This window comes from Ranitomeya imitator, chromosome 2 (genome assembly GCF_032444005.1).
Source record: "Ranitomeya imitator isolate aRanImi1 chromosome 2, aRanImi1.pri, whole genome shotgun sequence".
Taxonomy (NCBI): Eukaryota; Metazoa; Chordata; class Amphibia; order Anura; family Dendrobatidae; genus Ranitomeya; species Ranitomeya imitator.
In genome coordinates, this window is record NC_091283.1 from 354,003,109 (window position 1) to 354,134,470 (window position 131,362).

Sequence of the window (131,362 nt, forward strand, 5' to 3'; positions counted from 1 at the left end):
CAGCTCCACACACACAGCTCCGCACACACACACAGCTCCGTACACACACACAGCCCCGCACACACACACAGCTCTGCACACACACACAGCTCCACACACAGCTCCGCACACACACAGCTCCACGCACACACAGCTCCGCGCACATGCACAGCTCTGCACACACACACAGCTCCGCACACACACAGCTCTACACACAGCTCCGCACACACACACAGAGCTCCGCACACACACACACAGCTCCACACACACACAGCTCCGCATACATACACAGCTCCGCACACACACAGCTCCGAACACACACACACAGCCCCGCACATGTTTGCTCCCAGGACCCACCCCACTTACTCTATCTGCGTCCGACTCCTGGGAGCAAACAAACATCAAATATTCCAGTGCATGGCTCCAGCCTCAGGCACTGTCTGCAGGCAGAAATGATGCTGAGGAATTTGAGGGAAGGGGTGAGGGGAGTCACTCACAACAGAGCCAGGCAGCGCATGGGTGGGAGATCATTACAGTACTTACTGTGTACTGCTCTACTGCAAGTCCTGGCCAGCAATGTGTGTGTCCCAGGGTCGGGAGACAGGGCGCTGCCACTCCACCTCAGCCCCAGTACGTGGACTTCTGGGCACACAGGAGTGAGGCTGTGAGCAGGGGGTCACTGTGTCTCACTCAGCAAGGAGTAGGGAGAGTCGGCATCAGCACCACATGTTCTGACTGCTGCTCTTCTGCCCCCTGTATTCAGGAACCAAGGGACGCACTGGACTAATTGGAAAAAAAAACCTTGCTTAGGTGCCGCAACCCCCCCCCCCTCCGCATCTTCCCATCCTAGGCACGTGTCCTCAAGTGCCTAGTGGCAAATACGGCCCTGCTTACAATGTCATTGTATTTTGTAGCATAACCTCTTGCTTTAATTACTGCCCCTCACCGACAGGGCATTGAAGCTACTCAGGTATTCAAGGCATCCTGAGGGATCTTGCTCCATTCCATTTGCAAATCTGCAAACAATTCATCTTTATTGATAAACTCGTCACCCTCACTCATCCCAAAGGTGCTCTATAGAGTGTAAATCAGGTGAATGGCTTGGCCATTGGCACAGGCCAATTTTTTTTTTTTGCTAACCCATTTTTGACTAAATTAGATGTGTGCTTAGGATTTTTGTCTTGCTGGAATTTCCAGCCCCTACCTACTTTGGTTTTGCCATGTGATGGCATTACATTCTCCAGCATATCCTTGTACATGTTAGCATTCATATTTCCATCAGTTTTATGCAAAGGCCCAATAGCAGAAAAGCAGCCCCAAATCATGACATTGCCACCACCATGTTTCACTGTAGGTGTTTGGTACCTTACTACATTACGTTTTCCAATTGGGCAGTATATATAGTTCTTGTCCTATCGCCCAGAGACTCCAGTTCAAAACCCTCACACTGACATACAAAGCCATCCACAACCTGTCTCCTCCATACATCTGTGACATGGTCTCCCGGTACCTACCTACACGCGACCTCCGATCCTCCCAAGACCTCCTTCTCTACTCCCCTCTCATCTCTTCTTCCCATAACCGCATCCAAGACTTCTCCCGTGCTTCCCCCATACTCTGGAACTCTCTACCCCAACACATCAGACTTGCGCCTACCATAGAAACCTTCAAAAAGAACCTGAAGACTCATCTCTTCCGACAAGCCTACAGCCTGCAGTGATCCTCAACCTACTGAACAGCCGTACAGCCAGCTCTTCCCTCTCCTAGTGTATCCTCACCCACCCCCTGCAGACTGTGAGCCCTCGCGGGCAGGGTCCTCCCTCCTTATGTACTCGTGTGCCTTGTTATCTGCTCATGTTTAATGTATTTGTCTATATTTGCCCCGTATTCACATGTAAAGCGCCATGGAATAAATGGCGCTATAAAAATGTATAATAATAATAATAATAATAATTGTCATCACTACCAAACAGATTGAATTTGGATTCATCCGACCACAAGACCTTAGACCAATCTGTATCTTTCCATTGGTTGTATTCTTTGGCAAACTCAAGTCGGACCTTCCGGTTCGTTGCAGAGATGAAAGACTTCTTGATGGAACTTATGCATTCAACCCTACTGCGCTTAGCCGTCGCACCACAGTTTAGAGACTCACTTTGGCCCCATATTCTTCGTACATTTGGTATAAAATCTATATGGCACTTTTATGGACATCAGATACTGACTGTTGTGAGTTCTGTTTTTGGGCTCCCTCTGGTGGTTACTGATGGTACTGGGTGACTTGTCTTTCCTGGGTCTCTGGGTTCCACCTGTTCCATCAGGATATGGGAGATTCCTATTTAACCTGGCTTTGCTGGCATTTCCTCGCCGGTTAACAATGTATCCAGTGTGTCTTGTTACCTCTGCTCCCTGCTCCTAGAACCTTCTGGTCAAGCTAAGTTTGGATTTTCCTGTTTTGGTGTTTTGCTTTATTTGGTTTTTTAGTCCAGCCTGCAGATATGTGATTCTTTGCTGCTGGTTGCTCTAGTGGGCTGAAATTGCTCCTCATGTACCATGAGTTGGCACATGAGTTCAAGTAATTTCAGGATGGTTTTTTGAAGGGTTTTTCGCTGACCGCGCAGTTCACTTTTGTATCCTCTGCTATCTAGCTTTAGCGGGCCTCATTTTGCTGAAACTGTTTTCATACTGCGTATGTGCTCTCCTCTCATTTCACCGTCATTATATGTGGGGGGCTGCTATTTCTGTGGGGGATTTCTCTGGAGGCAAGAGAGGTCTGTGTTTCTTCTAATAGGGGAAGTTAGATCTTCGGCTGGAGCGAGACGTCTAGGATCATCGTAGGCACGTTCCCCGGCTACTTTTATTTGTGTGTTAGGTTCAGGGTCGCGGTCAGCTCAGGTTCCATCGCCCTAGAGCTTGTTTGTATCTGTGCTTGTCCTTTAGTGATCCCCTGCCATTGGGATCATGACAGTATAACCGGCCCACAAAGTGTTAATTGTATTGGCTGAAGTAGGAGGATAAGTAGTCTGAGGAAGTTTTTTTTTTTTTTTTTCTCTTTCCCTCAGAGTTTGCTGCCTAGCCTTATTGCAGCCTGGCTACTTCCTCCTCCTCTTAATCTTTGAATGGCTCTGATCCCAGCTGTTTATCATGGACGTCCAGAGTTTGGCTTCCAGCCTGAATAATCTTGCCGCTAAGGTTCAAAATATACAGGATTTTGTTGTACATGCTCCTATGTCTGAACCTAGAATTCCTGTCCCAGAGTTTTTTTCTGGAGATAGATCTCGTTTTCTGAATTTTAGGAACAATTGCAAGTTGTTTCTTTCTTTGAAATCTTGCTCCTCTGGAGACCCTGCTCAGCAAGTCAAGATTATTATATCTTTCCTGCGGGGTGACCCTCAGGATTGGGCATTTGCATTGGCACCAGGAGACCCTGCGTTGCTTAATGCGGATGCATTTTTTCTGGCATTGGGTTTGCTCTATGAGGAACCTAACCAAGAGATTCAGGCTGAAAAAGCTTTGTTGGCCCTCTCTCAGGGGCAAGATGAAGCAGAAATTTATTGTCAAAAATTTCGGAAGTGGTCGGTGCTTACTCAGTGGAATGAGTGCGCCCTGGCTGCAAAGTTCAGAGATGGCCTTTCTGAGGCCATTAAAGATGTTATGGTGGGGTTCCCTGCGCCTACTGGTCTGAATGAGTCTATGACTATGGCTATTCAGATTGATCGGCGTTTACGGGAGCGCAAACCTGTGCATCATTTGGCGGTGTCGTCTGAACCGTCACCTGAGATAATGCAATGTGATAGAATTCAGTCCAGAAGTGAACGGCAAAATTATAGGCGGAAAAAAAGGTTGTGCTTTTATTGTGGTGATTCAGCTCATGTTATATCAGCATGCTCTAAACGCACAAAAAAGGTTGATAAGTCTGTTGCCATTAGTACTTTACAGTCTAAGTTCATTCTGTCTGTGACTCTGATTTGTTCATTATCATACATTTCCGTCGATGCCTATGTGGATTCAGGCGCTGCCCTGAGTCTTATGGATTGGTCATTTGCCAATCGCTGTGGGTTTAGTCTGGAGCCTCTGGAAGTCCCTATTCCTTTGAAGGGAATTGACTCTACACCTTTGGCTATGAATAAACCTCAGTACTGGACACAAGTGACCATGCGTATGACTCCTGTTCATCAGGAGGTGATTCGCTTCCTGGTACTGTATAATTTGCATGATGTCCTAGTGCTTGGTCTGCCATGGTTACAAACTCATAATCCAGTCCTTGACTGGAAATCGATGTCTGTGTTAAGCTGGGGTTGTCAGGGGGGTCATGATGATGCACCTCCGATTTCTATCGCTTCATCTACTCCTTCTGAGATTCCTGTGTTTTTGTCTGACTATCGGGATGTTTTTGAGGAGCCTAAGCTCAGTTCGCTTCCTCCTCACAGGGATTGCGATTGTGCTATAAATTTAATTCCAGGCAGTAAATTTCCTAAAGGTCGTTTGTTCAATCTGTCAGTGCCAGAGCATACTGCTATGCGGGATTATGTTAAGGAGTCCTTGGAAAAGGGACATATCCGTCCATCTTTGTCCCCTTTGGAAGCAGGTTTTTTTTTCGTGGCCAAAAAAGATGGTTCCTTGAGGCCTTGTATAGATTATCGTCTTTTGAATAAGATTACCGTAAAATATCAGTATCCTTTGCCATTGTTGACTGATTTGTTTGCTCGCATTTAGGGGGCTAAATGGTTCACTAAGATTGATCTTCGGGGTGCGTATAATCTTATACGAATAAAGCAAGGTGATGAGTGGAAAACCGCATTTAATACGCCTGAGGGCCATTTTGAGTATTTGGTAATGCCTTTCGGACTTTCTAATGCTCCTTCAGTCTTCCAGTCCTTTATGCACGATATTTTCCGTGAATATCTGGATAAATTTATGATTGTGTATTTGGATGATATTTTGTTTTTTTCTGATGACTGGGAGTCTCATGTTCAGCAGGTCAGGAAGGTGTTTCAGGTCCTGCGGGCCAATTCCTTGTTTGTAAAAGGCTCAAAGTGTCTCTTTGGAGTCCAGAAGATTTCTTTCTTGGGGTATATTTTTTCCCCTTCTACTATTGAGATGGATCCCGTCAAGGTTCAGGCTATTTGTGACTGGACGCAGCCTACATCTCTTAAGAGTCTGCAGAAGTTCTTGGGCTTTGCTAATTTCTATCGTCGTTTTATAACTAATTTTTCTAGTGTTGTTAAGCCTTTGACGGATTTGACTAAGAAGGGTGCTGATGTTGCTAATTGGTCTCCTGCGGCTGTGGAGGCCTTTCAGGAACTTAAGCGCCGGTTTTCTTCTGCTCCTGTGTTGCGTCAGCCAGATGTTTCGCTCCCTTTTCAGGTTGAGGTTGATGCTTCCGAGATTGGAGCGGGGGCGGTTTTGTCACAGAGAAGCTCCGATGGCTCAGTGATGAAGCCATGCGCGTTTTTTTCTAGAAAGTTTTCGCCGGCTGAGCGGAATTATGATGTTGGTAATCGGGAACTTTTGGCCATGAAGTGGGCATTTGAGGAGTGGCGTCATTGGCTAGAGGGTGCTAGACATCGTGTGGTGGTCTTGACTGATCACAAAAATTTGATTTACCTTGAGTCTGCCAGGCGTCTGAATCGTAGACAGGCTCGTTGGTCACTGTTTTTCTCTCGTTTCAATTTTGTGGTTTCATACCTGCCAGGTTCAAAGAATGTGAAGGCGGATGCTCTTTCTAGGAGTTTTGTGCCTGACTCCCTTGGAAATTCTGAGCCCTCTGGTATCCTTAGGGATGGGGTGATTTTGTCTGCTGTCTCCCCAGACTTGCGACGTGCTTTGCAGGAGTTTCAGGCGGGTAAACCGGATCGTTGTCCGCCTGAGAGACTGTTTGTTCCAGATAATTGGACCAGTAGAGTCATCTCCGAGGTCCATTCTTCTGCGTTGGCAGGTCATCCTGGAATATTTGGTACTAGAGACTTGGTGGCCAGGTCTTTTTGGTGGCCTTCCTTGTCGAGGGATGTGCGTTCTTTTGTGCAGTCTTGTGAGGTTTGTGCTCGGGCTAAGCCTTGCTGTTCTCGGGCCAGTGGATTGTTGTCACCTTTGCCTATCCCGAAGAGGCCTTGGACGCACATTTCCATGGACTTTATTTCGGATCTCCCTGTCTCTCAAAAAATGTCCGTCATCTGGGTTGTGTGTGATCGCTTTTCTAAAATGGTTCATCTGGTACCCTTGCCTAAGTTGCCTTCCTCCTCTGAGTTGGTCCCTCTGTTTTTTCAGAATGTGGTTCGTTTGCATGGGATTCCTGAGAACATCGTTTCTGACAGGGGATCCCAGTTTGTGTCTAGATTTTGGCGGACGTTCTGTGCTAAGATGGGCATTGATTTGTCCTTTTCGTCTGCATTCCATCCTCAGACGAATGGCCAGACTGAACGAACTAATCAGACCTTGGAAACTTATTTAAGGTGTTTTGTTTCTGCTGATCAGGATGACTGGGTTACATTTTTGCCGCTGGCCGAGTTTGCCCTTAATAATCGGGCTAGTTCTGCTACCTTGGTTTCTCCTTTCTTTTGTAATTCGGGGTTTCATCCTCGTTTTTCCTCTGGTCAGGTGGAGCCTTCTGATTGTCCTGGAGTGGACATGGTGGTGGATAGGTTGCATCGGATTTGGAGTCATGTGGTGGACAATTTGAAGTTGTCCCAGGAGAAGGCTCAGCAGTTTGCTAATCGCCGTCGCCGCGTGGGTCCTCGACTTCTTGTTGGGGACTTGGTGCGGTTGTCTTCTCGTTTTGTTCCTATGAAGGTCTCTTCTCCTAAGTTCAAGCCTCGGTTCATCGGTCCCTATAGGATCTTGGAAATTCTTAACCCTGTGTCGTTTCGTTTGGATCTCCCGGCATCGTTTGCTATTCATAATGTGTTCCATCGGTCGTTGTTGCGGAAGTATGAGGTACCTGTTGTTCCTTCGCTTGAGCCTCCTGCTCCAGTGCTGGTGGAGGGAGAATTGGAGTATGTTGTGGAGAAGATCTTGGATTCTCGTGTTTCCAGACGGAAACTCCAGTATTTGGTCAAGTGGAAGGGTTATGGTCAGGAGGATAATTCTTGGGTGGTTGCCTCGGATGTTCATGCTGATGATTTGGTTCGCGCTTTTCATAGGGCTCATCCTGGTCGCCCTGGTGGTTCTCGTGAGGGTTCGGTGACCCCTCCTCAAGGGGGGGTACTGTTGTGAGTTCTGTTTTTGGGCTTCCTCTGGTTGTTACTGATGGTACTGGGTGACTTGTCTTTCCTGGGTCTCTGGGTTCCACCTGTTCCATCAGGATATGGGAGTTTCCTATTTAACCTGGCTTTGCTGGCATTTCCTCGCCGGTTAACAATGTATCCAGTGTGTCTTGTTACCTCTGCTCCCTGCTCCTAGAACCTTCTGGTCAAGCTAAGTTTGGATTTTCCTGTTTTGGTGTTTTGCTTTATTTGGTTTTTTAGTCCAGCCTGCAGATATGTGATTCTTTGCTGCTGGTTGCTCTAGTGGGCTGAAATTGCTCCTCATGTACCATGAGTTGGCACATGAGTTCAAGTAATTTCAGGATGGTTTTTTGAAGGGTTTTTCGCTGACTGCGCAGTTCACTTTTGTATCCTCTGCTATCTAGCTTTAGCGGGCCTCATTTTGCTGAAACTGTTTTCATACTGCGTATGTGCTCTCCTCTCATTTCACCGTCATTATATGTGGGGGGCTGCTATTTCTGTGGGGGATTTCTCTGGAGGCAAGAGAGGTCTGTGTTTCTTCTAATAGGGGAAGTTAGATCTTCGGCTGGAGCGAGACGTCTAGGATCATCGTAGGCACGTTCCCCGGCTACTTTTATTTGTGTGTTAGGTTCAGGGTCGCGGTCAGCTCAGGTTCCATCGCCCTAGAGCTTGTTTGTATCTGTGCTTGTCCTTTAGTGATCCCCTGCCATTGGGATCATGACAACTGACTTTGTCTTAATAAAATTCTTAATTTGACTACCCATGACTAAAATATGTAAAACATTTGGCCCAGCAAATGTTGAAAACTAACACATAAAGGGATAAAACAGTATCTAACACAATTTTCATCCTTATAACTGACAACCATTTGCTTCTGGTTTACTAAAATCACCAGGAAAATGGCAACACAACAACTAGACAAAAGTAATCATATTTTTTTAAAAAAAATGTGTAGTTTGTTAAAAAGGCATGTAGGGGAAACAACTAGAACGTGGAAGAATGTGATCTGGTCAGATGAAAACAAAAATAACTTTTCTGTTTACAGATGTCTCCATCAAATCTCACTGAGCGAGGGCGAGGGCGAGGGCAAAGAAGAATGGGCAATACGTTCAGCCTCTAGAAATACACATCACAATTTTCAAATTTATATTTTTAAAATGTTTAGTAAACCTTGTATCATTTCCTTTACACTTCACAAATACTTGCTAATTTGTGTCAGTATATATAAAACAAGAGGGGATTATAGGGAAAGAAATGGGAAGCGCAGACTTCTTAGTGTAGCAGTTAGTTTCCAAAGGTGTATACTCTGTGTGAATCCACTCACCTTTTTGGTGTCTTAAGATACTGCATATAGATCCAATCCATGGATCACTCCCAGGGCCGGACTGGCCATCGGGCACTTCTGGTAAATGCCAGAAGGGTCGGTGCCAGTAGTGGGCCGCTGCACGCCAACTCACCCCCCAATCAGCGCCGCCACCGCATTCAACTATACCGGCGTCTATGATGCCGTTACAGTTGAATGCAATGATGGAGGAGAGAGCGTCTGCTGACGCTTCCTCTCCCATCACTCTCCGCTCTGCCTCTGACACTGCAGGTGCGCGCGCACTCACTGCCAGGCAGTCCAGCGGCAGCCGCCGAGACTGGAGCAGGGAGCAACGCAGGCATGAGGAGAGGTGAGGAGTGTTTGTTTTTTTTTTACTGGACTGTGGGGCCATTCTCGGGGGGAGGAGAGATGCGGGCTGTGCTGTATACTACTGTGTGGGCTGTGTTGTATACTACTGTGTGGGCTGTGCTGTATATTACTGTGTGGGCTGTGCTGTAAACTACTGTGTGGACAGTGCTGTATATTACTGTGGGGGCTGTGCTGTATACTACTATGTGGGCTGTGCTGTATACTACTATGTGGGCTGTGCTGTATACTGCTATGTGGGCTGTGCTGTATACTGCTACGTGGGCTATGCTGTATACTGCTACGTGGGCTGTGCTGTATACTGCTATGTGGGCCTGCTGTATACTGCTATGTGGGCTGTGCTGTATACTGCTAAGTGGGCTGTGCTGTATACTGTTAAGTGGGCTGTGCTGTATACTGCTACGTGGGCTGTGCTGTATACTGCTACGTGGGCGTTGTATATACTGCTACATGGGCTGTACTGTATACTGCTATGTGGGCTGTGCTGTATACTGTTATGTGGGCTGTGCTGTATACTGCCACGTGGGCTGTGCTGTATACTACTACATGGGCTGTGCTGTATACTGCTGTGTGTGCAGTGCTGTATGCTACTGTGTGGGCTGTGCTGTATACTACTATGTGCTGTGCTGTATACTGCTACGTGGGCTGTGCTGTATACTGCTACGTGGGCTGTGCTGTATACTGCTATGTGGGCTGTGCTGTATACTGCTACATTGGCTGTGCTGTATACTACTACGTGGGCTGTGTTATCTGCTATACGGGTTGTGCTATATACTATGCGGGTTGTGCTATATACTATGCGGGCTTTGCGATATACTATGGGGGTATATTATATTCTATGGGGAGGCCGTGTCATATACTATGGGGGCTATATTATGTTCTATGGGGGAGGCTGTGTTATATACTATGGGGGGTATATTATATTCTATGGGGGAGGCTGTGTTATATGTTATGGGGGCTGCATTATATTCTATGGGGGCTACATTATATATTATGGGGAGGTGGGCTGTATTATATTATATGGGGGGCTGTATTAGATTTTATGAGGGATGATTGCATCATACTCTTTGAGGGGCTGCATTATATTCTGTGGGGAGGTGGGCTGTATTATATTCTATTCGGGGCTACATTATATTTTATGGGGGGCTGTATTATATTTATATTCTTTAAGGGGTAATTGCATCATACTCTATGCAGGGGCTGCATTAAACTATGAGGGGGTTGCTTTATATTCTATGGGGTTGCTGCATTATACTCTGGAGTGGTTGCATTATACTCTGGGGTGGCTGCATTATATTCTGTAGGGTGGTGGCTGCCTTACACTATATATGGGCTGCATTATACTGTATCGGGGAATACGTTATACTATATGAAGAACTATGGGGTGCATTATACTATGGGAAGAAGAAGAGATGCAGGCTGTGCTGTATACTACTTTGTGAGCTGTGCTGTATACTACTGTGTGGGCTGTGCTGTATACTACTGTGTGGGCTGTGCTGTATACTACTGTGTGGGCTGTGCTGTATACTACTGTGGGGGCTGTGCTGTATACTACTATGTGGGCTGTGCTGTATACTACTATGTGGGCTGTGCTGTATACTGCTATGTGGGCTATGCTGTATACTGCTACGTGGGCTGTGCTGTATACTGCTATGTGGGCCTGCTGTATACTGCTATGTGGGCTGTGCTGTATACTGCTAAGTGGGCTGTGCTGTATACTGTTAAGTGGGCTGAGCTGTATACTGCTACGTGGGCTGTGCAGTATACTGCTATGTGGGCGTGCTGTATACTACTACATGGGCTGTACTGTATACTGCTATGTGGGCTGTGCTGTATACTGTTATGTGGGCTGTGCTGTATACTGCTACGTGGGCTGTGCTGTATACTACTACGTGGGCTGTGCTGTATACTGCTACGTGGGCTGTGCTGTATACTGCTATGTGGGCTGTGCTGTATACTGCTACATGGGCTGTGCTGTATACTACTACGTGGGCTGTGTTATCTGCTATGCGGGTTGTGCTATATACTATGCGGGTTGTGCTATATACTATGTGGGTTTTGCGACATACTATGGGGGTATATTATATTCTATGGGGGAGGCTGTGTTATATACTATGGGGGTATATTATATTCTATGGGGGAGGCTGTGTTATATACTATGTGGGCTGCATTATATTCTATGGGGGCTACATTATATATTATGGGTAGGTGGGCTGTATTATATTATATGGGGGGCTGTATTAGATTTTATGAGGGATGATTGCATCATACTCTTTGAGGGGCTGCATTATATTCTGTGGGGAGGTGGGCTGTATTATATTCTATTCGGGGCTACATTGTATTCTATGGGGGGCTGTATTATATTTATATTCTTTAATGGGTGATTGCATCATACTCTATGTGGGGGCTGCATTAAACTATGAGGGGGTTGCTTTATATTATATGGGGTTGCTGCATTATACTCTGGAGTGGTTGCATTATACTCTGGGGTGGCTGCATTATATTCTGTAGGGTGGTGGCTGCCTTACACTATATGTGGGTGGCATTATACTGTATCAGGGAATACGTTATACTATATGAAGAACTATGGGGTGCATTATACTATGGGAAGGAGGAGAGATGCGGGCTGTGCTGTATACTACTTTGTGAGCTGTGCTGTATACTACTGTGTGGGCTGTGCTGTATACTACTGTGTGGGCTGTGCTGTATACTACTGTGTGGGCTGTGCTGTATACTACTGTGTGGGCAGTGCTGTATACTACTGTGTGGGCAGTGCTGTATACTACTGTGTGGGCAGTGCTGTATACTACTATGTAGGCTGTGCTATATACTGCTAAGTGAGCTGTGCTGTATACTGCTCTGTGGGCTGTGCTGTATACTGCTAAGTGGGCTGCGCTGTATACTGCTAAGTGGGCTGTGCTGTATACTGCTAAGTGGGCTGTGCTGTATACTGATACGTGGGCTGTGCTGTATACTGCTACGTGGGCAGGCTGTATACTGCTATGTGGGCTTTGCTGTATACTGATACGTGGGCTGTGCTGTATAATGCTACATAGGCTGTGCTGTATACTACTAAGTGGGCTGTGCTGTATACTACTGTGTGGGCTGTGCTGTATACTACTACGTGGGCTGTTATCTGCTATGCGGGTTGTGCTATATACTATGCGTGTTGTGCTATATACTATGCGGGCTTTGCTATATACTATGGGGGTATATTATATTCTATGGGGAGGCCGTGTTATATACTATGGAGGGTATATTATGTTCTATGGGGGAGGCTGTGTTATATACTATGGGGGGTATATTATATTCTATGGGGGAGGCTGTGTTATATATTATGGGGGGCTGCATTATACTCTATGGGGCTACATTATATATTATGGGGAGGTGGGCTATATTATATCATATGGGGGCTGTATTAGATTTTATGAGGGATGATTGCATCATACTCTTTGATGGGGCTGCATTATATTCTGTGGGGAGGTGGGCTGTATTCTATTCTATTCGGGGCTACATTATATTCTATGGGGGGCTGTATTATATTTATATTCTTTAAGGGGTGATTGCATCATACTCTATGCGGGGGCTGCATTAAACTATGATGGGGTTGCTTTATATTCTATGGGGTTGCTGCATTATACTCTGGGGTGGCTGCATTATACTCTGGGGTGGCTGCATTATATTCTGTAGGGTTGTGAGGAAAATGTATATTATAAGTTAGTTTTCTTGCTAGCCTGCGTGGGCTAAGCCCCCCTTCTTGGAGTGATGCTGCAACAGTTTGTAGCTTCAAATTCCTGACTTTCAACTCCCAAATCCCCCATCACCCCTCGCCAAAGGTATTTACGACCGGCATTTCCTGCCGTGTAAGCTCTTGTCCAGCTATAAGTGAACTAGAAACTTCTAGGATTCATGAAAGTTCTTTGTTTGGGTTTTGTAAGATATTATGCACAATGTTTACGTTAAGAACACGAAAATATATATTCTTATTCTCCTTAGCTGGACCTACCCATCGCTTGAAACACGGGCTTCTAACTCCATCTGGTTAAGAAGTGGGGATTTCTCGGTAAATATGTATCACAGACAGGACATATTTGATCTCATTAGAATGCCCACGTTAATCCGAGATGAATGATGGGTTTGTTATGACTATGACATGTTTTGTAGCGAAGTTATAGAAAGTAGATAGATCTAAGGTTGCAGTACTCAAATGTAGAGAGAGGAGGGTCTGGATAAGCCAGCCTTTCTGTGATGTCACTAGCTGCAGGTCTTAAGTTTGTGGCAGGCTCTCAGCTCAGTCTTCTTCTTCTTCTTCTTGCTTGCTTGCTTGCTTCTCCTGCTGGAAAGCCCTGCGCATGTCCAATGAGCTGGGACATATGGTTGCCTGCCATGCTTTGAACATGTGAGTGTTACCTTTTCTCATTTAATCCCTGTTTATTTCATAATTACCCTTGTACATATTTGCAATTCTCTCATTTGTAACCTCTTTGTAGAATATTTTGATAAAGCACTGCCTAAATTTTGTGGGGTATATTATTTCATGCCAGTTATTTCTCCATGCTCTAAAAACGTATCCTAAGTCTTCTGAAGGGAAATACGCTACTGTTGTTTTTGGGTTAGCTTCGGACCCGTTTAATCGAAGCTGGTGGCAGCGACCGTGTGCAGACTGTTGGGGCTATGTTGTAGCGACTGCGGCGTTAATAATTATTGTTCCTGCCTGAGTGGGAGTAGTTTATCGCGTCGCTGCAGCATGCCCAATAGCCAGTACATAGCAGGCAGCCTACAACAGGATGAAAAAAAAGGAGGAAAAAACCTCCACTATTCTAGAGAAAACACCACAGAAAAACAGGCAAAGGTGCTTACCTGTCTAGGCCTCAAATCAAATGCACTCTCATGGTGCAGTGGGCCCAAGTAAAGATGGCGACTACACAGGTGTGATAATACCAAATAAGACAGCCAGCCTACAATCAGGGAATGGCTGCTCGGCTGTAACAACTCTGCTGGCATCACAGCATGGCCTCACATCTCTCACACAATCTTATCCACTGCTCCAGGCCATGATGTGCTTTCTCTTTAATGCCAGCTCCATGTTCTGTGTCTCTGCTCTCTGCATGCCTCATGGCTATGTGTATAGGGGGCCGGCGCCTGAACTCTCTGGTTCTTATAGGAATCAGGTGCACCTGTCCAATCAGTTCCTCACCAATTACCAAGAGGCCTCCTGTATATAGTGCAGCTCCACCCTGTGGTCTGGGCCTGTGCAATGTGTTAGCTCAGTTAGTGTTTAGCTGCTGAGTTTGCCTGGCCTTGCTCTGAGTTACTCCCTCTCTGGAGGCTTTTCTCTGTGCTTTTGCCTTGATCTTGTAGTCCGCCCTCCAGGAGGCAGAATATCCTGGTCCCTGTGTCTTTGTCCCTGTGTCTTGTTCTATTGCCTTGTCTGTACTTTGTCTTTTCTCGGTCTCCTTGTCTGTAGCTTCCTTCCCTGCTTTCTTTCCTTGTGTTTTCTGTCTGCTTACACTCCGCACTCTTGTGGCTCTGCACTCAGACCTTGTTTCGCACTCTCTGGCTTTGCTCTGTGGCTCCACTCTTTGCGGTACTATCTGGCTCCGCCTCCTGTGTTTCTGCACTTGGCTCCGTCTCTGCTCTTAGCTCCGCCTCCAGCGTCTCCGCTCTTGGCGTTACCTCCAGCGTCTCCGCTCTTGGCTCCGCCTCCAGCGTCTCCGCTCTTGGCTCCGCCTCCAGCGTCTCCGCTCTTGGCTCCGCCTCCAGCATCTCCGCTCTTGGCTCCGCCTCCAGCGTCTCCGCTCTTGGCTCCGCCTCCAGCATCTCCGCTCTTGGCTCCGCCTCTTGCGGCTCCGTCCTTGGCTCTGCCTTCTCCTTCTCTTCTTAGTTCCACCTTCTACTTGTTACTTGGTCCTCCTGTGTGAACAGGTCCCTACCTGTTCCTTCATTCTCCTTTCCTTCTGGCTTGTTTCCGTACCTGCATCTTCTGTGTGTACAGGTCCCTACCTGTTCCTTCATCACACTCACAATAGGACTGCACTCGGGTGTCATCAGAGTGCAGCCTGATTCATACATCACATAAACCAGTCCTGTGTATCCTGTGTTCCTGCCAGTCCTGCCGTTCCTGCCCTGCCTTCCAGTCCTGTGTTCTCTGCAGTGCCTCCCAATCCTGTGTTCCTGCCAGTCCTGCCGTTCCTGCCCTGCCTTCCAGTCCTGTGTTCCTGCTGTCCTAGCCAGTCCTGTTTCCTGCCGTGTCTCTGCCAGCCCTGAGTTCTCTGCCGTGTCACTGCCAGCGCTGTCTCAGCCGTGCCAGCCTACTCGTCTGTGTTCCAGCCGTGCTCTTCTGCCAGTCCTGCCTAATGCCCGCACCAATCCTGGTGTTCCTGTCTCCCAAGTGGGATCAGCAGCCACAGCCAGACACCACCCTGGAGTAGCACCTGGCAGCTGCCTGCTGCACAAGCCTGTCCTCACCATCAGAGGCTCCAGTGAAAACCCAGGCAGCTGTCATAGTCACGCCCCTTCCAGGGTAGTCTGGTTTGTGGCACAGTGGGGCCACAAACCCCCCGAGCTCACGCCCACCAGTCAGGGCGTGAGCGTGACAGTTTGCACAGGCCATGGCCTCCGCTGTATCCCATGTCCTACCGCTCTCAGAGCATGATGAACTTTCTCTCTACCGGTATGAGCAAGCTGAAGAATTTGTTCCGCCCTGTGTCGTTCCAATTGAGGAGACCTCGGGCCCAATCATAATTTCAAACGCTCTCTATGATCAACTCCGGGCCTATGAGGAGGAGCACGACCCAGCTGACCCACCTAGGTTCTATGGGAATCCAGAGGAATGCCAAAGCTTCCTGGAACAGTGCTTGCGCTACATCCTGCAGAATGCAGCTTGTTTTCCCTCTGACCGGATTAAGGTGGCCTACATCATGTCCTACCTAGCAGGAGATGCTTTATTATGGATTTGTCCCCTCTGGGAAGCAGGGGATCCTATCGTCATGAGTCTTGGGGCCTTCCTGGTGGCCTTCCGTAAAGTCTTTGACAAGCCTCGTCCTGCTGCTCCTGTGAAGTCTTCCCCATCTAGATCCGAGAGGCGCTCCAGACGGGCGAAACCTGTGAGGAAACCTCCACGTCAAGCCATGACCGTCTGTGATCCTCCAGTTCCTCTACCCGTTAAAGCAGCTACTCTAATAGGACCCAAAAACACTGTCAAGAGTGGACTGGCAAAGCATCAGTCTAAGACCAGTCGTAAGAAGGGCTTACTATGTCGCTGCTGTTGTGAGGAACACCTGGAAGACCTCTGTCCAGGAGATCTAAAGCTCCAAAACCTCGGGCCAGTAGGAGAGACTGCCCTTGGTGAGAATAACTCCCTTCCGCTAAAGTCTGAGTCTGTTCCAGTGCCTTGTGGGAGCTTCGGTCCTGCAGATGTGTTAAAGCTGCTAACCAGACGGAGTCTAAGTGTGATTCCTGTTCCACTGCTCCAGAATCCTGTGAAGGTGTTTGGTGATTGCCGAGTTCTACTTATGAACAGTCCAGTGTTGAAGGGACAACTACAGCTCCAAATCGGAGCATTGTATGCGGAGAGATTTGTTTTCCACTTGTTGACCAGTCCGCCCGTCGGTCGTTCTGAACCGGATACTCTGCTGCCCGTTCCGGTCCAAAGACCCAGCGTGGTTCTGCGTTTGGAACTATCAAGTCTCCAGAAGTTTCTTGTTCCTAAACTGCTAGGTCAACCTACAGTGTTGATATCTTCTCCACCCAATCAGCTGGCTATTGAGTCACGGTGTGCTGACCTCACTCAAGTAAAGGAGACAGTGGTGTACTCTCCGCACACCTCCAGTGTCAATACCTGTGACCAGTTCCCAGGAACATCCCTGTCACTTAAAAAATTTTCTATGAACTTTGGGAAGAAGATGCTTCCTGTAATGATGCCTTCGGATTCCATGTGGCAGGTGGATGAAGAAATTGAAGCTGAAGCTCTTGCATCTCTGTTCTTCACCAATCCGGAGGAGGAAATGGTCCAGTCTTGTCAGAGCAACTGGCTGATGGGTCTTGCTAAATGTATGTCTTCTGCTTCCAAGTGGCTACTTGCTGATAATACTAAGACAGAGACTTACTCATCCTCTAATCTTGAAGAGGAGGTCCAGTTTTTTCAGGGTACCAGGTTGAAGATGTTTCCTATATGTATGCCACCAGTTTCCATCTGGCTATCGGGCGAAGATCCCAAGACTGAAGTGTTCTCATCTCTGCTTCCCACCGGTCTAAAGGAGGAGGTCCAATTTTCTTGCGATGATGGACTTAAGGCTACGTTCACATTAGCGTCATGCGACGCAGCGTCGCCGACGCAACGCACGACGCATCGGAAACGCACGCAAAAACGCACCTTTTTTGACGCAAGCGTCGGACGGATGCGTCATAAAACGCAGCGTTTTTGGTGCGTTTTTGTTGCGTTTTTACAAAAAACGCAGCGTTTTACGACGCATGCGTTGTCAAACACTGATTAGATCTTTACACACAATTTAGTGTCTAGACACTAGATAACACCACCAATGAATAGAAGAGGGTGGGTCTAGTGTCTAGACAATCGATAATGCCACCAATGGGTAGATGGGGGTGGGTATTAATGTAATAGTGGTATATATACCCCGGCATAGATTATTTCCAACCATAGAGCATCAAGATGGATCGTCCCATGGAGAGTATCTACCTCAATTTTCAGCTGGAATTAGCCCTTGCTATTGCTTATGCTATTGCCTGTCATGAACAGAGGAAAAGAGACAAACTACGGAGAAGGAGTCGTCGGCGTTTTTGGCTACACCCTATAGTGGAAGTCCGAGAGAGTCGTGGAGCCTACCATTGTCTGTTTGGCGAATTAAATGAGAACCAGGACAAATACTTACAGATTACCTAACAATAATGGATCTGAGTCGAGGATACTGGCAGATTCCCCTGAGCCCCGAGGCGCAGGAGAAGTCCGCCTTTATCACACCCTTTGGACTGTACGTGTCCACGGTCATGCCCTTTGGCATGAAGAATGCCCCTGACACTTTCCAGCGGATGGTCAACCTCCTGCTTCAGGGACTGGAGAAGTACGCCGTGGCGTACTTGGATGACATTGCCATCTTCAGTTCCTCCTGGGAGGAACACCTGCAGCATCTCGAGGAGGTGCTCAGGCGAATTCACCAAGCAGGACTGACTATCAAGCCGGTAAAGTGCCAGATGGGCATGAGTGAGGTTCATTACCTGGGAAACCGGGTAGGCGGAGGCACCATGGAGCCAGAGCATGGCAATGGTGATGGGTTGGCCCACCAGGGTGAACCTGCTGAGGTGCGCATGGAGAAGAACCATCAGGTCCTGCCTCCCTAGTGCACACCTGAAGGGTGAGGTGTGAGGAAAATGTATATCATAAGTTAGTTTTCTTGCTAGCCTGCGTGGGCTAAGCCCCCCTTCTTGGAGTGATGCTGCAACAGTTTGTAGCTTACTATTCCTGACTTTCAACTCCCAAATCCCCCATCACCCCTCGCCAAAGGTATTTACGACCGGCATTTCCTGCCGTGTAAGCTCTTGTCCAGCTATAAGTGAACTAGAAACTTCTAGGATTCATGAAAGTTCTTTGTTTGGGTTTTGTAAGATATTATGCACAATGTTTACGTTAAGAACACGAAAATATATATTCTTATTCTCCTTAGCTGGACCTACCCATCGCTCGAAACACGGGCTTCTAACTCCATCTGGTAAAGAAGTGGGGATTTCTCAGTAAATATGTATCACAGACAGGACATATTTGATCTCATTAGAATGCCCACGTTAATCTGAGATGAATGATGGGTTTGTTATGACTATGACATGTTTTGTAGCGAAGTTATAGAAAGTAGATAGATCTAAGGTTGCAGTACTCAGAATGTAGAGGGAGGAGGGTCTGGATAAGCCAGCCTTTCTGTGATGTCACTAGCTGCAGGTCTTAAGTTTTGTGGCAGGCTCTCAGCTCAGTCTTCTTCTTCTTCTTGCTTTCTTGCTTCTCCTGCTGGAAAACCCTGCGCACGTCCAATGAGCTGGGACGTATGGTTGCCTGCCATGCTTTGAACATGTGAGTGTTACCTTTTCTCATTTAATCCCTGTTTATTTCATAATTACCCTTGTACATATTTGCAATTGTCTCATTTGTAACCTCTTTGTAGAATATTTTGATAAAGCACTGCCTAAATTTTGTGGGGTATATTATTTCATGCCAGTTATTTCTCCATGCTCTAAAAAACGTATCCTAAGTCTTCTGAAGGGAAATACGCTATTGTTGTTTTTGGGTTAGCTTCGGACCCGTTTAATCGAAGCTGCTGGCAGCGACCGTGTGCAGACTGTTGGGCTATGTTGTAGCGACTGCGGCGTTGATAATTATTGTTCCTGCCTGAGTGGGAGTAGTTTATCGCTTCGCTGCAGCGTGCCCAAAAGCCAGTACATAGCAGGCAGCCTGTCTGGCGACTAATTACTCAGGGTGCAGTACCTAATCTGACCTGAGAGTCTTTTGTGACGGACCTCGGACGCTGCTTGCAGCATCCGAGGCACGTCCGAGGTCCGTCCCTCGCTGCCGCAGATCGGGGATCTACGTTAGTGGGGACAGCGAATGCGGCCACAAAATAAACATTGCGTTAGCGCAATCCGCTAGCGCTATGCGATGGAAACCTAGCCTTACACTATATGTGGGCTGCATTATACTATATCGAGGAATACGTTATACTATATGAAGAACTATGGGGTGCATTATACTATGGGAAGGAGGAGAGATGCGGGCTGTGCTGTATACTACTGTGTGAGCTGTGCTGTATACTACTGTGTGGGCTGTGCTGTATACTACTGTGTTGGCTGTGCTGTATACTACTGTGTGGGCTGTGCTGTATACTACTGTGTGGGCAGTGCTGTATGCTACTATGTGGGCTGTGCTGTATACTGCTAAGTGAGCTGTGCTGTATACTACTCTGTGGGCTGCGCTGCATACTGCTAAGTGGGCTGTGCTGTATACTGCTAAGTGGGCTGTGCTGTATTCTGATACGTGGGCTGTGCTGTATACTGCTACGTGGGCTGTGCTCTATACTGCTATGTGGGCTGTGCTGTATACTGCTACGTGGGCTGTGCAGTATACTACTAAGTGGGCTGTGCTGTATACTACTGTGTGGGCTGTGCTGTATACTACTGTGTGGGCTGTGCTGTATACTACTATGTGGGCTGTGCTGTATACTGCTACGTGGGCTGTGCTGTATACTGTTATATGGGCGTGCTGTATACTGCTACGTGGGCTGTGCTGTATACTGCTACATGGGCTGTTCTGTATACTACTAAGTGGGCTGTGCTGTATACTACTGTGTGGGCTGTGCTGTATACTACTGCGTGGGCTGTTGTGAGTTCTGTTTTTGGGCTCCCTCTGGTGGTTACTGATGGTACTGGGTGATTTGTGTTCTGCTGTCTCTGGTGTCCACCTGTTCTATTAGGATTTGGGAGTTTCCTATTTAACTGGGCTTTCTTCTCATTTCCCCGCCGGCTATCAAGGTTATCAGAGTGTTTTGTTACCTCAGCTTCTGGCTTCAGTAATCTTCAGGACAAGCTAAGTTTTTGACTTTCTTGTTCCACGTTTTGATTTATTTTTGTCTTGTCCAGCTTGCATATAATTGTCTCTTTGCTGCTGGTTGCTCTAGCGGGCTGTAATTGCTCCTCATGTTCCATGAGTTGAAACATGAGTTCAAGTAATTACAGGATGGTTTTTTGAAGGGTTTTTTGCTGACCGCGCAGTTTACTTTTGTATCCTCTGCTATCTAGTTTTAGCGGGCCTCATTTTGCTGAATCTGATTTCATACTGTGTATGTGCCTTCCTCTCATTTCACCGTCATTATATGTGGGGGGCTGCTATTTCTGTGGGGTATTTCTCTGGAGGCAAGAGAGGTCTGTGTTTCTTCTAATAGGGGAAGTTAGATCTTCGGCTGGTGCGAGACGTCTAGGATCAACGTAGGCACGTTCCCCGGCTATTGTTATTTGTGTGTTCAGGTTTAGGGTCGCGGTCAGCTCAGGTTCCATCACCCTAGAGCTCGTTGGTGCTTGTCCTTTTGTGATTCCCTGCCATTGGAATCATGACAGTATAGCTGGCCACAAAATGTTTGGGCTGAAGTAGGAGGAAAAGTAGTCTGAGGAAGTTTTTTTTTTTTTTTTTTCTCCTCTGAGGTTGCTGCCTAGCCCTAATTGCAGCCTGGCTGATTTTTTTTTTTTTTTTTGTTCCTCCTCTTAATCCTTGAATGGCTCTGACCTTAGCTGTTTATCATGGACGTCCAGAGTTTAGCTTCCAGCTTGAATAATCTTGCTGCTAAGGTTCAAAATATACAAGATTTTGTTGTACATGCTCCTATGTCTGAACCTAGAATTCCTATTCCAGAGTTCTTTGCTGGAGATAGATCTAGTTTTCTGAATTTTAGGAACAATTGCAAGCTGTTCCTTTCTTTGAAATCTCGCTCTTCTGGAGACCCTGCTCAGCAGGTTAAGATTATTATATCTTTCCTGCGGGGTGACCCTCAAAATTGGGCATTTGCATTGGCACCAGGGGATCCTGCGTTGCTTAATGTGGATGCGTTTTTTCTGGCATTGGGTTTGCTCTATGAGGAACCTAACCAAGAGATTCAGGCTGAAAAAGCTTTATTAGCTCTCTCAGGGGCAAGATGAAGCAGAAATATATTGTCAAAAATTTCGGAAATGGTCAGTGCTTACTCAGTGGAATGAGTGCGCCCTGGCTGCAAAGTTCAGAGATGGCCTTTCTGAGGCCATTAAAGATGTTATGGTGGGGTTCCCTGCGCCTACGGGTCTGAATGAGTCTATGACTATGGCTATTCAGATTGATCGGCGTTTACGGGAGCGCAAACCTGTGCACCATTTGGCGGTGTCTTCTGAACAGGCACTTGAGACAATGCAATGTGATAGAGTTCAGTCTAGAAGTGAACGGCAAAACTATAGGCGGAAAAATGGGTTGTGCTTTTATTGTGGTGATTCAGCTCATGTTATATCAGCATGCTCTAAACGCACAAAAAAGGTTGATAAGTCTGTTGCCATTAGTACGTTACAGTCTAAGTTCATTCTGTCTGTGACTCTGATTTGCTCATTATCATCCATTTCCGTCGATGCCTATGTAGATTCAGGCGCTGCCCTGAGTCTTATGGATTGGTCATTTGCCAAACGATGTGGGTTTAGTCTTGAGCCTCTGGAAGTCCCTATTCCTTTGAAGGGAATTGACTCTACACCTTTGGCTATGAATAAACCTCAGTACTGGACACAAGTGACCATGCGTATGACTCCCGTTCATCAGGAGGTGATTCGCTTCCTGGTGTTGTATAATTTACATGATGTTCTAGTACTTGGTCTGCCATGGTTACAAACTCATAATCCAGTCCTTGACTGGAAAACAATGTCTGTGTTAAGCTGGGGATGTCAGGGGGTTCATGATGATGCACCTCCAATTTCTATCGCTTCATCTACTCCTTTTTGAGGTTCCTGTATTTTTGTCGGATTATCGGGATGTTTTTGAGGAGCCTAAGCTCAGTTCGCTTCCTCCTCACAGGGATTGCCATTGTGCTATAGATTTAATTCCTGGTAGTAAATTTCCTAAAGGTCGTTTGTTCAATCTGTCAGTGCCAGAGCATACTGCTATGCGGGATTATGTTAAGGAGTCCTTGGAAAAGGGACATATCCGTCCATCTTCGTCCCCTTTGGGAGCAGGTTTTTTTTTCGTGGCCAAGAAAGATGGGTCCTTGAGACCTTGTATAGATTATCGTCTTTTGAATAAGATTACCTTAAAATATCAGTATCCTTTGCCTTTGTTGACTGATTTGTTTGCTCGTATTAAGGGGGCTAAATGGTTCACTAAGATTGATCTCCGGGGTGCGTATAATCTTATACGAATAAAGCAAGGTGATGAGTGGAAAACCGCATTTAATACGCCTGAGGGCCATTTTGAGTATTTGGTAATGCCTTTCGGACTTTCTAATGCTCCTTCAGTCTTCCAGTCCTTTATTCACGATATTTTCCGTGAATATCTGGATAAATTTATGATTGTGTATTTGGATGATATTTTGGTTTTTTCTGATGACTGGGAGTCTCATGTTCAGCAGGTCAGGAAGGTGTTTCAGGTCCTGCGGGCTAATTCCTTGTTTGTAAAGGGCTCAAAGTGTCTCTTTGGAGTCCAGAAGATTTCTTTCTTGGGGTATATTTTTTCCCCTTCTACTATTGAGATGGATCCCGTCAAGGTTCGGGCTATTTGTGACTGGACGCAGCCTGCATCTCTTAAGAGTCTGCAGAAGTTCTTGGGCTTTGCTAATTTCTACCGTCGTTTTATAACTAATTTTTCTAGTGTTGTTAAGCCTTTGACGGATTTGACTAAGAAGGGTGCTGATGTTGCTGATTGGTCTCCTGCGGCTGTGGAGGCCTTTCAGGAACTTAAACGCCGGTTTTCTTCTGCTCCTGTGTTGCGTCAGCCTGATGTTTCGCTTCCTTTCCAAGTTGAGGTTGATGCTTCCGAGATTGGAGCGGGGGCGGTTTTGTCACAGAGAAGCTCCGATTGCTCGGTGATGAAGCCATGTGCGTTCTTTTCTAGAAAATTTTCGCCCGCTGAGCGGAATTATGATGTGGGTAATCGGGAACTTTTGGCCATGAAGTGGGCATTTGAGGAGTGGCGTCATTGGCTGGAGGGTGCTAGACATCGTGTGGTGGTCTTGACTGATCACAAAAATCTGATTTACCTTGAGTCTGCCAGGCGTCTGAATCCTAGACAGGCTCGTTGGTCACTGTTTTTCTCTCGTTTCAATTTTGTGGTTTCATACCTGCCAGGTTCAAAGAATGTGAAGGCGGATGCTCTTTCTAGGAGTTTTGTGCCTGACTCCCCTGGAAATTCTGAGCCCACTGGTATCCTTAGGGATGGGGTGATTTTGTCGGCCGTATTCCCAGACTTGCGATGTGCTTTGCAGGAGTTTCAGGCGGGTAAACCTGATCGTTGTCCGCCTGAGAGACTGTTTGTTCCGGATAGCTGGACCAGTAGAGTCATCTCCGAGGTCCATTCTTCTGCGTTGGCAGGTCATCCTGGAATATTTGGTACTAGAGACTTGGTGGCCAGGTCTTTTTGGTGGCCTTCCTTGTCTAGGGATGTGCGTTCTTTTGTGCAGTCTTGTGAGGTTTGTGCTCGGGCTAAGCCTTGCTGTTCTCGAGCCAGTGGATTGTTGTCACCTTTGCCTATCCCGAAGAGGCCTTGGACGCACATTTCCATGGACTTTATTTCGGATCTCCCTGTCTCTCAAAAAATGTCCGTCATCTGGGTTGTGTGTGACCGCTTTTCTAAAATGGTTCATCTTGTACCCTTGCCTAAGTTGACTTCCTCCTCTGAGTTGGTCCCTCTGTTTTTCCAGAACGTGGTTCGTTTGCATGGGATTCCGGAGAACATCGTTTCTGACAGGGGATCCCAGTTTGTGTCTAGATTTTGGCGGACGTTCTGTGCTAAGATGGGCATTGATTTGTCCTTTTCGTCTGCATTCCACCCTCAGACGAATGGCCAGACGGAGCGAACTAATCAGACCTTGGAAACTTATTTGAGGTGTTTTGTTTCTGCTGATCAGGATGACTGGGTTACCTTTTTGCCGCTGGCCGAGTTTGCCCTTAATAATCGGGCTAGTTCTGCTACCTTGGTTTCTCCTTTCTTTTGTGATTCGGGGTTTCATCCTCGTTTTTCCTCTGGTCAGGTGGAGCCTTCTGATTGTCCTGGAGTGGACATGGTGGTGGATAGGTTGCATCAGATTTGGAGTCATGTGGTGGACAATTTGAAGCTGTCCCAGGAGAAGGCTCAGCAGTTTGCTAATCGCCGTCGCCGCATGGGTCCTCGACTTCATGTTGGGGACTTGGTGTGGTTGTCTTCTCGTTTTGTTCCTATGAAGGTCTCTTCTCCTAAGTTCAAGCCTCGGTTCATCGGTCCTTATAGGATCTTGGAAATTCTTAACCCTGTGTCGTTTCGTTTGGATCTCCCGGCATCGTTTGCTATGAGGTACCTGTTGTTCCTTCGCCTGAGCCTCCTGCTCCGGTGCTGGTGGAGGGAGAATTGGAGTATGTTGTGGAGAAGATCTTGGATTCTCGTGTTTCCAGACGGAAACTCCAATATTTGGTCAAGTGGAAGGGTTATGGTCAGGAGGATAATTCTTGGGTGGTTGCCTCTGATGTTCATGCTGATGATTTGGTCCGCGCTTTTCATAGGGTTCATCCTGGTCTCCCTGGTGGTTCTCGTGAGGGTTCGGTGACCCCTCCTCAAGGGGGGGGTACTGTTGAGTTCTGTTTTTGGGCTCCCTCTGGTGGTTACTGATGGTACTGGGTGATTTGTGTTCTGCTGTCTCTGGTGTCCACCTGTTCTATTAGGATTTGGGAGTTTCCTATTTAACTGGGCTTTCTTGTCATTTCCCCGCCGGCTATCAAGGTTATCAGAGTGTTTTGTTACCTCAGCTTCTGGCTTCAGTAATCTTCAGGACAAGCTAAGTTTTTGATTTTCTTGTTCCACGTTTTGATTTATTTTTGTCTTGTCCAGCTTGCATATAATTGTTTCTTTGCTGCTGGTTGCTCTAGCGGGCTGTAATTGCTTCTCATGTTCCATGAGTTGGAACATGAGTTCAAGTAATTACAGGATGGTTTTTTGAAGGGTTTTTTGCTGACCGCGCAGTTTACTTTTGTATCCTCTGCTATCTAGTTTTAGCGGGCCTCATTTTGCTGAATCTGATTTCATACTGTGTATGTGCCTTCCTCTCATTTCACCGTCATTATATGTGGGGGGCTGCTATTTCTGTGGGGTATTTCTCTGGAGGCAAGAGAGGTCTGTGTTTCTTCTAATAGGGGAAGTTAGATCTTCGGCTGGTGCGAGACGTCTAGGATCAACGTAGGCACGTTCCCCGGCTATTGTTATTTGTGTGTTCAGGTTTAGGGTCGCGGTCAGCTCAGGTTCCATCACCCTAGAGCTCGTTGGTGCTTGTCCTTTTGTGATTCCCTGCCATTGGAATCATGACAGTGGGCTGTGTTATCTGCTATGCGGGTTTTGCTATATATTATGTGGGTTGTGCTATATACTATGCGGGCTTTGCTATATACTATGGGGGTATGTTATTTTCTATGGGGAGGCCGTGTTATATACTATGGGGGGTATATTATGTTCTATGGGGGAGGCTGTGTTATATACTATGGGGGGTATATTATATTCTATGGGGGAGGCTGTGTTATATACTATGGGGGGCTGCATTATATTCTATGGGGGCTACATTATATATTATGGGGAGGTGGGCTGTATTCTATCATATAGGGAGCTGTATTAGATTTTATGAGGGATGATTGCATCATACTCTTTGATGGGGCTGCATTATTTTCTGTGGGGAGGTGGGCTGTATTATATTCTATTTGGAGCTATATTATATTCTATGGGGGGCTGTATTATATTTATATTCTTTAAGGGGTGATTGCATCATACTCTATGCGGGGGCTGCATTAAAGTATGAGGGGGTTGCTTTATATTCTATGGCGTTGCTGCATTATACTCTGGAGTGGCTGCATTATACTCTGGGGTGGCTGCATTATATTCTGTAGGGTGGTGGCTGCCTTACACTATATGTGGGCTGCATTATACTGTATCGGGGAATATGTTATACTATATGAAGAACTATGGTGTGCATTATACTATGGGAAGGAGGAGAGATGCGGGCTGTGCTGTATACTACTGTGTGAGCTGTGCTGTATACTACTGTGTGGGCTGTGCTGTATACTACTGTGTGGGCTGTGCTGTATACTACTGTGTGGGCTGTGCTGTATACTACTGTGTGGGCAGTGCTGTATACTACTATGTGGGCTGTGCTGTATACTGCTAAGTGAGCTGTGCTGTATACTACTCTGTGGGCTGTGCTGTATACTGCTATGTGGGCTGTGCTATATACTGCTATGTGGGCTGCGCTGTATACTGCTAAGTGGGCTGTGCAGTATACTGCTAAGTGGGCTGTGCTGTATACTGCTATGTGTGCGGGCTGTATACTGCTACGTGGGGTTTGCTGTATACTGCTACGTGGGCTGTGCTCTATACTGCTATGTGGGCTGTGCTATATACTGCTACGTGGGCTGTGCTGTATACTACTAAGTGGGCTGTGCTGTATACTACTGTGTGGGCTGTGCTGTATACTACTGTGTGGGCTGTGCTGTATACTGCTACGTGGGCTGTGCTGTCTACTGCTATGTGGGCGTGCTGTATACTGCTACGTGGGCTGTGCTGTATACTACTACGTGGGCTGTGCTGTATAATGCTACATGGGCTGTGCTGTATACTGCTACGTGGGCTGTGCTGTATACTACTGTGTGAGCAGTGCTTTATACTACTGTGTGGGCAGTGCTGTATACTACTGTGTGGGCTGTGCTGTATACTACTATGTGGGCTGTGCTGTATACTACTGTGTGAGCTGTGCTGTATACTACTGTGTGGGCTGTGCTATATACTACTACGTGGGCTGTGTTATCTGCTATGCGGGTTGTGCTATATACTATGCGGGTTGTGCTATATACTTTGCGGGCTTTGCTATATACTATGGGGGTGTATTATATTCTATGGGGGAGGCCGTGTTATATACTATGGGGGTATATTCTATTCTATGGGGAGGCTGTGTTATATACATGTATATTATATTTTATATGTATTTTAAATGTATATTATATTTTATGGGGGAGGCTGTGTTATATACTATGGAGGGCTGCATTATATTCTATGGGGGCTATATTATATATTATGGGGAGGTGGGCTGTATTATATTATATGGGGGCTGTATTAGAATTTATGAGGGATGATTGCATCATACTCTTTGATGGGGCTGCATTATATTCTGTGGGGAGGTGGGCTGTATTATATTCTATTTGGGGCTACATTATACTCTATGGGGGGCTGTATTATATTTATATTCTTTGAGGGGTGATTGCATCATACTATATGAGGGGACTGCATTAAACTATGAGGGGGGCTGCATTATACTCTGGGGTGGCTGCATTATATTCTGTAGGGTGGTGGTTGCATTATACTTTATGTGGGCTGCATTATACTGTATCGAGGATTATGGGAAATCCGTTATACTATATGAAGAACTATGGGGTGCATTATACTATGGGAAGTGAATTGTACTACATGGATGACTATGGCGGTGCATTATACTATATGGAGCACCATGAGGAGTGTATTATGCTATATGGAGAACTGAGCAGTGCATTTTAATATATGGAGGACTATAGGGAGTGTATTATACTATATGGAGGACTGTGGTGCACGTTATAATATATGGAAGACTATGGGGTGTATTTTACTAAACAAGTAAAATGCTGCATATTCAGATTGATTTTGCTGGAACAAAAATCATTGTTCTCAGCAGCACATTGCCGCTGTAAACTGTAGATGTGCTGCTGATAACATGATACTGTATGGTGATCTGTTAGTGATCGTTCTGTCCCATCATTATTCCTCAGCTGGGGGAAAGAGGCCGGGAAACAAGCTTTGAACAACTTCAGTATTGTCGATCAAACTCAGCGCTTGTAAATACAACCGAAATGCTTTTCTGTGATGTGCAATATGTTAGCATTTGAGGCCCCATTTTAAACTTTGCCAAGGGCCCCACTTTGCCTAAAAACGGCCCTGCCTACAATCATACAAAGATATTATACAGTCACCATGTGACAAGTGGGCCTGTGTAACTTGCCAGGGCTGAATTTTAGTCCCAGTCCGGCCCTGATCACTCCATTCGTCTTTCCATTCGGTTTGCTGCAGAGATCTGGGAACTGATGAGCGCACTAAACATTCCTTTCATAGGCGATAACACTTTATAAATATTATTCCCAGCAATATGCGCTCCTGTAAGATGATGATGGAACTCGATATTCTGATTCAAGGATGATTTTTATTTCAAACTAAAATACAACCGATTTCGACTTTTTGGAGTCTTCCTCAGGTATAATGTCATGTATATAAACAGATCTATCTGAAACGGAGCTTATCCCGGCATTTATGTTTGAAGCATAATAAAACATTCAATATTTCCTTAACCCCGTTGGAGCAAATACCTGAGAATTGTACTAATAGGGTACAAAAGTTAAACCAGAAAGAATCATATTGGATCCTCCGTCTGGGTACATTATATGATATTATAGAGGGTATATGATGTACAAAACAAATAAATTGACAGGTATAAAATTGCATATTAGTTTTTTGTTTTGTTTTGCTTTAGTTTTGGCATGAATGAAATATAGAAAAATTCTGTTTACCATTTGGAAATAGTCACAATATGAAATATGAAAAAAGGAAGTTTTGTTTTTTTTATAATGTACATGTTCATAGGATTTTACATTTTAGTATGAAATCACACTTCAGTATGTTTAATAACACTTTAAAAAAAATTTTATATATAGTATAATTAGTGTTTTTAGAAAAGAAAAAAATTATTTTACTGAAAACGTATTTGTGTGTAAAAAAAAATTTTGTGAAATTTTTTTTTTACATTGTTTTCCTTGTGTGAAAAAACTTGTGTATAAAATTTATTTGATATATGAATTTTGAATGAATCCTGCATATCTGAATATCTGGGTGTGTCTGATAAACAGATCTTTCAGCCCCCACCCAAATTGACATACAGGGATATCTGCTATAAAATGTGTTCAGATAGATCTGTTTATATGCATGACATTATACCTGAGGAAGACTCCAAGAAGTCAAAACCGGTTGCATGTTAGTTTGAAATAAAAATCATCCTTGATTCAGAATATCGAGTTCCATCATCATGCTTCATGAGCGCATATTGCTGGGAATAATATTTACTTTGTGTTGGTATATCACATAAAATCCCAATAAAATTAATTTCAGTTTGTGAGTGTAAGGGCTCCTTTCCACTTGCGAGAAATACGTCCGTGTCTCACATGCTAAAACCAAGCTCTGGCGCCGGCACTTGGGAGTGGAGCGTGCAGCTCCATGTGTTGCTATGCGGCCGCACGCTCCACTTTGGAGTGCCGGCGCCAGAGCTTGGTTTTAACATGCGAGACACGGACGTATTTCGCGCAAGTGGAATGGAGCCCTAATGTGAATAAACGGGGAAAAGTTCAGTGTATGTGTCACAGGGATACCACAACAGAGAGTCGTCTCCTCAACCTCAGGGGTCAGAAGATCGAAGCGTTTTACTATACGCATGCCTCAAATGGTGCAATCTACTGTGCAGAGTTCCCTTGTTCATTGGTTGGAAGGGTTAAAAATTTCTGCTTGTCTCTTGAAGCATTCCCTCCTGAGTTATCTCAGCTGTTCTGATTTTCTCTACTCCCTTCTGGTATAAGTACTCATCTCTTTTGTGTAGTTGCCAGTAAAAGCTTGCTATATCTTGCAATTGGTTTGGAGCTGTGAGCCATGGAAAAATAATTTGTTTAGGAGTCGTCTCCAAAGATTGTGGTTTGGATGGTTGTCTGGTGTCTTCCTTTCCCTTACCTCCCTTTTGGTTTGCCTCTCCCTTCCTTTCCCTTTATATTTCATTCCATAATCTGAGTGCGTTTACAGTGATTGCTGTTTTGTTTTACCCTTGTCTGTTTCCCTTTGTGTCTGTATTATAGAGGACTAGCGTTCCTGCTGCAGCAGGAACTAGCCAGGGCAAAGCAGTAATAAGAATGCGATCATTGCATGGGATGAGAAAACCCATCTAGGGACCTCAAGGAGTTCAAGGCTGCACAGGGCAAGTTTCATAGGTTGTCCCTCTAGTCTTTCCCTAGTGGCAGTGCTCCCCTTCCCATCCGTCTCGCCGATCGCTGTCTGGCTTCTTGGTGGAGAGTGGCTGTATGAATACTTTTTCAAGGCACAGTATGTAAGCCTAAGGCCGGGATCACACATGCGATCCCGGCCTAATACAGTGAATGTGTTCTGTCTCCGCCATCTAATATTGTTACCCTGATTATTTGCTTGCATAATTGCAGTTTCCTCAGTATACAGTATTGATATATTCATGCCTTTATTCATCTGTGATGCTTTGGCTCCCTCTAGCGGTCAGAGTTATGTTGGCAGTTCAATCTTGTTTTTGTATTATCCATGTCTGATTCTCCTCCTCCTTTGCAATGCATTATGGTAGCTCAGCCTCCATTTCCCTCCATTTTTCCTTTCACTTTCTTCAGTTTGCCTTCAAGGAAAGACGCTTCACTTCATCCCCCTTGCGATTGCATTGCCGGTATGTCTTTATGCTTCATATAGATATTCCTGCTCTATATTAGCTTAGTTTAACCAGTTGTACTCCCAGTTTAGTCACTAGCTTTCTAAATGTTATGCATAATGTATATCATGTGTATTATGTATCTGTTCTATGCCATGCACTGATTCTATGTATATCATTGTTCACAGTTTCACCGCATCAATATACCACTACGTTTAATAAAGCACAGACTCAACCACAGTCTCCTTATTGGACCCCGGTATAGCGGTTTAGCTGACTTTATAGCTACATATGAGCCTGCCTCAGCTAGTGAGGACAGAACAGTGAAACGGCAGCCATCCAACTAGTGGGATTCAAGTCACCGGCTACACAGAGACTGAATACAGCTACAGCAATCTCTGCACAGCCAAGCACTTTCCCAAGACACCATGTCTCACAAATCGCATAGGACAAGATCTGTTACTTCCGTCTCCTCAAAGACAACATCCATCAGCAGCGCAGTCGCCATTGCCCGTGCAAATGCTGAAGCCGCCAAAATACGAGCGAGCTTTGCTGACCAAGAGATGCAACTTAAATTAGAAAAAGCACGCCTAGATGACGAAGAGAGAAGGTCGCGCTTAGAGAGAGACGAGCAAGAGAGAAGAATGCAGTTAGAGAGAGCCGACCAAGAGAGAAGAATGCAGTTAGAGAGAGCCGACCAAGAGAGAAGAACGCAGTTAGAGAAGGCACGCGTGGATGCCGCCTTAGAAAGTCTAGCAGCAAAAAGGGAAGCTGCCGCAGCCCTCGCCGAAGCAGAATCGCTAGAAGCCGCGCAAAATCCCAAGCTGCATAGCCAAAGCAGTACGTCGAGTCTGGAGTTTCCACTGCAAGACTCACCACAACGCACATCTCAGTATGTTAATGACCTTCCTGATCCAAACTATAACCCTGAACCAGTACCAAAACCAGAATACGACACCTCCAGCGAAGTGAGCGAGAGTCGTCACGAGGCTCAGGACAGAAACAAACTCGAAAATGTAAGGCAAAACAACTCTGCTAATGACTACCTTGCCCCTCACCAGGTAACCAACATGAATCACCCTGCTGACACACCTTACGTCAGACCGAAGCAATACGACACCGGCTGGCGCCACCCTGAGGACACTAACAGGTACGAACGCACCTCACATCACTATCAGGGCGACCCATCACCAGTATACTCTGCTGACAACCGGTTCACGACAGAATTTGCCAAGTTCTTCACACGACGTGAACTGGTTGCCAAGGGACTCATGAAATTCACTGACCGAGCTGAAGGTTACAGAGCTTGGAAAGCTTCCTTCCAAAATGTCATTAGAGACTTGGGGCTACAACACAGGGAAGAGATAGACCTGTTAGTCAAATACCTGGGAGAAGAGTCAGTCTAACACGCAGTAAGGATCAGAGACATTAATATAAACCGCCCTGAGACTGGCCTCAAAGAGATCTGGAAAAGGCTGGATGAGTGTTACGGCTCAGCAGAAATAATAGAAAGAGCCTTGTTCAAAAGAATCGATGACTTTCCTAAAATATCTAACAAAGGTCTCCAGAAACTTAGAGAGCTAAGCGACTTGCTAAAGGAAGTCCAAGTTGCCAAATACGAGGACGACCTACAGGGACTTGCATTTCTCGACACAGCCAGAGGTGTTAACCCTATAGTCCAGAAGTTGCCCTACAATCTACAGGAGAGGTGGCTCACACATGGTTCCACGTACAAATACAAACACAGCGTTCCATTCCCTCCCTTCTCCGTTTTTGTTGACTTCATACACCAACAAGCAAGAATTAGAAACGATCCCAGCTTTGACTTTGCAATACCATATGCCACACCGTCACCACCTGCAAATCCACGAAGAACATCTGTGGAAGTACACAAGACTTATGTTTCTTCTCCAGGTTCTAATTACAGGTCTGCTGGCTGCTCCCAATCAGAGACAAAGGTGCAGGACCCTGACAAGCAGTGCCCACTTCATCAGAAGCCTCATCCTCTCCTGAAATGCAGAGCCTTCAGAGGAAAATCTATGCCAGATCGCAGAAGCTTCCTGAAAGAAAACGGTATCTGCTACAAGTGCTGCTCGTCCACAGCTCATCTCGCCAAGGACTGCAAGGTCAGTGTAAAATGCACAGAATGTGGCACCACAGACCATAACACCGCTCTACACCCTGGCCCAGCTCCATGGAGTACACAAAACACGCCAGCTGACAGTGAGCATGGCGGGGAGGAAAGGAACACTGATACAGCTACGCCAGAGATCACTTCACAATGCACCGAGGTCTGCAAAGGGACAATAGACAGTAGGTCCTGTTCAAAAATATGCCTCGTCAAAGTATACCCGAAGGGCCATAGAGACCAAGCTGTAAGACTGTATGCTATCTTGGATGATCAAAGTAATCGATCCTTGGCTAGATCAACGTTCTTTGACCTATTCAACATCAAAGGGCCAAGCACTCCCTACTCCTTAAAGACGTGTGCAGGTACTGTGACAACAGCAGGCAGGAAAGCTACTGACTACCAGATCGAGTCTTTAGATGGACAATTCTGCCTACCGCTACCTACGATCATCGAATGTAACCAGATCCCAGACAACAGATCTGAAATCCCTACGCCAGATGTAGCAATCCATCACGCTCACTTAAAACGAATAGCACACCTTATACCGGAACTCGACCATCAGGCCCAGATAATTCTGCTGTTGGGGAGAGATATCCTACAGGTTCATAAAGTGAGACGTCATATCAATGGACTTCACAATGCTCCCTATGCCCAAAGGCTAGACCTAGGATGGGTCATAATTGGCAACGTATGCTTGGGACGCATGCACGCCCCATCTTCTGTGACAAGTATGCTGACAAATACATTGGAGAAAGGACGTCCATCTCTGTTTCAACCTTGTAACAATGAGTTCCATGTCAGGGAACTGCCACACAGCATCCAACTGCCCAACCATCTAATAGATTTTACTCACGACAGCAGTATAGTGTCGGGAAGCTATGAGGATCAGTTAGGGTGCACAGTCTTCCAGAGAACTAAACAGGACAACCAAGTGGCAATGTCGGTAGAGGACAAGTTGTTCTTAGAGGTAATGGACAAGGGACTCGTTAAAGATGAGACCAACAGCTGGGTCGCACCTCTTCCCTTCAAAACCCACAGACCACGTCTACCGAACAACAGAAATCAGGCATTACAACGTTTCTCCTCTCTCATTCGTAATCTGCAAAAGAAACCAGAGATGAAAGACCACTTTTTCTCCTACATGTCAAAGATTTTTGAAAACTGTCACGCAGAACTAGCTCCCACTCTCAAAGACTCTGAAGAATGCTGGTTCCTACCCATGTTCGGAGTTTACCACCCTAAAAAACCAGGCCAGATCAGAGTCGTGTTTGATTCCAGTGCTAAATTTAATGATGTCTCCCTGAATGACATTCTGCTGACAGGACCAGACCTCAATAACAAACTACTGGGTGTACTTATGCGCTTCAGAGTGCACGAATCAGGAGATCAGTTCACCCACAGCAGTGGCATTACATACCCACAGACCAGAATCCCGCAGATCATGCAGCTAGAGCAGTTGACGCAAGTCGACTAGGAAGCACAACGTGGCTCTCGGGACCAAAACTATTGTACATTGAGGAATGTTTTCCAGACACCTTCGAACTAGTAGGAGAGGACTCAGATGCTGAAATCCGCCCTCAGGTGCCTACACTACATACAATGACCTCTGTTATCCAGCTTGGATCTTGCAGGTTCGACAGATTCTCAAGTTGGAAGTCACTTACTCGAGCCATTACCTGCCTGACTCATATAGCTCGCTCATTCAGGACCACCAGAACTCGTGGCACAGAAAAATGAAAAGGAGCAGCGAGGCTCACCCACGAAAGTCTCATCACCTTCATGGCTGAAGCTGCAGCTATAATTAACGCAAGACCCTTGGTTCCAGTTCCTAACGACCCTGAGGAGCCTTTGTTATTGACTCCAGCTACTTTACTTACCCAGAAAACAGGACTGTCCAGTACCCCTCCAGGAGGATTCGACGCGAAGGACCTCTACAAGCGCCAATGGAGACAGGTACAAAGTCTTGCAAATACTTTCTGGGACAGGTGGCGCAAACAATATTTGTCTACACTACAGCCACGGACGAAGTGGCAATCTACTAAACCTAATCTGAACATAGGTGACCTTGTTCTTGTGAAAGACTCAAATTCATCGGTCGGAACCAGTGGCCACTTGGCCTAGTTACCGCAACGTTCCCGAGCAAGGACGGCAACGTCTGCAAAGTTGAGCTAAGGATGACCAAAGGGAATGAACCTAAGACATTTTCCAGACCGGTATCTGAAAAGGTCCTATTGTTGCCTTCGGAAGAAAGGAGTAATGACATCCGTTGATGCCAGACGGGGAGTGTTCTGTCTCCGCCATCTAATATTGTTACCCTGATTATTTGCTTGCATAATTGCAGTTTCCTCAGTATACAGTATTGATATATTCATGCCTTTATTCATCTGTGATGCTTTGGCTCCCTCTAGTGGTCAGAGTTATGTTGGCAGTTCAATCTTGTTTTTGTATTATCCATGTCTGATTCTCCTCCTTTGCAATGCATTATGGTAGCTCAGCCTCCATTTCCCTCCATTTTTCCTTTCACTTTCTTCAGTTTGCCTTCAAGGAAAGACGCTTCACTTCATCCCCCTTGCGATTGCATTGCCGGTATGTCTTTATGCTTCATATAGATATTCCTGCTCTATATTAGCTTAGTTTAACCAGTTGTACTCCCAGTTTAGTCACTAGCTTTCTAAATGTTATGCATAATGTATATCATGTGTATTATGTATCTGTTCTATGCCATGCACTGATTCTATGTATATCATTGTTCACAGTTTCACCGCATCAATATACCACTACGTTTAATAAAGCACAGACTCAACCACAGTCTCCTTATTGGACCCCGGTATAGCGGTTTAGCTGACTGTATAGCTACGTATGAGCCTGCCTCAGCTAGTGAGGACAGAACAGAATGACAATGTGCACACGTGGAATGGTCCACTGCGGATTTTTCCGCAGCGGATTTGATAAATCCGTAGGGCAAAAGCACTGTTTTTTTCCTGCAGATTTATTGCAGATTTACCGCGGATTTACCACGGTTTTTGTGCGGATTCTGCTACGGTTTTATACGTGCGGTTTTCTATAATGGGGCAGGTGTAAAACCGCTGCGGAATCCGCACAAAGAAGTGACATGCTGCGGAATGTAAACCGCTGCATTTCCGCACGTTTTTTTTCACAGCATGGGCACAGCGTTTTCAGTTTCCCATAAGTTTACATAGTTCTGTAAACTCATGGGAAACTGCTGCGAACCCGCAGCTGCGGATCCGCAGAAAAATCCGCATAGTGTGCACATTTTATATTTCAGCTATTTGTATTCAATTTGAGTTTTGTATACACTAGACATTACTTTTGTAATTGATTTATGGTTTGTCAATAAAAGAAGTAAAAAAAATGCTATTTTGTAAGTTATTTTTAATCTTACTTTTTTTTATGGCGAAACACATTCCTTAATTTTAGAACATGGCTTCTCCTCTTTATGTGTAACAAGGCGTAGTTTCTGAAAAACACATTTTAATTTTCAAATAAAACATTTCCCACATTCTGGGTATGAAAATGGCTTTTCAACTATGTTCTTCAACAAAAGTTGTTATGAAAGAAAAGTATTTCCCACACTGTCAACATAGATATGGCTTTTTCAGTATGTGACTTTTTTGATGTAGAACCAAAACTGATTGACAAACAGTACATATCCTACAGTCTGAACATAAATATGGCTTCTTTCCTGTGTGAGTTCTCAGATGCATATGAAGGTATGTTATTTGATTAAAATCTTGGCCACACTCTGAACATAAAGCATGGCATCTCTCCTGTATAACTTCTCTGATGTGTAGCCAGAGTTGGTTTACCTGAAAAACATTTCCCACATTCTGAACATGAACAAGACTTCTCCCAAGAGTTGATTTACTTGTAAAACATTTCTCACATTCTGAACATGAAAATGTCTTCTCCCCTGTGTGACTTCTCTGATGTGTAGCAAAATTTGGTTTCTCAATAAAACATTTAGCATATTCTGGACATGAATATGATTTTTTTCTGTGTGTGACTTCTCATATATCTATTGAAAGTTGCTTTATCTCTACAATATTGCATTGCTAATACCAGGCTAATGAGCTGTTATCACCCCTGGAAGAAGCTAATGCTACAAGGACTGAGCATTGAAAGCAGTGGTGTAGCAGTAACTACTTCCAGTGGTGAGAACAGCTTGGCAGCCTGGTATCAGTAGTACAATGTCAAGCTCACTGCCTCTGTCACCGCAGTGTTCAAAGCACAGGAAATAAATCATCAAGCTCCCCTGTTTTGCTCATATGTCTGTGATGTAGGCATGTCTGAATGAGGCTTTACTGCTGCATTTGTAAAGCACATCAGAAGTCTGATGTGCTTTGCAAATTGCAGACACCAATAGATTGGCACTACAGTGTGATCCTAAACTTCATCCTCCCTTATCCTCTTGCAAACACTAAAGGTATGTGTACACGGTCAGGAATCTGCAGCGCTTTGAACGCAGCACATGTCTGCTGCGTCCAAAGCGCTGCCGGCTTTTGAACGCAGGTGATTCCGCATGTGTTCATTGAACCATGCAGAATCACCGTGTCCAATACATTGTGTGGGTAACATTTATCTTGCAGAGACTCGCATCTCCACAAGATACATTGACATACTGCGGTCTGGAAAGATGTGCCACATGTCCGTCTTCGCGGGTGATCTGCAGGAGTGTGTGCAAGCATAGTGGAGATGGGATTTCTTGAAATCCCATCCACAATGCTGTAACATATGGACACTGCGTTTACTGACTGTAGGAACGTACCCTGAGATGGTGAGGGGAGGAGTAAAATCAGTCAGATGCGAGCAGATCCCAGCCAACTTTAAATTTTTCATTTTTTCTTTCAATTGTTGAAAAAAAAATTTAACCCTTTTAAAGACCTGAGGTATTTTTGGTATTGCATTTTAATTTTTTGCTCCCCCTCTTCCAAGAGGCATAATTTTTTTGTTGTTGTCAAAATGGCCATGTGAGGGCTTCTTTTTTGCAGGATGAGTTGTAGAGTTGAGGAACACTATTGGCTTTATCATATCATGTATTGGAAAACAGGAAAAAAATTGCAAGTGTGGTGAAATTCCAAAAACAACAAATGCAATCCCACAGTTGTTGTTTTTTTGTTTGTTTGTTTGTTTTCTTTTAGCATATTCACTAAATGCTAAAACCATCCTGCCACTATGTGTCTCCAGGTCATTGAGCTCATAGACACCAGACATGTATAGTTTTTTTTTATTATTATTTAAGTGGTGAAAAAAAATTCTAATTTTGTTAAAAAATTTTTTAAAAAAGCGCCATTTTCTGATACCTGTAGCTTCTCTAATTTTAATGATCTTGGGTTGGGTGAGAGCTTATTTTTTTGCATGACGAGGTGACATTTTAATGATACCATTTTGGGGCAGATCTTTTGATTGCCTGTTACTGGCGTTACTGTCATTTTGACTTTTTTTCTTGTTAAACCGTATATTGATCGGGCGATTCTGAACGCGGCAATACCAAATATGTGTCTATTTGATTTTTTTTTTTATTGTGTTATTTTTAATAGGGAGAAAGGGGGGTGACTTGAACTTTTATTTTTTTCTATATTTTCAAAAACATTTTATTTTTTATGTTTGGCATGCTTCAATAGTCGCCATGGGAGATCGGCTCTGCTACATACAGACGATAATCAGATCACCTGTATGAAGCAGAATTGCTCACTTGTTATGAGCGCCGACCACCGTTCCATGCTCATAGCAATCCGGCTACAACAACCATAGAGGTCTATATAAAAAAGTTTTGGCGCAACGCCAAAAGCGCTCAATGAGTCCCTCAGCTTCTCCTCTTTTTTATGAGTTGTTTATGAGTCTATAATTTATATACTCTGTCTTGAGACCTTGTGAAATATTTGTCCTATATTGGGACAAAATATTTAATAATTTTGGTACCTGCCGCATCTCCCCTATGCTCGTTCCTGGTATGTGAGTCCCTTGCTTGGATTCTTTCTTATTGTTTTTAATCTGTTTTGTACAGATTATTAATTTTTCCCTATTGTTGTTTTAGTTTTTTTATTCCCTTCTCCACCTTACTCTGACGTTCTGGACATCATATAGGAGCGGACCATACTTTCAAACTCTCATATACATTGCATCTTCTTCAAGCAACTTTTGAATCAGCATGTTATATATGGACTTTTTTATATTCTACCATATAATGTATGGATATGCATAATGTATCTGTGAAATTACATGTCGCAGCCTGAGTGGCCATTGGGTCTTTGTATTTTCCAGGAAATAATGTATAGCTGCCATTCGCAGGTTGCAGACCCTGTATATCCCAAGTTGATTTATGTGTCTATGTCTCACATTCTTATCCATTCTTTTGGACCTTTCCATATGCTTACGTGCCTTGCAATTTTGGAATGACACCCGGTGCAGCTGTGTTGCGCATGCGCTGCGTGTGGTTCTCTTCTGCTCCCCGTCGGAGCGGCATCATATTGGCCTCGCGCATGCGCTGTGGGTTGTTTAACCATAGGGGCTGTGCGACGCTTGGCGCTATCTCTGACGCGGAGCTGGGTGCCCCATGCGCGCATGCGCCGGTTACACGGCTGTTACTGGCTGAGACTCACCATGTGATACGTCACATGGTATACAGTCCACCCTATTTGAAGGTCCTTGTTCGGCTCAGAGTCACTTCCCCTTGATAAAGCTGATACTCGTGGTAGGCGAAACGCGCGTTGGGGATTCTTTTTGGCTGGATCCGGTCCGGTGCACACTGCCCTGTTACAAGTTTATTGGTAAGCGCTGCACTGATTAGGATTTTGTGCTGTGAGATATATTTTTTGCTCACAAGCTGACCTTTATTGCGTACGTATGGCCGCTTTCCTTTCTCTGATGCAATGTATGAGACGTGTCTAGTGGCAGTTTGCACCGGTGGATACTCATTTTCCCTTTTAACCATCCTGCTTTTACTATGTATTGATTTACTATGCACTTTATGCCTGTTAAATTAATAAAACGTGTTAAATTTTGCACTACCTTTATTCTCCATTGGTACTCCTTTCTTTCTATTTGCATGGAGTTGGTTTGCTGCACTGGTTGTGGGTTTTTATGGCACTACTTGGTGCTTTCATTTCCCTGTGGCTTTATGATGTTGCCTGGTGTTATCAACCATAGAGGTCTGCTGGAGAACTCTGGTTGTCATGCCAACCTATAGGTGACTCACGATCACGTGACGGGGTCAAAAAAGGGTGGGATTTCCAGCATGCTTGCCGGAAGAGTGAGTTAAATGCCGCTGTCAGAGATTGACAGCAGCATTTAACTAGTTAACAGCCGCAGGTGGATCGCTGTTAAAGGCACATGTCAGCTGTTCAAAAAAGGAGCTGCGACTGTCACCGATACTCGCCGAGTCTCGGCTCACTCGTCCAAGTGATGTGAAAAATACGCTGAAGACGGCAATGGAGGAGATGGAGAAATTCATTTCTCAGCCTCCTCTGCAGCATTACACTCACCTCCCACAGACACTCACCTGCAGCACAGACGCATGACACTCACCTCCCTCTCACAGCAGAGCAGGAGCTGAGGGTCATAAGCATATTGTATCTGATGCTCTCACATCGGATGCCATATACTCGTCTGACGCCAGCCTAAAGCAGCAATCTTTCAATCACCTGTGCTATATATAGCAGAGCTTCAGCAGAAATCACATTCTCCTATGAACACCGGCTCGTGACATTAACGTAATTAGGGGGTCTTCTGCTGTCATAACAACCCACTGGCACTCTGAGATCAAGTGACATTGGCACTGATGGGTTGCCGGAATGTCTCGCTTCAGGTTGGCGCATGTTAAATCCCGCTGTCAGAGATTGACAGTGAGATTTGTCTGGTTTACAAACAGCCACGGTTGGAGCTCCAATCAGGCACATGGCAGTTAAATCAGTTATCATGCGAGGGGCAAGATGCAGACTCAGCTTCGGAGCCCACATCAAAATCAGGGACACAACATATGATGTAAATATACATCATGAAGCGGTTAAAAAATTGCAGCCCTCAATGTATTGTCAATGTATACACTGCAGTGTATGAGAGCTGTCAGTTTTCCACTGATACTTGCCCTGTTAGGACCTGCTGACGGACACTTTAGCTGGCTGAACCTGAGGCCGTTACCTTTTCCTCTGAGGTTGCATGCTATGTATTACTGTGATTGTTGGATAATGAGGGGACTAACCATCTAAATGTCACTTGCGCTATTGACAGTGGCATCACCAGTTTGCAGCTCATTTCCTACTCAGGCTTCTTCTGACTCCTGTGAATCCAGAGCTGTCAATCATGGAAGGAGGTGAACAAAGATGCAAAACAAGCCGAGGGGGAAACTGCACTGAATGGTTTGATCACACTATAGGTTCCCCAAGTTTGGTTTAAACAGCTAATTCATGCTGTCAGACTCCCTTTTGATGTACAGCTGCAATCAAAATAATTCAATTTAGAGATAAACAAACAAATTTGAGTGGAATTTTACAAGTATCTGCATTCACCAACATGCAGATGTTTTTGTAATTCGCTTTTTTGCAAATTTAGCAAAATGGTGACCACTGGCTGCCATTTTTATGAACCATGAAAGGTCACCAAAATTTTTGAAAAAAAAATTATACTCACTGTTCAAGTCTCCCTTCTCTTCCTCACCGTTACCTATCCAGTCCTCATCGCTTGTTTGGATCGCCGTGGGTCACTCACACTATAGGACGGGGCTTCTGCTTAATAGATAAACCTAGAAGATGTCTGTGCATGCACCAGCAAAGGTCAGTTTGCACGGGGAACATTATAACGTGCACTGTGACCTTTACAGGCACATGAGGAAAACTTTTCCAATCTATCTAACTCAAAAACGTCAGAGTGAGACAGGGATTTTTGAGTGACCGATGGCAATCCAAAAATACAGTGCCCGACTAATCCACTTTCTGCCATTCCCCGGCCTCTCCCCTCTGTCAATCACTTCGCTGGCTCCCCATTACCCAAGGACCTCAGTTCAAAACCCTAACTATGGCATGCAAAGCCATCCACGGCCTGTGGACCTCGTCTCCCGGTACTTACCTGCACGCAACCTCCGATCCTCATAAGATCTCTTTCTCTACTCCCCTCTTATCTTCTCTTCCCACAATCGAATACAAGACTAAAGGCCCCGTCACACATAGCGAGATCGCTGCTGAGTCACAAGTTTTGTGACGCAACAGCGATCTCAGTAGCGATCTCGCTATGTGTGACACGTACCAGCGATCAGGCCCCTGCTGTGAGATCGCTGGTCGTGTCGGAATGGCCTGGGCCATTTTTTGATCGTTGAGGTCCCGCTGACATCGCTGAATCGGCGTGTGTGACGCCGATTCAGCGATGTCTTCGCTGGTAACCAGGGTAAACATCGGGTTACTAAGCGCAGGGCCGCGCTTAGTAACCCGATGTTTACCCTGGTTACCATCGTTAAAGTAAAAAAAACAAACGCTACATACTTACCTACCGCTGTCTGTCCCCGGCGCTCTGCTTCTCTGGTCTGGCTGTGAGCACAGCGGCCGGAAAGCAGAGCGTTGACGTCACTGCTCTGCTTTCCGGCTGCCTGCCGCTCACAGCCAGACCAGAGAAGCAGAGCGCCGGGGACAGACAGCGGTAGGTAAGTATGTAGCGGTTGATTTTTTTACTTTAACGCTGGTAACCAGGGTAAACATCGGGTTACTAAGCGCGGCCCTGCGCTTAGTAACCCGATGTTTACCCTGGTTACCGGGGACCTCGGGATCGTTGGTCGCTGGAGAGCTGTCTGTGTGACAGCTCTCCAGCGACCAAACAGCGACGCTGCAGCAATCCGGATCGTTGTCGGTATCGCTGCAGCGTCGCTAAAGTGTGACGGTACCTTTATTCTGTGCATCTTCCCTACTCTGGAACTCTCTACCCCAAACATATCAGACTCTTGCCTACCAAGGAAACTTTCAAAAGGAACCTGAAGATCTACCTCTTCTAACAAGCCTACCTGCAGTATCCACCAATCCCCCAAACTGCTACATGACCAGCTCTACCCTCACCTACTATATTTTCACCCATCCCTTGTAGATTGTGAGCCTTCGTGGGCACGGTCCTATCTTCTCCTGTACCAGTCGTGACTTGTATTGTTTAAGATTATTGTACTCGTTTTTGTTATGTATATGCAGCGCCCCAGAGATCTGGTCGTTGCAGTAACATCGCTCTGCTACTAAGGGGAGTGATGGTACGTCTGATGGCACTTAAAGGATTCTACTGAGCAGGTATCACCAGCACAAATTACACTTCACACTCTGGCCACTAGGGGGAGCAAAAGGCTTATTTATTGGGCCACTTCTCACATTGGTAAAACTAGGGGTCGGACAGGAAGTTTGGCAGAACGAGACCTGGGAGAGTTCCAGGGAGGACCTGTCAGAACTTGGAACTCTGGCAGGGACTTAACGAAAGGACAGATTGTTACAGAACCGCACCTGCACTACCTTGCGGCGGTATCCTAAGAAAGAGACAAGAAAGGAAGAATATTGTGGAACAGTGAGAAAAGGAGATCAGCATAAAGGAGATCCAGTAGGAGTCGTGCCCCGAGAACGGCAACATCTTACTGAGGCACATAGTCGGTGGCCGGAGCACCAAAGAAGTAACAGTCTCCACGCATTACTTCAATCAGCGGCAGGACAGTTAATTACAGGTTGGCTGTCTACCATACATCACCTAAGAAGGACATAGGAGGCAACATGGGAGAGGGGCGACACTAGGGTTCCAGAATACCTCCAGGCCTACCCGTCTTAAAAGTGCGTCCTAGCCGTAATATACCTGGGGGACGGAGAAGGGAAAGATCTAAAACGGATGAGACAGCAGTTGTGAGGACTATCCTGAATGCTCAGCAGGGAAGCACTACAACACACAGGCGCTAGTGGGTAGACACTGATATCCACCTGAAAGGAGAACTCTGGATGTGCCTTCGGACCGGCCGGTCTCAGACAGCCCTGGTGAAAGTGCCCTGGCTTGAGGATCCTGAAACCTTCAGTAAAAGGTAAAGAAACTGAACCCTGTGTCCTCGTTATTCCTCGCACTACGTACCAACACCCTTTTTTGGACGCCCCTTAGCAGGGTCACTGACCGGGTCCAGCCACTGTGACAACCGCAGAATCGAGCAGAAAGGACCGGTACCAAGTGACTTGTGACCCTGTGTCTGGGGGCGCTCCATATACCCCATTTCACATATAAAGCGCCATGGTATAAATGGCACTATAATAATAAATCATAATAATAATGAGGATTGGACAAGTGACAATGAGGAACTGAGGGGCATTAGAGGTGAGCGGTAATAGCAAATGTTTATTGTTAATTGCATACATAAAGTGCTCTAAACTGTTTCCTTTCCTCCTATAATCAATAAAATGATTTCACATAATAAGAAAATAGCTACTTCCCTGTGTGAGTTATTTGATGTTTAAGAAGATGTGATTTGTAGATAAAACATTTCTCACACTGTGGACATGAAAATGCCTTCCTTCTTTTGTGACTTCTCTGATGTCTTCCAAGATGCGATTGCACTGAAAAACATTTCCCGCATTCTGTACATGAAAATGGCTTCTCCCCTGTGTGAGTTCTCTGATGTCTATCAAGAGCTGATTTCTCTAGAAAAGATTTCTCACATTCTGAACATGAAAACGGTTTCTCCCCTGTATGAATCCGCAGATGTCTTTCAAGTTGTGATTTCTCCATAAAGCATTTCCCACATTCTGAACATAAAAATGGCATCTTGCCTTTGTGAATTTTCTGATGTTTAACAAGTTGAGAGTTTTCTGTAAACCCTTTTCCACATTCTGGGCATGAAAATGGCTTCTCCCCTGAATGACTTCTCTCATGTATAACAAGAGTTGATTTCTCAGCAAAACATTTCCCACATTCGGAACATGAATAAGGCTTCTCCCCTGTGTGAGTTTTCTCGTGTCTAACAAGATGTGATCTCTTTGTAAAACATTTTTCACATTCTAAACATGAATATGGCTTCACCCCTGTGTGAGTTCTCTGATGTGTAACAAGTTCTGATCTGTTACAAAAACATTTTCCACATTCAGAACATGAATGTGGCTTGTCTCCTGTGTGACTTCTCTGATGTCCAACAAGATATGCTTTCTGGTGAAAACATTTCCCACATTCTAAACATGAATATGGCTTCACCCCTGTGTGAATTCTCTGGTGACTAACAAGTTGTGATTTCTCATAAAAACATTTCTCACATTCTGAACAAAAAAATATTTTCTCCTTTATATGTCTTTTCTCATGTCTAACAAGAGCTGATTTAGCTGTAAAACATTTCCCACATTCTGAACATGAATATGGCTTCTTCCTTTTGTGATTACTTTGATATTCAACAGCCATTCTTTTTTTTTTATTTTGCTTAACAGTCTGTGATGAATCAGTAGATCGAGCCTGTTGAAAAGGATCAGTTGATAGCTTTTTGTTGTGAAGAACTTTAGGTGAATCTGGGAGAATTGCATGTTCTTCATGTGTATTTGATGTGATGCCACAATCGTCTGATTCACAATCCAAATGTATTAGACGTGCATCTGAGTTGCTGGTATAGTTATCTGCAAAGATAAAACTGAACTTATAAAGAATCAGTAACAGTGACTTAAAAAGTGACTTACACAGGTCTGCAAAAAAATTTTTTTCAAGAACTGTTTTGGTTATTCCACTTAATCTTTATGTTTTTAAGTGCGCTGAATCCGAAAATGACCTCCGTTTTGTCATAGGACATCACGTTTTCTGACAATTTAAGTAACTATGTTATATAAGCCAATACCTCAAAATAAATGAAAATAGTAACATAGTAACATAGTTAGTAAGGCCGAAAAAAGTCATTTGTCCATCCAGTTCAGCCTGTATTCCATCATAATAAATCCCCAGATCTACGTCCTTCTACAGAACCTAATAACTGTATGATACAATATTGTTCTGCTCCAGGAAGACATCCAGGCCTCTCTTGAACCCCTCGACTGAGTTCGCTATCACCACCTCCTCAGGCAAGCAATTCCAGATTCTCACTGCCCTAACAGTAAAGAATCCTCTTCTATGTTGGTGGAAAAACCTTCTCTCTTCCAGACGCAAAGAATGCCCCCTTGTGCCCGTCACCTTCCTTGGTATAAACAGATCCTCAGCGAGATATTTGTATTGTCCCCTTATATACTTATACATGGTTATTAGATCGCCCCTCAGTCGTCTTTTTTCTAGACTAAATAATCCTAATTTCGCTAATCTATCTGGGTATTGTAGTTCTCCCATCCCCTTTATTAATTTTGTTGCCCTCCTTTGTACTCTCTCTAGTTCCATTATATCCTTCCTGAGCACCGGTGCCCAAAACTGGACACAGTACTCCATGTGCGGTCTAACTAGGGATTTGTACAGAGGCAGTATAATGCTCTCATCATGTGTATCGAGACCTCTTTTAATGCACCCCATGATCCTGTTTGCCTTGGCAGCTGCTGCCTGGCACTGGCTGCTCCAGGTAAGTTTATCATTAACTAGGATCCCCAAGTCCTTCTCCCTGTCAGATTTACCCAGTGGTTTCCCGTTCAGTGTGTAATGGTGATATTGATTCCTTCTTCCCATGTGTAAAACCTTACATTTATCATTGTTAAACCTCATCTGCCACCTTTCAGCCCAAGTTTCCAACTTAGCCAGATCCATCTGTAGCAGAATACTATCTTCTCTTGTATTAACTGCTTTACATAGTTTTGTATCATCTGCAAATATCGATATTTTATTACAAATGTTTCATGAAATTCATTTTTTAAAACTGCAATGAGCTCACTAACACACACTAAAATTGATTCTTCTTCCCTGTGAGGCTTCTCTTGGTACATTTTACGCTTGTGAGTAGCATCTGGAATGTCTCTCTGAAGCATCCAACAGTAGTCTGCCATCATTGTAATGCTCCATCTTCCCTGGTATATTCTTTCCATCTCTTTAATGTCCTGGTGGAATCATTCACCTTGCTCTTCACTCACAGCTCCCAAATTTTCAGGAAAGTTGTCAAGGTGGGAAAGGAGGAAATGCACTTTCAAACTCATCAGACAACCTAAAGCTTGAAATGTTTTCAGCATTCGTCCGACGATTTTTTTGTAGTCAGGGTCTTTGTTATTGCCTAAAAATTTCTCTACGACCTCTTTAAATGCAATAAATATAAAATGTTGGCCTGCACTCTATGATAGAGCGGGTTGCTGGTATGACAGACCGTGTGGTCTAATAACAGTATACAGTAATCTACCGCACTCCCTAAGTGGAATATCTTATGCAGAAATGTAGTGTTCAAAATGCTAATTTATTTAAATACAATAGAAAAACATCGGATCAAACATGAAGTGAGTAATACAATATGTATATGCGACACAACAGTGATGACGTTTCGACCCTCCCGGGTCCTAGTCTAAGGTCGCTGTGAATATAAAAACAACAACATACAAAAAATAAATACAAGAGTAAAGGATACAACATAGTACAGATGCCGTAATGGAAGTAGTTCACATTTGTATATGTTCTAATATTATTCATAGCTCAGGGCAAAATATTGTTTCCTTATGCAGTGAGGCTAAAAGGGTTATTTCACTGAACGTAATGCATCACATGAACCGGTATCTAAGGAGAGCCTAGTTAGTGGTGATCGGATATTACCTTAATCCAGGTACTGTGAGTGATTCTTTTGGAGCAAGGTATCCCTGTAATATCCAGGGGCTAAAAGGAATAATAGTGGTATTAATATTTTGTGATTAAATGATAGGTTAATTGGTAGGTTATCAGCCGAATAGGGTTATATTTTATTTTACCGTATAAAGCTCATAGAATGTGCGACCTGGTTGCTGATCCGTATAAGATGAGAAACCTGGAAGGTCATAAGTGTGGTGGTGAGGGGAAATGAAATGTATAGCAAGTTTTAATATGGTGCCCTTGTACTATGGAATAGGTATTTACCTTAAGAGTCTGTGTTTTAAGCGGCGCATCTGCGTCTTGCTTTGGAGAAAGTGAAAGCCTGCAAGGGTCACCAGAGCATAAAGTAAGATGTGGGTAAAGCGCACTGAGGTATGGAGTGTAAGCTCCATCTGTGGTGCGGCAAGGGGCTGGCGTGGGGCTGGCGTTTACCTTGTGTAGTGGAAGGGCAGCGCTCCTGCGTCCTGCTGTGCGATGTGCCTTGATCACTATAGCGCGACCTTACATAGCCATGCCGCTCTGTGAACCGGAAATTGTAAACCGGAAGTGACGTCGCGTCACTCCTGTCCTACCTAATGCGCATGTCAGAGCATTGTCAGGGACTCTCCCTGCCTGGTAACTGCAAGCGCTGATGTGCGCTGTGTGGGGACATAAATACTTATTGAGATGGTGTGCTTTAACTAACAGGGCGCAGTCAGTACTACCCAGATAGTAGTTAGTTGAAGCGTAACCCCTATATTAGTTAACGTGGACCTTCATTAAGTATTTATGTCCCCACACAGCGCACATCAGCGTTTGCAGTTACCAGGCAGGGAGAGTCCCTGACAACGCTCTGACATGCGCATTAGGTAGGACAGGAGTGACGCGTCGTCACTTCCGGTTTACAATTTCCGGTTCACAGAGAGGCAGGGCTATGTAAGGTCGCGCTTTAGCGATCAAGGCACATCGCACAGCAGGACGCAGGAGCGCTGCCCCACCCCGATCTATCATAGAGTGCAGGCCAACATTTTATATTTATGGTTATCTTGACTTGGCTTTTGCACCTATTTCCCCATGTCTACTTAGACGTTCGCATACGACGAGGCTACCTGTTCTAATATCTTGTCACAAGTGACTGGATCTAACGAGTTCCTTCATACTCCAGTACAGGAGTTAAAGACTCGAGATTATGAAAAAGAGAGGCGAAAATTTATTTCTTACGACCTCCACAGCACTACTCTAGCTGAGTACCATAAACAAAATAAGATACCCAGAGGACTTAGGAGTAATCTGCGTCCTACTCTATTTTACGATAATCAGGAATATTGCGATAAATACAAAAAAATCCTCAATAAATGCTCCCTAGATATTATTATTTTAACGGTGGAATATCTTCAGAAATCTATTTGTGAAACTAAGTTAAATATACAGGCTATTGAGACACAGCTGTCAACTACTCTTTCTTCTACCGAATGGACTAATATCAAAAACAAAGCCGACAAGATCCTAGCTGAATATCAAAAGACTCTACGGGAACGAAAGCGGCAGAAGTTCCAAAGGGACAACGAGGACTATTCAAAAGACCAAGTCTATAGATGGAACAACTCCTACACTACCTGGCGTCAACCTCCGAATCAGAGAAAACAAGGCTCCTTCAGTTCAAGCAGCGATTCTTTAGTTGAAACAAACTGATATCGTTTTTTATCGAAAGGCCGCAGGGGGGAGGACAACACGCAGACCAACCAGACGAGCGAGGAAACAGATAACCACACGGTCCCAGGTAAGTCATCAAACCTGGTGATTAATATATCCAGATATCTTCTCTCCCCTGCAGAGCTATCACTTCTTCAAAAAGGACTTTTGTTTTGTCCAACCCCAAACTGGAATGATTTTCAACTTGAGAAAGAGTTACAACGATTTTATCGGACTGCTGGACTAAAGACTCATTTCGGCACTATTGGTAACATCAATAATAGAAGAGGCGGGGTGGCTCAAAGAATTGATCAATTGTTTGCTAAATTGTTATGAAAGGCAATTCAGTATCACAATGGACATGGAGGTCAGAGCACATACAGTGATCTGACAATAAACCAAAATAACAGAACGAGCTCTGAGACGTGGGAACTCTGCAGACCGCAATCCCCAATCCTCTCCAAACAACACCAGAGGCAGCCGTGGACTGCGCCCAACTCTGCCTATGCAACTCGGCATAGCCTGAGAAACTAACTAGCCTGAAGATAGAAAACAAGCCTACCTTGCCTCAGAGAAATACCCCAAAGGAAAAGGCAGCCCCCCACATATAATGACTGTGAGTTAAGATGAAAAGACAAACGTAGGGATGAAATAGATTCAGCAAAGTGAGGCCCGACTTTCTTAACAGAGCGAGGACAGGAAAGATAACTTTGCGGTCTACACAAAACCCTAAAGAAAACCACGCAAAGGGGGCAAAAAGACCCTCCGTACTGAACTAACGGCACGGAGGTACACCCTTTGCGTCCCAGAGCTTCCAGCAAAACAATTAGACAAGCTGGACAGAAAAAATAGCAAACAAATAGCAAAGAAGAACTTAGCTATGCAGAGCAGCAGGCCACAGGAATGATCCAGGGAAAAACAAGTCCAACACTGGAACATTGACAGGAAGCCAGGATCAAAGCATTAGGTGGAGTTAAGTAGAGAAGCACCTAATGACCTCACCAGATCACCTGAGGGAGGAAACTCAGAAGCCGCAGTACCACTTTCCTCCACAAACGGAAGCTCCCAGAGAGAATCAGCCGAAGTATCACTTGTGACCACAGGAGGGAGCTCTGCCACAGAATTCACAACAGTACCCCCCCTTGAGGAGGGGTCACCGAAGGCTCACCAGAGCCCCCAGGCCGACCAGGATGAGCCACATGAAAGGCACGAACAAGATCGGGAGCATGGACATCAGAGGCAAAAACCCAGGAATTATCTTCCTGAGCATAACCCTTCCATTTAACCAGATACTGGAGTTTCCGTCTTGAAACACGAGAATCCAAAATCTTCTCCACTATATACTCCAATTCCCCCTCCACCAAAACCGGGGCAGGAGGGTCAACAGATGGAACCATAGGTGCCACGTATCTCCGCAACAATGACCTATGGAATACGTTATGTATGGAAAAAGAATCTGGGAGGGTCAGACGAAAAGACACAGGATTAAGAACCTCAGAAATCCTATACGGACCAATGAAACGAGGTTTAAACTTAGGAGAGGAAACCTTCATAGGAATATGACGAGAAGATAACCAAACCAGATCCCCAACACGAAGTCGGGGACCCAACCGGCGTCTGCGATTAGCGAAACGTTGAGCCTTCTCCTGGGACAAGGTCAAATTGTCCACTACATGAGTCCAAATCTGCTGCAACCTGTCCACCACAGTATCCACACCAGGACAGTCTGAAGACTCAACCTGTCCTGAAGAGAAACGAGGATGGAACCCAGAATTGCAGAAAAACGGCGAAACCAAGGTAGCCGAGCTGGCCCGATTATTAAGGGCGAACTCAGCCAAAGGCAAAAAGGACACCCAGTCATCCTGATTGGCAGAAACAAAGCATCTCAGATATGTTTCCAAGGTCTGATTGGTTCGTTCGGTCTGGCCATTAGTCTGAGGATGGAAAGCCGAGGAAAAAGACAAGTCAATGCCCATCCTACCACAAAAGGCTCGCCAAAACCTCGAAACAAACTGGGAACCTCTGTCAGAAACGATATTCTCCGGAATGCCATGTAAACGAACCACATGCTGGAAGAACAATGGCACCAAATCAGAGGAGGAAGGCAATTTAGACAAGGGTACCAGATGGACCATCTTAGAAAAGCGATCACAGACCACCCAAATGACTGACATCTTTTGAGAAACGGGAAGATCTGAAATAAAATCCATAGAGATATGTGTCCAAGGCCTCTTCGGGACCGGCAAGGGCAAAAGCAACCCACTGGCACGAGAACAGCAGGGCTTAGCCCGAGCACAAATCCCACAGGACTGCACAAAAGCACGCACATCCCGCGACAGAGACGGCCACCAAAAGGATCTAGCCACTAACTCTCTGGTACCAAAGATTCCAGGATGACCAGCCAACACCGAACAATGAACCTCAGAGATAACTTTATTGGTCCACTTATCAGGGACAAACAGTCTCTCTGCTGGACAACGATCAGGTTTATTAGCCTGAAATTTTTGCAGCACCCGCCGCAAATCAGGGGAGATGGCAGACACAATTACTCCTTCCTTGAGGATACCCGCCGGCTCAGACAAACCCGGAGAGTCGGGCACAAAACTCCTAGACAGAGCATCCGCCTTCACATTTTTAGAGCCCGGAAGGTACGAAATCACAAAGTCAAAACGGGCAAAAAACAGCGACCAACGAGCCTGTCTAGGATTCAACCGCTTAGCAGACTCGAGATAAGTCAAGTTCTTATGATCAGTCAATACCACCACGCGATGCTTAGCTCCTTCAAGCCAATGACGCCACTCCTCGAATGCCCACTTCATGGCCAGCAACTCTCGGTTGCCCACATCATAATTTCGCTCAGCAGGCAAAAACTTCCTGGAAAAAAAAGCGCATGGTTTCATCACTGAGCAATCAGAACCTCTCTGCGACAAAACAGCCCCTGCTCCAATCTCAGAAGCATCAACCTCGACCTGGAACGGAAGAGAAACATCTGGTTGACACAACACAGGGGCAGAAGAAAAACGACGCTTCAACTCTTGAAAAGCTTCCACAGCAGCAGAAGACCAATTGACCACATCAGCACCCTTCTTGGTCAAATCGGTCAATGGTTTGGCAATACTAGAAAAATTGCAGATGAAGCGACGATAAAAATTAGCAAAGCCCAGGAACTTTTGCAGACTTTTCAGAGATGTCGGCTGAGTCCAATCATGGATGGCTTGGACCTTAACAGGATCCATCTCGATAGTAGAAGGGGAAAAGATGAACCCCAAAAATGAAACCTTCTGCATACCAAAGAGACACTTTGATCCCTTTACAAACAAAGAATTAGCACGCAGGACCTGAAAAACCGTTCTGACCTGCTTCACATGAGACTCCCAATCATCCAAGAAGACCAAAATGTCATCCAAGTACACAATCAGGAATTTATCCAGGTACTCTCGGAAGATGTCATGCATAAAGGACTGAAACACTGATGGAGCATTGGCAAGTCCGAATGGCATCACTAGCTACTCAAAATGACCCTCGGGCGTATTAAATGCAGTTTTCCATTCATCGCCTCGCCTGATTCGCACCAGATTATACGCACCACGAAGATCTATCTTGGTGAACCAACTAGCCCCCTTAATCCGAGCAAACAAATCAGATAACAATGGCAAGGGGTACTGAAATTTAACCGTGATCTTATTTAGAAGGCGGTAATCTATACAAGGTCTCAGCGAACCATCCTTCTTGGCTACAAAAAAGAACCCTGCTCCTAATGGTGACGATGACGGGCGAATATGCCCCTTCTCCAGGGATTCCTTCACATAACTGCGCATAGCGGCGTGCTCAGGCACGGATAAATTAAACAGTCAACCTTTTGGGAATTTACTACCAGGAATCAAATTGATAGCACAATCACAATCCCTATGCGGAGGTAGGGTATCGGACTTGGGCTCATCAAATACATCCCGGTAATCAGACTAGAACTCTGGAACCTCAGAAGGGGTGGATGACAAAATTGACAGAAATGGAACATCACCATGTACCCCCTGACAACCCCAGCTGGACACCGACATGGATTTCCAATCTAATACTGGATTATGGGCTTGTAGCCATGGCAACCCCAACACGACCACATCATGCAGATTATGCAACACCAGAAAGCGAATAACCTCCTGATGTGCAGGAGCCATGCACATGGTCAGCTGGGTCCAGTATTGAGGCTTATTCTTGGCCAAAGGCGTGGCATCAATTCCTCTCAATGGAATAGGACACTGCAAGGGCTCCAAGAGAAACCCACAACGCTTAGCATACTCCAAGTCCATCAAATTCAGGGCAGCGCCTGAATCCACAAATGCCATGACAGAATACGATGACAAAGAGCAGATCAAGGTAACGGACAGAAGAAATTTTGACTGTACCGTACCAATGGTGGCAGACCTAGCGAACCGCTTAGTGCGCTTAGGACAATCAGAGATAGCATGAGTGGAATCACCACCGTAGAAACACAGCCCATTCAGACGTCTGTGTTCTTGCCGTTTAACTCTGGTCAAAGTCCTATCGCACTGCATAGGCTCAGGTTTAAGCTCAGGTAATACCGCCAAATGGTGCACAGATTTACGCTCACGCAAGCGTCGACCGATCTGAATGGCCAAAGACATAGACTCATTCAAACCAGCAGGCATAGGAAATCCCACCATGACATCCTTAAGGGCTTCAGAGAGACCCTTTCTGAACATAGCTGCCAGCGCAGATTCATTCCATTGAGTGAGCACTGACCACTTTCTAAATTTCTGACAATATACCTCTATCTCATCCTGACCCTGACAAAGAGCCAGCAAATTCTTTTCTGCCTGATCCACTGAATTAGGCTCATCGTACAGCAATCCGAGCGCCAGGAAAAACGCATCGATATTACTTAATGCAGGATCTCCTGGCGCAAGAGAAAATGCCCAGTCCTGAGGGTCGCCGCGCAAAAAAGAAATAATAATCAAAACCTGTTGAACTGGATCACCAGAGGAGCGAGGTTTCAGGGCCAGAAATAGCTTACAATTATTTTTGAAACTCAGAAACTTAGTTCTATCTCCAAAAAACAAATCAGGAATAGGAATTCTTGGTTCTAACATAGATTTCTGATCAATAGTGTCTTAAATCTTTTGTACTCTTGCCGAGAGCTGATCCACAAATGAAGACAGACTTCTAATGTCCATCGCTACACCTGTGTACTGAACCACCCAAATGTCTAGGGGAAAAAAAAGGCAAAACACAGTGCAAAGAAAAAAAAATGGTCTCAGAACTTCTTTTTTCCCTCTATTGAGAATCATTAGTACTTTTGGCTTCCTGTACTGTTATGAAAGGCAATTCAGTATCACTATGGACATGGAGGTCAGAGCACATACAGTGATCTGACAATAAACCAAAATAACAGAACGAGCTCTGAGACGTGGGAACTCTGCAGACCGCAATCCCCAATCCTCTCCAAACAACACCAGAGGCAGCCGTGGACTGCGCCCAACTCTGCCTATGCAACTCGGCACAGCCTGAGAAACTAACTAGCCTGAAGATAGAAAACAAGCCTACCTTGCCTCAGAGAAATACCCCAAAGGAAAAGGCAGCCCCCCACATATAATGACTGTGAGTTAAGATGAAAAGACAAACGTAGGGATGAAATAGATTCAGCAAAGTGAGGCCCGACTTTCTTAACAGAGCGAGGACAGGAAAGATAACTTTGCGGTCTACACAAAACCCTAAAGAAAACCACGCAAAGGGGGCAAAAAGACCCTCCGTACCGAACTAACGGCACGGAGGTACACCCTTTGCGTCCCAGAGCTTCCAGCAAAACAATTAGACAAGCTGGACAGAAAAAATAGCAAACAAATAGCAAAGAAGAACTTAGCTATGCAGAGCAGCAGGCCACAGGAATGATCCAGGGAAAAACAAGTCCAACACTGGAACATTGACAGGAAGCCAGGATCAAAGCATTAGGTGGAGTTAAGTAGAGAAGCACCTAACGACCTCACCAGATCACCTGAGGGAGGAAACTCAGAAGCCGCAGTACCACTTTCCTCCACAAACGGAAGCTCCCAGAGAGAATCAGCCGAAGTACCACTTGTGACCACAGGAGGGAGCTCTGCCACAGAATTCACAACACTAAATGTCTCATTTTGAAAATACAGTTAGAAATTAATATGTGCATTTGCACTTTATGTATTGCGTCTTCACCTTAGGCTGCGCTGGCTTCTCCCCTTTTTTGGTCTGTTATTGGTAAGTGGCTGACCACCACTGTTGCCGTGCGCCGCGCCTGGTTATGTGCGCCATTCTTTCTGTGTCTCAGTGATTGATAGGCTGCTGTTCACACTCACAGCAGCCCTGCCCTGCCTCAGGCTTTGTTTAATTATGCACCTGTGCCTCAGCCTGTCTCACTCTTCATCTGTGGTTCTGGATGGGCAGTGTGGAGGTTGGATCTGAAATGTCTGTCTGGACCTGGTCAACCTTTATCCTCGCTTGCCTACTCTGGCGCCATGGGGGTGACTCAGTAATGCTCCAGGTACAGCATGCTTTTAATGTGGTCTTGCTTTTAGTTCATTTAGGAGGCCTTTATGGCACAGCGAATATAAAAAACGTAGTGTAGGACTTCCCCAATATGAGATTGCCGTGAAGAGGCGGGGTGGCTCAAAGAATTGATCAATTGTTTGCTAAATGTCTCATTTTGAAAATACAGTTAGAAATTAATATGTGCATTTGCACTTTATGTATTGCGTCTTAACCTTAGGCTGCGCTGGCTTCTCCCCTTTTTTGCTCTGTTATTGGTAAGTGGCTGACCACCACTGTTGCCGTGCGCCGCACCTGGTTATGTGCGCCATTCTTTCTGTGTCTCAGTGATTAATAGGCTGCTGTTCACACTCAGCCCTGCCTCAGGCTTTGTTTAATTATGCACCTGTGCTTCAGCCTGTCTCACTCTTTATCTGTGGTTCTGGATGGGCAGTGTGGAGGTTGGATCCGAAATGTCTGTCTGGACCTGGTCAACCTTTATCCTCGCTTGCCTACTCTGGCGCCATGGGGGTGACTCAGTAATGCTCCAGGTACAGCATGCTTTTAATGTGGTCTTGCTTTTAGTTCATTTAGGAGGCCTTTATGGCACAGCGAATATAAAAAACGTAGTGTAGGACTGCCCCAATATGAGATTGCCGTGAAGAGGCGGGGTGGCTCAAAGAATTGATCAATTGTTTGCTAAATGTCTCATTTTGAAAATACAGTTAGAAATTAATATGTGCATTTGCACTTTATGTATTGCGTCTTAACCTTAGGCTGCGCTGGCTTCTCCCCTTTTTTGCTCTGTTATTGGTAAGTGGCTGACCACCACTGTTGCCGTGCGCCGCGCCTGGTTATGTGCGCCATTCTTTCTGTGTCTCAGTGATTGATAGGCTGCTGTTCACACTCACAGCAGCCCTGCCCTGCCTCAGGCTTTGTTTAATTATGCACCTGTGCCTCAGCCTGTCTCACTCTTCATCTGTGGTTCTGGATGGGCAGTGTGGAGGTTGGATCCGAAATGTCTGTCTGGACCTGGTCAACCTTTATCCTCGCTTGCCTACTCTGGCGCCATGGGGGTGACTCAGTAATGCTCCAGGTACAGCATGCTTTTAATGTGGTCTTGCTTTTAGTTCATTTAGGAGGCCTTTATGGCACAGCGAATATAAAAAACGTAGTGTAGGACTGCCCCAATATGAGATTGCCGTGAAGAGGCGGGGTGGCTCAAAGAATTGATCAATTGTTTGCTAAATGTCTCATTTTGAAAATACAGTTAGAAATTAATATGTGCATTTGCACTTTATGTATTGCGTCTTAACCTTAGGCTGCGCTGGCTTCTCCCCTTTTTTGCTCTGTTATTGGTAAGTGGCTGACCACCACTGTTGCCGTGCGCCGCGCCTGGTTATGTGCGCCATTCTTTCTGTGTCTCAGTGATTGATAGGCTGCTGTTCACACTCACAGCAGCCCTGCCCTGCCTCAGGCTTTGTTTAATTATGCACCTGTGCCTCAGCCTGTCTCACTCTTCATCTGTGGTTCTGGATGGGCAGTGTGGAGGTTGGATCCGAAATGTCTGTCTGGACCTGGTCAACCTTTATCCTCGCTTGCCTACTCTGGCGCCATGGGGGTGACTCAGTAATGCTCCAGGTACAGCATGCTTTTAATGTGGTGTTGCTTTTAGTTCATTTAGGAGGCTTTTATGGCACAGCGAATATAAAAAACGTAGTGTAGGACTGCCCCAATATGAGATTGCCGTGAAGAGGCGGGGTGGCTCAAAGAATTGATCAATTGTTTGCTAAATGTCTCATTTTGAAAATACAGTTAGAAATTAATATGTGCATTTGCACTTTATGTATTGCGTCTTAACCTTAGGCTGCGCTGGCTTCTCCCCTCTTTTGCTCTGTTATTGGTAAGTGGCTGACCACCACTGTTGCCGTGTGCCGCGCCTGGTTATGTGCGCCATTCTTTCTGTGTCTCAGTGATTGATAGGCTGCTGTTCACACTCACAGCAGCCCTGCCCTGCCTCAGGCTTTGTTTAATTATGCACCTGTGCCTCAGCCTGTCTCACTCTTCATCTGTGGTTCTGGATGGGCAGTGTGGAGGTTGGATCCGAAATGTCTGTCTGGACCTGGTCAACCTTTATCCTCGCTTGCCTACTCTGGCGCCATGGGGGTGACTCAGTAATGCTCCAGGTACAGCATGCTTTTAATGTGGTCTTGCTTTTAGTTCATTTAGGAGGCCTTTATGGCACAGCGAATATAAAAAACGTAGTGTAGGACTGCCCCAATATGAGATTGCCATGAAGAGGCAGGGTGGCTCAAAGAATTGATCGATTGTTTGCTAAATGTCTCATTTTGAAAATACAGTTAGAAATTAATATGTGCATTTGCACTTTATGTATTGCGTCTTAACCTTAGGCTGCGCTGGCTTCTCCCCTTTTTTACAGCTGTCAACTACTCTTTCTTCTACCGAATGGACTAATATCAAAAACAAAGCCGACAAGATCCTAGCTGAATATCAAAAGACTCTACGGGAACGAAAGCGGCAGAAGTTCCAAAGGGACAACGAGGACTATTCAAAAGACCAAGTCTATAGATGGAACAACTCCTACACTACCTGGCATCAACCTCCGAATCAGAGAAAACAAGGCTCCTTCAGTTCAAGCAGCGATTCTTCAGTTGAAACAAACCGATATCGTTTTTTATCGAAAGGCCGAAGGGGCGGAGGACAACACGCAGACCAACCAGACGAGCGAGGAAACAGGATAACGACACGGTCCCAGGTAAGTCATCAAACCTGGTGATTAATATATCCAGATATCTTCTCTCCCCTGCAGAGCTATCACTTCTTCAAAAAGGACTTTTGTTTTGTCCAACCCCAAACTGGAATGATTTTCAACTTGAGAAAGAGTTACAACGATTTTATCGGACTGTTAGACTAAAGACTCATTTCGGCACTATTGGTAACATCAATAATAACATTTCGGAGTCTCAAGGAGCGATGCCTACTCCAGGGATATCTATTTCATCACTAGGGCTACGTAATCCCAGTAATTTCCACCCGCCACGTACCCATCATACCACAGAGACGTTTATTGAATTGGTGGATTGTGAAGTTAAACTACTCTCACACCAACAAAAACTTGGTCTATATCCATCACACCCAAACCTCTCTCCAAGTGAAAAAACGGCACTGAAGTCCCTAGCAGAAAACAAGGAGATTATCATAAAACCAGCTGACAAAGGTGGGGCCATTGTGGTCATGGACCGACTGACATATAACCAGGAGGTATATAGACAGCTGTCAGACACTGAACCATACCAGGTTATACAAAGGGACCCCCCCTTTGATATTGATCATAAGATCAAACATCTCGTCAAACTGTATCTTGAACAAAACACAATAGACCAGAAAACGGCCTCCTTTTTATCACATCCCCACCCAATCACGCCAGTTTTTTATATTTTACCAAAGATACATAAATCATTGAACAATCCACCACGGAGTCCATTCTCTCCCCTTTGTCAGTATTTTTGGAAAAGATCCTCACGCCCCTTATAAGAACAACAAAATCCTTTATGCTTGATGTGGGCCACTTCCGAACTATCTTGAAACAGCTGGGCTCAGTTTCCCCTGACACCCTACTAGTGACATTAGACGTCCATAATTTATATACGTCAATTTCACATGACAAGGGCATTGAGGCAACCAAATTCCTATTAGAGGATTCAGATCTATCAGCGGATTCGATCCAACTATGTTTGGATCTACTTAAATTGGTGCTCTATGAAAACTTTTTTCTCTATGAGGATACTTTTTACAACCAGAAACGGGGTACAGCGATGGGGTCAAATGTAGCGCCTGCCTACGCTAACGCCTTCATGAATCACTTTGAGATCATATATGTCTTTACCCACTCTTCATTTCAACAAAGTGCCATTTGTTATCATAGATTCATAGATGGCATATTTCTCATCTGGAAAGGCACACCCGCTACCCTAAACACGTTCCACTTGTACCTGAACTCCATTTTCCCTGAGTTACAATTCACCATTCACTATGACAAAGATTCAGTACCCTTCCTTGATACCTCGGTAATCAAAAACCCAGAGGGACACCTTCAAGCGGATCTGTATTGCAAACCGACAGATTGCAACAGCTTACTCCATTATTTAAGTTGCCACCCGAAAACCACTAGAGACAACATACCCCGCTCACAATTTAACACGCATAGTTTCTGAAGCAGACACAGTAACAACCAGATTGGACACTATGGCACAGAAATTCAAGGAAAGGAATTGTCCCTCAAAGTTATTAGCCAAAGAAAAAGCTTGCACCCTTACTCCACCCTCACCTTCTCCACCCACTCATCCAAGGGAAAGGGTTCCATTTGTGCACACACCATCCCCTGATGCCAAAGGTCCATTCCATTATTAGAAAGCATCGGCCACTCTTGGCCCAGGCTTACCCCAAAATTGAGTCTTTCAACACTCCTATCCTGATGTGTACCAAAAGAGCAACCAACTTGAGGGATAGTTTAGTAAGAGCAGATATAGGCAGCACCCGCCCAACTACCACACAAAGACTTTTAAGCACTAGATGCCATGGCACATTTCCCTGTTTGAATTGTGCCTCCTGCTCTAACATTATTAATTCTGAAAATATTACACATCCCAGGACTGCAAATCCTATCCCATACGCGGATATTACACTTGTGATACCAATTTCGCCATCTACATAGTGAAATACCCATGTGGCCTCCTCTATGTGGGGGAGACCACACAGCATGTGAAAGACAGAATAGCCAGCCATAAATCTACAATCAGATGTGGGAAGACCTGGCTCCCCCTCCAGGACCATTTTCTCAAACATCACCATTCGGTGGCACAGTTGAAATTCCAAGTGGTGGAACACATAGATCGCCCTAAGCGAGGTGGCGATCGGGTGAAGATCTTAAAACAAAGAGAATCTTACTGGATTCACACTTTAGACCCACTTGAACCTAAGGGCTTGAACAGGGAAATTAATTGGCTTCTAAGATATTATTAACCACTTTTTCTTGCCTTTTAGACACACTGATGCCATCTATATCTAGGTGAGTGTCTACTCCTAACCTCTTGGGCTTACCATATATACTCGAGTATAAGCCGAGATTTTCAGCCCATTTTTTTGGGCTGAAAGTCCCTCTCTCGGCTTATACTTGAGTCATACCGGGGGGTCGGCAGGGAAGGGGGAGCGGGGGCTGTGTAATTATACTTACCTATTGCTGGCGCGGTCCCTGCAGTCCCTGCTTCTTCCAGCGCTGCAGATTCTTCCTGTACTTAGCGGTCACATGGTACCGCTCATTACAGTCATGAATATGCGCATATTCATGACTGTAATGATCGGTAACTGTGACCGCTCAATACAGGAAGAAGATGCAGCCAGGAGCAGGTAAGTATACGGGGAGGGGAGCGCTGTGCGATATTTACCGCTCCTTCCGGTGCGGCTCCATCTCCAGGGTCCTCTGGCTGTGACGCTCAGGTCAGAGGGCGCGGTGACGTGGTCAGTGCGCGCCCTCTGCTGAGCGTCAGTGCTGAAGACGGAGCAGGTAAATATTGAAAGCGCCGGCGTCCTGAGCGAAGAGAGGTGAGTATGTGATTTTTTATTATTGCAGAAGCAGCAGCATTATATATGGCACAGCTTTATATGGAGCATCTATGGGGCCATAATGAACGGTGCAGAGCATTATATGTGGGGCACAGCTTTATATGGAGCATCTATGGGGCCATAATGAACGGTGCAGAGCATGATATGTGTGGCACAGCTTTATATGGAGCATCTATGGGGCCATAATTAACGGTGCAGAGCATGATATGTGGGGCACAGCTTGATATGGAGCATCTATGGGGCAATAGTGAACGGTGCAGAGCCTTCTATATGGCACAGCTTTATATGGAGCGTCTATGGGGCCATAATGAACGGTGCAGAGCATTATATGTGCCACAGCTTTATATGGAGCATCTATGGGGCAATAATCAACGGTATGGAGCATTATATATGGCACAGTTTTTTATGGAGCATTTATGGGGCAATAATGAACAGTATGGAGCATTATATATGATGAACGGTATGGAGCATCTATTTTTATTTTTGAAATTCACCGGTAGCTGCTGCATTTCCTACCCTAGGCTTATACTCGAGTCAATAAGTTTTCCCAGTTTTTTTGTGGCAAAATTAGGGGGGTCGGCTTATACTCGGGTCGTCTTATACTCGAGCATATACGGTATATATATTTTTTCATTTTTTTCATTTCTTCATTTTTTTCATTTTTTCCATTCTTTTCATTTTTTTCATTTTCTCATTATTTTAATTATTTTCATATCTTTATTTCAATTTATTTTTTCATCATTTTTTTCATTTTTTTAATTTCATATATTTTTTTCATTTTTTGCATTTCTTCTTCTTTCGTCCTCTGGATACTGACCATATAAACTGCCTTTTTCCCTAGGTTCATAAATGTACCTTTTATTTTTAATTTTACTATGTTCATTATTTCTTTATTTTCCTATTTTTTTTTTCATTTATTTTCCTCCTTACAAATTTGCTTTTGGTTACATTGCAGACTTTTACTTGAATGTGGACCTTCATTAACTAATATAGGTGTTACACTTCAACTAACTACTATCCGGGTAGTACTGACTGCGCCCTGTTAGTTAAAACACACCATCTCAATAAGTATTTATGTCCCCACACAGCGCACATCAGCGCTTGCAGTTACCAGGCAGGGAGAGTCCCTGACAACGCTCTGACATGCGCATTAGGTAGGACAGGAGTGACGCGACGTCACTTCCGGTTTACAATTTCCGGTTCAGAGAGCGGCAGGGCTATGTAAGGTCGCGCTATAGCGATCAAGGCACATCGCACAGCAGGACGCAGGAGCGCTGCCCTTCCACTACACAAGGTAAACGACAGCCCCACGCCAGCCCCTTGCCGCACCACAGATGGAGCTTACTCTCCATACCTCAGTGCGCTTTACCCACGTCTTACTTTATGCTCTGGTGACCCTTGCAGGCTTTCACTTTCTCCAAAGCAAGACGCAGATGCGCCGCTTAAAACACAGACTCTTAAGGTAAATACCTATTCCATAGTACAAGGGCACCATATTAAAACTTGCTATACATTTCATTTCCCCTCACCACCACACTTATGACCTTCCAGGTTTCTCATCTTATACGGATCAGCAACCAGGTCGCACATTCTATGACCTTTAAACGGTAAAATAAAATATAACCCTATTCGGCTGATAACCTACCAATTAACCTATCATTTAATCACAAAATGTTAATACCACTATTATTCCTTTTAGCCCCTGGATATTACAGAGATACCTTGCTCCGAAAGAATCACTCACAGTACCTGGATTAAGGTAAGACCCGATCACCACTAACTAGGCTCTCCTTAGATACCGGTTCATGTGATGCATTATGTTCAGTGAAATAACCCTTTTAGCCTCAATGCATATGGAAACGATATTTTGCCCTGGGCTATGAATAATATTAGAACATATACAAATGTGAACTACTTCCATTACGGCATCTGCACTATGTTGTATCCTTTACTATTGTATTTATTTTTGTATGTTGTTGTTTTTATATTCACAGCGACCTTAGACTAAGACCCGGGAGGGTCGAAACGTCATCACTGTTGTGTCGCATATTCATATTGTATTACTCACTTCGTGTTTGATCCGATGTTTTTCTATTGTATTTAAATAAATTAGCATTTTGAAAACTACATTTCTGCATAAGATATTTCACTTAGGGAGTGCGGTAGATTACTGTATACTCTTTAAATGCAAACCACCCTCCTTTTTGAGGATGCGTCATGGTATTTATAAACTCTTGATCAGCTATAAGCCTTCTAATGCCTGGTCCCACGAACACACCTTCCTTCAACTTGAATATGACGAGCTAACATGAACTGAGATTAAAAAGTGTGAACAGGCGAGAACCAAGATAAAATAATTGAATCAAGCCCGGGCATGTCGGAGCCTGCTCGTTCAGCTTGCAACATGTTGATGCTGGTTTCATTAGCTCACTCTGAAAGTTCTTTTGTTTGAAAGTTATATTTTTTGGCATTGTATATCGTCAATGGTCAATGCATTGATGTGAATTAATTAATAGTAATTTTGTCTTTCAAAACCCTAAGATAAAAAAAATACCAAAAATTGAGAAAAATATACTAAATTTGAAGAGAATTTTGCATTTTGTGGCAAATCCTGACATCCAGGATTTTTTAAAATATTTTTTTCGCTTTCAGCACACCAAAATACATGGAAATTAGATGAAAATAATCAAACAGCTTTTTAGTCGCAGACCTGTGTTATTAATGATAATATATATTTTATAGTAAAAGTCGGTGATCAACAGGGGTGGCACTAGCAACTGTAGGCAAGAAAGCACAGACTAAAAGATTCTGCTTTTCAGTTTTTTTGCAGCTGTGTTCAACTCTGAATTTTCATGGATTCCAGTTTTAGTGTTACTGTATCAAATCTTTTTTTACTGAAATGTAAAGGAGAGACTCAAAGGGTTTTATAGGTGACTGCTATTGGGTGATGCCTGTCTCATACATTACTGGATAGCTAATGCAAATTGCCTCTTCAGAGAAAAAGAGGACTTAAACTCTATAGCGCCACCTGTTAGAAGTAGCGATCCTACAAGTCACAATCAACCCTTTAACGAGTCGTACAAAATGACTTAGGATAAAAGCCAAATCAGTATCTCAATTCGCAGGCACGGTGTTTTGGGCTGTTGGCCCTCGTCAGTGCGAAGCATGAGAAGTAATTTGGCTAGATAAGAGGCTCTGGACTGGGGTCTAAAGGGCAACGTTTCTCCTTATGGAGAGTTACATACCTTCTCTGGCTTTTCAAGGTAAGGAAGCTTATTCGCCGTGCAATGCTTATCTGGGAAATATAATATGCAAATTGCCTCTTCAGAGAAAAAGAGGACTTAAACTCTATAGCGCCACCTGTTGGAAGTAGCGATCCTACAAGTCACAATCAACCCTTTAACGAGTCGTGCAATATGACTTAGGATAAAAGCCAAATCAGTATCTCAATTCGCAGACACGGTGTTTCAGGCTGTTGGCCCTTGTCAGTGCGAAGCATGAGAACTAATTGACAAGCAGAGCTGGTATGTTATTCTCCATAAGGAGAAACATTGCTCCTTAGACCCCAGTCCAGAGCCTTTCATCTAGCCAAATTAGTTCTCATGCTACGCACTGACGAGGGCCAGCAGCCCGAAATACCGTGTCTGCGAATTGAGATACTGATTTGGCTTTTATCCTAAGTCATATTGCACAACTCGTTAAAGGGTTGATTGTGACTTGTAGGATCGCTACTTCCAACAGGTGGCGCTATAGAGTTTAAGTCCTCTTTTTCTCAGAAGAGGCAATTTGGATAGCTACATGCACTCTAGCACAGAGGAGGACAGACAGTGAAGCACTATGTTCATGTACAAACAAGCCATGGCTTTGGAGCAAGTTGATTAGTACATGTATTTAAAAAAAATGCTTGTTTTTTTTCTTATTTACAACAACTAAGATAATCAAAATTGAGACTAAACTATGTATTTATTCAGAAAGCATTATCACCATAACCAGTGCAACAATTCACCATACTGATCATTCTCACATGATTTTCATCCAGAATGTATTAAAAAAAGCATTGACATGTGTCACTGGTTGAAAAAAAATATTACTTATCTCTGCATAGTGTGCAAAAACCAATGTTTGGACCCTAATCAGGTCTTTATCAAGCTCACAACATTTGCTATACCTGCATCAATAAACAGGTAAGTGTGTCTTAACACAACAATCAATAACAATGGTTCTGTGACATAACAAATTATCAGCGATTAGGTCCCCAAACATTATAAAAATTATGCTCAAATTTATATTTATCATATATTGTTATGTCCTTTAGCAAATTAAAACAATTCATACACAAAAACAGAGAGCAGTTAACTGTTGTAGCCTTCTACAGTAACTGTGCTGTTTCACCATCCAGAACATGTACATGTGAAGACATAACGCTACTAACAGTGGCGGACACTGACAGCTTTGGGCCCCTGTGCAAGAAATTTGTCTGGGCCCCCGCCCTGTCCAGCATGCTGCTTATGATGAGTGCAATCTGGCTCCGAGCAACAAACCAGATTGCCCTCATTATCAAAGGTTAAGATTTGGTTCTGCTGGTTCCAGTGCAGTCAGACTTGCAGTCAGGTGACAACTAGTGTTCGCTGTCAGTGAATAGAACACTGCAGACTCTCTAGTTGGCACAAGACAGCAAGTGTGCGAAGTGCATCCTCTTGGTTATGTGATTACTGTAGGAACCGGCAGAGCCTGACCATGTACCTATATATTGTATTACTTTATATGTCTGGTATCTGATAGTATACTACAAATAAAAGTATGGAATCGTGTAGTAGACTGCATTATTCCATACAACAGTATCATGTAAAAGACGTACTACAGGGAGGGCCCCCACACAGCTCTCCCTATATACAATTTGTGCCCTCACAGAGTCCCTGATGAAATCTGGATGCAGGTCAGCTGTATATTGCGACCTGCGGACCAGTGTTTCCGGGTGTTTTGTTATCACAGATAGCCCAGTCCGATTTCCACATTTTGCCCAGGTCTGTTATATATGAGCCATATACTAATCTGTGTACTAGATGTTATGTACTATACCACTGATGGCGAACCTTTTAGAGACCGAGTGCCCAAACTGCAATCTAAAATTCCCTTACGGTATTTATTGCAAAGTACCAACACAGCAATTTAACCGGAATACTGTGGTTTTAGATTAGAAAATCTCCTACATTAGCACGCCATAGCAAAGAGCTTGTAAGCACTGCACTCCAAGCCAAAGATACTAGCCACCGATTGCAGTGGAGGTCTGTTCTTGAGAATGAAGAGGATTTTTATTCCAAAGTAATATTGCCAAGTTGTTTGTTTTTTACAGCCTCTTTGCAATTGTAACCCTTTATCATGATGAGAATAACCCTTTAAGCCAGGCATGTCAAACTATATTCACATATTCCTCCATACAGTGAAATGGGCCTCACATAGTGCTCCATACTGTATAATGGCCCCACATGATGGTGCCTACTGTATAATGACCATATATGATGCTCCATACTGTATAATGGCCCCACATGATGCTCCATACTGTATAATGGCCACACATGATGCTCCATACTGTATAATGGCCACACATGATGCTCCATACTGTATAATGGCCATATATGATGCTGCCTACTGTGCAATGGCCACACATGATGCGTCATACTGTATAATGGCCCCACATGATGCTGTGTACTGTATAATGGCCACATATGATGCTCCATACTGTATAATGGCCACACATGATGATCCATACTGTATAATGGCCACACATGATGATCCATACTGTATAATGGCCCCACATGTTGATGCTCAATACTGTATAATGGCCCCACATGATGATGCATACTTTATAATGGCCCAACATGATGATGCATACCGTATAATGGCCCCACATGATGCATACTTTATAATGGCCCCACATGATACATACAGTATAATGGCCACATATGATGCTCCATACTGTATAATGACCCCACATGATGATGCTTAATACTGTATAATGGCCCCACATGATGGTACATAGAGTATGATGGCCCCACATGATGATGCATACAATATAATGGCCCCACATGATGATGCATACAATATAATAGCCCCACATGATGCTGCATACAGTATAATGGCCAAATATGATGCTGCATACATTATAATGGCCACATATGACGCTGCATACAGTATAATGGCCCCACATGATGCTACATACAGTATAATGGCCCCATATACTGCTCCATACTGTGTAATGGCCTTGCATTACAAAAAAAATACTCACCTCTGTCCGTTCCAACACTGATCTAGTCTCTTCATATATCAGTCCTACCTGTGGGCATGCGCACCATCTCGGCAATAGTGCCGCCGTCACTCTCCTCAGATCGCGCACCATCCCCGTCCTCAGCAAGAGCGCAGACTGATGGAACGGCGTGCGGCCTGATGGGAGAGTTGGGGTGTATGTCCACTGTCCAGATTACATCCGGATTAGCTGCGGATTGAATGCTGCGTACAACCTCAGCATTCAATCCGCAGCGTCCAGATATTACAATATAGTGGAGGTGATTTTATGAAATCCCGTCTCCACTATGCGTGTGAACACGCATCCGGCGGCCCTGCGTTTCCGGACATGCGGTGCGTCTTTTTAGAACGCAGCATGTCTGTTTACCTTGTGGCGACGCTCCGTCGCCGCAAGGTAAATCACAGGGTCTTATGAATGGGGTGCGGAGATTCCGGATATGTGCAATGAACACATCCGAAATCACCGGGCGTATAGAAGGGAGCGGCGCTTTGGGCGGAGTGAGTTTTCCGCTCCGTCCAAAGCGTCGGCAATCCTGAACGTGGAACCTTACCCTTAGGAGCAGAGTGGCTGTGGTGCTAGTGATGAGGGTCTGGGAGATTACACGCGGGCTGAGAAAAGTGATGGCGGAGCTAGTTTTGAGGAGATGGCACGCGTGCCCCCTCTAGCAGGTTTGCCACCACTGTACTGTACTATGTGCACATATATAGTGTTACATGCACTGAGCACTGACCAGGCTGCAGGAACTCACATTATAATATACTAGATGGTGGCCCGATTCTAACGCATCGGGTATTCTAGAATATGCATGTCCACGTAGTATATTGCCCAGTCACATAGTATATTGCCCAGCCACGTAGTATATTGCCCAGCGATGTAGTATATTGTCAAGTTACATAGTATATTGCCCAGCGACGTAGTATATTGCCCAGCCATGTAGTATATTGCCCAGCCACGTAGTATATTGCCCAGCCACGTAGTATATTGCCCAGCCACGTAGTATATTGCCCAGCGACGTAGTATATTGCCCAGCCACGTAGTATATTGCCCAGTTACGTAGTATATTGCCCAGCGACGTAGTATATTGCCCAGCCACATAGTATACAGCAGAGCCACGTAGTATGTTGCCCAGCCACATAGTATATTGCCCACATAGTATACAGCAGAGCCACGTAGTATATTGCTCAGACACATAGTATACAGCAGAGCCACGTAGTATATTGCCCAGACACATAGTATACAGCAGAGCCACCTAGTATATTGCCCAGACACATAGTATACAGCAGAGCCACGTAGTATATTGCCCACATAGTATACAGCAGAGCCACGTAGTATATTGCCCAGACACATAGTATACAGCAGAGCCACCTAGTATATTGCCCAGACACATAGTATACAGCAGAACCACGTAGTATATTGCCCAGACACATAGTATACAGCAGAGCCACGTAGTATATTGCCCACATAGTATACAGCAGAGCCACGTAGTATATTGCCCAGACACATAGTATACAGCAGAACCACGTAGTATATTGCCCAGACACATAGTATACAGCAGAGCCACGTAGTATATTGCCCACATAGTATACAGCAGAGCCACGTAGTATATTGCCCACATAGTATACAGCAGAGCCACGTAGAATATTGCCCAGACACATAGTATACAGCAGAGCCACGTAGTATATTGCTCACACACATAGTATACAGCAGAGCCACGTAGTATATTGCCCAGACACATAGTATACAGCAGAGCCACCTAGTATATTGCCCAGACACATAGTATACAGCAGAGCCACGTAGTATATTGCCCACATAGTATACAGCAGAGCCACGTAGTATATTGCCCAGACACATAGTATACAGCAGAGCCACGTAGTATATTGCCCAGACACATAGTATACAGCAGAGCCACGTAGTATATTGCCCAGACACATAGTATACAGCAGAGCCACGTAGTATATTGCTCACACACATAGTATACAGCAGAGCCACGTAGTATATTGCCCACATAGTATACAGCAGAGCCACGTAGAATATTGCCCAGACACATAGTATACAGCAGAGCCACGTAGTATATTGCTCACACACATAGTATACAGCAGAGCCACGTAGTATATTGCCCAGACACATAGTATACAGCAGAGCCACCTAGTATATTGCCCAGACACATAGTATACAGCAGAGCCACGTAGTATATTGCCCACATAGTATACAGCAGAGCCACGTAGTATATTGCCCAGACACATAGTATACAGCAGAGCCACGTAGTATATTTCCCAGACACATAGTATACAGCAGAGCCACGTAGAATATTGCCCAGACACATAGTATACAGCAGAGCCACGTAGTATATTGCTCACACACATAGTATACAGCAGAGCCACGTAGTATGTTGCCCACATAGTATACAGCACAGAGCCACGTAGTATATTGCCCAGACACATAGTATACAGCAGAGCCACGTAGTATATTGCCCAGACACATAGTATACAGCAGAGCCACGTAGAATATTGCCCAGACACATAGTATACAGCAGAGCCACGTAGTATATTGCTCACACACATAGTATACAGCAGAGCCACGTAGAATATTGCTGTGACTCATTGCTGCAGCTTCAGCTTTCATAAAGATCAGGTGACGCTGGAGCCGGGACCTTATCTGTATGTAAGTTTAAGATGGTGCAATAAATCTCAGTACAGTACAGATAGATCCTCTGCAGAAAGCAGATAAGAAAGCAGGAATTAGATGAAGCCGTCACATACCTCCTGCCCCGACCCCCTGGCTCGCTCTCTGCCAACTTCTTCTCTCCTCTCCAGGCCTCCAGCAGAGTGAAACAGGCGCGCAGGTGACGTCAGATCAGCAGACAGACACACAGCCTGCTGTCTGCAATGGGGGATGCCGGCCGGCACTTGTACACACGGCTAATACAGTGCGGGGCCACCGATCTACAGCAGCAGCAGAAAGCCAGGCCCCTGTATGCCCCTGCCTGCCTGCAAGGGCCCCCCTCCACCTCCGGGCCCCGGTGCGGCTGCACCGGTTGAACCGGCGGTAGGTCCGCCCCTGGCTACTAAGACAACACAGGGTGAGGGTAAAACAGTGTGGCAATGATTCATTGAACCACAAAACAGGCAGACAGCACATAGAACAGTCCCAGAGTCTCATCCTTCCGCTGACTCGCCAGGATAATAGCAGGTGTGACTTCAGATCTTCCAAGTTTGCTACCCCACCTGACTGACGCACACAGAAAGGAGGTAATGACAAGCATAGGAAGATGACAGTCCATACAAGGTACAAGGCCAGATGATCCGAAGATCAAAACCTGGCTTCTCTGATCATCTCCAAGGAGTCAGGAGACCAGCAGGTCCCAATCCTGGCTTTCTCCAAATGTATCCATGCTTCAGTGAAGATCAATGGAACAGATCTGTATTCTTCCAACTGGGGCCAAAAACCCCTAGGTTGTTTCCTGTAGAATAATAGATCCGTGCCCATCGTGATTTAGCCATGATATTGGCTGCTGTCCTGTCTCTGGTCCTTTGGATGTCTTGGAGAATTTCTGGATGTCCCTTCTAGCCTCTGTCTCTGAGTCTCTTTATACAGAGGCATGTAACCTATTTTTAGATTTAACAAATGTCCTTCAGTCCAGCATCACAGATAAGAGGAAGAATTGTGATGACATCAAGTAGCATTACTTAATCTATTTGCATAGTTTTTCCCTCTCTTCTTTTGAAGTCAACAAACAGGCTCCATAACACAATGCATAACTAGCATATCAGCAACCATCACTAGTCATCAAAGATAAGAGCACATTATGTTATATGATATATCAGCTTACAAGTCAATATTACAGGCTTACACAAGCAAAAGTATAAATAACAGCCTATTCTTTTTGGTTTGCTAAAAATAGTTGCCTGGGTAAGATACAATGCCATGTCTTCACAAATGAGTCATCATCCTCTATGGGTCACTGTGCATGAGTCAGCATCCTCCATAGGTCAGTGGGCATGCATCAGCATCCTCTGTGGGTCAATGGTCATGTGTCTGCATCCTCAATGGGTCAGTGTTTATAACTCAGCATCCTGTATGGGTTTCTGCGCCTGAGTCAGTATCTTCTATGAGTCAGTGCACATGAGTCAGCTTCCTCAATGGGTCAGTGCTGAAGAGTCAGCATCCTCCATGGGTCACAATAGCCAATAAAGATAGAAGTGTTACCGTTATCCTGGAAAGTCAGAGATGTAAGGGTCACTTTTCTCCTTGTGGATAATTACATGCCAAGCTTGGCATGTCAGAGGGAGATGGATTAAATGCCATGTAATGCTTACCTGGGAAATTAAATATGCAAAATGCCTCTTCAGAGAAGAAGAATTGATCTCTAGTGCCATCTATTTGAAGTAGTAATCCTAAAAGTCAATGTAAACCCTTTACCGAGCCTTGCCATATGACTTAGAATGAAAGCTAAAAGCAGTTACATGATCAGCACTCGAAGCATGAAGCTGGCTCCAGAGCTAACAGATATTGCATCCTAGAAACCAGAACAGTCATGTGATACTAACCGCAGGACTAATTCTATAAGTTTGGCAATAATGATCTGCAAAAGATGAAAAAAATTCAAAACATATCCATTTATTCAGTAAGGAGTATGAGAACCATGTGCACAAAAGCCCACAGTTACAATCTTGGCATCCTGTGGATGAGGTTAAATATGCAAATTGCCTCTTCAGAGAGTAAGAGGACATGAATTCTAGTGCCACATATTAAGGGCTGCCACTAGAAATTTCGGTGCCCCATACTGGCAAATTTTTCGGGGCCCCCTTGAGACTCCGCCCAAGCTCCACCCCAGCCCGCCTCCACGCTCCACCCCTCGAACTGTCCACAGTCCCACCGCTCTCTCTTGGAAAAACTCCACTTCTCACCTATCACACATTAACAGTTTCCATCACCAGATCACACATACTGTATAGACAGCAGCTTTTGTTTTGGCCGAAAGATTTTTTTAAGCCGCCACCATAACACGGTAGACACTTTTGGCCGGACCCTACTCTGCTGTGACCTATAAAATAATTGTTAAAATATGCAATACAATTTAGGTATATTTTTATTTATTTTTCAATTTTTAAAGGGAACCTGTCACCTCAAATTGGCGGGATATTAAAATGATTTGTTACCGGTGCGATGGGTGGCGTATCCTCTTCATCTCTCCACCCCGTCCGTCCCTGTTTTCCGCAATATTTTAGGGAAAAGAGTATGCGTGCTCCATAGTTGGCGCATGCACCATGCAGTGTTCGGTGGCGCACGCGCAGTATGCTTTGCCCTACTGCGGGCAAAGCCAAAATGCATTAGTGCGCATGCACCCGCGCACTATGTTACGGAAGTATTTCGCTGTGTTCCAGGACATAGTGCAGATTGTATTTCAATTGTAAAATGAATGGTGTCATTCAAAACTACAACTTGTCTTGCAAAAAAACAAGCCCTCACATGTCTATGGCAGTAAAAAATAAAAAAAATTATGGCTCTTAAAAGAAAAGCAGAAGTCCATGGTGCAATCTTTCAGCAGGATTTCACCCCCAAACTGTTTATACAGACAGGTAGCTCTTTAAAAAACAAGTCCAGTAATAACTTTATATGGCCAGACTCTTCCCCCATTCCTCCAGAGTTTTGAATTACTATGTAGATGAAGCTGAAGAACGCAATAAAACATGGTAGATCTGAAGCCTCTGTCACTCCAGCTCTATTTCCCACCCAGTGCTGCCTCCTCATGTATGACTGACAGCCTCTGTGCTATGTGACTTTAGACAAAGGAGTCATTAGACAGGGGAAAGCAATGCTGGGAGGGGAATAGGGCTGGAATGACAAAGGCTTCAGACCTACCATAGCTTAAGGTATATCATTTCCGATTTCTCAGTGATAGAGGAATGGATTGGCCATGTAAAGGTACTGCTGGATTTGCTACTTACACATATAAACATTTTGGGACTTGAAATCCTGTGGACAGATTCCCTTTAAAGGGTTAATGATATCCCAGAAGTGCTTGCTGAGAGACAAGTCTGTTGACGCTGCAAGCCATGGTAGCACTTTTAGGTCAAGCAGGATGCTAACAGCATGTGCAACATGCAGCCTGGTCTTTTCATGCCAAAAGACAGCTCCTGGGGCACTATGGAGAAATGGTCACGCTACTGGTTCCAAGACCAAGTAAATGTAATGCTAAGTGTGAGGCAGTGACCCCTGTTACAGCTAGGAGGTGCTGTTGGTGCTCTCTAGAATCCGCACAGAGTCGTACTTAGGCCATGAGGGTGTATTGCGGTCACAGGTGTAGCTGTGATTAGAATGGTGAGGCAGTGACTGATTAAAAGCCCTATAGTAGAGGGGGAGGGGTATCAGTGTTGGTCTTGGAAGCGGACAGAGCAGTTGTCTGCAGAGCACTCCCTGTGTGAGGCAACAGATCTGGAGAATACAGCATGCTGTGCACTTTGTGAGTAAAGAGACTTGGTCCCGGCGTGCAGTCGCCCAGGGAAACTGGACGAAGGGAAGTCCGGCCTTTTTAGGGACAGCAAACTAAAGCTGTGTACTATATATTCTAATGGACTGTGTGAAGTAACACATTAAAGGAACGTTTTGTTTTGAACTTGCTTGGGTCACTGCCGTTTCACTGTGTACGGTGCTACCGCTGCATCACATGAGCTATTAGTGTTCTTGGAATGAAGACAAATAGTGTAGAAGTAACAAAAATTGTGCAGCCTCACACCATTATCCCAGGAATAAGACCGGTGTGACCTAACCTCTTGAAGGCCTATTCATGGCGTTGCCCATGCGATTTCATCAGATTTGAAAAATGGCACTCACTAATACATAAAAATAAAATTAGAAGTCTCACGGCAAGCCTAAAGCATAAAACAATGTTGACTCAAACTATCAAATGGGTTTTGCATGACCTTAAACTATGAGAGAAACGTACAGCTACGAGTTTTCTACTGATCTCATCTACTTTCTCGCCATCGTGCTGCAGAGAAAAAACATTGGACGTCTATCCTCTTCAGCGATGAGTCCTGCTTTTATCTTGAATGCAATGATAGTCTGAGATTTGTCTGAAGACCATGTGGGCAACATCATGAAGAGGCCATCTTGAGGGAGCAGGAAAGTTTCCCAGGAGCCATTCAGCACTACAATGTCAAGCCTAAACATGTTGTCATCGCCTGCAGCGTCTCTGGACCTGTCTCTCATCGAGGTATCAGCAATTGCCCAACTACATTCAGCTTGGTAGAACCTTCCTCAGATGACCATTAATAGTCTCATTTATAGCACTCTGTGAGTGTAGTTTTTTTTGAGCAGGTGCTCATATTGAATGAATCCAGATGTTTTGAGGCTTTTGTTTCTATTTTTTCTTATTTTGCAGATCCTTCACATGTCTGTCCATTCAGTATTTTCCTGAATTTTACAATTTTTCCTTCTAGGTGTTGTAATTTCAATGTTAAAGAATGGATATTAACCTCCCTTATGTGTATTATTTATTACATAGACTCCAGGTGTTTGACCTCTTTTGATATACACTGCTCAAATCTCAAAAAAATAAAGGGAACACTAAAATACCACATCCTAGATATCTCTGAATGAAATATTCCAGTTGCAAATTTTTATTCATTGCATAGTGGAATGTGTTCAGAACAATAAAACATAACCATTATCAATGTAAATCAAAATGAATATCGCATGGAGGTCTGGATTTGGAATGATACTAAAAATTAAAGTGAAAAATCAAATTACAGGCTGATCCAACTTCAGTGGAAATGCCTCATGACAAGGAAAAGATGCTCAGTATTGTGTGTGGCCTCCACGTGCCTGTATGACCTCCCTACTGTACAATGCCTTGGCATGCTGCTGATGAGGCAGTGGATGGTCTCATGAGGGATCTCCCAGACCTGGACTAAAGCATCCACCAACTCCTGAACAGTCTGTGGTGCAATGTGACGTTGGTGGATGGAGCGAAACATGATGTCCCAGATGTGCTCAATTGGATTAAGGTCTGGGGAATGGGCAGGCCAGTCCATAGCTTCAATGCCTTCATCTTGCAGGAGCTGCTGACATACTCCAGCCACATGAGGTCTGGCATTGTCCTGCATTATGAGGGACCCAGGGCTAACCGCACCAGCATATGGTCTCACAAGGGTTCTGAGGATCTCATCTCGGTACCTAATGGCAGTCAGGCTACCTCTGGTGAGTACATGGAGGGCTGTGCGGTCCTCCAAAGAAATGCCACCTCACACCATTACTGACCCACTGCCAAACCGGTCATGCTGAAGGATGTTGCAGGCAGCAGATCACTCTCCACGGCGTCTCCAGACTCTGTCACATGTGCTCAGTGTGAACCTGCTTTCACCTGTGAAGAGCACAGGGTGCCAGTGTCGAATTTGCCAATCCCGGTGTTCTGTGGCAAATGCCAAGCGTCCATTGGACTGTGAGCACAACCCCCATCTGTGGATGTCGGGCCCCCAAACCATCCTCATGGAGTCAGTTTCTAACCGTTTGTGCAGACAAATGCACATTTGTGGCCCGCTGGAGGTCATTTTGCAGGGCTCTGGCAGTGCTCCTCCTGTTCCTCCTTGCACAAAGGCTGAGGTAGCGGTCTGCTGCTGGGTTGTTGCCCTTCTACAGCCCCCTCCACGTCTCCTGGCCTGTCTCCTGGTAGTGCCTCCAGCATCTGGACACTACGCTGACAGACACAGCAAACCTTCTTGCCACAGCTCGCATTGATGTGCCATCCTGGATGAATTGCACTACCTGAGCCACTTGTGTGGGTTGTAGAGTCCGTCTCATGCTACCACGAGTGTGAAAGCACAACCAACATTCAAAAGTGACCAAAATATCAGCCAGAAAGCATTGGTACTGAGATGTGGTCTGTGGTCCCCACCTGCAGAACCACTCCTTTATTGAGTGTGTCTTGATAATTGCCAATAATTTCCATCTGTTGTCTATTCCATTTGCACAACAGCATGTGAAATTGATTGTCAATCAGTGTTGCTTCCTAAGTGGACAGTTTGATTTCACAGAAGTTTGATTTACTTGGCGTTATATTCTGTTGTTTAAGTGTTCCCTTTATTTTTTTGAGCAGTGTATATTACTTTCCACATCACGGCCTAAATAATGAGCATAGGGACCATCATTTCAATAAACAGCAGATGGCCAATTATCTGGGTATGACAGCGACCGCTCTGGTTTTGTGTACAAATTGTTTTAATCTATTAATAAATTGTTTTAATCTATTAATATAAAATAATGATACATTATGCAAATGAAGTGGATGTGTTGGAGGATTCATATTATCTTGTTCTTTTGATCATAGAGATAAAGATAGTAACTTAAAACCCCTACAAAAATGTAACATATAATTATACAAGTCAGTGAATAAGAAATTGTGGTTGTGGTTAGGTTATTACTCACCTGGATTTTCTGTTGGAATTTCCACTTTACACCCCTTATTACAACTCATATTTCCCTTTATAGCACTTGTGTTCTTCCGAGATTTACCCTGAAATGAATGAGATAAAAATCACAACACTTAACCCCTTTCTGCCATTAGACGTACTATTGCGTCCATGTGGGGTGGGCTTTACTTCCCAAGGACGCAATAGTACGTCATATGCGATCGGCAGCGCTCACGGGGGGAGCGCCGCCGATCGCGGCCGGGTGTCAGCTGTTTATCGCAGCTGACATCCGGCACTATGTGCCAGGAGCGGTCACGGACCGCCCCCGGCACATTAACCCCCGGCACACCGCGATCAAAGATGATCGCGATGTGCCGGCGGTACAGGGAAGCACCGCGCAGGGAGGGGGCTCCCTGCGGGCTTCCCTGAGCCCCCCGCAGCAACGCGATGTGATCGCGTTGCTGCGAGGGTCTCACCTCCCTCCCTGCTCCCTCCAGCCCCGGATCCAAGATGGCCGCGGATCCGGGTCCTGCAGGGAGGGAGGTGGCTTCACAGAGCCTGCTCAGAGCAGGCACTGTGAAGCAGCCTGCACTCCTATCAGATCAGTGATCTGACAGAGTGCTGTGCAAACTGTCAGATCACTGATCTGTGATGTCCCCCCCTGGGACAAAGTAAAAAAGTAAAAAAAAAAAATTTCAAATGTGTAAAAAAAATTAAAAAAAATATTCCAAACTAATGAAAAAAAAAAATATATATTATTCCCATAAATACATTTCTTTATCTAAATAAAAAAAAAAAAACAATAAAAGTACACATATTTAGTATCACCGCGTCCGTAACGGCCCGACCTATAAAACTGGCCCACTAGTTAACCCCTTCAGTAAACACCGTAAGAAAAAAAAAAAAAAAACGAGGCAAAAAACAACGCTTTATTATCATACCGCCGAACAAAAAGTGGAATAACACGCGATCAAAAAGACAGATATAACTAACCATGGTACCGCTGAAAGCGTCATCTTGTCCCGCAAAAAACGAGCCGCGATACAGCATCATCAGCAAAAAAATAAAAAAGTTATAGTCCTGAGAATAAAGTGATGCAAAAATAATTATTTTTTCTATAAAATAGTTTTTATCGTATAAAAGCGCCAAAACATAAAAAAATGATATAAATGAGGTATCGCTGTAATCGTACTGACCCGAAGAATAAAACTGCTTCATCAATTTTACCAAACGCGGAACGGTATAAACGCCTCCCCCAAAAGAAATTCATGAATAGCTGGTTTTTGATCATTCTGCCTCACAAAAATCGGAATAAAAAGCGATTAAAAAATGTCACGTGCCCGAAAATGTTACCAATAAAAACATCAACTCGTCCCGCAAAAAACAAGACCTCACATGACTCTGTGGACCAAAATATAGAAAAATTATAGCTCTCAAAATGTGGTAACGCAAAAAATATTTTTTGCAATAAAAAGCGTCTTTCAGTGTGTGACGGCTGCCAATCATAAAAATCCGCTAAAAAACCCGCTATAAAAGTAAATCAAACCCCCCTTCATCACCCCCTTAGTTAGGGAAAAATTTAAAAAATGTATTTATTTCCATTTTCCCATTAGGGCTAGGGTTAGAGTTAGGGCTAGGGTTAGGGATAGGGCTAGGGTTAGGGCTAGGGTTAGGGCTAGGGTTAGGGTTAGGGCTAGGGTTAGGGCTAGGGTTAGGGCTAGGGTTAGGGTTAGGGCTAGGGTTAGGGCTAGGGTTAGGGCTAGGGTTAGGGCTAGGGTTAGGGCTAGGGTTAGGGTTAGGGCTAGGGTTAGGGCTAGGGTTAGGGCTAGGGTTAGGGCTAGGGTTAGGGTTAGGGCTAGGGTTAGGGCTAGGGTTAGGATTAGGGTTAGGGCTAGGGTTAGGGCTAGGGCTACAGTTTGGGTTGGGGCTAAAGTTACAGTTAGGGTTTAGATTACATTTACGGTTGGGAATAGGGTTGAGATTAGGGTTAGGGGTGTGTCAGGGTTAGAGGTGTGGTTAGGGTTACTGTTGGGATTAGGGTTAGGGGTGTGTTTGGATTAGGGTTTCAGTTATAATTGGGGGGTTTCCACTGTTTAGGCACATCAGGGGCTCTCCAAACGCGACATGGCGTCCGATCTCAATTCCAGCCAATTCTGCGTTGAAAAAGTAAAACAGTGCTTCTTCCCTTCCGAGCTCTCCCGTGTGCCCAAACAGGGGTTTACCCCAACATATGGGGTATCAGCGTACTCAGGACAAATAGGACAACAACTTTTGGGGTCCAATTTCTCCTGTTACCCTTGGGAAAATACAAAACTCGGGGCTAAAACATATTTTTTGTGGGAAAAAAAAAGATTTTTTATTTTCACGGCTCTGCGTTATAAACTGTAGTGAAACACTTGGGGGTTCAAAGTTCTCACAACACATCTAGATTAGTTCCCTGGGGGGTCTAGTTTCCAATATGGGGTCACTTGTGGGGGGTTTCTACTGTTTAGGTACATTAGGGGTTCTGCAAACGCAATGTGACGTCTGCAGACCATTCCATCTAAGTCTGCATTCCAAATGGCGCTCCTTCCCTTCCAAGCTCTGCCATGCGCTCAAACGGTGGTTTCCCCCAACATACGGGGTATCAGCGTACTCAGGACAAATTGGACAACAACTTTTGGGGTCGAATTTCTCCTCTTACCCTCGGGAAAATACAAAACTGGGGGCTAAAAAATAATTTTGGGGGGAAAGATTTTTTTTTTTAATTTTCACGGCTCTGCGTTACAAACTGTAGTGAAACACTTGGGGGTTCAAAGCTATCACAACACATCTAGATGAGTTCCTTAGGGGGTCTAGTTTCCAAAATGGTGTCACTTGTGGGAGGTTTCTACTGTTTAGGTACATTAGGGGCTCTGCAAATGCAATGTGACACCTGCAGACCATTCCATCTAAGTCCTCATTCCAAATGGAGCTCCTTCCCTTCCGAGCCCTCCCATGCGCCCAAACAGTGGTTCCCCCCCACATATGGGGTATCAGCGCACTCAGGACAAATTGGACAACAAATTGTGGGGTCGAATTTCTCCTGTTACCCTCGGGAAAATACAAAACTGGGGGCTAAAAAATAATTTTTGTGGGAAAAAATTTTTGTTTTATTTTTACGGCTCTCCATTATAAACTTCTGTGAAGCCCTTGGTGGGTCAAAGCGCTCAGCACACATCTAGATAAGTTCCTAAGGGGGTCTACTTTCCAAAATGGTGTCACTTGTGGGGGGTTTCTACTGTTTAGGTACATTAGGGGCTCTGCAAACGCAATGTGACACCTGCAGACCATTCCATCTAAGTCTGCATTCAAATGGCACTCCTTCCCTTCTGAGCCCTCCCATGTGCCCAAACAGTGGTTCCCCCCACATATGGTGTATCATCGCACTCAGGACAAATTGGGCAACAAATTTTGGGGTCCAATTTCTCCTGTTACCCTCAGGAAAATACAAAACTGGGGGCTAAAAAAATAATTTTTGTGGGAAAAAAATTTTGTTTTATTTTTACAGCTCTGCATTATAAACTTCTGTGAAGCACTTGGTGGGTCAAAGTGCTCACCACACCTCTAGATAAGTTCCTTAGGGGGTCTACTTTCCAAAATGGTGTCATTTGTGGGGGGTTTCAATGTTTAGGCACATCAGTGGCTCTTCAAACGCAACATGGCGTCCCATCTCAATTCCTGTCAATTTTGCTTTGAAAAGTCAAACGGCGCTCCTTCCCTTCCGAGCTCTCCCATCCACCCAAACAGTGGTTTACCCCCACATATGGGGTATCAGCGTACTCAGGACAAATTGTACAACAACTTTTGGGGTCCAATTTCTTCTCTTACCCTTGGGAAAATAAAAAATTGGGGGCAAAAAGATAATTTTTGTGAAAAAATATGATTTTTTATTTTTACGGTTCTACATTATAAACTTCTGTGAAGCACTTGGTGGGTCAAAGTGCTCACCACACCTCTAGATAAGTTCCTTAGGGGGTCTACTTTCCAAAATGGTGTCACTTGTGGGGGGTTTCAATGTTTAGGCACATCAGTGGCTCTTCAAACGCAACATGAGGTCCCATCTCAATTCCTGTCAATTTTGCATTGAAAAGTCAAACGGCGCTCCTTCCCTTCCGAGCTCTCCCATCCGCCCAAACAGTGGTTTACCCCCACATATGGGCTATCAGCGTACTCAGGACAAATTGTACAACAACTTTTGGGGTCCAATTTCTTCTCACCCTTGGGAAAATAAAAAATTGGGGGCGAAAAGATAATTTTTGTGAAAAAATATGATTTTTTATTTTTACGGTTCTACATTATAAACTTCTGTGAAGCACTTGTTGGGTCAAAGTGCTCACCACACCTCTAGATAAGTTCCTTAGGGGGTCTACTTTCCAAAATGGTGTCACTTGTGGGGGGTTTCAATGTTTAGCCACATCAGGGGTTCTCCAAACGAAACATGGCGTCCCATCTCAATTCCAGTCAATTTTGCATTGAAAGTCAAATGGCACTCCTTCGCTTCCGAGCTCTGCCATGCGCCCAAACAGTGGTTTACCCCCACATGTGGAGTATTGGCATACTCAGGACAAATTGTACAACAATGTTTGGGGTCCATTTTCTCCTGTTACCCTTGGTAAAATAAAACAAATTGCAGCTGAATTAAATTTTTTGTGAAAAAAAGTTAAATGTTCATTTTTATTTAAACATTCAAAAAATTCCTGTGAAGCACCAGAAGGGTTAATAAACTTCTTGAATATGGTTTTGAGCACCTTGAGGGGTGTAGTTTTTAGAATGGTGTCACACTTGGGTATTTTCTATCATATAGACCCCTCAAAATGACTTCAAATGAGATGTGGTCCCTAAAATAAAATGGTGTTGTAGAAATGAGAAATTGCTGGTCAACTTTTAACCCTTATAACTCCCTAACAAAAAAAAATTTTGTTTCCAAAATTGTGCTGATGTAAAGTAGACATGTGGGAAATGTTATTTATTAAGTATTTTGTGTGACATATCTCTGTGATTTAATTGCATAAAAATTCAAAGTTGGAAAATTGCGAAATTTTCATAATTTTCGCCAAATTTCCGTTTTTTTCACAAATAAACGCAGGTACTATCAAATAATTTTTACCATTGTCATGAAGTACAATATGTCACGAGAAAACAATGTCAGAATCACCAGGATCCATTGAAGCGTTCCAGAGTTATAACCTCATAAAGGGACTGTGGTCAGAATTGTAAAAATTGGCCCGGTCATTAACGTGCAAACCACCCTTGGGGGTAAAGGGGTTAAATGAAACCATCATTTTATTTTTTAATTCGTAAATCAATAATACGCATGAAAATAAAGAACCTTGTAATGTATCTTATCAGAGAAATATGCATTTTTCTCTGTCAGGGCTGATCTTTCATTTTCTTTCTTTATGTTTTAAAGTGGTTTTCCACTACTAGGACAACTCCTTCTCAATCTGAATGTTTGGTGCCTATAAAATGAAAACACTTATACTCAATTTGTGTGCCGATGCCGTTCCAACAGTGTCAGCACGCGCATTCCCGGGTCTCTGGTGTGGTTGTTATGACATGTGAGCCCTGTCCCTAGTAAGTTCTGGTGTAACTGTCCCCACTTTCGGACAAATTGAACATCAAGAGCAAGTCAGAGCTGTGGCTGCTCTTTCACTCAATTGATGTTCAATTTGTCTGAAGGCGGGGACAGTGAGCCCAGCACTGATTGAGCACAGGGCTCATATGTCATAACAACCGCACAAGAACCACAGGAACAAGAACCACAGGAACACAAATGCTGGCACCGCTGGAATGGCACTGGCATGAGGTGTGTATGAGTGTTTTTATTTTATCTGGGACAAATATTCAGATCGAGAAGGGGTTGTCCTAGTAGGGGACAACCCCTTGTAATAAGTCACATGAAATTATTTTATAGACCATCAACCGTTATCAAGTAGCTGCAGCTCTCCAGTAGAAATTCAGGCTGTTGGCTCAAAGTTCTAAACAACAGTATCTACGTCCCGAAACATCTTGTGGGGGTAAACAGACAACTTCTAACACCATCTCCTTCAAGTATGAGACATGAACTGAATGACCACATTGTTAAAGACTTCCATCTTGTTAAACCTCCGGGGGTCTTCAGAACCATTGCAATTTGTCATGGCATAGATTCTATCAGGGGTTAAAATCCTTTTGCAGGAATATTTGCCCATGCCAACAGGATTGCTTCTAGCTATCCCTGTTGTGAATTCTGTTGTCGGGCTCCCTCCTGTGGTCATGAATGGTACTTCGGCTGGTTCTGTCCATGGACTTCCTCTGGTGGGTGTTTCTGAGTTTCCTTCCACAGGTGACGAGGTTAATTTGTTAGCTGCTGCTCTATTTAACTCCACTTAGATCTTTGCTCCATGCCACCTGTCAATGTTCCAGTATTGGTCTAGTTCTCTCCTGGATCGTTCTTGTGACCTGTCTTCCCAGCAGAAGCTAAGTTCCAGCTTGTATTTCTTTGGTTTGCTATTTTTCTATCCAGCTTGCTATTTTTATATTTGTCTTGCTTGCTGGAAGCTCTGGGACGCAGAGGGAGCGCCTCCGCACCGTGAGTCGTGCGGAGGGTCTTTTTGCGCCCTCTGCGTGGTCTTTTTGTAGGTTTTTGTGCTGACCGCAAAGTAACCTTTCCTATTCTCGGTCTGTTCAGTAAGTCGGGCCTCACTTTGCTAAATCTATTTCATCTCTGTTTGTATTTTCATCTTTACTCAGTCATTATATGTGGGGGGCTGCCTTTTCCTTTGGGGAATTTCTCTGAGGCAAGGTAGGCTTTATTTTTCTATCTTCAGGGCTAGCTAGTTCCTTAGGCTGTGCCGAGTTGCATAGGGAGCGTTAGGCGCAATCCATGGCTATTTCTAGTGTGTTTGATAGGATTAGGGATTGCGGTCAGCAGAGTTCCCACGTCCCAGAGCTCGTCCTTATTATCAGAAACTATCAGGTCATTCCGTGTGCTCTTAACCACTAGGTCCATTGTTGTCCTGACCACTAGGTCATAACAAATCCCAGAAATTGGATGGAGATGCTGAGATGTTCAGAAGAACCTGTTCTACCTCATCCCAAAGATGCATTTTAAAATTAAGGGGATCACGGAAATCAATTGTCATGTCCCTGGAAGCAATCCATGACTATAAGACCCTTGTCCTTTATTCATAGAGTAAACAGTAGCCATGAAGGGATGAGATTGGTTGAACACAATGATTAGATAAACCCTAGTGTGCAAACTTCCATCCAAAGTCATCAGAGGACCAAAGGTGTGCACAGAAAATGTTCCACACCCAATTAATTCACGTCAACTAGACTTAAATGTGATATCTAAAAGGGAAGGTTCATTTATTTTGCTGCTTGCACCAAATTTTGATCTTACGATCAGCATGGTACAACATAATTCTTGATTCATCTGACTATTCTGAATCCAGAATCCAGTTGCACTTGGACACTTCAGTTGAAGCACCAGAGTTTTCAATTCAATTTCAATTCAGTATTCAATTGCAACTTGCATGACTGTTCACCGCCTCAAAATGAATCTTGACATTCTTCTCAATGAGTTGCTACATTGACAGGACACCATTTTGTTGAATAATTTTACATGATCACACCATTCTCATTATGCTCTGGACACTATTACACATAAAAATCTAGCCACCATGACCATGCCTAGTTCGAAGTCACTGCAATCAAATGATTTTCAGATTCTAAAATGAGTTCACGCTTCAACTTGTACACTGAAAACTTATCAATAGATAATGCACTCGAGGATCACAAGCCTAATAGACATACAGGGAAACTCCAATTATAGTAGAGCTAGTGTCTCAAATAAAGTGGCCATTCAGTGTATAATACTAGTGGATAAAACAAGACTGAGCACAAGCGTGACGCTAGTCACTTCTCACGGCCGTGAGTCAGAATGGTCAAGGAGTCCAAGGTCAGAAGCGAGGTACTGTACGTCATAAAAAGAAGGAAGAGACAAAAGCGTGGTCAGGTAATGTTCCGAGGTCAGAATACCAGGAAGATAACGGATCAGAGCAGAAGGGGTTAAACAGACAGATGGACAGAACAAAGTCCAAGGTCAGGCAACGATAGATCAGGCATACAGAACTCAAGGCACAGGAAGCACAAACCTCACTAGCTGAATGTACAACAGCCAGAGGTCTGAGAGAAACAACTCAGTTAAATAGCTGGCAATTACCTGGGATAATGAACACTTGGAGACAACCGACACCTCACAGTCTCAGATTGGATTGTCGATCTGTCAATCAACACACTGACAGCTCAGCATGCCCCTGTACCAGATTGGATGGCTGAGCTGTCAAAGTTCTGACAGCTTCAGCACACTGCTGTACCAGTTTGGATGGCCGAGCTGTCAGTAACTGCATCCCAGACACAATGAGGGGTGGAACCGTGACAAAAAGACCTACATAGTCTACACATCATAGTGGAGATCTCATGACATCTTCTCTCCATCTACCTGATGATCCTGAGGAGCATTGGGATTTTCTTGTTTGCAGTCCACTGGAAGAAGAGGACGGGGACATCTCTCTGGTGTTGTCCTCTTACTGGATAGAACTGGAGGAAACACATACAGGGACTGAATTCATTCTTTACATACAGATAATTATAGGCCGTGTGTATTTCGTCCAGTCTATTACCTGGTGATGTGAGGGGCTGAGGAACCTCCATCATGACATCCTTGTACAGATCTTTGTGTCCTTCTAAATACTTCCACTCCTCCATGGAGAAATAGACGGCAACATCCTGACACCTTATAGGAACCTAATACATATAATGATACCGTCATCTGCCTGATCGATTCATATCGTTACTGTATAATATCCCAGCATTCCCAGCAGTGTCACCTCTCCAGCCAGCAGCTCAATCATCTTATAGATGAGTTCTAGGATCTTCTGGTCATTGATGTCCTCATTTATCAAGGGGTGAGGTGGAGGCCCCATGATTGGGCTCAGGGGTCTTCCGCATCCCTCAGACACAGGGGCCTGACAGCGCCCCCTAGATGTCCTCTTCACTAGTGTGTAATCCTGGTCATAGAGAGACACGTTAATAAATCTTACTACAGACATTTCCAGAGTCCTCACCTCTCCAGTTCTGTCCATCTGTTATTCCCATAGATAATAATGATGTAATGTGATATTGTCAGAATCTCTCACCTCTCCAGTAAGATAGAAGAGGATCTCTAGGGTGAGGTGTAATATCCTCTCCGCCATCTTGTCCCTGTCCTTACCCATCCTTGATTGGTCAGTAAAATATACAGAAAATCTCCACTGAGATGGTCTGATATTGTAGGGACCTGAATGGGAAGACGATGAGGAAATGTAAAATCATAATGAATCCTGTGTAATAATACAATTACTGTAGATAATGCTAAGATGTTGAAATCTCTATTTTATTATGGACTAGATCATGAGTTGAACATCTTATGAAGGCAGCTTTTGTAGGCAATCATTGGCTATGCTGGTCATTGTCTGGATCCCATGGGAGGTACAGAGGTACAAAGGCTGGCGGGAGAATCACTGGAATGGGAGTGGTGTGGGATCACCATTGTGAGTATCAATATTTTTATTGTTTTATGAAGTCTTCTAAACAGAAATATAAAATGCTCATGGACAGGTTACCCTGGGGTTAACAACTTCAAGACCTTGTGAAAGAACTGGGTGACAAAATAACATTGCAGTGGATGGAAACCAATAATCAGATAATTTCTAGACTAAAGTCGGCCGAACTATCTGATATCAATGGGATCAGATGAAGTCTAATGTGCAGTAAATTAGATTGCTCAGAAGATATTGAGGGAGAGAATTATCCGGCTGTGGGAATTTCATGGGCCGGTCCTCTTGTTCTCTCGGGAGGTGACATCTTACAGTAGAAGGTGCAATAATGATTTCATAAATACAATATACATAATAATTGCTATATTAGAAAATTAGGCTACAAAATAGAAATAGGAGAGTTTTCATTTCTGGTGATGGCACGATTGGGTGAGGCTACAGATTAACTACTAAGTAAATATGAAGAGGAAGAAGAATCAACAGGTTCAAATCTAGGTCACTTTTCTTTGGTGTTTGCCTTTTACCTAAGTAAACAGCAGACTCTACTAAATGTCTATACTCAACAGAAACAGAGTTTTCACATGACAAGTCATGATGGTTTACTCTGTATTTTAAGATGAATACTGAAAGGCACTTTCTGTACCCATTGAACAGGTGATAATGACTTACTGATTGGTGGTGGTAAGATCACTTTGATTTGGCAGATTGGAGAATTTTTATCCCCCAAGGGTCACCTTTATTATATACACCTTATAAATAAACGGAAGCTGATGCCAGACTTTAAATATTTAAATGAGAATACCTTTATTCAATACATCGATAAAACCATATCAAAGTGGAGATACATATGCATACAAGATAGTGCTGCCATATACAGGTAACTAGTAACAGAACCATATAAGCAATTTTCAAGTAAACGTAGTTGTTAATTCATACTGACATAGAGGCACATATAAAGATCCCTTTAAAGAGACAATATAAAGATTCAAGTGAGGTCTATTATGCTATAGAGAGGGTATATACATAAAGTTTTGCACCATATTCATGGCTGCATGCCTCATCCAAATTCCCTTCAAGTTAGCACAATCCAATAAGTAAAGCCAATAGCAAAACCATAACTATCTCAGGTAAATCCTACTATGTATACTAGCCTCACACAAATCTCAATGCCAGCTCAGATAGTCAGATACAGACCCCCTTAGAAGAAGCGGAACGCGAAACGCGCGTCGGGGAAGGTGCCGCATATACAGGTTATGTATTAAACTTTATCTATCTATCTGAGCTGGCATTGAGATTTGTGTGAGGCTAGTATACATAGTAGGATTTACCTGAGATAGTTATGGTTTTGCTATTGGCTTTACTTATTGGATTGTGCTAACTTGAAGGGAATTTGGATGAGGCATGCAGCCATGAATATGGTGCAAAACTTTATGTATATACCCTCTCTATAGCATAATAGACCTCACTTGAATCTTTATATTGTCTCTTTAAAGGGATCTTTATATGTGCCTCTATGTCAGTATGAATTAACAACTACGTTTACTTGAAAATTGCTTATATGGTTCTGTTACTAGTTACCTGTATATGGCAGCACTATCTTGTATGCATATGTATCTCCACTTTGATATGGTTTTATCGATGTATTGAATAAAGGTATTCTCATTTAAATATTTAAAGTCTGGCATCAGCTTCCGTTTATTTATAAGGTGTATCTGAATTTGGAAGTGCCATATGTGTAGCCAATCCCTCTATAGGAGATTTACCTTTATTATATAGTGGACATACCCGTCTCTCCATTCATTCTCTATGGGGCTGTCGGAAAAGGTCGAGCGCAGCACCTGGCAGCTGCCTAGAGAGTGAATGGAGCAGTGGTTGAGCAAGTGAACCGCTGCTCCATTCTTGCAGGGATGAAAGCTTCTCGTTCTGCTGATCAGTCCAGGTTCCTGTGGTCAGAACATCACCAATCTACAAGTTATCACGTATCTGTTGGACAGCTGATAACTTGTTTTCACTGGACAACCCCTATAAATTAGAAAGCGCTTTATTTATGATTTTCCTTTAAAAGTTGTATGTGTCATGAAAGAATAAGTTCTCATCAGTCTGATCAGATGCCGGAGAATCAGGGCTATGGAGTAGGTACGCCAAACCTCCGACTCAGATTCTGACTGCCACTCTTAAATTTCTCTGATTCCCGACTCCAACTCCACAGAACTGGTCACTACTGAACATGTACATAAAATGCAGCACAGATTCATCTCAACTCTCACTCCACAGCACTGGTCACTACTGAGCATGTGCATAAAGTGCAATACAGATTAATTTCAACTCCGACTCCCCAGCACTGATCACTAGTGTTGAGCGATACCTTCCGATATCGTAAAGTATCGGTATCGGATAGGATCGGCCGATATTCAAAAAATATCGGATATCGCCGATACCGATACCCGATCCCAATGCAAGTCAATGGGACCAAAATATCGGAATTAAAATAAACCCTTTCTTTCCTTGTAGGTTCATTCTACATGAAGGAAAACAACTAAGAATAATGCAGGATGTATTTGGGGAGGTGGCGGAGACATTAAAGTCATAGAGGTTTAGCCCAATCAAATAGAATAGCATGTTTTTTTTTTTTTTAAAGACGTTCGGAGTGACAAAGATATTGACTATGTAAATTTTTTTTTTATTTTGTCAGATATTGATGTTTCACTATTCCACGCCCTTCCCCTTCTTTTTTTTTTACTTTTCCCACACTTTCATCTTCATCATCATCAGCATCTTTGACATCAACTTCTTCTTCACCTTATTCATCTTCTTCTTCATCCTTTACCTTTTTTTTTTTTAATACATTCTTCATATTCATTTTATTCAACTATTATTATTCTTCCTATTCTACATATTCATTTTATTCAACTGTTATTATTCTTCCTATTCTACTTCTTCATCATATTCTCATTTGTGACAGGCATTCCCGTAGTTGTTATCTATAAAAGTTGGAAGATTACACCTTCCGTTCTGCCAGTCACAAAAGTTACATTTGTCCGCGTTCAGTTTGGCCTGCAGCATCAGGCTTTATCCAGGGGCACCACGACGAGGAACGGAATCACCCCCATACACTGCTTAGTCTTCTTCTGCATATAATTTAGATAATATCTTTTGCTCTGATATTAAGTGTTATGCTTAATGTTCTTCTGCTCTTTGTTCTGCAGCCTCTTGTTCTTCTGCTTCTCGGTCTTCCATGTCGTCGTCTCCAGGGTCGTCGTCTCCAGTGTCGTCGTCTCCGGCGTCGTCGTCTCCGGCGTCGTCGTCTCCGCCGTCGTCGTCTCCGCCGTCGTCGTCTCCGCCGTCGTCGTCGTCGTCATCGGGGTGGTCTTCCGGGTCGTCGACGTTAGGGTCTTCAACTTGGAAATGTAGCAGAAGGTACAAGAAGGCTGAGAAAATGCCAAGAACCAGCTGATGGAACTGGAACTCGGATGGCTACCCGAAGGTTCAAGAGCCTATGGAACTACCGAGGACCAGCTGACGTTACTGGAACCCGGTTACTAAGCAGGAGGTACCCGTGCTAAAAAGCACTACCAAGGACCGCCTGACGTTGGCGGAACTCGGATACCCAGAAGGAGGCACCTAAGCCAAAGGCTCTGCCCGGAACCAGCTGACGGTACTGGAACCAGGATGGGGAGCAGAAGGTACAAGAGCAAAAGACACTGCCGAGAACCAGCTGATTGTACTGGAACCCGGATGGGTAGCCGAAGGTCCAAGAGCCAATGGAACTACCGAGTACCAGCTGACGTTACTGGAACCTGGTTACTAAGCAGGAGGTACCCGTGCCTGAAAGCACTACCAAGGACCACCTGACGTTGGTGGAACTTGGATACCCAGAAGGAGGCACCTAAGCCAAAGGCTCTGCCCGGAACCAGCTGACTGTACTGGAACCAGGATGGGGAGCAGAAGGTACAAGAGCAAAAGACACGGCCCGGAACCAGCTGACGGTGCTGGAACCAGGTGGTGGACCCGAAGGTCCACAGGAGAGGAGAGAACAGCTAGGCCGCGAGGCAGCCGCAGTTACTGAACCCCAACAGTCCTACAGGGGGAGCTGGGCCTACTGGCACTACAGAACCAGCCTTGACTACCAATTCATGCAGCCCACATAGGAAGCTCCTAAACTGGAGGCACCCTGGAGTTGGCTAACTCGACCGCAACACGACGGGGCAAGCATAGGCGTCTCAGCGAGCTTGACACAACCCGGAAACAGCTGACGGTGCTGAAACCAGGTTTGGCACGAGGGAGTACCTGTGACAAAAACACTGCCGAGAACCAGCTGGCGGTGCTGGAACCCAGATGCGTTGCCTATTAAAGATTGTCTTCCTAGAGCCCCAACTAGCGGTGCTGGAGCAAAGGGTAAGCAGGGGGAGCAGAGTGTAGGCCGAAGCCTGCACTGGAGGCAGCTCTGTGTCTGCGTTGCGTTTGCAGGACACTTTGCCGGCTACACAGTGGGGGAACAGCTGGCGTTGCTGAACCCCACTAACACAATGGCGGGTGTTTTTCTCTGTGTAGCTAGCACTTGCGGGCAAAAACTAGTGATGTTAGAGCCCGTGGTGAAGCAGGAGGAGGAGGAGAGGAGCAGAGTGTAGGCCGAAGCCTAGTTGAACCAATTTCAAAGGAAACCTTTAACCCCCCCTCAGGTGTTACAAAGTACAAGAGACACACCTTGTGCAGTATTAATGCTGCACAAGTGAAAGGTTGCTCTATTAATTTGTCTACTTGCACACGCTGAATGAAAGACGTACACAATTTAGACCATTCTACAGTCAAACTGTAGTGGATGCGTGACTTGTCTTTTTAAGGAGACGCAGCACAGGTGTCCCAAATAACGCCTTCCTGAGCGTTGTTATTTGCTGTACAGGAGTCTGCGCTCTTGTGTTATCCCTTGGCAATGCCCTGTTAGCGCTACCCGTCTTATGACCTCATTTCATGTTGGCCGGTGCGGTTAACGATGGCCATAAATCCCAGACCCACAGTGCCTTTTCATAAAGTCACACTGCGGTGCTGGGATTCGTGGCCTTGAGCAGTAAATATTTTGGCCGCTCACACACGTCCTTACACCTGCTTCAGACTGGGCGGCCTCTGCTGATCCCTTCTCGCATGCCGCGGCCATGAGGCTGCACAGTCTGAAGAAGGCGGAAGGAGATGAGTGACGACAGGCGAACATATGCACTGCTCGTGCCCATAAACCACACCCTCGCTGACAAAATAAATAAGAAACCGAGGGGCGTTGTTTGGAGTAGGGCGGACGCACAGGCGCAGCCAGCTAACCAATGATGTCAAAAGACTGGAAGCGCTACCAAGGGTGGTGCTGCGTATCATTAGAAAGGAAAGTCACACCTCAGGGACAGTGTAATGGTCTCAATGAGACACATTTTGTACGTGTTGAGTTCCACGTGGGCAAGTAGAAAAAGTCAGCCACCTTCTACAAATGCAGCAGTACTGCTGTACAAGGTAGCTGTTATACATAGAAACACCTGGGGGTGGGGGGCAGGCTCCCTTCAATTTCAGTTCATGTGCCTGCGTGGCGTTTGCAGGTCACGTTGCCGGCTACACAGCAGGGGAACAGCTGGCGTTGCTGAACCCCACTAACACATTGGCTGGTGTTTTTCTCTGTGCAGCTAGCACTTCCGGGCCAAAACTAGCGGTGTTAGAGCCCAGGGTCAGCAGGAGGAGGAGAGGAGCAGAGTGTAGGCCGAAGCCTGCGCTGGTGGCAGCTTTTGGTCGGTTGTGCCAGCGTGGCTTGTGCTGGACACGATGCCAGCTACACAGCAGGGGAACAGCTGGCGTTGCTGAACCCCACTAACACATTGGCTGGTGTTGTTCTCTGTGCAGCTAGCACTTCCGGGCAAAAACTAGCGGTGTTAGAGCCCAGGGTCAGCAGGAGGAGGAGAGGAGCAGAGTGTAGGCCGAGGCCTGCACTGGTGGCAGCTTTTGGTCTGTTGTGCCAGCGTGGCTTGTGCTGGACACGATGCCGGCTACACAGCAGGGGAACAGCTGGCGGTGCTGAACCCCACTACCACAATGGCGGGTGTTTTTCTCTGTGCAGCTAGCACTTCCGGGCAAAAACTAGCGGTGTTAGAGCCCAGGGTCAGCAGGAGGAGGAGAGGAGCAGAGTGTAGGCCGAAGTCTAGTTGAACCAATTTTAAAGGTAACCTTTAACCCCCCCTCAGGTGTAGCAAGGTACAAGAGCCACACCTTGTAAAAGTAAAAGGTTGCTCTATTAATTTTGCTCCTTGCACACGCTGAATAAAACACGTACACTATTTAGCCCATTATCCTGTCAAACAGTAGTGGAGGCGTGACTTGTCTTTTTAAGGAGACGCAGCACAGGTGTCCAAAATAACACCTTGGTGCATGGGCGCAGCTTCCTGAGCGTTGTTATTTGCTGTACAGGAGACTGCGCTATTGTTATCCCTTGGCCATGCGCTGTGAGCGCTTCCTGTCTTCTGACCTCATTTCATGTCGGCCGTTGCGGTTAGCGATGGACATGAATCCCAGACCCACAGTGTGTTTTCAAAAAAACACGCTGCGTGGCTGGGATTCGTGGCCTTGTGCAGTAAATATGTTTGCCGCTCACACATGTCCTTACACCTGCTTCAGACTGGGCGGCCTCATCTGATCCCTTATCGCATGCCGCGGCCATGAGGACACCCAGTCTGAAGAAGGCGGAAGGAGATGAGTGAACACAGGCAAACATATGCACTGCACATGCCCATCAATCACACCCTCGCTGTCCAACAAAATAAGACACCGAGGGGCGTTGTTTCGAGCAGGGCAGACGCACAGGCACAGCCAGCTAACCAATGATGTCAAAAGACGGGAAGCGCTACCAAGGGTGGTGCTGCGTATCATTAGAAAGGAAAGTCACACCTCAGGGACAGTGGAATGGTGTCAATGAGACACATTTAGTACGTGTTTAATTAAACGTGGGCAAGGAGAAAAAGTCAGACACCTTGTACAAATGCAGCAGTACTGCTGTACAAGGTGGCTGTTATACATAGAAACACCTGGGGGGGGTGGGGGCTGGTTCCCTTTAATTTCAGTTCAGGTGCCTGCATGGCGTTTGCAGGACATGTTGCCAGCTACACAGCAGGGGAACAGCTGGCGGTGCTGAACCCCACTGACACATTGACTGGTGTTTTTCTCTGTGCAGCTAGCACGTCCGGGCAAAAACTGGCGGTGTTAGAGCCCAGGGTCAGCAGGAGGAGGAGAGGAGCAGAGTGTAGGCCGAAGCCTGCACTGGTGGCAGCTTTTGGTCTGTTGTGCCAGCGTGGCTTGTGCTGGACACGATGCCGGCTACACAGCAGGGGAACAGCTGGCGGTGCTGAACCCCACTAACACATTGGCTGGTGTTTTTCTCTGTGCAGCTAGCACTTCTGGGCAAAAACTAGCGGTGTTTGAGCCCAGGGGCAGCAGGAGGAGGAGAGGAGCAGAGTGTAGGCCAAAGCCTAGTTGAACCAATTTCAAAGGTAACCTCTAACCCCCCCTCAGGTGTTGCAAGGTACAAGAGCCACAACTTTTGCAGCATTAATGCTGCACAAGTCAAAGGTTGCTCTATTAATTTTGCTCCTTGCACACGCTGAATAAAACACGTACACTATTTAGCCCATTATACTGTCAAACAGTAGTGGAGGCGTGACTTGTCTTTTTAAGGAGAAGCAGCACAGGTGTCAAAATTTACACCTAGGTGCTGGGCGCTGATTCCTGAGCGTTGTTATTTGCTGTACAGGAAACTGCGCTATTTTGATCCCTTGGCCATGCGCTGTGAGCGCTGCCTGTCTTCTGACCTCATTTCATGTTGGCCAGTGCGGTTAGCAATGGCCATGAATCCCAGGCCCGCAGTGGGTTTTCAACAAATCACACTGCGTGGCTGGTATTCGTGGCCTTGTGCAGTAAATATGTTTGCCGCTCACACATGTCCTTACACCTGCTTCAGACTGGGCGGCCTCAGCTGATCCCTTATCGCCTACCACGGCCATGAGGCCGCCCAGTCTGAAGAAGGCGGAAGGAGATGAGTTAAGACAGGCGAACATATGCACTGCACATGCCCATCAATCACACCCTCGCTGTCCAAAAAAATAAGACGAGAGGCGTTGTTTCGAGCAGGGCAGACGCACAGGCGCAGCCAGCTAACCAATGATGTCAAAAGACGTGAAGCGCTACCAAGGGTGGTGCTGCGTATTATTAGAAAGGAAAGTCACACCTCAGGGACAGTGGAATGGTCTCAATGAGACACATTTAGTACGTGTTTAATTAAACGTGGGCAAGGAGAAAAAATCAGCCACCTTGTACAAATGCAGCAGTACTGCTGTACTAGGTGGCTGTTATACATAGAAAGACCTGGGGGGGTGGGGCCAGGTTCCCTTTAATTTCAGTTCAGGTGCCTGCATGGCGTTTGCAGGACACGTTGCCAGCTACACAGCAGGGGAACAGCTGGCGGTGCTGAACCCCACTGACACATTGGCGGGTGGTTTTCTCTGTGCAGCTAGCACTTCCAGGCTACAACTGGCGGTGTTATAGCCCAGGGTCAGCAGGAGGAGGAGAGGAGCAGAGTGTAGGCTGAAGCCTGCACGGGTGGCAGCTTTTGGTCTGTAGTGCCAGCGTGGCTTGTGCTGGACACGATGCCGGCTACACAGCAGGGGAACAGCTGGCGCTGCTGAACCCAACTAACACATTGGCGGGTGTTTTTCTCTGTGCAGCTAGCACTTCCAGGCTACAACTGGTGGTGTTATAGCACAGGGTCAGCAGGAGGAGGAGAGGAGCAGAGTGTAGGCTGAAGCCTGCACTGGTGGCAGCTTTTGGTCTGTAGTGCCAGCGTGGCTTGTGCTGGACACGATGCCGGCTACACAGCAGGGGAATAGCTGGCGGTGCTGAACCCCACTGACACAATGGTGGGTGTTTTTCTCTGTGCAGCCAGCATTTCCGGGCCCCAACTGGCGTAGTTAGAGCCCAGGGTCTGCAGGAGGAGCAGAGTGTAGGCGGAAGCCTACTTGAACCAATTTCAAAGGTAACCTTTAACCCACCCTCAGGTGTTACAATGTTGAAGAGCCACACCTTGTGCAGCAGTAAAGCTCCACAAGTTAAAGGTTGCTCTTTAAGTTTTGCTCATTGCACACGCAGAATGAAAGACGTACACAATTTAGCCCATTGAACAGTAGTTCAGTTCTGTATTGGAGGCGTGACTTGTCTTTTTAAGGAGACGCAGCACAGGTGCACATAAATAACGCCTTGGTGCTGGGCGCAGCCTCCTGAGCGTTGTTATTTGCTGTACAGGAGTCTGCGCTATTGTGATCCCTTGGCCATGCGCTGTGAGCGCTGCCTGTCTTCTCACCTCATTTCATGTTGGCCGGTGCGGTTAGCAATGGCCATGAATCCCAAACCCGCAGTGTGTTTTCAACAAATCACACTGCGTGGCTGGAATTCGTGGCCTTGTGCAGTAAATATGTTTGCCGCTCACACATGTCCTTACACCTGCTTCAGACTGGGCGGCCTCAGCTGATCCCTTATCGCCTACCACGGCCATGAGGCCGCACAGTCTGAAGAAGGCGGAAGGACATGAGTTAAGACAGGCGAACATATGCACTGCACATGCCCATCAATCACACCCTCGCAGCCAAAATATATGAGACAACGAGGGGGGTTGTGTCGGGCAGGGCGGACGCCCAGGCACAGGCAGCCAACCAATGATGTCAGAAGACGGGCAGCGCTACCAAGGGGGGTGGTGCGTGTCATTAGAAAGGAAAGTCACACCTCAGGGACAGTGGAATGGTCTCAATGAGACACATTTTGTAAGTGTTGAGTTCCACGTTGGCAAGGAGAAAAAGTCAGCCACCTTGTACAAATGCAGCATTACTGCTGTACAAGGTAGCTGTTATACATAGAAACACCTTGGGGTGGGTGGCAGGGTCCCTTTATTTTCAGTTCATGTGCCTGCGTGGCGTTTGCAGGTCACGTTGCCGGCTACACAGCAGGGGAACAGCTGGCGGTGCTGAACCCCACTAACACATTGGCTGGTGTTTTTCTCTGTGCAGCTAGCCCTTCCGGGCCAAAATTAGCGGTGTTTGAGCCCAGGGGCAGCAGCAGGAGGAGAGGAGCAGAGTGTAGGCCGAAGCCTGCACTGGTGGCAGCTTTTGTTCTGTTGTGCCAGCGTGGCTTGTGCTGGACACGTTGCCGACTACACAGCAGGGGAACAGCTGGCGGTGCTGAACCCCACTGACACATCAGCTAGTGTTTTTTCTGTGTAGACAACACTTCCAGGTGGCAACTGACAGTGTTGAAACCCAGGGAATCAAAGAGGAGCAGAGTGTAGGCCGAAGCCTGCAGTGGAGCAAGTTGAAAGGGAACCTTTAACCCCCCCCCCCCAGGCATTTGTTGCTGAAAGAGCCATCTTATACAGCAGTAATACTGCACATGGAAAATGGTGGCTCCGAAAATTATGCTCCTTGCAAACGCTGAAGTACACACTCATATAATGTGTCCCCTCACACCGTCAAACCGTCCTGGAAGTGGGACTTTCCTTTGTAATGTGACACAGCACAGCCGTCATTCCAACCCCCTTGGTGCCATGCGCCACCTCCTCAACGTTGTTTGGTTCTGTCACAGAGCCCGCGCTGTAATGTTATCCCTTGGCCATGCACAGTTAGCGGTGCCCGTCTTCTGACATCATTTAGGTGTCAGGCTGGCAGTGCCTGTGCGTCCAAGCTGCCCGAGATCCAACCTCGCAGTGTCATCTAATGTAATCCCACTGCGGGCCAGGGATCCATGGGCATGCGCAGTGCATATCATCGCCTCTCACTCACCTCCTTCCTGCTTCTTCAGACTGTGCGGCGTCACGGCCGTGGCATGCTATTAGGGATCAGCTGACGCCGCCTAGTCTGAAGAAGCGTGAAGAAGGGGAGTGAGAGGCTAGTATATGCACTGCGCATGGCCATGGATACCAGGCCCACTGTGGGATCACATTAGACGACACTGCGAGGTGGGATTTCGGGCAGCGTGGACGCACAGGCGCAGCCAGGACGACAACAAATGATGTCAGAGGACGGGCAGCGCAAACTGTGCATGGCCAAGGGATAACATAACAGCGCAGGGTCCATGACGGAATCAAACAACGCTAAGGAGGCAGCGCACGGTGCCAAGGGGGTAGCAATGACGGCTGTGCTGCGTCACATTACAAAGGAAAGTCCCACCTCTGGGACGGTTGGACGGTGTGAGGGGACACATTACATGAGTGTGTAGTTCAGCGTTTGCAAGGAGCATAATTTAAAGAGCGACCTTTTCCTTGTGCAGTATTAGTGCTGCACAAGGTGGCTCTTTCAGTAACAAACGCCTAGGGGCGGGGGGGAACAGGTCCCCTTACATTTTAGTTGTGCCAGCGTGGCGGTCGCATGACACGTTGCCGGATACACAGCTGGGGATCAGCTGACGTTACTGAACCCCAATAACAGAGGAGCGACTGTTGACTGTGCAGACAGCACTTCCAGGCACCAACTGGCGGTGTTAGAGCCCAGGGACAGCAGGAGGAGCAGATTGGAGGTATTGCCGCACACACAGCTGGGGATCAGCTGACGTTACTGAACCCCAATAACAGAGGAGCGACTGTTGACTGTGCAGACAGCACTTCCAGGCACCAACTGGCGGTGTTAGAGCCCAGGGACAGCAGGAGGAGCAGAGGAACAGAGTGTAGGCCGAAGCCTGATTGGAGCAAGTTGAAAGGGAACCTTTAACCCCCCCCCAAGACGTTTGTAGCTGAAAGAGCCATCTTGTGCAGCACTAAGGATGCAAAAGGAAAAGGTTGCTCTTTTAATTATGCTCCTTGCAAACACAGAAGTAAACACTAAAAATGTGTCCCCTTATACCGTAAAACCGTCCCGGAGGTGCTAATTTCCTTCGTAATGGGACACAGCACAGCTGTCATTCCTATCCCCTTGGTGCCGTGCGCTGCCTCCTCAGCGTTGTTTTAACCCCTTAATCCCATATGACGTACTATCCCGTCCAGGTGACCTGGGACTTAATTCCCAGGGACGGGATAGTACGTCATATGCGATCGGCTGCGCTCACGGGGGGAGCGCGGCCGATCGCGGCCGGGTGTCAGCTGCCTATCGCAGCTGACATCCGGCACTATGTGCCAGGAGCGGTCACGGACCGCTCCCGGCACATTAACCCCCGGCACACCGCGATCAAAGATGATCGCGGTGTGCCGGCGGTGCAGGGAAGCATCGCGCAGGGAGGGGGCTCCCTGCGGGCTTCCCTGAGACGATCGGTACACGGTGATGTACTCACCGTGTACCGAGCGTCTTCTCCCTGCAGTCCCCGGATCCAAAATGGCCGCCGGGCTGCATCCGGGTCCTGCAGGGAGCACTTCCGGGTCAGGATCAGGCTGCAGCTGCAGCTCTAGTCCTGCCCGGCTGTATGTCAGATCACCGATCTAACAGAGTGCTGTGCACACTGTCAGATCGGTGATCTGTATTGTCCCCCCCTGGGACAAAGTGAAAAACTAAAAAAAAAAATTTCCACACTTGTAAAAAAAAAAAAAAATTCCTAAATAAAGCAGAAAAAAAAAAAATATTATTCCCATAAATACATTTCTTTACATAAAAAAACAAAAAACAAAAACAATAAAAGTACACATATTTAGTATCGCCGCGTCCGTAACGACCCGACCTATAAAACTGGCCCACTTGTTAACCCCTTCAGTGAACACCGTAAGAAAAAAAAAAAAAACGAGCCAAAAAACAACGCTTTATTATCATAACGCTGAACAAAAAGTGGAATAACACGCGATCAAAAAGACGGATATAAATAACCATGGTACCTCTGAAAACGTCATCTTGTCCCGCAAAAAACGAGCCGCCATATAGCATCATAACCAAAAAAATAAAAAAGTTATAGTCCGCAGAATAAAGCGATGCCAAAATAATTATTTTTTCTATAAAATAGCTTTTATCGTATAAAAGCACCAAAACATAAAAAAAATGATATAAATGAGGTATCGCTGTAATCGTACTGACCCGAAGAATAAAACTGCTTCATCAATTTTACCAAACGCGGAACGGTATAAACGCCTCCCCCAAAAGAAATTCATGAATAGCTGGTTTTTGGTCATTCTGCCTCACAAAAAATCGGAATAAAAAGCGATCAAAAACTGTCACATGTCCGAAAATGTAACCGATTAAAACGTCAACTTGTCCCGCAAAAAACAAGACCTCACATGACTCTGTGGACCAAAATATTGAAAAATTATAGGTCTCAAAATGTGGAGACGCAAAAACTTTTTTGCTATAAAAAGCGTCTTTTAGTGTGTGACGGCTGCCAATCATAAAAATCCGATATAAAAAACGCTATAAAAGTAAATCAAACCCCCCTTCATCACCCCCTTAGTTAGGCTAGGTTCACATTGCGTTAATGGGTTAACGCTAACGGACAGCGTTGCACGGCGAAAATGTCACAATTAACGCCGTGCAACGGGTCCGTTAGCACAACCATTGACAGCAATGTGATTTTCGGGTGTAGCGCATCGCTAGAGCGTGTCATTTTCGGCTTGCGCTAGCAAGGTGCCATTCTTTTGTGGCGCGCCTCAGACGCTGCTTGCAGCGCCGCGGTGCGCCCGAGGTCCGATCCCCGATCTTCCAGACCGGGGACGTTAACGCGACCACTAAACACGACACCTAAAAAGACATTGCGTTAGCGCAATCCGCTAGTGCTAAACGGATTTCCCTAACGCAATGTGAACCTAGCCTTAGGAAAAATAATAAAATTTAAAAAAATGTATTTATTTCCATTTTCCCATTAGGGTTAGGGTTAGGGCTAGGGTTAGGGTTTGGATTACATTTATGGTTGGGATTAGAATTAGGGGTGTGTCAGGGTTAGGTGTGTGGTTAGGGTTACAGTTGGGATTAGGGTTAGGGGTGCGTTTGGATTAGGGTTTCATTTATAATTGGGGGGTTTCCACTGTTTAGGCACATCAGGGGCTCTCCAAACGCGACATGGCGTCCGATCTCAATTCCAGCCAATTCTGCATTGAAAAAGTAAAACAGTGCTCCTTCACTTCCGAGCTCTCCCGTGCGCCCAAACAGGGGTTTACCCCAACATATGGGGTATCATCGTACTCGAGACAAATTGGACAACAACTTTTTGGGTCCAAGTTCTCTTGTTATCCTTGGGAAAATAAAAATTTGGGGGGCTAAAAATCATTTTTGTGGGAAAAAAAAGGATTTTTTATTTTCACGGCTCTGCGTTGTAAACTGTAGTGAAAAACTTGGGGGTTCAAAGTTTTCACAACACATCTAGATAAGTTCCGTGGGAGGTCTAGTTTCCAATATGAGGTCACTTGTGGGTGGTTTCTACTGTTTGGGTACATCAGGGGCTCTGCAAATGCAACGTGACGCCTGCAGACCAATCCATCTAAGTCTGCATTCCAAATGGCGCTCCTTCCCTTCCGAGCTCTGCCATGCGCCCAAACAGTGGTTCCCCCCCACATATGGGGTATCAGCGTACTCAGGACAAATTGAACAACAACTTTTGGGGTCCAATTTATTCTGTTACCCTTGTAAAAATACAAAGCTGGGGGCTAAAAAATCATTTTTGTGAAAAAAAAAAGAATTTTTATTTTCACGGCTCTGCGTTATAAACTGTAGTGAAACACTTAGGGGTTCAAAGTTCTCACAACACATCTAGATAAGTTCCTTGGGAGGTCTAGTTTCTAATATGGGGTCACTTGTGGGGGGTTTGTACTGTTTGGGTACATCAGGGGCTCTGCAAATGCAACGTGACTCCTGCAGACCAATCCATCTAAGTCTGCATTCCAAATGGCGCTCCTTCCCTTCCGAGCTCTGCCATGCGCCCAAACAGTGGTTCCCCCCCACATATGGGGTATCAGCGTACTCAGGACAAATTGGACAACAACTTTTGGGGTCCAATTTATTATGTTACCCTTGTGAAAATGCAAAACTGGGGGCTAGAAAATAATTTTTGCGAGAAAAAAAAAAAATTATTTTAACGGCTCTGCGTTATAAACTGTAGTGAAACACTTGGGGGTTCAAAGCTCTCAAAACACATCTAGATAAGTTCCTTAGGGGGTCTAGTTTCCAAAATGGTGTCACTTGTGAGGGGTTCCAATGTTTAGGCACATCAGGGGCTCTCCAAACACATCATGGCGTCCCATCTCAATTCCAGTCAATTTTGCATTGAAAAGTCAAATGGCGCTCCTTTCCTTCCGAGCTCTGCCATGCGCCCAAACAGTGGTTTACCCCCACATATGGGGTATCGTCGCACTCAGGACAAATTGCACAACAACTTTTGTGGTCTAATTTCTTCTCTTACCCTTGGGAAAATAAAAAATTGGTGGCGAAAAGATTATTTTTGTGAAAAAATATGATTTTTTATTTTTACGGCTCTGCATTATAAACTTCTGTGAAGCACTTGTTGGGTCAAAGTGCTCACCACACCTCTAGATAAGTTCCTTAAGGGGTCTACTTTCCAAAATGGTGTCACTTGTGGGGATTTCAATGTTTAGGCACATCAGGGGCTCTCCAAACGCAACATGGCATCCCATCTCAATTCCAGTCAATTTTGCATTGAAAAGTAAAATGGCGCTCCTTCCCTTCCGAGCTCTGCCATACGCCCAAACAATGGTTTACACCCATATATGGGGTATCAGCATACTCAGGACAAATTGCACAACAACTTTTGTGGTCTAATTTCTTGTCTTACCCTTGGGAAAATAAAAAATTGGTGGCGAAAAGATTATTTTTGTGAAAAAATATGATTTTTTATTTTTACGGCTCTGCATTATAAACTTCTGTGAAGCAATTGGTGGGTCAAAGTGGTCACCACACATCTAGATAAGTTCCTTAGGGTGTCTACTTTCCAAAATGGTGTCACTTGTGGGGGGTTTCAATGTTTAGGCACATGAGGGGCTCTCCAAACGCAACATGGCGTCCCATCTCAATTCCTGTCAATTTTGCATTTAAAAGTCAAATGGCGCTCCTTTCCTTCCGAGCTCTGCCATGCGCCCAAACAGTGGTTTACCCCCACATATGGGGTATCAGCGTACTCAGTACAGATTGTACAACAATGTTTGGCATCCATTTTATCCTGTTACCCTTGGTAAAATAAAACAAATTGGAGCTGAAATAAATTTTGTGTGAAAAAAAGTTAAATATTCATTTTTATTTAAACATTCCAAAAATTCCTGTGAAACCCCTGAAGGGTTAATAAACTTCTTGAATGTGGTTTTGAGCACCTTGAGGGGTGTAGTTTTTAGAATGGTGTCACACTTGGGTATTTTCTATCATATAGACCCCTCAAAATGACATCAAATGAAAATGGTGTTGTAAAAATGAGAAATTGCTGGTCAACTTTTAACCCTTATAACTCCCTAACAAAAAAAAATTTTGGTTCCAAAATTATGCTGATGTAAGGTAGACATGTGGGAAATGTTACTTATTAAGTATTTTGCGTGACATATCTCTGTGATTTAAGGGCATAAAAATTTAAAGTTGGAAAATTGCGAAATTTTCTAAATTTTCGCCAAATTTCCGTTTTTTTCACAAATAAACGCAAGTTATATCGAATAAATGTTACTACTAAAATGAAGTACAATATGTCACGAGAAAACAATGTCAGAATCGCCAAGATCCGTTGAAGCGTTCCAGAGTTATAACCTCATAAAGGGACAGTGGTCAGAATTGTAAAAATTGGCCCGGTCATTAACGTGCAAACCACCCTCGGGGCTTAAGGGGTTAAGCTGTCACGGAGCCTGCGCTGTTCTGTTATCCCTTGGCCATGCCCAATTAGCGCTGCCTGTCTTCTGACATAATTTGGTGTCAGGCTGTCAGTGCCTGTGCGTCCACGCTGCTCCAGATCCCACCTCGCAGTGTCGTCTAACGTAATCCCACTGCGGGCCTTGGATCCATGGGCATGCACAGTGCATATCCTCGACTCTCACTCCCCTCCTTCCCTCTTCTTCAGACTGTGCGGTGTCACGGCCGTGGCATGCTATTAGGGATCAGCTGACGGCACACAGTCTAAAGAAGGCGGAGGGAGATGAGCGAGAGCCCGAGAGGAAGATATGCACTGCGCATGCCCATGGATCCCAGGCCCGCAGTGTGATTCAATCAGAATTTCAGCCAGCCTGACACCAAATTATGTCAGAAGACAGGCAGCGCAAATAGGGCATGGCCAAGGGATAACAGAACAGCGCAGGCTCCGTGACAGCTTAAAACAACGCTGATGAGGCAGCGCATGGCACCAAGGGGGTAGGAATGACGGCTGTGCTGCGTCACATTACGAAGGAAAGTCCCAGCTCCGGAACGGTATAACGGTATCAGTGAACACATTTTATAAGTGTTAAGTTCTGCGTGTGCAAGGAGCTAAACTAAAAGAGCTACCTTTTCCTTGTGCAGCATAACTGCTGCACAAGATGGCTCTTTCAGTAACAAACGACGGGGGGGGGGGGGACAGGTTCCCTTACATTTAAGTTGTTGTGCCAGCGTGGCGGTCGCAGGACACATTGCCAACTACACAGCTGGGGATCAGCTGACGTTACTGAAACCCAATAACACTGGGTCGTATGTTTTTACTGTGCAGCCTGCACTTCTGAGCCGCAACTGGCGGTGTTGGAGCCCAGGAATAGCAGTTCAGGTGGTAGAAAGATGAACACAGCAGGAGACCTGGATGACACCCAATTACTTAATCAGGCAGAGGAGTGGCAAATTCCTGCGAGATCCAGGCCTGGTTCATTTTCAGGAAAGTAAGCCGGTCAACGTTATCGGAGGATAGTCGCATGCGACGGTCTGTTAGTACACCACCTGCGGCACTAAAGACACGTTTCGATAAGACACTAGCCGCAGGGCAAGCCAGCACCTCCAATGCATACTGGCTTAGCTCTGGCCATGTATCCAGCTTAGAGACCCAAAACTTGAACGGGGAAGAGCCGTCTGGGAGTACAGTAAGAGGGCAAGCCATGTAGTCTGTCACCATCTGACGGAACCGTTGCCTCCTGCTGACTGGAGCCGCCGGTGATGGTGTAGACATTTGGGGCGGGCACACAAAAGTGTGCCAGAGTTGTGCCATACTGGGCTTGCCTTGGGCAGAGGCACTGCTTCTGCTCCCTCTTTGGGCAGAGCCTCCCCCACTGCCTCGACGCACTGAGCTGCTTTGTAAAGCACTAGCAGCACTCCTCTCAGTTGGACTGGAGAAGATGATGGAATTCACCAGTGTGTCGTGGTACTCCCGCAATTTACGCTCCCGGGTCAACGCTGGGATGAGGTTTTGGACGTTGTCCCGGTAGCGAGATTCGAGGAGGGTGAACACCCAATAATCAGGCATGTTGAGAATGTGGTCGTTGCGGCGGTCGTTTCTCAGGCACTGCAGCATGAAATCCACCATGTGCTGCAGACTGCCAACTGGCCCAGAAACGCTGTCCCCTGCTTGAGACATGATCTCTGCCCGCTCGTCATCACCCCACCCTCGCTGTACACACTGACCACTGGACAATTGTGTCGCTCCCTCCTCTGGACGGAGCTCTTCCTCCTCCATTGACTCCTCCTCATCCTCCTCACAAAGTGGCCCCTGCGTACCCCTTTGTGAGGAACCACGTGGCGCTGACTCTCCAGAAGCTGATGGAAAAGGTGACTCCTCATCCTCCACCTCTTCCACAACATCATCCCTTAACCCTTGCAAAGTTTGCTGTAGCAGGCAGATAAGGGGGACAGTCATGCTGACTAGTGCATCATCTGCACTTGCCATCCGCGTGGAATAATCAAAAGGACGCAAAACCTGGCAGACGTCCTTCATAGTGGCCCACTCTGTGGTTGTGAAGTCTGATCGGCGCTGACTGCGACTTCTTTGCGCCTGATGCAGCTGGTACTCCATAACTGCTTGCTGCTGCTCACACAACCACTCCAACATATGTAACGTGGAATTCCACCGGGTAGGTAGGTCACATATGATGCGGTGTTCCGGAAGGCGGAATCGGCGCTGCAGAGCAGCAATGCGGGATCTTGCCAAGCTGGAACGCCGCAAGTGAGCACACTCTAGGCGGACCTTGTGCAGCAGGGCATCAAGATCCGGATAGTCCCTCAGAAAACTCTGCACAACCAAATTGAGCACATGTGCCAGACATGGGATGTGAGTGAGGTTGCCAAGGGCCAAAGCTGCCACCAGATTTCGGCCATTGTCACACACTACCATGCCTGGCTGGAGATTCGCTGGCAGTAACCACACATCGCTCTCCTGCTTGATGGCATTCCAGAGCTCCTGCGCTGTGTGGCTTCGATTCCCCAATGAAACTAGTTTCAAGACGGCCTGCTGACGTTTGGCCACGGCTGTGCTCATGTCGGTCATAGGTAAACGTTCACGGATCCAGGTGGAGGTGGACTGTGACGGCTCCTGCAGAGATGATTCTGAGGAACTTGTGTAAGAGGAGGAGTCAATGCGTACAGACTGGTTTCCTGCAATCCTTGGAGTGGGCAGGACACGTCCTGCGCCACTCGCACGATCTGTACCTGGCTCAACAACATTAACCCAATGGGCAGTGAGGGAAACGTATCGCCCCTGTCCATGCTGACTGGTCCACGCATCGGTGGTGAGGTGGACCTTGCTACTGACGGCGTTCAGTAGCGCATGTTTTATGTTTCCCTCAACATGCCTGTGCAGGGCAGGGACAGCTTGCCTGCTGAAGTAAAAGCGGCTGGGCACCTTGTACTGTGGGACTGCCAATGCCATCAAGTCACGGAAGCTGTCAGTCTCCACCAGCCTGAATGAGAGCATTTCCAGGGACAACAGTTTGGCAATGCCTGCATTCAGAGCCTGTGCTTGGGGGTGGTTGGCCGAGAATGCCCGCCTTTTCTCCCATGCCTGTACTACCGATGGCTGTAGAGTAGACTGGGAGTGTGAGGATGACTGGGAAGGTGGTGCTGTGGGTGGAATTACACAAGGTCTCTGGACAACAGTGCCAGAGGTTCTTCCATGGCGATCCTGGGAGGAAGCCAAACCAGCTGTGCGTGAGCTGGAGGAAGAGGCAACACGAGCTGAAGAGGTGGTAGCTGCCGCTGTTGGTTGGCCTACATCTTCAGTGTGTTTCTGTAACTCCACCACGTGCCTGGTCCGCACATGTTTCCACATATTTGTGGTATTGAGGTTGCTGACATTTTTCCCTCTTTTTACTTTCTGATGACACAGCTTGCATATGACAAAACAAATGTCATCTGCAACTGTGTCAAAAAAGGACCAGGCACTGCAAGTCTTGGGAGCGCCCTTTTTGGCTTTGGAAAGAGACAGGCTCCTAACGGGTGCCAAAGTGGAGGCTACAGGCTCCGCAGTCTTCCCCCTCCCTCTCCCTCTTTGGCCCGTACGGGGAATCTCTTCCTCAGAGCTGCTCCCACCACCTTCCTGTTCCTCACGCCACGATGGGTCAACGACCTCATCATCTCCACTACCCTCTGCCACCAACTGCTCCTCCTGGGTAGTCTCGGCAGCACAGTACGCACCAGAAAGCGGCACCTGAGTTTCATCATCAGATGTGTACTGCGCTGTGGTCACCGGAGGCACTGGCCCACCCGCCTCTTCAGAGTCAGAGAGACAAAGCTGTTGGGCATCACTGCACACTGCCTCTTCTTCCATTTCTCCAATGCTGCTTGGCTGGCCCCCTGTTTCCAAGCCAAGAGATTCAGAGAACAGAAGTAGAGACGGCTCCTGTCCTGGGCTCTCTGACTGCCTGGCCAATTTGGCAGGTGGTGAAGAGACAGATGGCTGCTCTCCAGTGCTCTGTGCCTGAGAGGATGTGGCACTAACTGAAGTCGATGCCGAGGCGTTAGCTGCCATCCACCCGACAACGGCTTCAATTTGGTCTTCACGCAGCAGCGGTGCATGGCGCTCTCCGACAAAGCTGCGCATGAAGGACTGTTCCCTGCTGAAACTGAGTGACGACGAGTCACCGGTGCCCGCAGCAGGCACAGAATCACCACGTCCTCTCCCTGCTCCTCTCCCTGCTCCGCGCCCACGCCCACGTGCCTTACTCCCTGCCCTCTTCATCTTGGTTGACAGATAAAGATAAGCAGAAAAGTACTAAGGCCTTAGTGTGCTTATTCCTGAAATGCTCCTCCTAACAGGTGTAAGAAACACTAATGTTGTAAAGTGTGGACTAAACTTTATTATTTTTCAAATGTGGCCTACACAAGTGTTAAGTTGTGTTTGGTGAACTTTCCTTTTTTTTTTTTCTGCAGATCGGACTACAGAGCAAGTTTAACTCACACGGGGACCGTGCAGACAGCCGTAAACGTCGCTGCAAGGCCCAAAAACCCTCCTCTAGGTTATCCTATGTAGTGTTTTTCCACTATTTAGCTGGAGACGGGTGGAAAGACACTAATAGGAATTTTTTTTTTTAAATTTTAAACAGGCTGCACTATTTGAAAAAAAGGAAATTTTTTTTCAAGGTATGAGGCAGTAACGCACCCTGAGCTGAATCCAACCGGCTATGGCTGCACACAGACTACAGGGCGAGCTGCGCTCACACAGAGACTGTGCAGACAGCCGTAAACGGCGCTGCAAGGCCCAAAAAAACCCCTCTAGGTTATCCTATGTAGTGTTTTTCCACAATTTAGCTGGAGACGGGTGGAAAAACACTAATAGGAAATTTGAGAAAAAATGTGCAGCAGGCTGCACTATGAGCAAAAAAGGACAACTGTGTGAGGCAGTGTGAACCCCCCCTGAGCTGAATACAACCGGGTATATGGCTGCACACAGACTACAGAGTGAGCTGCACACACACACACACACAGAGACCTTGCAGAACGCTGTTAAAACAGCGCTGCAAGGCAAGAGCAAGGTGAACAGTGAAGAACACACAGCGTTTTGCTAAATTAGCCTTGGGAAAGGAAAATAAAGCAATTAGCTATCTCAACTGGCCCTCAGTTAGAACCCAGCGTCCTGTCCCTAACTGAAATCACAGCAGAGTGAGCGCAAAATGGCGGCAGCGTTTTTTATAGTGCAGAGTGACATCATTTCAGCAGCCAATCACAGCCTTGCCAGTAGTTACATGCCCACCATGCTAAACAGGATGTGCCCACACTTCCAATCATTCCTCATTGGCTGCTGCGTTCAGTTTGAATTCTGGGAACTTCCGATTCCGGTATCCGATACGCGGGAAGTATCGGAATTCGGTATCGGAATTCCAATACCGCAAATATCGGCCGATACCCGATACTTGCGGTATCGGAATACTCAACACTACTGATCACTACTGAGCATGTACATAAAGTGCAGTACAGATTCATCTCAACTCTGACTCCACAGCACTGGTCACTACTGAGCATGTGCATAAAGTGCAGCACAGATTCATCTCATCTACGACTCCACAGCACTGGTCACTACTGAGCATATACATAAAGTGCAGCACAGATTCATCTCAACTCCGACTCTACAGCACTGGTTATTACTGAGAATGTACATAAAGTGCAGCACAGATTCATCTCAGCTCCAACTCCACAGTACTGGTCACTACTGAGCATGTGCATAAAGTGCAGCACCGATTCATCTCAACTAAAAACCAAGATCCTTAGATCAGGAATAAAACAGACATTTATAGGACATTTCATAACTTTCCCAAATTCTTATGAAAAAAGTTTACATGATGTACAGGTTTGTACTACTGTAGCCAATTTATATATTTTAGGAGTTGGAGTCAGTCCATTTTATACTGACTCTGAGTCCACAAAAATGGACACTGACTCCAACTCCACGACACCGGCTCCACAGCCCTGCGGAATATGAAGCGAGCTCAGGAGCTTCGGTTATACAGCCAGCATCTGTCCGTAACTGAAGTGATCGGGGGCTTGCTTTCATCATTGCTGTTTAATAATTTAGATATCACTGTCGGTCACACGATCACAGGGTGCCGATAGGCTGCCATGATGAAAGTGCGCATGACTGCCATCTTACTCCTCCCCTTATGAAGCCCAGCCTGTGCCTGGGATTCAAATAAAAATGTCATTTTGACTCTATGCTTCAAAACAATAGAACTCCAATTTATAGAACAAGCAATCACATGATCACAGGTTGAAATCCCCTAAGGAGAGTAAATGAAACATTTTAAGTAATAAAAAAAAGTTTAAAAAAAAAATATATATATATGTATATATAAAAAAAATGAAAATTTGAAAAAAAAAAAATCCTTTTTCCCAGAATATAAACAAACAAAAAATTTGGTAACATAGATAAAAGTCTGAATACATCTAATATAAAATTAAGTAACTTTTTATGGTAAAAACTATAAAGAGAAAAAAAAATGAAATGCCAGTAGAATTGCCGTTAAAAATATTCAATAAAAAGTCATATGTATCCCAAAACAGGTTCCTGTACCATGATCAATATGGGGAAAAATACAGCCATCATACAGGTCCATTGCCATTAAAAAGTTATGTGTTTCAGAATATGGTGACCCAAACCATTTGTTTAGTTGTTTTATTTTAGAAAATTCCGATGAAAATGCGAATCACGCTGACATATGATGGGAGTATAGGCGGTTTGTATTTTGTAACTATAACAATTAAGAAGAAGCTGTCCAAGTAATGGACAACCTCTCTAATGAAGAAACAACTGGAGTACGATGCGCCTAATTCATAAAAGGGTTCCTCCACTACTTTGACATTGATGATCTATCCTAATGATCACAGATCAGTGGGCTTCTGACACCTGGCACCCCCTCCGATCAGCTATTCTCTGTACAAGCAGTGGCCGGATGTTGGCAGTTGCAGAGCAGTGCAGCACAGCGCCATCATCTGTGTAGTGGCCATGGCTGAGTACTGCAGATTTACTCCTATTCATTCTATCTGCAGTACCTGGCAGCAGACACTACATAGTGGATGGAGCTGTGCTGCCAACAGCCGATCAATGGGGGTGCTAGCCTAGCTGATAGCGGTAAAAGTAGTGGAGAACCTCATAGGAAGTGTATGCATCTTAGCAGTGTCGGACTGGGGTGACAAAGGCCCACTAATAACATTGACTTTGAATTTGGGGGGGGGGGCCCACTTTTCACCTGCATGCAAATATTATACTACCTTTGTTCACAAATTTACCTCTATCCCTATATAATAATAAACTTGGTAGCGTGGTTAATGAATCATGAGATGCTGCTGAGCCGCCCGTCAGGGCTGTGGGGTACTCGGTACTGGGTCCGGTCGAAATTAAAGGGGTGGTCACGGTGGCAGCGACCCGGTCCGTGGCCCTGGGCGCCCAAGTAAAAGGGACGTTTAAAGGGGTTGTGGAAATAAGGAAAGTTTGTGACGCCACCTGTGGTTCTCGGTCAGAGGTAACCGACGCTGCTTAAAGAGGTCCTCTGGGGGCGATGGTGCTGCAGCAAAGATGGTGTCGCTTCCCACAGGTGAAGCATGGTCCCCAGGGCTCCCAGTGTATTTGGCAGGGATGGTGAATGCTGCAAATAATTGGAGGACACAAGGTTGCAGTCTTTACCTGGTTTACTGAGATGGTATTCAGCCTCAGTCCAGGGTACCGATAACAGGTGTAGCTGGAGTCCAGGCAGCCTGAAGACAGGTGGAAATCTCCTTAACTGGTCAGTTTGGGAGCCATCCACTATGTGCTGGTCTGTGGTCCCATGCTGCCTGTAATTCTCTAACAAGGCTCTCTTTCTTCCTTGTCCAGGGACAGTACCTGCACGGTAGGCAACTTGGATCACTGTTCATGGTGACTCCGGACTCTGATTGCTGCTGTACCTCAGGTATTATGTGGGCAAGTCCCTTTTAGTTTCCTGCCCTCCGGTTCTGCCATGGGGCTTGCAGTCCCCCTCAGCCTCGGGCTCTCAGTACCCGGTTTCTGCGCTCAGCTTAGAGAGGCCCAGTAGCAGTCTTTCTCTAGCTCCTAAGTACCTCTATGTTCCTTCACTGTCTGCTACCAACTGTCAACTGTCTGCTTGTCTGCCTAGCAACTGACTCATCCTCCCAACCAGAGAGAGCAGCTCCCCTCAAGTCGGGTGTAGAGCTCCCCCTTCTGGCCTGGATTCTGAATCTGTTGCATGAAAGGTTACCTGCCAAAGGGATTCCTCCTGTCTGCAGGCATGGCATTACCCTCTCCGAGAGGAAGGCAATACCACTGTGGTACCTGAACACCTGGGGTGCCACACTGCTTTTTTCTGTACAAAGTGAATCAAGTGAATTATGCCAAGTACTGCCCATACAGTGGGGTTGGGGGCCCAGATCTACACAGGGGCCCACCGAGGGATTCCCCTATTACCCTGTGGGCCAGTCCGATCCTGCATCTTAGTGAGTAAGGCGCATCTTGAAACTACTCTACTGCAACACCAGAAATGTTACTTTAACCAGGGGCTGGTGTAGTTTTCTGGTGTCATTTACTTCACCTTAGTGGAGTAAAATATGATAAACCTGCCAGGTGGCCTACGCACTCCCCACTCTGCAAACATACCATTCACACACTGGCTGTATACCGCACACAGCACTCATACACTGGCTGTATTCTGCACATAGCACTCATACACTGGCTATATACCGCAGACATAAGAACATATTTCACTTATACAATAGACTACACTGAACACTTGCACTGCATACCCCAATGACAAAGCAGATGTCACACTTATCTGCTTTCTTTCATGACTGCTTGTTCTTGGCTGATGGCAGAAGACTTGCAGGCTGTGGGCATCTCTGAGACGCTGCCAGCTCCAGATGAGCCACGGCCCTTTCACTGCAGTCCCAGTTGCCCCCACTGCAGTCAGCCGTCCGGCACCCTGTGCTATTGCAGAGGCCGCACATAGCTAAGCCCGGCCATGGTTGAAATCATCCACTTTGGCTGACTTGTATCCGGGATCGGACTAGCACACTGGAGAACAGGTTAATCCACCGGTGAGCCTACACCCCCTATATGGGCAGTAGTTGGCAGAATACACTTTATTCACTATGTACAGACAGAAACAGCATCTCATCATTTATTTTACAAACTACCCAGCTTACTATTATATAGAAGCATATATAAATGTGAGAATGAAGGTCAGGGAATATTTGAATGTAGCAGAAAAGTGGGCCCCCAGAGTTTATGTTACTGGTGGGCACTTGGCAGCCCACTCTGACACTGTTTGTATCTACTATAAATGGGCTCTGCCAGGCAGATAGGAATGAATATGTGACTTTCCATGGTCCAAAAAGCTGGTCAGAATATTCTATGAAATAGGGCTTGTCTAAAAGGCCCCATACACATGAGATAAATATGGACCTGTCACATAGTCAATTATACAGTATGTAGCCCCAAAAAGTGTGACTAAAAAAATACAACTTGTGCCCAAAAATTGGGGGCTAAAATACAATTTGATCTTTGGATTATGATCTAAAAAATACCACTAATAATGCTTTGCTCCGCTGCCTCTGAGTAACCTTCGACTCTGCCCTGTCCTTCAAACCGCACATCCAAGCTCTTTCCACCTCCTGTCGCCTCCAGCTCAAAAATATCTACAGAATCCGTCCTTTCCTCAACCGTCAATCTACTAAAATGCTTGTGCATGCTCTCATCATCTCCCGCCTTGACTACTGCAACATCCTTTTCTGCGGCCTCCCTGCTAATACCCTTGCACCTCTCCAGTCCATCCTTAACTCTGCTGCCCGACTAATCCATCTCTCTCCTCGCTACTCCTCCGCTTCCCCCCTCTGCAAATCTCTTCACTGGCTCCCATTCCCTCAGTGTATCCAGTTCAAATTACTAATACTGACCTACAAAGCCATCCACAACCTGTCTCCTCCATATATCTCTGAACTAATCTCCCGATATCTTCCCTCACGTGATCTCAGGTCCTCCCCAGACCTCCTTCTCTCCTCCACACTTATTCGCTCCTCACCCAACCGCCTCCAAGACGTCTCCCGATTATCCCCCATCCTCTGGAATTCTTTGACCCAACACATCCGACTATCAACCACATTCGGATCCTTCAGACGGAACCTGAAAACCCATCTCTTCAGGAAAGCCTACAGCCTGCACTGACCCTGCTTCCTCCTCACCACTGCCTAATCTACCACCTCACCAACACCGGAGCTCCTGCAACCCTCAACCTACTGTCTCCTTCCCCACCATCCTGTAGAATGTAAGCCCGCAAGGGCAGGGTCCTCGCCCCTCTGTATTAGTCTGTCATTGTTAGTTTGCTTACTGTAAGTGATATCTGTAACTTGTATGTAACCCCTTCTCATGTAAAGCACCATGGAATCAATGGTGCTATATAAATAAATAATACTGATTAATAAAGGCTAGAATAGGCCGATCCTGAAGGCCTTTAAAATACTGTAATAAGTGCTTTATTTTAATCTTACACCCTCTAACCTCCACTAAAAGAGGTCCCCTAGATGTTACAGGATCTCAAATCCTGGAACAGATTACAGAATCAGGTATCATTGGAAAAGTCCCCTTCTACAGGAAATAGATTGAAAAAAGTCCCCAATATTCTAATATATATTAGAGTTAGCTCTAACAAATTGCTCAAAATCTTTGTCACTGAAAGCCATGCTCAAATGTTTGCATATTGATTCCTGTATCCAGGCTGGAATTCCATGGTACAAAGGTGACCCAGAATTGACTCCAATATGAATCAGAGCAAAAAAAACAAGCTGAAATACAGATCTAGCCATATAAAGTTTTAGCTTCTGGAATTTGATGTAACCCAGAAGCTTCCATTATAGTGTACAGTTCAGGCCACCACAAAACAGACCATCATACATCCACCATGTCTTCCAAACATCCTAGATACAGCAGAGGCAGGTTAGGGCATCATACGGTGTGTGGGGAGTATCATAATGTGTGGGGGCATCATACTGTGTCTATGGGGGAACTGTGAGTGCATCATACTGTGTGGTAGAAATATCATAACGTGTAGGTGGCTATCATACTATGGGTGAGAAGTACCATACTGTGTGGGGGGCTGTTATAGCAACACAGTGTGTGGAGGGACTTTTGGGGGGCATCATAATTTGTAGAGGGCTGTAAGGACCCCAAACTGGATGTGAGGGACTGTGCCTGTTTGCATGGAGGAAATGTGGAGGCATTACTGTGGGAGGTATATTAGAATGGGGGGCTGTATAAGCATCAGGATGTGTGTGAGTCCATGACACTGTGTATGTGAGCGGACTGTCAAAGTATCATATAGTGTGAGAGAAGTACCATATTGTAGGGGGAGCTGTGGTGGTAACACATTGTGTGTGGGGGAAACTGTGGGGGCATCATATTGTGTAGCGTGCGGTGGTGACATCATACTATTTGTGGTGGTCACTGTGGGGACCTCATACTGTGTGGGGGGGGACTGTGAAGGCATTATTGTATGAGGGTAATGAGGGGGAATTATACGGTGTGTAGAGGGCATCATACAATATGTGGTGAATATGGAGGAAATCTTAGAATGGGGAAACTATGGAGGCATCAGGCTGTGTGTGGGGCATCATACTGTTTGGGGGGCATCATACTTGTGGATAGCAGGTATCCTACTGTTGGGCGTCAGGGTTGACAATCTGCTTTTTAATTATTTCTGGATATCTGAACTAAAAACCTCAGGCGACATGAAGGTTTTAAAGATATAAAACCTTTTTAGAGACCACATCCCTGCATCACACCCTTAGCATATTTCCATTACTTTAAAAAAAAAATTAAAAGGGTTGCTGTAGCTAAAAAATAATCTGACAGCAGCCTGAGAAAATTCAATTTTTCTAATGTTATATACTTGTCTCTCCAGTGCTGATACTGTGCTCACAACAGCAGCAGCCATAACATGCTGTCATTCCAGCAATGGTAATATCAGCACTGTAACTGTGAGAATTAACTCCTGGATGGGCTCACAATGCAGTAAATGCCCCCTGTCACCTCTCAGGTTTGTGATCTTTGTACTCCCATGAAAGGCTGCCAGAGAATGAGCTACATTGGAGATCATTATTTACTCTATATACTGCAATACTGTGGTATATGCTGCAAGTGATCAGACGATGGCAGGTTCAACACCCTTAAGGAGCTAAAAAGATAGAGAGACATATTGGCTCACCTTCACAGTCCTGAAGTGAAGGAGAAATGTCAGCTGGTGTGCAGAAGATGATCCCCAGGTCAGTTCCCAGCTTAGTATTCCAGAAAGTGAAAAGTGGGATCCAAAGAAAAACAATGTGTCTTTAAAATACCAAAAGGTTTCTTCAAAATGTGTTAGAACCATCCATGGTGTCACCGCCGCGCTCACTGTGGAGTTGTGGACTGACTGTAGATGGTTGCAGGAATTTCATAGCCAAGTATCAGCAGCACAAGGCTTGGAGGTGGAGTACAGCTCAGGAGGGGTGTGCCACACAGCTCAGGAGGGGGTGGCAGATGGCTCAGGAGGGGGTGGCAGACAGCTCAGGAGAGGGTGACAGACTGGTCAGGAGGGGGTGGCAGATGGCTCAGGAGGGGGTGCCATACAGCTCAGGAGGGGGTGGCAGATGGCTCAGGAGGGGTGTGCAATACAAATCAAGAGGGGGTGCCATACAGCTCAGGAGGGGATGTCATACAGCTCAGGAGGGGTGTGCCATACAGCTCAGGAGGGGGTGCCATACAGCTCAGGAGCGGGTGGCAGACGGCTCAGGAGGGGTGTGCCATACAGCTCAGGAGGGGGTGCCATACAGCTCAGGAGGGGGTGGCAGACAGCTCAGGAGGGGGTGACAGACGGGTCAGGAGGGGGTGGCAGACGGCTCAGGCGGGGGTGGCAGACGGCTCAGGAGGGCGTGCCATACAGCTCAGGAGGGGGTGGCAGACGGCTCAAGAGGGGTGTGCCATACAGCTCAGGAGGGGGTGGCAGACAGTTCAGGAGGGGGTGACAGACAGCTCACGAGGGGGTGGCAGACGTTTCAGGAGGTGGTGCCATACCGCTCAGGAGGGGGTGGCAGATGGCTCAGGAGAGGTGTGCCATACAGCTCAGGAGGGGGTGCCATACAGCTCAGGAGGGGGTGGCAGACGGCTCAGGAGGGTATGCCATACAGCTCAAGAGGTGATGCCATACAGCTCAGGAGGGAGTGGCAGATGGCTCAGGAGGGGGTGCCATACAGCTCAGGAGGGGGTGGCAGATGGCTCAGGAGGGGTGTGCCATACAGCTCAGGAGGGGGTGCCATACAGCTCAGGAGGGGGTGTCATACAGCTCAGGAGGGGGTGGCAGACGGCTCAGGAGGGGTGTGCCATACAGCTCAGGAGGGGGTACCATACAGCTCAGGAGCGGGTGGCAGACGGCTCAGGAGGGGTGTGCCATACAGCTCAGGAGGGGGTGCCATACAGCTCAGGAGGGGGTGGCAGACGGCACAGGAGGGGTGTGCCATACAGCTCAGGAGGGGGTGGCAGACAGCTCAGGAGGGGGTGACAGACAGCTCACGAGGGGGTGGCAGACGTTTCAGGAGGGGGTGCCATGCAGCTCAGGAGAGGGTGGCAGACGGCTCAGGAGGGGCTGACAGACGGGTTAGGAGGGGGGTGCCATAAAGCTCAGGAGGGGGTGGCAGACTGCTCAGGAGGGGTGTGCCATACAGCTCAGGAGGGGGTGGCAGACAGCTCAGGAGAGGGTGACAGACTGGTCAGGAGGGGGTGGCAGATGGCTCAGGAGGGGGTGCCATACAGCTCAGGAGGGGGTGGCAGATGGCTCAGGAGAAGTGTGCCATACAGCTCAAGAGGGGGTGCCATACAGCTCAGGAGGGGGTGTAATACAGCTCAGGAGGGGGTGGCAGACGGCTCAGGAGAGGTGTTACATACAGCTCAGGAGGGGGTGCCATACAGCTCAGGAGCGGGTGGCAGACGGCTCAGGAGGGGTGTGCCATACAGCTCAGGAGGGGGTACCATACAGCTCAGGAGGGGGTGGCAGACGGCACAGGAGGAGTGTGCCATACAGCTCAGGAGGGGGTGGCAGACAGCTCAGGAGGGGGTGACAGACAGCTCACGAGGGGGTGGCAGACGGCTCAGGAGAGGTGTGCCATACAGCTCAGGAGGGGGTGCCATACAGCTCAGGAGGGAGTGGCAGACGGCTCAGGAGGGGTGTGCCATACAGCTCAGGAGGGGGTGGCAGACAGCTCAGGAGGGGGTGACAGATGGGTCAGGAGGGGGTGGCAAACAGCTCAGGAGGGGGTGGCAAACGGCTCAGGAGGGAGTGCTATACTGCTCAGGAGGGGGTGGCAGACGGCTCAGGAGGGGGTGACAGACTGGTCAGGAGGGGGTGGCAGATGGCTCAGAAGGGGGTGCCATACAGCTCAGGAGGGGGTGGCAGACGGCTCAGGAGTGGTGTGCCATGCAGCTCAGGAGGGGGTGGCAGACAGCTCAGGAGGGGGTGACAGATGGCTCAGGAGGGGGTGGCAGACGGCTCAGGAGGGGGTGGCAGACGGCTCAGGAGGGGGTGGCAGACGGCTCAGGAGGGCGTGCCATACAGCTCAGGAGGGGGTGGCAGACGGCTCAAGAGGGGTGTGCCATACAGCTCAGGAGGGGGTGGCAGACAGTTCAGGAGGGGGTGACAGACAGCTCACGAGGGGGTGGCAGACGTTTCAGGAGGTGGTGCCATACCGCTCAGGAGGGGGTGGCAGATGGCTCAGGAGAGGTGTGCCATACAGCTCAGGAGGGGGTGCCATACAGCTCAGGAGGGGGTGGCAGACGGCTCAGGAGGGTGTGCCATACAGCTCAGGAGGTGATGCCATACAGCTCAGGAGGGAGTGGCAGATGGCTCAGGAGGGGGTGCCATACAGCTCAGGAGGGGGTGGCAGATGGCTCAGGAGGGGTGTGCCATACAGCTCAAGAGGGGGTGCCATACAGCTCAGGAGGGGGTGTCATACAGCTCAGGAGGGGCTGGCAGACGGCTCAGGAGGGGTGTGCCATACAGCTCAGGAGGGGGTGCCATACAGCTCAGGAGCGGGTGGCAGACGGCTCAGGAGGGGTGTGCCATACAGCTCAGGAGGGGGTGCCATACAGCTCAGGAGGGGGTGGCAGACGGCACAGGAGGGGTGTGCCATACAGCTCAGGAGGGGGTGGCAGACAGCTCAGGAGGGGGTGACAGACAGCTCACGAGGGGGTGGCAGACGTTTCAGGAGGGGGTGCCATATAGCTCAGGAGGGGGTGGCAGACGGCTCAGGAGAGGTGTGCCATACAGCTCAGGAGGGGGTGCCATACAGCTCAGGAGGGGGTGGCAGATGGCTCAGGAGGGTGTGCCATACAGCTCAGGAGGGGGTAGCAAACGGCTAAGGAGGGGTGGCAGACAGCTCAGGAGGGGGTGACAGATGGGTCAGGAGGAGGTGGCAGACAGCTCAGGAGGGAGTGACAGACGGGTCAGGAGGAGGTGGCAAAGACTCAGGAGGGGGTGCCATACAGCTCAGGAGGGGGTGGCAGACGGCTCAGGAGGGGGTGGTGGACAGCTCAGGAGGGGGTGACAGACGGGTCAGGAAGAGGTGACAGAGACTCAGGAGGGGTGTGCCATACAGCTCAGGAGGGGGTAGCAGACAGCTCAGGAGGGGGTGACAGACGGGTCAGGAGGGGGTGGCAGACGGCTCAGGAGGGGGTGGCAGACGGCTCAGGAGGGGGTGGCAGACGGCTCAGGAGGGCGTGCCATACAGCTCAGGAGGGGGTGGCAGATGGCTCAAGAGGGGTGTGCCATACAGCTCAGGAGGGGGTGGCAGACAGTTCAGGAGGGGGTGACAGACAGCTCACGAGGGGGTGGCAGACGTTTCAGGAGGTGGTGCCATACCGCTCAGGAGGGGGTGGCAGATGGCTCAGGAGGTGATGCCATACAGCTCAGGAGGGAGTGGCAGATGGCTCAGGAGGGGGTGCCATACAGCTCAGGAGGGGGTGGCAGATGGCTCAGGAGGGGTGTGCCATACAGCTCAAGAGGGGGTGCCATACAGCTCAGGAGGGGGTGTCATACAGCTCAGGAGGGGCTGGCAGACGGCTCAGGAGGGGTGTGCCATACAGCTCAGGAGGGGGTGCCATACAGCTCAGGAGCGGGTGGCAGACGGCTCAGGAGGGGTGTGCCATACAGCTCAGGAGGGGGTGCCATACAGCTCAGGAGGGGGTGGCAGACAGCACAGGAGGGGTGTGCCATACAGCTCAGGAGGGGGTGGCAGACAGCTCAGGAGGGGGTGACAGACAGCTCACGAGGGGGTGGCAGACGTTTCAGGAGGGGGTGCCATACAGCTCAGGAGGGGGTGGCAGACGGCTCAGGAGAGGTGTGCCATACAGCTCAGGAGGGGGTGCCATACAGCTCAGGAGGGGGTGGCAGATGGCTCAGGAGGGTGTGCCATACAGCTCAGGAGGGGGTAGCAGACGGCTAAGGAGGGGTGGCAGACAGCTCAGGAGGGGGTGACAGATGGGTCAGGAGGAGGTGGCAGACAGCTCAGGAGGGAGTGACAGACGGGTCAGGAGGAGGTGGCAAAGACTCAGGAGGGGGTGCCATACAGCTCAGGAGGGGGTGGCAGACGGCTCAGGAGGGGGTGGTGGACAGCTCAGGAGGGGGTGACAGACGGGTCAGGAAGAGGTGACAGAGACTCAGGAGGGGGGGGCCATACAGCTCAGGAGGGGGTAGCAGACGGCTAAGGAAGGGTGGCAGACAGCTCAGGAGGGGGTGACAGATGGGTCAGGAGGACGTGGCAAAGACTCAGGAGGGGGTGCCATACAGCTCAGGAGAGGGTGGCAGACGGCTCAGGAGGGGGTGACAGACGGGTTAGGAGGGGGGTGCCATACAGCTCAGGAGGGGGTGGCAGACTGCTCAGGAGGGGTGTGCCATACAGCTCAGGAGGGGGTGGCAGACAGCTCAGGAGAGGGTGACAGACTGGTCAGGAGGGGGTGGCAGATGGCTCAGGAGGGGGTGCCAAACAGCTCAGGAGGGGGTGGCAGATGGCTCAGGAGGGGTGTGCCATACAGCTCAAGAGGGGGTGCCATACAGCTCAGGAGGGGGTGTCATACAGCTCAGGAGGGGGTGGCAGACGGCTCAGGAGGGGTGTGTCATACAGCTCAGGAGGGGGTGCCATACAGCTCAGGAGCGGGTGGCAGACGGGTTAGGAGGGGTGTGCCATACAGCTCAGGAGGGGGTGCCATACAGCTCAGGAGGGGGTGGCAGACGGCACAGGAGGGGTGTGCCATACAGCTCAGGAGGGGGTGGCAGACAGCTCAGGAGGGGGTGACAGACAGCTCACGAGGGGGTGGCAGACGTTTCAGGAGGGGGTGCCATACAGCTCAGGAGGGGGTGGCAGACGGCTCAGGAGAGGTGTGCCATACAGCTCAGGAGGGGGTGCCATACAGCTCAGGAGGGGGTGGCAGATGGCTCAGGAGGGTGTGCCATACAGCTCAGGAGGGGGTAGCAGACGGCTAAGGAGGGGTGGCAGACAGCTCAGGAGGGGGTGACAGATGGGTCAGGAGGAGGTGGCAGACAGCTCAGGAGGGGATGAAAGACGGGTCAGGAGGAGGTGGCAAAGACTCAGGAGGGGGTGCCATACAGCTCAGGAGAGGGTGGCAGACGGCTCAGGAGGGGGTGGTAGACAGCTCAGGAGTGGGTGACAGACGGGTCAGGAAGAGGTGACAGAGACTCAGGAGGGGTGTGCCATACAGCTCAGGAGGGGGTAGCAGACGGCTAAGGAGGGGTGGCAGACAGCTCAGGATGGGGTGACAGATGGGTCAGGAGGAGGTGGCAGACAGCTCAGGAGGGGGTGACAGACGGGTCAGGAGGAGGTGCCATACAGCTCAGGAGGGGGTGGCAGATGGCTCAGGAGGGGTGTGCCATACAGCTCAGGAGGGGGTGCCATACAGCTCAGGAGGGGGTGGCAGACGGCACAGGAGGGGTGTGCCATACAGCTCAGGAGGGGGTGGCAGACAGCTCAGGAGGGGGTGACAGACAGCTCACGAGGGGGTGGCAGACGTTTCAGGAGGGGGTGCCATACAGCTCAGGAGGGGGTGGCAGACGGCTCAGGAGAGGTGTGCCATACAGCTCAGGAGGGGGTGCCATACAGCTCAGGAGGGGGTGTCATACAGCTCAGGAGGGGGTGGCAGACGGCTCAGGAGGGGTGTGCCATACAGCTCAGGAGGGGTGCCATACAGCTCAGGAGCGGGTGGCAGACGGCTCAGGAGGGGTGTGCCATACAGCTCAGGAGGGGGTGCCATACAGCTCAGGAGGGGGTGGCAGACGGCACAGGAGGGGTGTGCCATACAGCTCAGGAGGGGGTGGCAGACAGCTCAGGAGGGGGTGACAGACAGCTCACGAGGGGGTGGCAGACGTTTCAGGAGGGGGTGCCATACAGCTCAGGAGGGGGTGGCAGACGGCTCAGGAGAGGTGTGCCATACAGCTCAGGAGGGGGTGGTAGACAGCTCAGGAGGGGGTGACAGACGGGTCAGGAAGAGGTGACAGAGACTCAGGAGGGGTGTGCCATACAGCTCAGGAGGGGGTAGCAGACGGCTAAGGAGGGGTGGCAGACAGCTCAGGAGGGGGTGACAGATGGGTCAGGAGGAGGTGGCAAAGACTCAGGAGGGGGTGCCATACAGCTCAGGAGAGGGTGGCAGACGGCTCAGGAGGGGGTGACAGATGGGTTAGGAGGGGGGTGCCATACAGCTCAGGAGGGGGTGGCAGACTGCTCAGGAGGGGTGTGCCATACAGCTCAGGAGGGGGTGGCAGACAGCTCAGAGAGGGTGAATGACTGGTCAGGAGGGGGTGGCAGATGGCTCAGGAGGGGGTGCCATACAGCTCAGGAGGGGGTGGCAGATGGCTCAGGAGGGGTGTGCCATACAGCTCAAGAAGGGGTGCCATACAGCTCAGGAGGGGGTGTCATACAGCTCAGGAGGGGGTGGCAGACGGCTCAGGAGGGGTGTGCCATACAGCTCAGGAGGGGGTGCCATACAGCTCAGGAGCGGGTGGCAGACGGGTTAGGAGGGGTGTGCCATACAGCTCAGGAGGGGGTGCCATACAGCTCAGGAGGGGGTGGCAGACGGCACAGGAGGGGTGTGCCATACCGCTCAGGAGGGGGTGGCAGACAGCTCAGGAGGGGCTGACAGACAGCTTACGAGGGGGTGGCAGACGTTTCAGGAGGGGGTGCCATACAGCTCAGGAGGGGGTGGCAGACGGCTCAGGAGAGGTTCCATACAGCTAAGGAGGGGGTGCCATACAGCTCAGGAGGGGGTGGCAGATGGCTCAGGAGGGTGTGCCATACAGCTCAGGAGGGGGTAGCAGACGGCTAAGGAGGGGTGGCAGACAGCTCAGGAGGGGGTGACAGATGGGTCAGGAGGAGGTGGCAGACAGCTCAGGAGGGGGTGACAGATGGGTCAGGAGGAGGTGGCAAAGACTCAGGAGGGGGTGCCATACAGCACAGGAAGGGGTGGCAGACGGCTCAGGAGGGGGTGGTAGACAGCTCAGGAGGGGGTGACAGATGGGTCAGGAAGAGGTGACAGAGACTCAGGAGGGGTGTGCCATACAGCTCAGGAGGGGGTAGCAGACGGCTAAGGAGGGGTGGCAGACAGCTCAGGAGGGGGTGACAGATGGGTCAGGAGGAGGTGGCAAAGACTCAGGAGGCATGCCATACAGCTCAGGAGAGGGTGGCAGACGGCTCAGGAGGGGGTGACAGACGGGTTAGGAGGGGGGTGCCATACAGCTCAGGAGGGGGTGGCAGACTGCTCAGGAGGGGTGTGCCATACAGCTCAGGAGGGGGTGGCAGACAGCTCAGGAGAGGGTGACAGACTGGTCAGGAGGGGGTGGCAGATGGCTCAGGAGGGGGTGCCATACAGCTCAGGAGGGGATGGCAGATGGCTCAGGAGAAGTGTGCCATACAGCTCAAGAGGGGGTGTCATACAGCTCAGGAGGGGGTGGTAGACGGCTCAGGAGGGGTGTGCCATACAGATCAGGAGGGGGTGCCATACAGCTCAGGAGCGGGTAGCAGACGGCTCAGGAGGGGTGTGCCATACAGCTCAGGAGGGGGTGCCATACAGCTCAGGAGGGGGTGGCAGACGGCACAGGAGGGGTGTGCCATTCAGCTCAGGAGAGGGTGGCAGACAGCTCAGGAGGGGGTGACAGACAGCTCACGAGGGGGTGGCAGACGGCTCAGGAGAAGTGTGTTATACAGCTCAGGAGGGCGTGCCATACAGCTCAGGAGGGGGTGGCAGATGGCTCAGGAGGTTGTGCCATACAGCTCAGGAGGGGATGCCATACAGCTCAGGAGGGAGTGGCAGATGGCTCAGGAGGGGTGTGCCATACAGCTCAGGAGGGGGTGGCAGACAGCTCAGGAGGGGGTGACAGATGGGTCAGAAGGGGGTGGCAAACAGCTCAGGAGGGGGTGGCAAACGGCTCTGGAGGGAGTGCTATACTGCTCAGGAGGGGGTGGCAGACGGCTCAGGAGGGGGTGGCAGATGGCTCAGGAGTGGTGTGCCATGCAGCTCAGGAGGGGGTGGCAGACAGGTCAGGAGGGGGTGGCAGATGGCTCAGGAGGGGGTGGCAGACGGCTCAGGAGGGCGTGCCATACAGCTCAGGAGGGGGAGGCAGACGGCTCAAGAGGGGTGTGCCATACAGCTCAGGAGGGGGTGGCAGACAGTTCAGGAGGGGGTGGCAGACAGCTCACGAGGGGGTGGCAGACGTTTCAGGAGGGGGTGCCATACAGCTCAGGAGGGGGTGGCAGACGGCTCAGGAGAGGTGTGACATACAGCTCAGGAGGGGGTGCCATACAGCTCAGGGGGGGTGGCAGATGGCTCAGGAGGGTGTGCCATACAGCTCAGGAGGGGATGACATACAGCTCAGGAGGGATTGGCAGACGACTCGAGGGGTGTGCCATACAGCTCAGGAGGGGGTGGCAGACGGCTCAGGAGAGGTGTGACATACAGCTCAGGAGGGGGTGCCATACAGCTCAGGGGGGGTGGCAGATGGCTCAGGAGGGTGTGCCATACAGCTCAGGAGGGGATGACATACAGCTCAGGAGGGATTGGCAGACGACTCAGGAGGGGTGTGCCATACAACTCAGGAGGGGGTGGCAGACAGCTCAGGAGGGGTTGACAGATGGGTCAGGAGGGGGTGGCAGACAGCTCAGGAGGGGGTGGCAGATGGCTCAAGAGGGGGTGACAGACAGCTCAGGAGGGGGTGGCAGACGGCTCAGGAGGGGGTGACAGACAGCTCAGGAGGGGGTGGCAGATGGCGGCGGAGGGGGTGCCATACAGCTCAGGAGGGGGTGGCAGACAGCTCAGGAGGGGGTGGCAGATGGCTCAGGAGGGGGTGGCATACGGCTCAGGAGGGGGTGACAGACAGCTCAGGAGAGGGTGGCAGATGGCTGACGGGGTGGCAGACGGCTCAGGAGGGGTGTGCCATACAGCTCATGAAGGGGTGGCAGATGGCTCAGGAGGGGTGTGCCATAGAGCTCAGTAGGGGTGTGCCATACAGCTCGGGAGGGGGTGGCAGACAGCTCAGGAGGGGGTGGCAGATGGCTCAGGAGGGGGTGGCATACGGCTCAGGAGGGGGTGACAGACAGCTCAGGAGGGGGTGGCAGATGGCTGACGGGGTGGCAGACGGCTCAGGAGGGGTGTGCCATACAGCTCATGAAGGGGTGGCAGATGGCTCAGGAGGGGTGTGCCATACAGCTCAGTAGGGGTGTGCCATACAGCTCGGGAGGGGGTGGCAGACAGCTCAGGAGGGGATGGCAGATAGAGCAGAGCTCTATGTGCATAATGTGTACGGAGTGGAGCCGTGTGTGTACGAGGTGTACGGACTGGAGCCGTGCCTGTACGAGGTGTACTGAGCGGAGCCGCGTGTGTACAAGGTGTTCGGAGCGAAGCCGCGCCTGTACGAGGTGTATGGAGCGGAGCTGTGCGTGTACGAGGTGTATGGAGCAGAGTTGTGTGTGCACGGAGTGGAGCCGTTCGTTCATGACATGTATGGAGCCATGCGTGCATGACGTGTATGGAGCAGAGCCGGGCGAGTACGAGGTGTACGGAGCGGAGCCGCTGTGTGTTTTCGATGCATACGGAGCATAGCTGTGTGTGTATGAGGTGTATGGAGTGGAGCCGTGTGTGTACGAGGTTTACGGTGCGGAGCCGCGTGTGTATGAGGTGTACGGAGCAGAGCCATGTGTGTATGAGGTGTATTGAGGTGTTTTGTTTTTTTAAAATTCATTACTTAACGAAAAAGTTTTAGAATAACATAAAATGCATTAATAACGTTCATTAACAAAGAACTAAAATAGTAAACAAATAAACAACAGGAATGGCATAAATAGGGGCAAGATGAATATTTACACAAAGAATTAATGGTCAAGATCACTATAAACAACATTTAGTGTTATTTTCCAGCAGAAGTGCTAATAAATGCTCTACATATCTAGATTGTTTTCAGTTACATGTTAATTAGTGATGAGTGAATGTTCTCAAATAACATCTTATCTGAGCATGCTCGGGTGTTATCAGAGTATCTGAGCATGCTCGGGTGTTTTCAGAGTATCTGAGCATGCTCGGGTGTTATCAGAGTATCTGAGCATGCTCGGGTGTTATCAGAGTATCTGAGCATGCTCGGGTGTTATCAGAGTATCTGTGCATGCTCGGGTGTTATCAGAGTATCTGAGCATGCTCGGGTGTTATCAGAGTATCTGGGCATACTCAGTTGTTATCAGAGTATCTGAGCATGCTCGTGTGTTATCATAGTATCTGAGCATGCTCGGGTGTTATCAGAGTATCTGAGCATGCTCGAGTGTTATCAGAGTATTTTAGCATGCTTGGGTGTTATCAGAGTATCTGAGCATGCTCAGGTGTTATCAGAGTATCTGAGCATGCTCGGGTGTTATCAGAGTATCTGAGCATGCTCGGGTGTTATCAGAGTATCTGGGCATGCTCATTTGTTATCAGAGTATCTGAGCATGCTCGAGTGTTATCAGAGTATCTGAGCATGCTCGGGTGTTATCAGAGTATCTGAGCATGCTCGGGTGTTATCAGAGTATCTGAGCATGCTCGGGTGTTTTCAGAGTATCTGAGCATGCTCGGGTGTTATCAGAGTATCTGGGCATGCTCGGGTGTTATCAGAGTATCTGTGCATGCTCAGGTGTTATCAGAGTATCTGGGCATGCTCGGGTGTTATTAGTGTATCTGAGCATGCTCGGGTGTTATCAGAGTAACTGGGCATGCTCGGGTGCTATCACAGTATCTGGGCATGCTCGGGTGTTGTCAGAGTATCTGGGCATGCTCGGGTGTTATCAGAGTATCTGGGCATGCTCGGGTGTTATCAGAGTATCTGGGCATGCTCGGGTGTTATCAGAGTATCTGGGCATGCTCATTTGTTATCAGAGTATATGGGCATGCTCATTTGTTATCAGAGTATCTGAGCATGCTCGGGTGTTATCAGAGTATCTGAGCATGCTCGGGTGTTATCAGAGTATCTGGGCATGCTCAGTTGTTATCAGAGTATCTGGGCATGCTCGGGTGTTATCAGAGTATCTGAGCATGCTCGGGTGTTATCAGAGTATCTGAGCATGCTCGGGTGTTATCAGAGTATCTGGGCATGCTCATTTGTTATCAGAGTATCTGAGCATGCTCGGGTGTTATAAGAGTATCTGAGCATGCTCGGGTGTTATCAGAGTATCTGGGCATGCTCATTTGTTATCAGAGTATCTGAGCATGCTCGGGTGTTATCAGAGTATCTGAGCATGCTCGGGTGTTATCAGAGTATCTGAGCATGCTTAGGTGTTATCAGAGTATCTGAGCATGCTCGGGTGTTATCAGAGTATCTGAGCATGCTCGGGTGTTATCAGAGTATCTGGGCATGCTCATTTGTTATCAGAGTATCTGAGCATGCTCGAGTGTTATCAGAGTATCTGAGCATGCTTGGGTGTTATCAGAGTATCTGAGCATGCTCGGGTGTTATCATAGTATCTGAGCATGCTCGGGTGTTATCAGAGTATCTGAGCATGCTCGGGTGTTATCAGAGTATTTTAGCATGCTCGGGTGTTATCAGAGTATCTGAGCATGCTCAGGTGTTATCAGAGTATCTGAGCATGCTCGGGTGTTATCAGAGTATCTGAGCATGCTCGGGTGTTATCAGAGTATCTGGGCATGCTCATTTGTTATCAGAGTATCTGAGCATGCTCGGGTGTTATAAGAGTATCTGAGCATGCTCGGGTGTTATCCGAGTATCTGAGCATGCTCGGGTGTTATCAGAGTATCTGAGCATGCTCGGGTGTTATCAGAGTATCTGGGCATGCTCAGTTGTTATCAGAGTATCTGGGCATGCTCGGGTGTTATCAGAGTATCTGAGCATGCTCGGGTGTTATCAGAGTATCTGGGCATGCTCATTTGTTATCAGAGTATCTGGGCATGCTCATTTGTTATCAGAGTATCTGAGCATGCTCGGGTGTTATCAGAGTATCTGAGCATGCTTGGGTGTTATCAGAGTATCTGGGCATGCTCAGTTGTTATCAGAGTATCTGGGCATGCTCAGGTGTTATCAGAGTATCTGAGCATGCTCAGGTGTTATCAGAGTATCTGGGCATGCTCAGGTGTTATCAGAGTATCTGAGCATGCTCTGGTGTTATCAGAGTATCTGGGCATGCTCATTTGTTATCAGAGTATCTGAGCATGCTCGGGTGTTATCAGAGTATCTGAGCATGCTCGGGTGTTATAAGAGTATCTGGGCATGCTCGGGTGTTATCAGAGTATCTGAGCATGCTCGGGTGTTATCAGAGTATCTGGGCATGCTCAGGTCTTATCAGAGTATCTGGGCATGCTCTGGTGTTATCAGAGTATCTGAGCATGCTCGGGTGTTATCAAAGTATCTGAGCATGCTCGGGTGTTATCAGAGTATCTGAGCATGCTCGGGTGTTATCATAGTATCTGAGCATGCTCGGGTGTTATCAGAGTATCTGAGCATGCTCGGGTGTTATCAGATTATTTTAGCATGCTTGGGTGTTATCAGAGTATCTGAGCATGCTCGGGTGTTATCAGAGTATCTGAGCATGCTCGGGTGTTATCAGAGTATCTGGGCATGCTCATTTGTTATCAGAGTATCTGAGCATGCTTGAGTGTTATCAGAGTATCTGAGCATGCTCGGGTGTTATCAGAGTATCTGAGCATGCTCGGGTGTTATCAGAGTATCTGAGCATGCTCGGGTGTTTTCAGAGTATCTGAGCATGCTCGGGTGTTATCAGAGTATCTGGGCATGCTCGGGTGTTATCAGAGTATCTGTGCATGTTCAGGTGTTATCAGAGTATCTGGGCATGCTCGGGTGTTATTAGTGTATCTGAGCATGCTCGGGTGTTATCAGAGTATCTGAGCATGCTCGGGTGTTATCAGAGTAACTGGGCATGCCCGGGTGCTATCACAGTATCTGGGCATGCTCGGGTGTTGTCAGAGTATCTGGGCATGCTCAGGTGTTATCAGAGTATATGGGCATGCTCGGGTGTTATCAGAGTATCTGAGCATGCTCGGGTGTTATCAGAGTATCTGAGCATGCTCGGGTGTTATCAGAGTATCTGAGCATGCTCGGGTGTTATCAGAGTATTTTAGCATGCTTGGGTGTTATCAGAGTATCTGAGCATGCTCAGGTGTTATCAGAGTATCTGAGCATGCTCGGGTGTTATCAGAGTATCTGAGCATGCTCGGGTGTTATCAGAGTATCTGGGCATGCTCATTTGTTATCAGAGTATCTGAGCATGCTCGAGTGTTATCAGAGTATCTGAGCATGCTCGAGTGTTATCAGAGTATCTGAGCATGCTCGGGTGTTATCAGAGTATCTGAGCATGCTCGGGTGTTATCAGAGTATCTGAGCATGATCGGGTGTTATCAAAGTATCTGAGCATGCTCGGGTGTTATCAGAGTATCTGGGCATGCTCAGTTGTTATCAGAGTATCTGAGCATGCTCGGGTGTTAGAGTATCTGAGCATGCTCGGGTGTTATCAGAGTATCTGAGCAGGCTCGGGTGTTATCAGAGTATCTGAGCATGCGCGGGTGTTAACAGAGTATCTGAGCATGCTCGGGTGTTATCAGAGTATCTGAGCATGCTCGGGTGTTATCAGAGTATCTGGGCATGCTCATTTGTTATCAGAGTATCTGAGCATGCTTGAGTGTTATCAGAGTATCTGAGCATGCTCGGGTGTTATCAGAGTATTTGAGCATGCTCGGGTGTTATCAGAGTATCTGGGCATGCTCATTTGTTATCAGAGTATCTGAGCATGCTCGGGTGTTATCAGAGTATCTGAGCATGCTCGGGTGTTATCAGAGTATCTGAGCATGCTCGGGTGTTATCAAAGTATCTGAGCATGCTTGGGTGTTATCAGAGTATCTGGGCATGCTCATTTGTTATCAGAGTATCTGAGGATGCTCGGTTGTTATCAGAGTATCTGAGCATGCTTGGGTGTTATCAGAATATCTGGGCATGCTCGGGTGTTATCAGAGTATCTGAGCATGCTCGGGTGTTATCAGAGTATCTGGGCATGCTCAGGTGTTATCAGAGTATCTGGGCATGCTCTGGTGTTATCAGAGTATCTGAGCATGCTCGGGTGTTATCAAAGTATCTGAGCATGCTCGGGTGTTATCAGAGTATCTGAGCATGCTCAGGTGTTATCAGAGTATCTGAGCATGCTCGGGTGTAATCAGAGTATCTGGGCATGCTCATTTGTTATCAGAGTATCTGAGCATGCTCGGGTGTTATCAGAGTATCTGAGCATGCTCGGGTGTTATCAGAGTATCTGGGCATGCTCATTTGTTATCAGAGTATCTGAGCATGCTCGGGTGTCATCAGAGTATCTGAGCATGCTCGGGTGTTATCAGAGTATCTGGGCATGCTCATTTGTTATCAGAGTATCTGAGCATGCTCGGGTGTTATCAGAGTATCTGAGCATGCTCGGGTGTTATCAGAGTATCTGAGCATGCTTAGGTGTTATCAGAGTATCTGAGCATGCTCGGGTGTTATCAGAGTATCTGAGCATGCTCGGGTGTTATCAGAGTATCTGGGCATGCTCATTTGTTATCAGAGTATCTGAGCATGCTCGAGTGTTATCAGAGTATCTGAGCATGCTTGGGTGTTATCAGAGTATCTGAGCATGCTCGGGTGTTAGTATAGTATCTGAGCATGCTCGGGTGTTATCAGAGTATCTGAGCATGCTCGGGTGTTATCAGAGTATTTTAGCATGCTCGGGTGTTATCAGAGTATCTGAGCATGCTCAGGTGTTATCAGAGTATCTGAGCATGCTCGGGTGTTATCAGAGTATCTGGGCATGCTCATTTGTTATCAGAGTATCTGAGCA

General features: G+C 46.8%; 1 protein-coding gene and 1 long non-coding RNA gene across 3 annotated transcripts; one reads left to right on the top strand and one right to left on the bottom strand.

Annotated features, from left to right (window-relative positions):
• Positions 1–44,584: 44,584 nt before the first annotated feature.
• LOC138663764 (oocyte zinc finger protein XlCOF22-like) lies at positions 44,585–116,372 on the bottom strand. Of its 2 annotated transcripts, XM_069750101.1 has the most exons (7): positions 116,188–116,321; positions 86,715–86,854; positions 86,406–86,585; positions 86,199–86,322; positions 86,018–86,115; positions 77,528–77,615; positions 44,585–45,854 (listed from the first exon to the last, which is right to left on the bottom strand). In XM_069750101.1, the coding sequence occupies exons 2-7, from the start codon at positions 86,790–86,792 to the stop codon at positions 44,683–44,685; spliced, it is 1,740 nt and encodes a 579-aa protein (XP_069606202.1). In that variant the 5' UTR covers positions 86,793–86,854; positions 116,188–116,321; the 3' UTR covers positions 44,585–44,682. The 2 variants fall into 2 exon arrangements, with proteins under 2 accessions (XP_069606202.1, XP_069606201.1); XM_069750100.1 differs by lacking the exon at positions 86,715–86,854 and having other exon boundaries at positions 116,188–116,372.
• On the top strand, positions 63,007–63,877 carry LOC138663772 (uncharacterized). The gene is made up of 5 exons (XR_011318234.1): positions 63,007–63,091; positions 63,202–63,259; positions 63,349–63,404; positions 63,497–63,556; positions 63,792–63,877. It is a non-coding gene; the product is annotated as an uncharacterized lncRNA (long non-coding RNA).
• Positions 116,373–131,362: the final 14,990 nt, after the last annotated feature.

Excerpts from the sequence above, each read along its gene's own strand:
- LOC138663764 (XM_069750100.1), bottom strand. The coding sequence starts at position 116,349 with ATGGTTCTAACACATTTTGAAGAAACCTTTTGGTATTTTAAAGACACA. Across the intron at positions 86,116-86,198 it reads TCAGCCCCTCACATCACCAG|TTCTATCCAGTAAGAGGACA; the intron begins GTAATAGACTGG and ends TGTTTCCTCCAG. Across the intron at positions 77,616-86,017 it reads ATGCTCCTCAGGATCATCAG|GGTAAATCTCGGAAGAACAC; the intron begins GTAGATGGAGAG and ends CATTCATTTCAG.